Source organism: Haliotis cracherodii, unplaced genomic scaffold, assembly GCF_022045235.1.
Source record: "Haliotis cracherodii isolate W230 unplaced genomic scaffold, xgHalCrac1.p SCAF_6, whole genome shotgun sequence".
Classification (NCBI taxonomy): domain Eukaryota; kingdom Metazoa; phylum Mollusca; class Gastropoda; order Lepetellida; family Haliotidae; genus Haliotis; species Haliotis cracherodii.
In genome coordinates, this window is record NW_027266319.1 from 2,938,703 (window position 1) to 3,060,598 (window position 121,896).

Below are 121,896 nucleotides of genomic sequence, written 5' to 3' on the forward strand. Positions count from 1 at the left end.
CAGGCATTACCGAGGATAATTACCATTTCCCAATGTCTCATAAACGTAGTTTGAAATTTGACCGTAACCATCATTAAGTAGGTTGTTACTGTACAGATGGGGAAGCAATTACAATGAACCCATTTTATGCGAATTTACTGTACCATTGGATTCTTAGTTTAAACTTGCACTGATTAAGGTTAGTATGCGAGGCTTAAAAAGATCTTTTAATTTAGCGTGTTCAAGAAATACTACTGCTATTTTGAGTTTCTCGGGCAGGCACCCACACAGAGCATATACTGAACAATAAAGGAGAGTATGCTCTTTCAAACATTCATTTCGTTTCAGTATGGATTTGGAGTGGTATGGTTGTGTCAGGATTAAACAGATTATTTGATGGTCTTTGACAAGAATGGTAAAATGCTATTGAACTATCTTCCAAATGTTATTCATATGGACATTGCAAAATTAATGCTTAATGTTGAAATGTACCTTTCCTATGACATTCCAGTATTTTATTAACATGTCATAGGAAGGTTAAGAGGCAATAACTTCAGATTGGCTGTGGAATCACGAGGGCAATGTAATACTGACTTAGGTTATAGGTTATTACAGTATTGTCATTCACATAACATGTCATGTGTGGAGGGTGAGTTCCAGGTTCTAATGGTCTGAAAATATTATCAATCTGTACTGCGAGAATGTCTTCCATGTTATATTACATCAACCCTTTCACCGGCAGCTTGTATTACATTTATGTCTTGTGTAAACACTACCATGTTCCTGTGTCTTGGGTGAAGTTCAACAAGTAGGAAATTCATCCTTGCTTTTGTAACTGCCACTGTATTACTGTAAACGTTATAATATTGCTGAAAGTTTGAAAATATTGTGCCTGCTGCTTTTGTACCAAAATGTCCGGGCAATTATTTTAGGCCGCTGGCCCTATTACTGGTAAATCTGTCTGTCTGTCTCTCTGTGCGTCCGTCTGTCTGTCTGTTTGTCCAAAGAAGTAGGAGACACTAGGAAATAACAGATTGTTACTGACATACAAGGAGCTATCGAGTGACGGCAGTGGATAGATAAGTAAAATAAGAACTAGGTGTAACATGACAATCAACAGAACATGTTGGCCGTGTATTGTAAGGGTGCAATGGTAAGCGCGGCATGGTCCGAACGTACGGGTGGCGTCATGTCCCAGGCGTGCTCTATAGTTTTTTTTGTTTTGTTTTTTGTTTAAGGCCATACTCAGCAATATTCCAGCTATATGACGGCAGTCTGTAAATAATCGAGTTGGGACCAGACAATCCAGTGTCTGACATCATGAACATCAATCCACGCAATTGGAATACAATAACATGTATCAACCAAGTCAGCGAGCCTGACCACCCGGTCCCGTTAGTCGCCTTTCACAACAAGCATTGTCGCCTTTTACGGCAAGAATGGGTTTCTGAAGACCTATTCTACCCCGGATCTTCACAGGTCTGTCCACAGACCAATGGTTAGGAGACATGGTCATTGCACGCTGGTCTGCTGGTGGTGGTGGTCAGTTATGATGGGCATGACCTGTTATTTGGCCTCACGGACCACGTTATAAACCTGGGAGGCTGTGTTTCACATCGCAACGACTGGGCATAGAATGCGATAACACCTGCTAGGAAAACCTTCACGTGTTAAGAAAAATGCCGTTCTGAACTACTGAATGCAATGACTGTATATGCTACGTAGAATTGCCACAGAATTTCATTTCTATTTTGCCGTTAATGTTTTATATTTACATTAAACTCGACTATTAAGTGAGTGAGTGAAATTAATGTTAAGTCCTGTCCCGTCACGCCAACTATCAAGGAACCATCAATTATCTTTGTGAAGCTGAAATTGAGATGAATACAGGCTGCTAGAGCTAAAACAGAGAGGAGAATGAAACGGGATGGCTGTTGTATAAGATAACAGTTCCTGGGGTCTTTGAGACAGGCAGGTTGAGGCACAGGCAGAACACTACAGTAGCCAGGGCTCGCCGTCCTGTAGAATGGCCCGTCTTGACCCCACGGCATCACCGCCCGGTTTGCCTTCAGTGACCACGTCAGCATCTCAGATAAGTGAGGTGTGGTGAAATGGGGTTTAACGTCGCGTTCAAGTTTATTGCACTTATATAGCGACATGCGTGTTGCTGCTTGTAATGCCGTTTTTATAGTGCTAGCCCACTGAGATACCATGCTGCAATTCAGACACAGTATACTGACACCAAGCCGACCAGTCCTTGTTTTAGCCCCTAAATGCCGAGCGCCAGGCAGGGTAACAACAAGTACCATCTTTTAACGATGTTTGATATGACGCGGCCGGGAAAGAACACCCAACCTTCCGCTCTCTGGAACATATCTGACAGACCAGCTAGTAGTGAAGTAAAGTTTCACTGACAGCAGAGATGCGATCTGAATGTTGGTGATAGTCGGCTCAGCATGTGTATGAGGTCACGGTTCAGATCGAAATAAATATGGTTAAAATAGTGAAGTACCGTGAAGATCCGGGGTAGAATAGGTCTTCAGCAACCCATGCTTGCCGTAAAAGACGACTATGCTTGTCATAAGAGGCGACTAACGGGATCGGGTGGTCAGGCTCGCTGACTTGTTTGATGCATGTCACTGTATCCCAATTGCGTGGGTCGTTGCTCATGATGTCAATCACTGGATTGCCTGGTCCCGACTCGATTATTTACAGACCGCCGTCATATAGCTGGAATATTGCTGAGTGCGGCGTTAAACAACAAACAAACAAACAAAATAGTGAAGCAACCTGTATTCTAATCAGCATATATGCAACTTCAGACAGTGATGTTGTTGCTTGTGTGTTGTGTAACGACGCAATCGTCAATGTTCCAGTTCCAGCAACATACATGACGACGGCCTGTAACCAATCGCGACAGACAATCCAGACCCGTGAAGATTCAGGGGTAGAATAGGCCTTCAGCAACCCTTGCTTGCCGTAAAAGGTGACTAACGGGATCGGGTGGTCAGGCTCGCTGACTTGGTTGATGCATGTCATCGATCCCAATTGCGTGGATCGATGCTCATAATTTTAATCACTGGATTGTTTGGTCCAGACTCGATTATTTACAGACCGCCGTCATATAGCTGGAATATTGCTGAGTGGGGCGTTAAACAACAAACCAACCAACCAACCAGACAATCCAGTGATTGACAGACAACTATCCACACAGTCGGTATACGATGGCCATTTATTGGTCAAGTACCACCTGATCAATTTACTCGCTCTTTAGACAAGCATAGGTTGCTGGAGACCAATTCTAACCCGGAATCTTCACCTGCTGTTGTCATGTGCATGTACACATGCATGTATCCGATATTCTACATCCGTACTCTATTTCCCTGTACACTATCCAAGCTGATACGACAAGAAGATGATCCATCACGGGAAGAAGACGCGGAGCTTACGTTGGCGAGAACGACTGTGGCCACTCTCTATAATAGTGCACAATGTCAAGGTCACGGACACAAAGCATTATGATGTATATTGAGAAGTTGCATGATCTTGTCAATGAAATCCAAAAAATCCAAATGTATATGGAACGATATCAAAAATAGGTTTGATCCAAAAATATTTTGATTCTAAAATGAGAACAAAATAAATGATACAGTGTTTGTTTTTTATGTAATTGAACTGTTCTTAAATTTCACAATGGCTTTTTAACCGCCACTCATTCCTGCAGCAGTTTGTAATACGTCATCTGTGCCTGGGTATTTTCTTTTGCAAAAAATGGTTCAATGAACAGATATTTGATACTTATAGCAAGGGGAGAGTATGTCCCTCCTCTCGGAACAAAATAGATCTGAATAAATAGTACATAATTCATTTTGACATTAGCGCTTTCTAAATCCGGTCTTCGTGCAGTGGAATAACGGTACATGTCACTCCACAGCTGGTGTTAAGCATTAATTACAGTGTAAAGTCAGCGTAAAGTCAGTGTTAAGTCAGCGTAAAGTCAGTGTTAAGTCAGTGTTCAGTCAGTGTAAAGTCAGTGTTAAGTCAGTGTTCAGTCAGTGTAAAGTCAGTGTAAAGTCAGTGTTAAGTCAGCGTAAAGTCAGTGTTCAGTCAGCGTAAAGTCAGTGTAAAGTCAGTGTTCAGTCAGCGTAAAGTCAGTGTTAAGTCAGTGTAAAGTCAGTGTTAAGTTAGTGTAAAGTCAGTGTTAAGTTAGTGTAAAGTCAGTGTTAAGTCAGCGTAAAGTCAGTGTTAAGTCAGTGTTCAGTCAGTGTAAAGTCAGTGTAAAGTCAGTGTTAAGTCAGCGTAAAGTCAGTGTTAAGTCAGTGTAAAGTCAGTGTTAAGTTAGTGTAAAGTCAGTGTTAAGTTAGTGTAAAGTCAGTGTTAAGTCAGCGTAAAGTCAGTGTTCAGTCAGCGTAAAGTCAGTGTAAAGTCAGTGTTCAGTCAGCGTAAAGTCAGTGTTAAGTCAGTGTAAAGTCAGTGTTAAGTTAGTGTAAAGTCAGTGTTAAGTTAGTGTAAAGTCAGTGTTAAGTCAGCGTAAAGTCAGTGTTAAGTCAGTGTTCAGTCAGTGTAAAGTCAGTGTAAAGTCAGTGTTAAGTCAGCGTAAAGTCAGTGTAAAGTCAGTGTTCAGTCAGTGTAAAGTCAGTGTTCAGTCAGCGTAAAGTCAGTGTTAAGTCAGTGTAAAGTCAGTGTTAAGTTAGTGTAAAGTCAGTGTTAAGTTAGTGTAAAGTCAGTGTAAAGTCAGTGTAAAGTCAGTGTTAAGTTAGTGTAAAGTCAGTGTTAAGTCAGTGTAAAGTCAGTGTTAAGTCAGTGTAAAGCTAGGGCACTACATGTTATATCCTGCGGTGGTGGGGATGGGGTATTAAGTCATGCATACATGTACGCTCTTATTCGGTTTAATATTGAGACCTTTCAAGGATGTAACAATTCACGTAAGACATGTTGCAGAATTTGGACTGAATGGCTGAGTGAGTATTGTTTTACGCCGCTTTTAGCAATATCACCAGAAATGGGCTATAGTATTGTCCGGCATTAGGCAACAAACAAACAAACACGTACATTGTGCATGAAACTTGTGTGAGTAACGGGTACTACCGGTTGAGCAGAGCACGCTTACCCTTGTCAGTCATCCATTCACATAATTGCCATCACTTTTATGCCGTTTGTGCTTCGAACCATAACTAATATCTCTTGAATATGAGTAATCCCTGCCCTGTCCTCCATTTTGAGAAACTTCACCAGGATATAATAACGTTGTGCGACATCAGACATCGTTTGCTGGAAGAGCCTGTAAGACATAGCTGTTTAGTGATGTCGTTGCCTAGTGTCAGGAACATTGTGGATGTTGATGAATGATTTTAATTTGTTTGATTGAAGCTGAGTCGTTTAATCGCTTACATTTGTCTGAGTGAGTATTACACCGCTTTTAGCAATATTCCAACAATATCACGACGAGGGACACTAGAAATGGGCTTCACATATTGTACAAATGTAGGGAATTAAAATTGGGTCTTCGGCGTAACGAGCGAACGCTTTAACCACTAGGCTACCCCACCGCCCCGGGAGAATTTTGAGACGCGTGAAAATGTGAAACGCTACATGATTCAGTGCTCTGGGCATAATAACATAAAACAGAATCTCAGAAGTGATGTGCTTGAAGCTGATGATTCAGTTTTTTAGCTACAGTTTTTGGCCCGATATCATGTATGGCTCCGTGCCTCTTAATCTGGAAATAACCATGCAATCCCGATAGGCCCGGAATGACTTAAACAGATTTAGTTCTATGATTTGAAATCATATTAACGCTCTATCATGTCGATTTACACCTTTTTATTGAACGAGTATTTCATGTTTCAGAAATGAAAGTGTCTGCTTTAGCTGTTAACTCGTATATATATTCCAATCATTGCTTTATATATATGATGTGATGATGGGAAAGAGAAAAGAAAAGAATAACGTCTGCTTCATGATGTGGGCTAAAACCTAAAGCAGATGAAGCAGATGTAATGATATGTTCTCACACCACAAGGTGGGATGAATGTACAAACATAACAATATAATGACAAAGCCAATGGGATTGGATAATGTACAGAGATAACAATATAATGACAAAGCCAACGATGTTGGATGAATGTACAAAGATTACAATATAATGACAAAGCCAATGAGATTAGATGAATGTACAAACATAACAATATAATGACAAAGCCAATGGGATTGGATAAAGTACAAACATAACAATATAATGACAAAGCCAATGGGATTGGATGAATGTACAAACATAACAATATAATGACAAAGCCAATGGGATTGGATAAAGTACAAACATAACAATATAATGACAAAGCCAATGGGATTGGATGAATGTACAAAGATTACAATATAATGACAAAGCCAATGAGATTAGATGAATGTACAAACATAACAATATAATGACAAAGCCAATGGGATTGGATAAAGTACAAACATAACAATATAATGACAAAGCCAATGATGTTGGATGAATGTACAAAGATTACAATATAATGACAAAGCCAATGAGATTAGATGAATGTACAAAGATTACAATATAATGACAAAGCCAGTGAGATTTGATGAATGTACAAACATAACAATATAATGACAAAGCCAATCAGATTGGATGAATGTACAAACATAACAATATAATGACAAAGCCAATGGGATTAACAGGAGATGATTCAGTTACGTACAGGTCTAGTGACGACAAGGTGCCGACACAAGCCATCATGTTCGGATAGAGATTTGTTTCTTATCATGCATTTGGTTCAATCTGAAGTTAAAAGAACAAGCATTTGCAAACTAACACAATTGTTTCTGTCTTCTTCCTTTGATAGACTACAATTGCATATTTTTTTATTCAGATGGTAATAGATAAAAAGTTGAGGTATAGTGAGGAACAAAAGAAACTATACCCCTCAGTTGTTAATCATGTTTGAGCGATATTGTGTGCAAAGCATGATCCGACCTGGCTCTTCGTCAGCACTCAGAGAATACGTTCTACATCTTCTCTCTGAAAATCAATAAAGGCGCTTTTTTAGGGCACAAATTTACATTTTAAACATGGAAGGCGTCATGTGGTTGCAAATTCAGTTTTACTTCAGTCATCATTGAACCAATTTCGTTTTTCACAAAATTACCCAGCCACAGATTACTTTTTATAAACTGTTGCAGGAATCAGTGATGGTTAAATGGACATAATCAAATTTAACAACAGTTCTTCCAATTTTCAATGAAATAAAAACAAACTGGGTATACTTTCTTTTGCTCCTCCGTGTATTTACTCAAATAAAAGCTGATATCAGCAGTGACATTTCATGTCACAGTGGTGACATTTTGACAGTAGTGAAAGTTAAACGCATTTTCCGTAATGGGCAAATCACTCAAATCTGTTGGTTCCGGAAATAGGGAAGGAGGCTCGTTAATTCTACTTCGATTCAAGTGATTCTGCCGTCCTCAACCATGTTATCTTGATATGACATTTCTCTATAATTCTGCATTATGACCCACAGTTGGATCCGGCTTTCGTGTGTTTTTGCGCAAAAACTATTTCAATACTTTTATTTAAAACTTCATTAATCTTAATTGGTTTGATATGTTTCCAAGTGCAGTACACCGAAATACTTCGAGTTTGTCTGTTCAATATATTCAGGAAACATTCGGCGTATCCCCTCTCATCAATAGACCCTCCAGGAAGGACCCTTAATCTCCAGCGCTATCTATAAATGTCAATTAACACCTCCTTGCGTCGCCAGATCTTACGTATGTACATATATACACGTGGGTCAATGCCCTTGCCTCAAGTACAAAACTTGCCTCAATGTACAAAACCTGACTGACATGGTTAGTCAGGGAGACGGGGCAGATCACCGACTTGTGGAAGCGACAGAGCGCGTCTTCGCACCCGGAAACATTGGCCACTCGGTCCCAGTGTGCGTTCTGTCCCGTTATTTTCAACCTGTACCATATCGACCTGCAGCAATAAATATACATGGCTGCTGTCGTAAACTTCACCCCTGACTTTTGTCTTCTGTCCCCACCCTAAGCTACCATCCGAGGGCGAAATTTAGGCTCTTGGACACGTACACAAAATGCACGTTGAGAATGGCCAGGGTATTTCAGACTCAGGGTCAACCGCAACAATAGCGTGACGTCGTTATTATTGTTCAATGAAATGAAACTTTACACTTGTATACATATCTATTCAATACAAAATACATGAAGGGCAAAATGCATCGGCGAGTGCACCCAGTTATGATGGCCCAGCGACTGATTAAAGAATGCACGAACACGTGACAGTCATGTGGGGCACAAGAGCCAGTGGGGGAATGAGAATCTCGCCCGAGTGTCTTTGATATCAAATATAGTAAATTATGGTTATAACGAACTCAAAGGGACCTCTAATTGTGATGCAATTTCATTGCAACGATATCTCCAATGTAGACATCGCTCGATCTCACCCAAGCGATATCTCCTGTGGGAGCCAGTTTTGGATGATAAGGTACAGTCTTGTACCGGGTATGTCTACCACCCGATCACAGACTTGGAACGTCTACCCATAGACGCACTCAGATCCTGATAGTGTTCTGTGGAATGATGTCACTCCCTCTGGAGTGTCTGTGGCTCCCTGGAGGTGAGTGGGCTTGGTGATGTCACTCGGTGGGACCCGTCCATCAAGGATATTGTCCTACAGCTACTTTTACGTTTTAACGTTTAAAAATGTTCATACAGATTTACATGAATTATAAGCACAAGGAAAAATAAGGTTATGAATTAAAACATTAAAGTAAAACCTTATCGTCAAGCACTGTTAGCGCACTGACGTCACACTAAAAGTTCCTTTTAGGTAGTTAAGTGTCACAGCTTGGCCTGTTCGTGTTATGTGACGTTGTCCGTCATGTGTAATTCATATCAGCTTTCGGAACAGCAGCGTATTTAGACAGTTGTAATGATTTTCGGAGCTTTTGGAAAGCAATATGAAAGCTAGTCATAGCCAGTGATAGAGATAATGGTATGCCGTGGGAAGTCGAGGAAAATGGGATTTTCGGACAGAGGTGATGTTCTCAATAAGTGGAAAGACGATTATGGCTTCTTATGTGTATAGAATACCTACCCGGGCATGGGCGGATACAGCTTTTTTGAAAGGGTGGGGGTGGGGGGTTGGTGGTGGTGGTGGTGGGGGATGCACAATTAGGATCTATTTATTGTCTTTGGTGGTAATTTATACAGAAATAAGGATGTTTTTCCACATAAAAGGGGGGGGGGGGGGGGGGGGGGGGGGGGGGGGGCACTCCCCCCCTCTGTATCCGCCCATGCCGAGGTTTGGTGATAGCCATCTACGGAAAGTATGCCATGAGTCTGAAAACAATCTAGTGACACAAGATTTGACTTCAGGTTCAACTGACCTTGATCATCCAAATTCCAGGGCTGAGGTTGAATGTGCGATTGCACGTGCTAATCGGGGGAAGGCTGCAGGACATGACCTACTTCCAGTGGAGTCCCTAAAGAATGCGAGTTGCACTGACATTCTGTTCAGATTGTTTTCCCACTGTTTCGAAAACGATGTTTGCCCTGATATTTGGCGCACTAGTATTATTATTCGAATTTAGAAGGCAGATACTGATCCCTGTGGCCCCCTGGGTTATCAGGGTATTTCACTCTGTCAGTACCATGTCAGATTTGTTCAGATAGACTAATACTCGACCTAATAGATGACTGGACATTAGTTATGTATCAGGTGATGAACAAAATGGTTTCCGTTCTAGGCGCAACACACAAGAGCCCATATATAGTCTATATTTGGTTGTAAACAATAGGAACATGTCTACTTATGTTTGTTACATTGATGCCATAAAATCATTCGATTGGGTTAACCGTCGCTGTCTGTGGTATACACTATTGAAACTTGGTGTTAATGGTAAATGTCTCTATGCTGAGCAGTCCATGTACGACAATACTTGGTCATGCGTTCGTGTAAATAATTGTAACACCGGTTAGTTCCCTGTGACGCCAGGAGTGCGCCAGGGGTGTGTGCTGTCACCAACGCTCTTTTCAGTTTTCATAAATGGTTTTGCTGAAGAAATCAATTTCCTAGATTCTGGTATTCATCTGGGCGGCTCCATGTTGAGTATATTACTGTATGAGGACGACGTCGCGCTTATTGCGCCCGATGAGAATTCGTTGCAGTGCATGTTGGATTGCCTAGCTCGCTGGTCCTCGCAGTGTCGACTCTCAGTAAATGTTAAGAAAACTAAAATTGTACACCACCGTCCTCAGTCTGCTGTTACAAGATCCGGATTTAATTTCACATTTGGTTGTGATCACACTGACATTATTCATGCTTATAAATATTTAGGTATTTGGTTGCAAAGAGCATCTTGACTCGAACTTTACAGCATCAGAAATAGCTACATCTGAGAGGAGCACTCGGAGTCCTGATATGCAAGTCTAAATTAGCTGATGGTATGGCTTTTAATGTTTGAAATGATTAATGTAACACTCTGTGTGAAAACCTAGACCAGCCAGTCTTATCTTATGGCTCTGGTATTCGGAGAACGAGACAGTTTAGTTGCATTAACTCTGTTCAAAACACAGCTGCAAGAGTTTTTCTCTGTGTTGGTAAAAACCCCTCCCAATTTAACAGTTAGAGGTGAGATGGGTTGTCTTCTTTAATTAAAAAGGGATTCGAAATGTTACGGTTTCCCTTCTGTCGATGAAAACAGGACTCTATTTCTAGACGGTCTGTACACGTTTTCAAATCCTGGAACAACCTTAACTCTGTTGTTTCATTGTTGAATACGCTTCAGTGACCTGGCCCTGATTTGTACAGTATGTCTGGTTTAGATGTTCATTGTGCGAAAGCCTGGTTCGACTCTCTTGACTATACTGATTGGTTAACGGGTCTATGGAATGACAGGGGTGAACATCCATACTTACTGACTGTTTAAAGATATTGTGCCTGTAGAACCGTATGTTAGTACAATCATGAATAGGTCACAACGCTGTATTTTAAGCAAATTCCGCTGTGGTATTCCCCCCTTAGAAGACGAGGTTGGTTGGCTTGATTCAAAGAATTCGTTACCCTTTGTAACACAAATACTGTTGAGGATGAAACTTGTTTTTTAACTCTGTAACATCTGTGCCAACATATGATTTTAACTTTCAATTTTAATAATGTTTCTATTGGCCAGTAATTTTATATATGCTTCCAATAACGAAACTCATGTATTTACAGATACGTGACACCTTAAACTATTTTTCTTCTTCTTCTTCTACCTGCATGTTAAGTCTATGATATGTACGCAGATGAATAATAATGAAACTTCCCCCCGCCCTATGTTTTCTCATAATAGGCACGTTCCGAGGTAGAAGATGTCTTCAGCAACCCATGCTTGCCGTAAAAGGCGACTATGCTTGTCGTAAAAGGCGACTAACGGGATCGGGTGGTCAGGCTCGCTGACTTGGTTGAAGCATGTCATCGTATCCCAATTGCGTGGATCGATGCTCATGGTATTAATCACTGGATTGTCTGGTCCAGACTCGAATATTTACAGACCGCCGTCATACAGCTGGAATATTGCTGTGTGCGGCGTGAAACAAACAACAAAAACAAACATTAAACGACAAGGCTAATCCCATACTTCCCTGAGGGTTTATACAGAGCTCAAGTATGAAACCTTAAAGAAACGTAACAGACTGTGTCAGTAACGCTCTATGGAATCTTTTACGGCAAATGTCAAAGACTGATTATTCTCTGGCACTGACAGTTTGAATTTATGTTTCCACTAGATGCTATCGGGTTCTCATTTACACCTTGTGAAACACGTGCCACTTTCGTACAAAGTCACTTGCCTGAGGAAATATCAGGAAGCTTTACAACTGTACTGTACTTCACCCATTGACATTGCTTGTTTGGTGTGTGCACTCCGCACATGGCAACGTTACACATCGTCAATATGGAGTCAAAGTTCTCTTCTCCTGTTTACACCGAGAACAATCTATTTCTCCGTCCATGTTTCGGGAAAAACATATTTGGACGTTAGCATCATTCGCACTGGGGGCCGTAAATGCCACAATATTCGTCGACATGAGAACCCCCCCCCCCCCCCCCCCCCCCACACACACACACACGTGGGGTAGCCTATAGCTAGTAGCTAGTAGTCTTCACGCCGAAAACCCGGGTTCGATTCCCCGCATGGGTACATTCCGTGAAGCCCATTTCTGGTGTCCCCCGCCGTGATAGTGCTAGAATATTAATAAAATCGGCGTAAAACAAAACTACACTCATTCGCACTGTTTGCATCGTTGACATCTCGAGGCATGGAAGTGTACAAACGAGAGGCTTCCCAATCTGGTTAATACACGAACCTGAACAAATAGCGACACAATCCAAGCAGGCAACAAGCTTAACTGAACACATATTGAAAGCCGCATCTATCTAAATAATATAAATGATTTTGAATTTGCATGCCTCTAGCATTGTTGAGATCAATAACACATCCAAAAATAAAAAGGAAAAGATCTAAGAATGGAAATATTAGAAAGACGTCTGGCTCAGAGATCCCATGTGATTGTAATCGATGTTTCCTCTTCTCGGCCTATGTTATTTTTACTGAACAATTCTATTTTTTTTGGGTGTGAATTACATTCCTGATGTCCCTCGTCGTGATTTTGCGGGAACATTGCTAAAGGTCGTACTCTATTTTTTGCCATGACAACTAAACAAATTTAAACCCTAGATCATAAAAACGGATTATGGTCGGCGACAAGACATTTCGCTAGCCAGGTTTGCTGCCTGCTCCACCATGCAAGGACAATGTCCTGAAAAAATAATCTAGGAACCGATTTTGAACATTAGCATTATTAGCTATATAGAGAGCATCAGGGAATATTAACCATGTGAAGCGGCTACTTCAACTGTAGCTATCCATTGTCACTCTTCCTGAACGGAAATTTAGTTTTTTTACAACAACAACAACAAACAACAATAACAGTTGTATTTATACCGCGCTGAATTTAATACAATATGTGTATGCTCAAATATACAACGCTATACTTAAATATTCAGACAAAGCTAATGCAGATTAAAGGCAATAGTATCTTCTGGCTCATCTAATCTTTGTTTAATTACTGGTCAGAAAACTTTAGTATTATCGTTCAACAAAACGAGGTAATCACACACACACACACACACACACACACACACACACACACACACACACACACACACACACACACACACACACACACACACACGGACACGGACACGCACATAGGCACACACATAGGCACACACACACACACACACACACGCGCGCGCACGGATACACACACACACAAACACATTCTCTCTCTCTCTCTCTCTCTCTCTCTCTCTCAGGCTCACACACAAACTCACATATTTTTGAGTTATTCAAGTTTTTGAGCACGATCATTGTGTATATTCACAGTTATTGTCTTTGCCCTATTTCTTAAACTACAAAACTACAAAAACAGTACCTTTAGTGTGATGATTGATGACACATGCCTCCCACGTAGCCTGATGTGAGTAGAAAGCCCGAGGTGATACAGGTTTTAGATGTTCACCAATTAGTGAAACCCACGAGCAAGGGGATCGCTATAGTACTGAAATGTGTGGAATTAATAACTATTATCGTACATTAAAATGGTGTAATATTTTGGCAGAATCATTACATCGTTCATTTGGGTGCATAACAGCAAATATATTTTCTGTAAGAGTTAACATGTTGAGTTTCAACAAATAACATGTGTAGGAAATTTATCATTGTATCCAGAGTATGTGAGTGGCGACTTACGCCGCGTTAAACAATATTCTGTAGTGTCAGTGGACTCCAGAAAGGGCTTCACGCATGCGGGAAATCGAACCCGGGTTTTCGGCGTGTTGAGCGAAGGCTTTAACCACCAGGCTACCCCACTGCCCAGAACAAGACCATGGCGTAGATCGTCCTCAGTATATGTTGATCTGGAATACTTGTATTAATAAAATATATCAGAGGAAGAAAACGAATACCTCATAGCACGTTTGCAAATTTAACACTGCACTCAGACGATAGGAGAATACTTGTCACTGTAAACTGACATTATGCAAACAGACACATTTTTTGCTTTAATGGTTTTATTAAAAGGGCACGTCATAAGACGAAGCAATGCAAACAGGCGGTCGACAGCCAGTTAAGATTATTCAAAATAGGTCGCACGGTTCTCGAGGTCATCTGGATGTTTGAAACATACATGTAGATGAAATAATAGGAAAGTGCAGAGTTGCAAGTGCCAGAAACCCATGACCATGGGTTCGAATCCCAGTTAGCCGTGATTATGTTTCTAGGGTATACAGCAACATATATACCCGTGGACCATCTTCCTGAGGCAAGGGAGTTCACGGACTATAGAAGTCCAGTTTCCATCCTTGCCTATCTAGGCTGGTATTATGGACTTATATTTTGGATGGCACGACCATGCATAGTCCAATGAAAATCGCGTAACAAAATCAGCATCTGGTTCGTAAACTGCCGTGCAGATTTCGGTCGATTGCAGGATTTGCAAAGCATGTGTACCGTTAACAAATATTTTGCAAATATTTTCATATTTTTAATCAAGTTGCTCCCGTGATTTGATGCACTTCGGGAAGAAAGAACCATTTTATTTCAGTAATTATGTGAAGGATATGGTCCGAAAATTCACGATTATTTTTGTACGTGGGGCGAGTTCGAGGCCGTTAGGCCGAAAACTTGCCCCACCTGCAAATATAATCGTGACTTTGAGGACCATATCTAACTTAAAACAGAGTCCCATTCAAAATACATGTTAAACTAATGTCCACCCAATATGCACGTGCATATATAATGGAGGGTCGTTCGTGTTTATGCTGAATAGATAGGAACAGCGCGCATGAACGCGCTACAGTTCGAGCAAGGAGGCATCGTCTAATAAAAGCGCGGAAAAGCACGTGCGATTTCTCATTTAGCTTTCATTTGTCTTTGTACGTGATGAACATGGGAGATTCCGATTCCGACTCCGATGTTCATTTCACTACACAAAGTCATTTTACGAGCTCGTACCGGGAAGAATTTAACTCAGATTTTGATAGACTTATTTATACTGATATTGAAACATTTGACGTGGCTGTACAAGATTTTGATGTGGGTATCTTGGAACCAGATGAGTTCTCTCCAAATGATACAGATTTGGTGAAAAACTCTCTCAACAAGTAGAAGCAAGTATTCGCCAGGCCATACACATTCCCGTTATTGCTCATACTATTCATGACGCAGATAGTATTTTTCCGGGAATAACACAGGTCCTATTCCTAACCGTTTTAGCAATCCTGTGTCAGAGCATGATCTTCTAAGTCTTTGTAATTCGGCTTTTTCTCAAAACACAGATAACAAGAGAAGGACGGCCCTTAACATCTTCTAAGCCTGGGTTAAGGAAAGACAATCACATGGGTTACGTAATGACGTCGTGTTAAACCCCGACATTATTGCTCTTTCGCATCGTGAAACAGATCTCAATAAAACAATCCTGCGTTTCTTGGTGGAAGTACGAAACCAAAAGGGTGAAGAATATCGGGGAAATACGTTATATGAACTGATTGCGTCATTGCAATACCATCTCCGAAGACATGATATCGAGATTCAACGTCAATTCTCGCAGTAACTGAAACAACTACAGCCGAGAGTGCAGCACAAAAATCCATGAAACTAGTATTACCAGATGGGGCAACTTTGTCGTTGTCTTTCTGAAATAAATTTAATTTCTTATGTGTCTCCGTTTCATTTACCTCAGAGGACAGTAGAGGTGAGGTGAAATGGGGTTTAACGTCGCGTCCAAGAGTATTGCACTTATATGGCGACGTGCATGCACGTGTGTGTGTGTGTGGCTGCTTGTACTAGTCCGGAATGATGCCGATTTATAGTGCTAGCACACTGAGATACGATGCCGCAGTTTAACACGAATACCCCACTCAGACACAGTCTACTGACTCCGAGCCGACCAGTCCTTGTTTTAGCCCTTTAATGCCGAGCGCTAGAAAGGGTAACAACAAGTACCATCTTTTAGCGTCTTTTGGTATGACGCGGCCGGGCATCGAACCCCGGACCTTCCGCTCTCCGGGCGGACGCTCTACCAGTAGACCACGGAGGCGGTCTCAGAGAACAGAAATCACGTAGTTTTATAGTGTTAACACAAATACAGGACGGTTCGTGTATTTGGGTTTAACGCCCTTTTCACAAACAGAATTTCAGTTATATCACGGCGGCATGTTCATTGCAAAACCACTGTGGTTATGTGATGCAGGGTAACGTGCGAACGTCTAGTGGTATATGCAAATCAATGGTGAGCGAAGTTGCTTAACTGATTGGACCACCGCCGTGGTTTAGTGGTGGAGCGTCCGCCCGGAGAGCGGAAGATTGAACGATGTTATTTCCTCCCGAACGCATATTCACGATATTGTCGGAATCGTACACTAGACAATAGGGTTTTCGTAGGATTATGTCAATGTTTTTGTCGTTTTTGTTGATACACAACACTTTTGTTTTATCGTTGTGAGTGAGTAATTGTTGTTTAACGCCGAATCAGAAATCTTGCAGCTATTAGCAATGGGTCTGTGATGTCACATGTGATGCGTTCATGATCGTCGATGTACACAACATACCTGATGTCCGTTTGTGTCGGACCAATCTATAATTGCTTGAAGATAAGTGATTCTTCATATATTAATCAACATGTATGATATTCATGTTTCTTTTGGCGGTGAGTATATAGAAGAAATAGACGGTCCTGTGGCGCATGCGTGAGTTTGAACAGGGTGGACGTGATTTTCTTAGCTCCCACCTTGGGGATCCTTCTTCCCAACACAGAGCTACAACAGGACTGTCTGTACAACCAGACACAGCGACAAGAAGCATGAAATGTATTAACATTAGCAATAAGTGTTTCTCGATGTGCCTACGACTTCTGATCTGTCTGAGTTTGCTTCTTGTAGCAGCTAGTTGTGTCGAGACGAACCTAGGCCCACCTAAGTCCGGCACCGCACACAATACTCGAAATCAGTCAACTTTGTCTGATCGATACAGATGTCGGCAGCGGAAAATGAAAACAGCAACTGGATGGCGATTTTAAAAGACATTATATCTAACACCACGGACATAAACAATAACTTTGAGAGACTAGATGACAAGGTCACAAAAAGGCGTCTGATTTTCACGAGCAGCTAGCCTCGCCTCAACACGAAAATAATCAACTGAGACTTTCTCTTTCTAGTTTGGAAGAAAAAACACGAGGATATAGAGTGTCGCGAGTGGCGAAACAACTTAATATTCCATGGAATATTTGGGGAGAGGGGCGAAACATGGGATCAGTCCGAGTCAAACGTGAGAGATTTTCTGTGCCACGAGTTACACATGGACAAGGCAAATTGATATTGTTATTATTCGCGCTCACCGTTTTGTGAGTCATTTGTGAGACGGTCCGATGTATTCTCACACTTCTTGTCCGGTTTTCGTGCGCTATACTGCGTCCGTCCAAGACGTCTCACCAGAAAATTCACCAGTTAATGAGAATATAGATAGTGATGGACTTACTCGACAACTATTTGAACATCATTGTTGGGGAACACCCACGCGAGCATATATTTCTTGCTGGGGATCTTAATGCAAGGACATCATCTGGTAAATAGAGACAACCCCCAGTATTCTGTCAAAGGAAGGTGGAAGCAGTTGGATGAATTATGGGTGGTATAATGGTGCTAAAGAAACCTTCTTGCACAAGCTTGAGTGTATATTAGTAGAGCACATTATGAATATATCTTCCAGCGAGTTACTAATAATTGTAATACAGCAGTATCTCGTATAGCCCGTTATCATCCAGAAGCTGCATAACACACCAAAAAAGTATATGGTTTAAATTTCTGATTTCAGGAGAAATCAGCAGCCTCCCTGGTGGGATGATGAACTGGAATTAATTAAACAGGACAAATACAAAGCCCTAAGAGCTCACAGAGATCGTTGGGACGACGTTTCACTTTTTAGTCACTTAAGATCAATGTTTAAAAATGCTTTTAGTAGAAAGAAAACTTATTTCTTGAAGCACAGAGAGAAAAACTGATAGCTGCAAGAGACAACCCAAAGTTGTTCTGGAAACTGCTCAAGGATAGTAAACAATTTAATGCAGTGACTCAATCAATCTGGACGAACCATTTTACGTCTCTTCTTTCCAGGCAGGATCTTGCACAGTATAGCAGTATGTACCATATCCCTGACAAGAATGATCTAACAATTAACATTCCTATCCTAACACAAGTAATGTCAAGTCACATAAACCAGCTTCGGAATAATACATCCCCTGGGACTGACGGTATTGCTGCTGAGTTTCGTAAGCCTTCAGAAAAACAAATTACACCAATTTTAGTTATTATATCTTACAAAATCTTTGAGAGTGGTAACTTTCCAGATGTTTTGAGAAAAAGAATCATCTGTACTTTGTTCAAGTCTGGTGATATGAATGATGCCAACAATTATAGAGGTATATCACTCATTGATACCATATGCAGAGTATTTACATCTATTCTTAATGCTAGACTACAGTGGTGGTGTGATGATAATCATTGATGAATCTCAAGCTGAAGTTAGACTCAACTATTCCACGACATATAATTTCATTACAGGCCATTATCCAAAAAATATGCCTGTAAAAGGAAAGGAGGGGTTTACTGGCAGTGTTTATTTGTAGATTTCTCAAAAGCGATAATGAGTTTGATAATGTTGATCACAGAGGTTGGCTGATGTTGGTGTTCGTGGAATGTTTTTGTCTATTATTACATCAATATATAATAAACTGTGTGCCAATATACTTTAAGTGTAATATAGATACTCGTCAAGGATGCATCCTCAGCCGACAGAAACTGTGTCGTTTTATAGATATTTGAGTATTGTGTTCACGCCCAAACTTGTTTGGACTAAGGCATTAAATACTCTTGCTGCACAGAGTAACAAGGCCATTATGACATTATATAGATATCAAAAAAAAGTTGGATATATACACTGTCAAGATTTATTCAAGATATTTGATGCTGTGATTGTGCTTATTGTCTGTTGCAGTGCAGAAGTATGGGACATCTCATATTGTAAAATTATTGAAGATGTACAGAACAAAATGTGCAAATGGTTTCTAAATACAGGTAAAACAACAAACAATGCTATGGGTTTAGGAGAGTGCGATAGAACCCCTTTCCAACTTGTGTATACCACAAGGGCCATATTGGTGCAGGCTACTGCGTTTGCACGAGCACAGACTGCATCGCAAATGTTATTTAATGCTCAAATCACTGGACCATTCTGGGCTACTCACATTAAGAATATTTTGTTTAAATTAGGATTTGGATATGTATGGTTAACACAAGATGTTGGCAATGTGATGACATTTAATCATCTGTTTAAACAAATATTTTTATTTGGTAACCTTCAACAATCATGGTGTAGTTCTATCAATAGTATATCTGATACCTTTTATTATACACATTTTAAATCCATGTTAAATGTAGAAAAATATCTAACACTCCCTATGCCAGTAGACCTTAGACTCGTTTCAGATGTAGCAGGTTTAAACTTGCAGTTGATTTGGGGAGATAGACAAATGTCCCATACACTGAACGATTATGTAAATATTGTATAGAAAATGGTAGATCTTTTATTGAAGATGAATTTCATGTTTTGCTTGTATGTGAACGTTATTCAGCCTTAAGAAGTATGTATGGTAAACAGTATACCAAGTCTCGAACTGTAACAGCTTTAACTGAAATCATTTCATCAGAAAACTTTGATGTTGTATATAACACATGTTCATATTTATACTTGTTTATAAATTCCAACGGCTAAGAGAAACATTAATCGATTACTTCATTGGCATGCATAGTTCATGCAATCAAACATTGTCTGTATTATGGGCCTATGGCCTTTCTACTGAATAAACTGTCTGTCTGTCTGACGGTCCCGTATGAATCTTGCAATGAAAAATGGTACGCATAAATAAAATTTATAAAGACTATAATCTATTTTTTGGCTTTTTCAAAATAATTTATCGGCCAAGAAATGCTGCTGCCATTTGCGTACATGTTCCAAATTAAGATATGGGTCAAATGAGGGATTCTACTGGTATAAATAATTTGTTTATCGCCATGCTTCGGGTTCGTGTATCGGCCTCACTGTTGTTGGTACTGTAGTGTCTTTCATACGCTAGGAGTCAATGGACTAACGGACCGAGGCTTATTCTTCCGGACATACGGACCGAGACATATGCTTGCCGCGATACAGAACGAGACATATTCTTGCGGACATACATACCGAGACATATTCTTCCGGATATAAGGACCGAGAGCCTATCAAGTTTACCGCCCCAGACATATTGTACGAGGTATCCCGTAAATACGGAAACAGAAACACAGATCGATTTGCTTCTTCTCGTCTACTTGTCCTGTCCTCCAAATTGAGAAAAGAGTGTACCAGGATTTATAACGTTGTGCAACATCAGACATGACGTTGCTGGAAGTGATGTCGTTGCCTAGGGTCAGGAACATTGCGGATTTTGATAAATGATTTTAATTTGTAAGATTTATGCTGAGTCGCTTGACCACATTCGTATTGTTTTACGCCGCTTTTGGCAATATCCCAGCAATATCACGGCGCGGGACACCAGGAATGGGCTTCACACATTGTACCAATGACGGGAATCGACACTGGTCTTCGGCGTGACGAGGGTACGCTTTGACCTCTAGGCCACCCCACCGACCTACGTTTGATTGAACTGATGATATTGTTCTTTCGTGAGGACGCTTTCATTCGCCAATCATGAACGCAATCTCCTTGAAATCAGAACTTAGTTCCGGCTATCGCTGAACACAGATATTTTTTTTCTGAACACAGATTAGATGATAACCAATTACGGGGGCAGTCGGGTAGCCTAGTGGTTAAAGTGTTCGCTTGTCACGCCGAAGACCCGGATTCGATTCCCGACATGGGTACAATGTGTGAAGCCCATTTCTGGTGTGCCCCGCCGTAATATTGCTGGAATATTGTTAAAAGCGGCGTATAACCATACTCACTCACTCACTCACTCCAATTACGGGTAACTTCAGAACGAGCTTTGACTGACCAATGAAATAACCAACGTCGATATTAGCCAATCAGAAGCGCCTTTTCCAGCAATACGGCACTAGTTTATTAAAACTGTCGACTTCCAGACTACGCTTAAAAAATATTATGACAAAGTCTCGATTTAAAAATTTAAAAAATGAACATAAGATCATTCTGGAATGGCAGTACTTCCCACGGGCTATGCAAAGTCTCTTTCCTTCAAATGTTTTTCCCCCACTGAAGCGGGCGATAGATGACGATGTTGAAGTAATCTGTGCACAGTCCGTAACTGTCGTTCGCAATACGTCGTGTTAACCTATTCGAGGTTGCATGATTAGAAAACACATTCCAACTATCACTCTCTGATTTGGTTAGCGACGCTCTGATTGGTCGGGTTAAAGGTCGTCCTAACGTGACCCGTAATGGGAAGTCCTCAGAACTTGCTTAACAGCAGCGGGGACAAAGATCTGAATTTTATCAACGGCAATTGCTGTTTGTGCCGGTGTAGATCTCGGCGAGTTAGCGCGGGCATTGCCATTATATCCTATCCGTCCAGTTGGTTCAGGAGGACTTCATGTGACAGCCTCGCGCCTTGATGGGTTGTTGTTCCGCCGAGTTGAGTTAATTCATGACATCTGTCCGCTGGGGCCGTACACGATGGATTTTCTGACTTGGTTAAGCTGAGAAGACAAACACTTTAACATCTTCTAGTCGCTCCTGACGAGATTAACAGAGCTGTCCCAAAGACGTATTTTTATTTCTGTGTTGTGCCGTGTTGACATGGTAAAGCCAGAAAGGTTGTTTTTTTCTGCCCAAATCTAACTTCCTCGCCTGTGGTGATGAGAACAAAATATACATTTCCGAAACACAAACCAAAATCAAATTTGACTGTTCACTGTCAAAATATAATGTTTAGATGATTTAGGTTGGAGATGTTGTGTAACGATGTGATTTAAGTTTGGATTGGCCATTAAACAGGTTAGTAACCGGATTCGCTATTTGCATTTCTAATTGATCGCCATTTAAGGGGAGCATGGCACGTCTAATGGACAATGGCTAAGGGTCGCATGGTCTGGCTAATGTACGCATGGCACGGCTAATGGACAATGGCTAAGGGTCGCATGATCTGGCTAATGTACGCATGGCACGGCTAATTCGCGCAAGACACGGCTAAGTCACGCATGGTGTGGCTTATGTACGCATGGAACGGCTTGGCGACGCATGATGTGGCTAAGGGACGCATGGTGTGTCTAATGTAAGCATGAAACGGCTACGGGACGCATGATGTGGCTAAGGGACGCATAGTGTGGCTGTGGGGCGCATGGTGTGGCTGTGGGACGCATGATGTGGCTAACGGATGCATGGTGTGGCTAAGGGACGCATGCTGTGGCTAATGTATGCATTGAGCGGCTATGGGACGCATGGTGTGGCTTATGTAAGCATGGAACGGCTAAGGGACGCATGATGTGGCTAAGGGACGCATGGTGTGGCTTATGTAAGCATGGAACGGCTAAGGGACGCATGGTGTGGCTTATGTAAGCATGGAACGGCTAAGGGACGCATGGTGTGGCTAAGGGACGCATGGTGTGGCTTATGTAAGTATGGAACGGCTAAGGGACGCATGGAACGGCTAAGGGACGCATGGTGTGGCTAAGGGACGCATGGTGTGGCTTATGTAAGCATGGAACGGCTAAGGGACGCATGATGTGGCTAAGGGACGCATGGTGTGGCTTATGTAAGTATGGAACGGCTAAGGGACGCATGATCTGGCTAAGGGACGCATGGTGTGGCTTATGTAAGCATGGAACGGCTAAGGGACGCATGATGTGGCTAAGGGACGCATGGTGTGGCTTATGTAAGCATGGAACGGCTAAGGGACGCATGATGTGGCTAAGGGACGCATGGTGTGGCTTATGTAAGTATGGAACGGCTAAGGGACGCATGATGTGGCTAAGGGACGCATGGTGTGGCTTATGTACGCATGGCACGGCTTAGGGACGCATGGATAAGGGACGGTATTGTTCAGTGGGACTAAACACACTGACATAATATGTATGAATGACTGTGTGTGCACACGGATAATACACGTACTCTTACAAGTGAGTGAGTGAGTGAGTGAGTGAGTGAGTGAGTGAGTGAGTGAGTGAGTGAGTGAGTGAGAGTTCGGTTTTATGCACTTTTTAGCAATATTCCAGTATGCCCGGTTCCACACACTGTACCCATGGGGGTTGGGGTGGGAGGGGGAACTCTCGGACACGGGCTCCCGGCTTTAAGTAAACAAGGCTCCCTCGCCGCAACAATACTTGTAAAACGTCACTCGTACATTGTTTGGGCGATCATGACAGAACATTTCAAGGGACACTACTCCTCATGGCACAAATAATAAGCGAATATAAAACACGTCTATTGCTATTTTAAGTGGTTTGCAACATGCACACCTGTTATTATCACTTATGATTGAGATTCATAAAGACTTGCTTATGATAGAGATTCATAAAGGCTTGCTTATGCTTGAGATTCATAAAGGCTTGTTTATGATAGAACCGGAATCTTACAATGGGCTCTGGTCTTACCAGAGTTTTTGTTATGATTTTGTCCCTTTGCATTAATGATGGTAGCACATGACACCGGAACTAGCGGACGTTCCCCATCCCCAGCTACCCGCTGTTCGTACGAGACGACTAGATGGAGAGCTTTTCCTGCGTAGTTACTTGTAGGTTTAATTCTATATTAGTATTAGAATTCTAGAAGCAATGGTAATGCTTTGCTGGCGGACGAACCTGGTGGTGTTATAACAGTTGAGAGTCCTTGAAAAAGTATTTTTCTGGAACCCATTATCATACGGTTGGAAAAAATCGAAATATTGCACAAAGCGGATTTCTGAGACGTGAAATGACTGATTCAACCAGCAACGGTGAAAGGTGTGTGTGTCTTTATGTGTGTTTGCGTGCGTTTGTGTGTGTGTGTGCGTGCGTGCGTGCGTGCGTGCGTGCGTGCGTGCGTGTGTGTGTAGTGTGTATGTGGTGTGTGTGAGTATGTCAGCCGATAGTCAAATTTAATTTTTCTCTGGCGTTTTCGCTCTATATTTGCAGAATACGTGCCATGCTTCTTCGGTGTCGTAGATCATTGCTCATGTCTTGAGTTACTGGTGTGCCTCGTCGTCTCCGTTGTTACAGATTCGGGGTAGAATAGGTCTTCAGCAACCCGTGCTTGTTGTAAATGGCGACTATGCTTGTCGTAAAAGGCGACTAACGGGATTGGGTGGTCAGGCTCGCTGACTTAGTTGATGCATGTCATCGATCCCAATTACGTGGATCGATGCTCATGATGTCAATCACTGGATTGTCTGGACCAGACTCGATTATTGGCAAATTGCCCACATCAATGGATTGGGATAGTTTGATTGTCTTTGGGGAAAATGTTAACCTTATCAAATGTTGGTTTTTCGAGAAACGCTTTATCAAGTTTACCCTGCTGACATGTGCAATACAGGAAAACCGTAGTGATGTTTTTATGTCACGTGATATTTTAGTTCTTGCAGCCTGTCAGTGTGATTATCTTTGCAGGGGTATCTATCCATTCTGGACCTTCCGAACTCTTTTGAAGACCCATGTTCTGTGAAACCTCATTAATCTGGACGGTACAGTCCCCTGTAAAACTCGTCCGGATTTCTGGAATAACAGTCAGAAATAGAAATAAGTTTGTAAAATTATCTGACTTAGTGAATTTTACTGTCCGCTCAGACACTAACATGTTATTAGGCCTTACAAATCAATTTGTATATTTGTTATTTGGTGGCTTATCGTCACTCATTGAAAAGATAAAGAAGTAATCAGATCTACTTTCATTGTCAGCTTCCTGTATGAGACAACTATTATTAGGCATACACCAACAACCTATTAATGAATCCTGGGTGGGGTTCAAACATGCCACCTTCTGATCTGCTGTCCGTCACGCTACCACCTGTGCTACGGAGACTTTTGTCTGCACAAGTGTCACTTTCCCTAGTCGCCATTACTTGGTTTATTTGTACAGTTTTTATGTTAATATTGAACCAAGCCTTTGAAAGGCATTTAGAAGTGATACAAATAAGGGAGATAATTTATGGATGTCGGCTTCTTTATTTATGTGTTCCTCATAATATAGAAGATGACATCTAAAATTCTCTTCCTTAATATTGTACCAAGTTCGTTGTATGTCCGGGTGGCATTTGTTTTTAAGTGCCCGTGAATCTGATTTGAACATCTAAGTTTTGATAGATATATTACACATCTCATCCATTAATTGACTTATAGCCTGATGAAATGCACTTTACTAAACATGTTTAACAGCGGTTTAATTCTAAACATGTTTACAGGTGTGAATATTCTAAACATGCTTGGATCACGAGGAGGTTGTCTTTAGATGGCTTTTAGGCTATGAGGTCACCGTGATAGCTCATTTCATCGGCGTAGATCATTAACACGTTTAGATAGAATATTTACTGGATAGAACTCACCAATTGTGTTTACCGTTTAGGATTTGAAAACATTCCTGAACATGTGTTTACAGTGTGGTTTAAGTAGTGAATTATCCTAATTTAATAAGTTATATGTACTAATCTTCAGTATCTTCGTGCAATTTAGGGCAGCATAGTAAATTCGCTGTTTACTAACCTTCTGGCCGCTGTTACTAATTAAATTGGTAGAATTCACTAGGTTTTTTTCTCAGTGTGCCGTTATAAGTGAATTAGTACGGATTAAACAATTTCTGGAATAATGAATCATTGATACGCAGTAATGTGCGGACTTTCTTTACAGTAAATGTCCGGAAATCTGGGTTTCCGGATCAACAGGGTTCGCAATAACGAGGTAATCCCATATAGGGTTTCCTGTTTGTTTCCGTGAACAAATGACAACCACAATCCCAGAGACTCTTCCCGCCCCCGTCATTACCCAGAACTTACATCAGTGACAGTCACCGTGAGGTTAATGCACTGATACGTCATTAAATAAAATATTAAAAACTCAAGGACGAGAGAACTTATTAAATGAGATAATACATGGTGTTGCGCAGATAACTCGGAGAACTCCCCCATAAGACAGATGCGTGAAACATGTACGAAGAAACAACAACTTCATCGTAAATCCTCTTACCGTTTTGACCTCATCAATACATGTCAGGTGACTGATCCTAATGATGAGAAATCACCGGTTTTTGCCCTGACTGGGTACATATGAAATATGATACATACATATAAGTGGGTATGGAGGGCTAGTTTATCAGTATTTCAGTAACATGACCTGGCTTGATGTGGGAGGAAACCAAAAAGCATGCAGTTCTTAAATGTTTATTGCAGTGGATGAATAAAGGAAATCGATATGGTGCCTACATACCCAGTTACATCACTGCGGCGAATCTATCACAGGTTTGCTATAATTATCTGTTATTTATTATTTTTACTAGTTCTAGTTCTAGTGAGTTGGGTTTAACGCCGCTTTTAACAGTATTCCAGTAATATCGCGGCGTGTCAGCTTAATGTGGGAGGAAAGCCCGAAGCGATGCAGGGAAGTGATGCAGGTCTCAGACGTTTACCACTTCGGTGAAACCCACGAGCACGGGTATGGTGCTGACAAACCTAGAAACATAATTGGGGCGAACAGGGATTCGAACCCACAATCATAGGTTTCTGGCGTGCCCAAGGGACGCAACTCTGCACAGAGAATCGCGGCGCCTTAGACGACTGGGCCACCCGTGCCCCCTTATTATTTGTAAGATTATTGCCACACATATTGAATATTGTAGAAACCGGAACTCTGCACGTGGTAATCTACAATTAAGCATGTCATGATCAGTATTCCAAAGTTCCTTCCCCGGGGGTGCGGAAATCAAATAAGCTGTATCCCCATTAAATCCTAAAACAACAAACATATAAAAAACGCCCCCTTTTAAAATGACCTGTTTCATATATTTAGACCCTAGCTGTTCAACTCGTTTAGCTGTTGAACACATTCCTTAACATGTTTAGGCCCAAAATGCGTCACAATTATGGGACAAGGAATGCCTTTAGGTTTGTGCTAGGATCTTAACACATTTTGTTGTGTGTAGGTCGCAAGAAAGGTCGTAAGAGGCGTGTTTAATGTATCACGTCGTCAGGCTCGATGACTTGGTTGATGACGTGACCAGGTTGTGGATCGTTGCTCACAATATCAATCACTGGATCCTGATCCGAATATTTACAGCCGCCGCCATATAGCTCGATTCTTGCGACGTAAAACAACATACACACATATGTGTGTTTCAAATAAACTAAAATAAAAAACGTTGAGGGTCGATCGTAGCAATCAGATATACTTTCACCGTCAGCTTGCTCTATGACAGAAATACTAACAACGCATTGAGGAAAACATATATTTTTTAAACCTCGGCGGGATGCGAATCTGCAATCACTTGCTTTGTAGTCCTTTACGCTACCACCTGTGCTACAAAGACTGTTCTCACAATTTTCCCTAGTCGCCCAAAACCGAGTTTGGTTAAGTTGTACATTTTATGTTGATATTGTACCAAGTTCGGTGTAAGTCCTGGTGGTATATACAATGCTCGTGAATCTGATTTGCACATCTACTTTCAATATATATGATACGTCTTATCCATATTTGACTTATTGCCTAATGCTATACAGTTTATAGAAACGTTTACACATGTTCAAATTGTAAAAATGTTTAAAATCTAAAAATAATTTGTGGGGGATGTTGTGTCTAGGTGGTTTTCAGGCTGTGAGGCGATAGCTCATTTCAGGTGTTGAGTAAGTGAGTATGGTTTTACGCCGCTTTTAGCAATATTCTAGCAATATCACGGCGGGGGACACCAGAAATGGGCTTCACACATTGTACCCATGTCGGGAATCGAACCCGGGTCTTCGGCGTGACGAGCGAACGCTTTAACCACTAGGATACCCGACCGCCCCTTCAGGTGTTGAGACCTGTATACATTTAGAAAGAACACACCAGATGTGTTTTCCTTTTAGGATTTAAACACAATCCTCATCCTGTTTACACCTGAACACGCTTGTCTGTGTTTAAATTGTAAAAATATTGTTTACAGTGTACTTATGATCATTGTTGGTTGGAATTCATATTCCAAGAAAGGACAAGCAGCGCCTAGTACGGCCAAGGGAGTCTGTACTGTGTTAAGCGAACTGTGGCTCCTTATACACCTATACTGCTATCCACCTACACTGATTTAAATGTTAGTTTGATTATAAGCTGTTATATTTAATTGATATTGACCTTCGCTGTAAAATGATCCGCTGCTACAAACACCCATACACTCTGTAGTGTTAATGTGGAAATGTACTCCCTCAGATCAAAGATGATAACTAAATATAGATGTAAATGTTGAGTGCTGTATATCTGTCTACCACGTACCCCACACAGACTCATCTCAGGGGGTGGAATCTGTTACTCAGGTTAAAACAGTCAACAGCTTCCAGAACAAGTGGAAACATATTCTCACGATCACGTTCAATGTCAAGGCAGCGATGTTATTGTGCCACCACGGTGATGTCGCTGTCGGTGGAGGCGCAGGTATTGATCGCCAGTGAGGATGCACAGGATGTACGCGCGGCATACAGCGCGTCACACCTGGACCTATACCAGACGTATAGAAGTGGAGCATAAGACCTGTCTTGGAGTGGGCGCCCGTTATTTGACATAACTTATCAGATACAGCTGCAAGCAAAACGCCGAGCTGAGGTGAGGTGAGGCGAGGTGAAATGAATGTGGTTAAACGTAGCGTTTATTGCACTTATATCGCGACGTGCATGCACTTGTGTTTGTGTTTGTTTGTTTGTGCGCGTGTGCATGTGTGTGTGCGTATGTGTGTGTGTGTGTGTGTGTGTGTGTGTGTGGCTGCTTGTACTAGTCCGGACTATTGCCGATTTTACAGTGCTACCCCACTGAGATGCAACGCCGCAGTTTAACATGAATACCCCACTCAGACACAGTATACTGACTCCGAGCCGACCAGTCCTTGTTTCAGCCCTTTAATGCCGAGCGCCAGACAGGGTAACAACAAGAACCATCTTTTAACGTCTTTTGGTATGGATCGAACCCCGGACCTTCCGCTCTCCGGGCGGACGCTCTACCAGTAGACCACGGAAGCAGTCCCCAACATATGAGTGTACTAGTGTACACATATATTCCATATGTCATAACATCTGACTTAAAAGTGTAACAAAGTACTACAGTACATTATATGTGTGTGTGTGTGAGTTTGGTTTAACGCCGCTTTTAACAGTATTCCAGTTATATCGCGGCGTGTCAGCTTAATGTGGGAGGAAAGCCCGAAGTGATGCAGGTTTCAGACGTTTACCACTTCGGTGAAACCCACGAGCACGGGTATGGTACTGACAAACCTAGAAACATAATCGGGGCGAACCGGGATTCGAACCCACAATCATAGGTTTCTGGCGTGCCCAAGGGACGCAACTCTGCACAGCGAATCGCGGCGCCTTAGACGACTGGGCCACCCGTGCCCCCCAGTACATTATAAGTTACAGCAGCAGCACGAGGGGTACAAGGGGTTTTATGCTCCCCGCATTTGGTTTTATACCAGAACCCGGAGGCGAGTGGTATAAAACCTAACAATCTTTTCGATTGATAGATTAGCTTGACTTTCACTGACTTGGAAAAAGCGTGCGACTGTTAGAAGCGGGGTATAAGTTATTTATGCTGTCTCTGAGAAATTCACGTGCAGCCTGTATTGCTCGTGGAGGGGTATAAAGTATTTATTCCCCCGCTGAGAAATTTATTACCATTCAAGGCGGGTTACACAGTATTTTATCAAGATCACGTGGACCAATCAGATCTCGTCATTATGACATGGAGGTAAAATGATAAAATGTATATAAAACTCCTCTATGTGTGACCGTGTTGGGATATTCCACCATGATATTAATAATTATATGTTATAACGACCCATTATGTGACTCTTATTGGTATTTAAGGACTTTCAATCAAAATATTAAGTAAATTAATGTACTGACTCTCCATTATTAACATAGTGCAAGTGTATTAACGTCTGTTAAAAAACGAAGCGACAATATATTTATCAATAATACTATTAGTAACTCTGGCATACTTGTAGTTTACGTCGCTTCAAAGCCACATCACGGCTTGGTAAAGCAAGAGTGAGACCCTTGCATTGCATCCATGTTGGGAATCAAACCAGATCTACGGCATAACTAGCCAACGCTGTAACCACTTGGCCACCCCACCGCGACCTTATAACGTAGTGTAGCAATGCTATTTGTAGAGGTAACAATCATGGTGGATGGATCCACGTTTATTAAGTTAGTGAGTGTTTAAATGTTAACCCGCTTCAGGAATATTCTATTCGGGGACACCGAGAATGGGTTTGACTCATGTTGCTAATAAAGGAGCGACTTGGTGAGCCATCACTTCATCCACTGAGGTAACCCCTGTTCTACGTTGAGACTGAAGTGAAGTCGTTACGCACGTCACTACACGTAATTCCCCATAGCAATATAGTTAAATTACTGCCATTACTTTAGTTCTCGCAGTAGTTTAACCAAATTTTGCCAACATGAGTACACGTTTTTAACTTCCATTGTTCTCTGCGCACATTGTCACACCAACGACACATGAGGTACAACTCTTCTCCATTGTCTGTTTCACCATCAATGACAGGACAGGAGAACATTGACGAAGCGCAGTCCAACCTACTGTAGTTATTTTATGTGATCTATATGTAATTTTATTAAATAGAAGTGAGATTCACACATTCTCCACATGGGTACAAGTCCCCCGCCGCGATATATGTATATGTTATTGACAACGATGTTTGACACCGTTCACTAATTCCCTCGAAACAATTACACCATAAAATACAAATTAAATGCAGATCCTCTTTCTACATCACTGAAAAGGATGAGAAAAACGGACAGAAATAATTATCCGTTTGAAACATATTAATCTTCGACCCGAGGCGACACATTAGGTCTTAGATTTCCTGTGTATGTCTTCTGTTCCAGTGTTTCAGAGTCGCTGTTGTCTATCCAGTAGAGAGAACATTGCTTTTGTTTTCATGTTCCCTAAAAACACAATCAATAAACGATTCTGATTCATAAAATAGAGCGACAAAACCATTTCTATACTCAAAAGAAATCCCCAAAGGGCTTCCTGCCTCACCCGTTGCTCCCGCCACAAACACATGAAAAGGCAAGTCAATTGTTCACCGTTACTTCCCTTCTCTTCCACAGACCTAAAATAATTATAACGATAAGATCGCTTTGTTCATTGGTACAAGGTGGGTAAATAAGTTGGAAGGAACTGCTGGAATTTTGCTCGACATAAAGGGAAAGTTGACTACTGAAAAAATGAAATCATCCCTCTTGTCATACAGTCTTGTGGAGATTGTTTGTCGCTCTGAATCTTAGTGCATATATTTAAATATGAAACAGATGACACATTCTCAATGGTCTCCTTTATTTCTTGTTCAAATTGAAAGGCATTGTCTATTTGACAATAATTGAACGAAATGAGATCATGGACATACGAGGGCTGGTCAAAAAGTTCTAAGCTTGGCAAACTTTCAACTATGGGCCATAACAAAGTGAACTAGTCAATGTAGTACAATGTTTGAGTAGATCATTGCAAGTGTATTTGGTCTGTTGAGGCCGTTTGTATATATGTGACAGCCAGTTGAAAGTGATAGGAGTCCAAATGGACACAGAAATGGAAAAGAACGAGTACCACTGTTAAATTTTGGGCAGCTATGTTTAAGGCTGGGAGAACACGCCTTGATGATGACCACCCTAGGAATCAATGAAGATTCAACCAAGGAGAGAGAAAAAACGTATAGTCTCAGATAGGCATATTACCATTGCTGAAGTTGAAGAAGACACAGATCTAAGCCATGGATTCACTGAAACTATTATTCATGAACATTTACAGATGAATAACTGCTCGTTGGATGCCAAAGTTTCTAAATTCTGATCATAAGGAACAAGGAACCGACATGGCCAAAAATTTTTTAGAGTTAATTGAGGAGGATTTCGTCATATTCAAAACGAGATTAGTGACGGGTGATGAAACACGTGTCTACCACTCTGATCCCGAGTCAAAACGTCAATTAATTGAATGGTACTATTACATCCAGGTACCAAAGAAATTCAAGTCTTCAAGATCTATTTAGAAAGTAATGGCCACTGTATTATGGGATGCAAAGTGTGTGATCCTTGTTGATTACTTAGAAAGTCAAAAGACGATTTCGAGTGCCTACTATACTGATTAACTGCTGGAGTTATATTTTTTCATGACAATGCCTCTTCTCGCACCACTCGACTTGCGAAAACCTGCTGCTACAATGTGGATTGAAGAGCTTCCTCAACCTCCATACTCGCCAGACCTGGCACCAAGTTATTTCCACCTAAACTGAAAGAACACCTTCCTGAAAAGCGCTGTGACAGTCTTTCTGACTGGAATTGTATAGCATACTATCGATATGAGAAGTGTATATAAAAGATTATATTGAAATATATAATTAAAAACACTTTCACGACTGTTGGTTTTGTTTGTTAGGTTTAGAACATTTTGATCAGCCCTCGTACCGAAAGCTTGAATTATACTTCTTGGCCAAATTCCCTTGATTTGATTTTGGTAACCCGAGCAGAAAGTGGAGTGAGCACAGATGAAACCTTGTGGGTGCCTCATGCTTGCCTAAACGTTCTCTTCCCACATTTCACATTGAGGAAGTCCAGTTGCACATATTGTTTTCTCAGTGAACTTTGCTTTCATTTTTGACAAATTGTTCTTAGCCTTGAAGATAGATATTTATATTTAGATGTGCTCTATGCCCCATGGATCAATGAATGACGTGTCATGGGTGACTGGTTCACAAAGTTGAAAAATAAAATGTTTTTGACACTGAACTTGGTTCTATTCTACGATGGCAGAAATTCAAGCAGATCCTTTGCGTTTTCGAGAATCCTCACGATATTAATTCCGTTTGTCTGAAATACTTCCTGTGAATATTATTGAAGAGACAAAATCCTTTCCATAACCATAATAATTATCTGCTGAAAGTAGAGTCTATTGTACGATCCTAAGCATGTGTTTATGAAAGAAAGTACTTCCTTGATTGTAATAAGGAGTAAAGTTAACCGAACAGGGTAGTACATTTACTCAAACCAGCAATATCTATCTCTTCGTACGAATTTTTATGAAATTTGAAAATTGGGCAATACCCCACAATACTGACGGAGAATTTTCAGCATTGCAAAATTAGGATCTTGGTGCGTATTTGTGGAAGCTTATATCAATACACTCATAAACCCCCGCAAAGAGTCTACATCAGCTAAATATAATTCTATGAAATGTTTAGTCAGTGATATTATGATGTGCACTGTACATCAGCTGAGTTGGACCCCATCAGAAGATACCCTACATATATCACAGTGAAAGGTAATAGACAACGAGGCTCCCACGCGAAACGTGTCATTTGACATTGACCGTGATGATGGTGATTGTCATCGATACGACTTGAGAGCGAGAATCCACGTGGCTGTGAGGAGATCACGTTTTGAATCACACGTGGCTTCGGTTAACTGTCAACAGACACTACGTCACAAAGAGCTGTGACTTAATGATACCAATGTATGCAGCTGACGTGATGTGTGCAGTGTGTCCGAAATAAGTTTGTTAATGAGAATCATTCACATTTCAGATATATCTTGGTCGCTCGTATTACCAAATGTGGAATATGGAAAGAGATTCGTTTCATTACGTTGTTCAACAACGAATTGGACATCATGTGTCGAGTATGTTCACAAAATATAACCACAAAAGTATTTAGCTTGAATTCGGTGTCTACTCAGTGTGCCGTAAAAAGTATTCAACAACGTGGTATTTAAATGCACACGACATACTACAAAACAAGTAGTTTTCCTACGTTATTAGAAAGCTGACGTTTGTTTTGTTTTATATTCTCATATTAAGACGTGCATTTCTGCTAATTCTAGGCTGACATATTACAGGAACAATGTTGACTTTTATGACACAGGTTTCACTAGTTGTAAACTCTCAAAAGACAATTATGATTTGATTTCCGAAAATGCATAATAATTATTAATATATTGATCATTGGGTAAAATGAACATCGACGTGGCTTAGATTTGGCTGAAGTCACGCGAATCCCACGCGATCATTACCCACCAAGGATACACTGTCCATTCCATGTTATGTTGAAGTTATAGGTCATTTTAAGGAGAAGTGTAACTAGACACTCGTTACAGCAAAATACTGCCTACTTAGACATACAGCCTGAAATTGAATGAATAAAAATGAATTTTCAGATATCAAATTATTTACATTTAGCATTTACTGATTTTGTAGAAAATAAACACGATATGTTATTTTTGAAATACATCTGCTGCGTTCAAATGCTGCTTACAGGAAACAGGAGCGTTCAATTATTGACCCTTAATGCCACCCCAGACATTTCATAGTATACAATCAAAAGAATTTAATGAATATGACGCGTCGTGTGTTAACATGAGTGAGTGAGTATGATTTTACGGCGCTTTTAGCAATATTCCAGCAACATCACTGCTCACTGCTCAGCTGACACAGGATTGTCAGGTCCAGCCTCCATTGTTTACCGGTCACCGTCGTATGGCTAAAGTGAGTGAGTGAGTGAGTATGGTTTTACTCTGCTTTTAGCAATATTCCAGCAATATCACGGCGTGCGGGAGATTGCTGAGTCAGGCATTATAAATTGAACAAGGAAACAGACACGTACATTTTTCATGAGAATTGTGTGAGTGACGGGTACTACCGGAAGGGCAGGGAATGCTTATCCTGTCGCGAATATCTGTCATCATTCCCTTTCAGTCATCCATTCACATAATTGTCATCACTCTTAGGCCGTTCGTCCCATTGAATCTAATTCAGCAGATAATCCAGATTGATTATTTTCTGGCGTTGACGTATGACTTTACATATTCGTCATAATAATCCTTTATGAGTATCTAAATAACAGCGACCAAATTCAAGAATCTCTATTTGCAAGTGATTCGTTAATACATGCTCATGGTATTGTCGGAATCGGCTCTGTTTTTAGCAGAAATTTCTTATGATTTGAAATGGTATGTCGCTTTTAATTACAATAAGAAAATAGCTGTAGAAATCAAAGATTCTATAAACAGACGAAATTTTGGAACAATTACTAGAACCATCAAGACCAGTTGTTCAACGCCGCATTCAGCCATATTCCAGATATATGACGGCGGTCTGTACCAGACAATCAAGAGATTGATATCATTAGCATTTATCTAATTGGTATACAATGGCATGCACCTACCAAGTGAGCGAGCCTTACCACCTGATCGCGTTAGTCGCCTCTTACGATGAGCAAAGTCGCCTCTTACGATAAGCATAGTCGCCTCTTACGATAAGCATAGTAGCCTCTTACGACAGGTCCATAATATAAGCACATATACTGCAATAGGTATTGCTACTTCAGAGACTTCCTTGATAGATAAGCCCGTTAGAAACCCAGTATGTTATGTGTCTTTGTAAGTCTATATTGACTCTCACGTGAGTGAACATTTCACTGACTTCCCATGTACTTGCCGGAATCGTACACCAAACTCTTGCAAACATTTCTTATGATTATGGAAAGGGTTTTGACGCTTGTATTTAAATGTCCGTCTTTCCCTTCTCTCCATGTTGAATATTGGCATTGTACTCTTTGTGCACTGATCTCTCAGAAGGGTCAGTCTGTTGACCGATGCTGTCATCGATTGGGGACAATCGTTACCATGGTCCCGAGAGCTGCCAAACCCAATTGAATACCCTATCAAACCTGAAGTTATGGTCTGGTACTATGTATCGATGCATACAATTGATTCCAGAACACCTGGTCACCCTCTGCAGTGTCTGCTAAAGATTATACCACTCAAAGACAGAATTGTTTTTGAAAACTAATTACAAGTAACTAATGACACTAGTCCGTCCCTGATCTGATTTCAGATGTAAAACTTTCCCGTGACAATACCTTACGGGTTTTTAACATTTGTCTGTTACTTAGACTTTATTGACGAGAAACTTCAAAAGAAGAGTCCAGGGAAAGGGAGACGGCATCATTAGGGACGAGTAAACACCGTGATTTATTGTTCTCCCTTTTTGCCATTATAGCAATTTGGATCAAAGCCAACATGACTGAATTCGATGGACCGACGTGAGTCACACACAGCCGTACCTCGCCTACATATTAGTACCTCCGTCACCGGAGGCGGGAGATGGTCTTTGGTAGCTGGATACAAGCTGGTATTGAACTTGAACCTCACCGCCCACTGTCCGCCTCGTATACACACTGTGTGTGTATTAATATCTCGCAGTCAGTTGTTTGACATTCACATTCACGACTTCACGAGGAAATCTTACATTTCAGACATCGCCTAGGTAAGATGTATCCTTACAGAACCATAGGTGAGTTTGCCACTTGTGATATATGTTGTGATGTTACGAAGCTAGTGATATGTGACTGTGTTTATGTATGATAAAGGTGTACATGTATATAATTTCATTTCGAGGACAATGCTAATTTGTTTAGATTGTATCGTGAACATTTTTACCAGGTAAGTTGTTTTGTGTTTGTTGAAATACAATGTTGTCGGTCTTTTGTTCCGGTTTTGGGATAGTTCCAGTCGGTCTGGAAATGGAGCGAACGAATGGTCCTGAAGCCAGTCCAAACAGCATAGTGGCTTTAAGCCTGGGCAAGTGCCTACGGCACAACATGATTCCTTTCTTTCTACTCCGTAAAACTGTTAAACTGAACCTGTAGCTATAACACACCATTATGTCTTTTTGTTACTCCGTAGAACTGATAAACTGAACCTGTAGCTATAACACACCATAATGTATTTTTGTTACTCTGTAAAACTGTTAAACTGAACCTGTAACTATAACACACCATAATGTCTTTTTGTTACTCCGTAGAACTGATAAACTGAACCTGCAGCTATAACACACCATAAAGTCTTTCTGTTACTCTGTAAAACTGATAAACTGAACCTGTAGCTATAACACACCATAATGTCTTTTTGTTACTCCGTAGAACTGTTAAACTGAACCTTGTTACTCTGTAAAACTGTTAAACTGAACCTGTAGCTATAACACACAATAATGTCTTTTTGTTACTCCGTAGAACTGATAAACTGAACCTGTAGCTATAACACACCATAATGTCTTTTTGGTACTCCGTAGAACTGATAAATTGAACCTGCAGCTATAACACACCATAAAGTCTTTTTGTTACTCCGTAGAACTGATGAACTGAACCTGTAGCTATAACACACCATAATGTCTTTTTGTTACTCTGTAAAACTGTTAAACTGAACCTGTAGCTATAACACACCATAATGTCTTTTTGTTACTCTGTAAAACTGATAAGCTGAACCTGTAGCTATAACACACCATGATGTCTTTTTGTTACTCCGTAGAACTGTTAAACTGAACCTGTAGCTATAACACACCATAAAGTCTTTTTGTTACTCCGTAGAACTGATAAACTGAACCTGTAGCTATAACACACCATAATGTCTTTTTGTTACTCTGTTAAACTGTTAAACTGAACCTGTAGCTATAACACACCATAATGTCTTTTTGTTACTCTGTAAAACTGATAAACTGAACCTGTAGCTATAACACACCATAATGTCTTTTTGTTACTCTGTAAAACTGATAAGCTGAACCTGTAGCTATAACACACCATTATGTCTTTTTGTTACTCTGTAGAACTGATAAAATGAACCTGTAGCTATAACACACCATTATGTCTTTTTGTTACTCTGTAAAACTGATAAGCTGAACCTGTAGCTATAACACACCATAACGTCTTTTTGTTACTCCGTAGAACTGATAAACTGAACCTGTAGCTATAACACACCATGATGTCTTTTTGTTACTCCGTAGAACTGATAAACTGAACCTGCAGCTATAACACACCATGATGTCTTTTTGTTACTCCGTAGAACTCATAAACTGAACCTGTAGCTATAACACACCATAATGTCTTTTTGTTACTCTGTTAAACTGTTAAACTGAACCTGTAGCTATAACACAACATAATGTCTTTTTGTTACTCCGTAGAACTCATAAACTGAACCTGTAGCTATAACACACCATGATGTCTTTTTGTTACTCCGTAGAACTCATAAACTGAACCTGCAGCTATAACACACCATAAAGTCTTTTTGTTACTCTGTAAAACTGATAAACTGAACCTGTAGCTATAACACACCATGATGTCTTTTTGTTACTCTGTAAAACTGATAAGCTGAACCTGTAGCTATAACACACCATAAAGTCTTTTTGTTACTCTGTTAAACTGTTAAACTGAACCTGTAGCTATAACACACCATAATGTCTTTTTGTTACTCCGTAGAACTGATAAACTGAACCTGTAGCTATAACACACCATAATGTCTTTTTGTTACTCTGTAAAACTGATAAACTGAACCTGCAGCTATAACACACCATAATGTCTTTTTGTTACTCTGTAGAACTGATAAACTGAACCTGTAGCTATAACACGCCATAAAGTCTTTTTGTTACTCTGTAAAACTGATAAGTTGAACCTGTAGCTATAACACACCATAATGTCTTTTTGTTACTCCGTAGAACTGTTAAACTGAACCTGTAGCTATAACACACCATAATGTCTTTTTGTTACTCCGTAGAACTGATGAACTGAACCTGTAGCTATAACACACCATAATGTCTTTTTGTTACTCTGTAAAACTGTTAAACTGAACCTGTAGCTATAACACACCATAATGTATTTTTGTTACTCCGTAGAACTGATAAACTGAACCTGCAGCTATAACACACCATTATGTCTTTTTGTTACTCTGTAAAACTGATAAGCTGAACCTGTAGCTATAACACACCATAATGTCTTTTTGTTACTCTGTAAAACTGATAAACTGAACCTGTAGCTATAACACACCATAATGTCTTTTTGTTACTCCGTAGAACTCATAAACTGAACCTGTAGCTATAACACACCATAATGTCTTTTTGTTACTCCGTAGAACTCATAAACAGAACCTGTAGCTATAACACACCATGATGTTTTTTTGTTACTCTGTAAAACTGATAAACTGAACCTGCAGCTATTACACACTATTATGTCTTTTTGGTACTCTGTAAAACTGATAAACTGAACCTGTAGCTATAACACACCATAATGTCTTTTTGTTACTCTGTAAAACTGATAAACTGAACCTGTAGCTATAACACACCATGATGTCTTTTTTGAAATATTTAAAACACATTTTGTATAGTTTTCATCAGTAATGTTGACAAACACATATTGTGTTAGAACTACGTACTACATATACCCGACAAATTTCTACATCAATCGAATTATGTATATACGCGGATATTCTCTCTTTGTATTGTCTGGTCTCACCTGTAATTTGATATATTTGTCCCTATAACTGGATCGTTACCATTTTGCCACCGGCACCTGTAATTTGAAATATTTGTCCTGTCATTGAATCGTTACCATTTTGCCACCGACACCTGTAATTTGTAATATTTGTCCCTATAATTGAATCGTTACCATTTTGCCAACGACACCTGTAATTTGAAATATTTGTCCCTATAATTGAATCGTTACCATTTTGCCAACGACACCTGTAATTTGAAATATTTGTCCCTATAATTGAATCGTTACCATTGTGCCAACGACACCTGTAATTTGAAATATTTGTCCCTATAATTGAATCGTTACCATTGTGCCAACGACACCTGTAATTTGAAATATTTGTCCCTATAATTGAATCGTTACCATTTTGCCACCGACACCTGTAATTTGATATATTTGTCCCTATAATTGAATCGTTACCATTTTGCCACCGACACCTGTAATTTGATATATTTGTCCCTATAATTGTATCGTTAACATTTTGCCACCGACACCTGTAATTTGAAATATTTGTCCTGTCATTGAATCGTCAACGTTTTGCCACCTACACGTAATACTGAGAAGTGTCTGCGAATGTGATACTGCTTGACGGAAAGGGTGGGCAGTGAGACACAGGGTCCATATTGCCGTCATTCACCCTTGCCACAAACACTGCGATATGGTGCGATTGGGATCTGAACTTGTTTAGCCATTACTGAATTTCAGTGATCCATTCATATTCCTTTCACAACTATTTTGTCTTTTACGAACGTGGAATCTATTTCGTAGGATAATCGAGACTTATATTTAAGAAATAAACGACGAGGAGGAGTTGTTTATCGTACAATAAGACAATGCAGGGAGGACCCCGAGTCGCTGAGTTCTTATAAGACACATCAACATCATGTACAGCCACTTTAAGGATGTTGATAAAATGTAAACGCTTTAATAATATTAACCCAAATATTAATAAGGTTAACTCCCTATATAAGATCGGACCTCGGACAAGACCATTTTACGAACAGGTGGGTTAAGTATAGTATTTCCAGCACATTCTCACAATACCCTGAGACGTAATTTGTGAAATCTTTTTGCATTGTACACCGGCGAAACAACGCCACGTGACGTCAGCCTACCAACGGGGTTGTTGGGGTCATCGAGCGTGCATAAGCTCCTCTCATCGATCTATCATCTCTACACACAATGTCTTTGAATAAGCCCCGTTGCATGTACTGGTTACGACGATCAAATCGCTCAAAATGCACATGCAGTACGAATGTAGGGCATTGTTAGAATGTGGCAGAGATATCGAAGCATGAAGTTTAAGATTCTCATTTTATTACGACTGCATGAAATTTCCTTGCAGCATATTTGTGTTATTTATTTTGTTTTTGATTTCTTGGAACGTTCAGGCTGTATTTTATATCTCTACACACAATGTCTTTGAATAAGCCCCGGGACGTATAGGAGTTTTCAATATTTGTTAGTGAAACTACTTCCCGCAGTACATAATTACGCTCTTTGAAATACAACACTGTGTAATTCAAGCTTATCGTTATTAAACAGTAAGATTTTCAACAGGCGAGTAAAAAACGATTTTATGAACTCGGTTATTTCGAATCCTACGAGGAAAGGTAACGATAATAATGATACACAGACTTGCATCGCCAGCCTTAACACACCCTCACTCTTTGCGACCCGTGTAATCGGAGCAGTGTATGATCATATTGTATTCTCAGCGCCCTGGGTCGTTTGCGTTTTTGTAAAAAAACATCTATGCATGGCAAGTGGTAAATCCAATGACGATTGGGTGCCTGTCTACTCAATTCTTCTAATCATTCTGAATCGATGATGTATTTTACTTGATTAAAGTCGGCCATTAATGAGTTTTGGGATAAGTACCAGCGCCAAGTGTCAGAGAGTGATTGTATTGCGTGTGTTGCGTATATAAAACCCTTGCAATCAAGGTATCGGGGATCAGTAGCACATTATCTTTTTAGCTAATTTGACGCAAAGTATTTCTAAAAATGATTGATCCAAGATACACAGATGCAATTGATACTATAAGGAAAGTTTCCGAAGTGTACTATGTAATAATGTCTTCTTTATTCAAAAGCCAAAAGAGGAAACAAAGAAGTGACGTATGTCAGTGTATCATATTATGTGATTACCAGCGCCTCGATAATGCCACGTGCAATTTTTTAAAAAAATAAAAGAAAGATGGATTTGACCAAACATTACAGAGGTTACAACAGTCACCGAAACACAGCAGACTTAAGATCCCAAACACAACTAGCATATCACTTTCAAATACATCCCCAACGAATAGCCATTTCTTTTTTGTTTCTTTTTTAGCCACCATCAAACATAGGTGCATAGTTTCCTCTGCCCCACAGCTTAGTTCTATTCTCGAAAGGGGCGGTGGGGTAGCCTTGTGGTTAAAGTGTTCCATCGACGCGCCAAAGACCCAGGTTCGATTCCCCACCTGGGTACAATATGTGAAGCCCATTTCTGGTGTCCCCGACGTGATACTGCTGGAATATTGCTAAACGCGGCGTGAAACCATACTCACTCACACATTCACTCTATTCTCGAAGCAATTTGTATATATGTACATGCATGTACATATATTTATGCAAATCTACAGATTTAACTTGCTCTAAATGTTTTGTACAGAGCAATGACTTTTGCGAAATGGCTCTGTTTTGTTTCGGATAAAATGTATGGAATAACCCTCTATAGAAACAAAAACGCAGCTCAGCACAGCGAATTGCGGTGCCTTAGACAAGAGTGTCCCATCATCTATTGGATATGTGACGAGCAGCAGAGGAGATCTTTCATGATTATATTTGCAGTCTGTTCACAACCACGAGTATGGTAATATACCACTTAAATAGTGAACTACCCCCTCAATTCTTTATATTACCATCTGTCATGCCAGGTTAACTAACATGGTAATAAGAAAGAACAAAGTGGTCCCTAAAAGCGTTGTTTGGGCAGTATATACTATAAGAATCATCATAAGATTATGAATTTACCATTCTAAACATGCTTATCGACCGACTGAAATATCTGCGTTGTATGTCCACCAGGCGTGTTGAGTAGCGATGGAATCCCAGGTAAAGTACAGCTATGACGTCACTGTATTGTTTCAACTGAAGGTTATAAGTGAACGAAATTGAGTTAACAAGCTGACCTACTTTCTGCAATTCAAATATTAATCATGCATTAATTCTAAGTACGTGCATTATGCATGTACTGGTTACGACGATCAAATCGCTCAAAATGTACATGCAGTACGAATGTAGGGCATTGTTAGAATGTGGCAGAGATATCGAAGCATGAAGTTTAAGATTCTCATTTTATTACGACTGCATGAAATTTCCTTGCAGCATATTTGTGTTATTTATTTTGTATTTGATTTCTTGTAACTTTCAGGCTGTATTTTATATCTGAGTTGGTAGTATTTTGTTACTTTGATAATGTATGTAATGTCAGATAACGCACGTCCAACTGTAACGAGGACCGTTAGTTGTTGTTTGTGGGTTACCATTGGCTGGTCGTGCTACATAATCGTGTATATCCCCATCGTTATGTGTGCATTATAAACCCGAGGCACATACTTTATGTAATTTCAGAACCATCTCTGATATGAGCTGAAATACTGTTCAGAGCGCGCCAAACCTAACTCACTCATTCCGTTTTTGTTACAGTGCTGTTTCCTTCGTTTCAAGTATAATTGATGATGCTATTTCGAACCGAAAACGTACTACGTGTGTAACAGTATTTGGCGTGGCATACATTGTGTTTGACCTTGTACCTATTCCAATTTGACATTTATAAAAGAAAATGTATCAAGTATGATTTATTGATCATTGGGTAGAATAAACGTCGACGTGGCCGAGATTTGGCTAAAACACGCGAATCCCACGCGATCATTTCCCACCAAGGACACATTGTCCATGCCATGTTATGTTGAAGTGATAGGTCATGTTAAGGAGAAGACACGAGTAACTGGACACTCGTTACAGATAATGTATGGGTCAGCGATGCAGGCGAGTACCATTATTTTTAACGAATGTCCAGTTATACCTATGTCATCTGGCTTAAAATACAGCACCAAAGTAACAAGTTACTGGCTACTCAGATATAACTTATAACTTATACCACACCATACTGGTATACATGTTTCGAAATAGCGCCATCTATTATATAGCTTGAAAGTTTTAAAAAAATCAATAAATAAATTAAGAAAATACCACACAAATATGATGCACGGAAATCTCATTCAGAACATTCGCTATACATGAGAATCTTTAACTTCTTGCGCTGATGTCCGTGCTGTATTTGAACCTCCGAATATTCGCATTACACGTGCATTTACTGCGATTTGATCGTTATAATCAGTACATTTGTAATGCACGTGCTTAAAATTTGCATTGGCGAAAATAGGTCAGTAAACTGTCAATTCCCCACTGACAATCTACAGTTGAAACACAAGTGTGATGTCATAGCTGCACATTTCAATGTGAGAGCACCATGACATTTCGTTTGTATAACGTAAAGAAATCGTCACTGTAAAAACGAAACGTGATTTAAGTTTATTTAACACTAAAATTCTTTATTACCACTATGAGTTGGCAGCTGTTGCCCTTTTCGCAAATACCTGGTGATATAATATTTGTTGTTGTATTCTAGCAAGGAATTTAAAACGGAGATTAAATAGCAAAATGAAACAGTGGCGATAAACTAATACTGATCCTTTCATTTTCAAACTAGAGCACTTTTAAAAAATAGTCCGAAGTTGAGTGATCAGATGCACATTTTCTCAAATTAGCGGCCTTTGACGATTGTTTTGTTTACCATGCCCTGTTAAGTGGTATTCTAGATGCCAAGCCCTGTTAAGTGGTATTCTGGATGCCGAGTCCTGTTAAGTGGTATTCCGGATGCCAAGCCCTGTTAAGTGGTATTCCGGATGCCAAGCCCTGTTAAGTGGTATTCCGGACGCCGAGTCCTGTTAAGTGGTATTCCGGATGCCAAGCCCTGTTAAGTGGTATTCCGGACGCCGAGCCCTGTTAAGTGGTATTCTGGATGCCGAGCCCTTTTAAGTGGTATTCTGGATGCCAAGCCCTGTTAAGTGGTATTCGGGATGCCGATCCCTGTTAAGTGGTATTCCGGACGCCGAGCTCTGTTTAGTGGTATTCCGGACGTCGAGCCCTGTTAAGTGGTATTCCGGACGTCGAGCCCTGTTAGGTGGTATTCCGGATGCCGAGCCCTGTTAAGTGGTATTCCGGACGTCGAGCCCCGTTAGGTGGTATTCTGGATGCCGAGCTCTGTTAAGTGGTATTCCGGATGCCGAGCCCTGTTAAGTGGTATTCTGGATGCCAAGCCCTGTTAAGTGGTATTCTGGATGCCGACCCCTGTTAAGTGGTTTGTCGGACGCCGAGCTCTGTTTAGTGGTATTCCGGACGTCGAGCCCCGTTGGGTGGTATCCCGGATGCCGAGCCCTGTTAAGTGGTATTTCGGACGTCGAGCCCCGTTAGGTGGTATTCCGGATGCCAAGCCCTGTTAAGTGGTATTCCGGACGCCGAGCCCTGTTAAGTGGTTTGTCGGACGCCGAGCTCTGTTTAGTGGTATTCCGGACGTCGAGCCCCGTTGGGTGGTATTCCGGATGCCGAGCCCTGTTAAGTGGTATTTCGGACGTCGAGCCCCGTTAGGTGGTATTCCGGATGCCAAGCCCCGTTAGGTGGTATTCCGGATGCCAAGCCCTGTTAAGTGGTATTCCGGATGCCGAGCTCTGTTTAGTGGTATTCCGGACGTCGAGCCCCGTTGGGTGGTATTCCGGATGCCGAGCCCTGTTAAGTGGTATTTCGGACGTCGAGCCCCGTTAGGTGGTATTCCGGATGCCAAGCCCCGTTAAGTGGTATTCCGGATGCCGAGCTCTGTTTAGTGGTATTTCGGACGTCGAGCCCCGTTAGGTGGTATTTCGGACGTCGAGCCCCGTTAAGTGGTATTCCGGATGCCAAGCCCTGTTAAGTGGTATTCCGGACGTCGAGCCCCTTTAGGTAGTATTCCGGATGCCGAGCCCTGTTAAGTGGTATTCCGGACGCCGAGCCCTGTTAGGTGGTATTCCGGAAGCCGAGCCCTGTTATGTGGTATTCTGGATGCCGAGTCCTGTTAAGTGGTATTCCGGATGCCGAGCCCTGTTAAGTGGTATTCCGGACGCCGAGCCCTGTTAAAGGGCAAGTTCACACGGAAATTAACCTATTTTTCTTGTACTTTTTCCACATTAAAAGTGTTAACCTAGAAGTGTCATAGACAAAAATATAAAAATATCACAATTAATCAACATATTTTTCGCATTAAAACGATTTATATTTTTCACATTTACCAAGTGTTCTATTTCCACAACAAAAACACCATGGCTTATGCCCCTTGCAATATGACGTCATTGGTGCCAATTGATAAACAGTATGACGTCATCATGCTTTGTTAGAGCCGCTTCACGTGGTGTAGGTCTAGGTGTGTGATTCTTGCGTCTCAGATGCCAGCCAGCATAGTGTTATGCTGAGTCACCACTGCGCCGGAGTGTGTCGTAGGCCATGTTGTTTTACCGCAAACTGGTACTTGATATCTTTTGCGTTGAGAATTGACCGGGACCCAGTTGAATTGGCACCAATTACGTCATAATCTAAGGGGGATAACTCAGGCCTGTTTAGCTCGAAAAACGAAGGCCTCATAACGGCATATCATTTTCACACTATTGTGAGCTTCCTACTTTCACTGTGAAAAAAATGAGTGTATATTTTCAAACACAGATACTAATTAATTCTAAAACTGCGTTTGGTTTAGAAAAAGAAAGAAAGTGATTTTTGCGTGTACACTTCCCCTTTAAGTGGTATTCCGGACGCCGAGCCCTGTTAGGTGGTATTCCGGACGCCGAGCCCTGTTAAGTGGTATTCCGGACGCCGAGCCCTGTTAAGTGGTATTCCGGATGCCGAGACCTGTTAAATGGTATACTTGATGCTGAACCCTGTTAAGTGGTATTCCGGATGCCAAACCCTGCTTTGTGGGTGCAATGAAAATGTTTATCTTGTACGCGGATGCCTATCTGGGCTAGCACTATCAAATCAGCATTAGTAGCACGTCGCTATAAAAGTGCATTAATCTTGATCGCGACGTTAACCCCCATTTCACCTTACCTGTTTACAAATAAACAGATATGTCATGCTAAATGCTATCTTGTAAGTAGTTCATATAACAACCAGTGGCTCACGGTAGCGTCGAATACAAACTGCCTTGAGCGAAGCTTGGTCACAGCTTTCCGTTTGTCAAGACGCCTGATTCGTGCGATTGTCTTCAAAAACCCATCAATCGGCTGCACAAAAATAATATAATAAGTACAGTTAAACAATTTTCTCCATGAACCTTAGTAAAGTCTTGTAAACATGGTTAACAGAATGCATCTAATGAAACTGATTTTGTTTTCATATAATAAAACATGATTAAGCTGTAAAATATTCCAATCATTGTTGGTCTGCTTGGGGACAATATACTACTGAATAAGTAAAGGGCCACCCGATCCTTTCACATTATTATAGTTAATATGAACGTTTAAAATTGCATATTCTATGCTGATTAAAGCGACACATGAAAAGGCCATTATGTAAAAAGTAAATTGGAAACTTGATGATTCAGACATTATTATTGTTGATTGTTAAATAATACATTGATTATATAGTCAGGACATATTCATAAAGAAAAGGGAGAACTTGCGAATGAAATTATTTAAGTTTCTCTTTATTATATATATTGTTCTATATTAGTCATCTTTGATGTAGTAACGCTCGTTACCTTTCTAAGTGTATCTTCATATTGCCAGGCATATCAGATTTTCACATATGAAGAACGTTATATACTGCTGTAACCTCACCACTGAGGAAGCTGCCGTTAAGCACGATAGTGAACATGTGATGGATAGTGAATTTTATATTGTGATGACTTAATTTGTTTGTTTGTTTGTTGTTTAACGCCGCACTCAGCAATATTCCAGCTATATGACGGCGGTCTGTAATTAATCGAGTCTGGACCAGACAATCCAGTGATTGACACCATGAGCATCGATCCACGCAATTGGGATCGATGACATGCTTCAACCAAGTCAGCGAGCCTGACCACCCGATTTCGTTAGTCGCCTCTTACCACAAGCATAGTCGCCTTTTACAGCAAGCATGGGTTGTTGAAGACCTATTTTACCCCGGATCTTCACGGGTCCTCTGCAATAACAGCAAACAGTTTATTGCACATATAGCTCGTGACTGCTATCCTTAATCAGGAAGACGGGCATTGTTGCTGATACAGTTCCATTGATTTGAAGGATGATACTCATGCCATGGCAGATTAACTTTAGTCATATGAAATAATCGGGTGATCGGAGTAGTATAGGTCCCCAGTACACCAAGCTTGTAAGACGTCTTTAGTTCATATATGGGCTTTGGACGTTTTCGTCATGTTTTTTCGACGCGTAAGAAAATGGCTATCAAACCGGTAAACGGCATCAATTCATTCTACTGCATCAATACGTTGTTGGTTATTTTCATGTGTTACATAAAATAAGAATCAATCTATCTATGTAAACTTTGATTAAATTGCTTTTGTAGTTTTATGGATAAAAGAATATGTAAAATGAAAGGTCACCATAATACATTTCGTGTGTTTCATGAGGAAATTACGTCCCATTCGCGGCAGTAATCGGGAAGGTTCCTGCCGCATGTTTCCCCAGAAATACTTACTGTAAATCTTGAAATTAACGCGAGCGCGAATTACATACGAAAAAAGTGGTATTTGCTCGCATTAACTAAACTTAATTTCAAGGTTTACAGTATATATCCGGATGATTTACTGTCACGGTCGCCCATAACAGTTAACTCGTAATGTTTAAATTATCACGTTTCCAATTCACTTTTAACATAATGGCTATTTTCACGTGGTACTTTAATCAGTTTAGACTAGGCAATTTTAACCGTACCATTCCCAAGTAATCGATACTCAGAGAATAAATAACACCCAGATCCATTACATTGAAAGTATTCTTACATCAAAGTTATCTTAAAAACTGTTCATTTGCTGATTACAGAATGAAGAGTTCTTACTGTTGTGTGTTATAATATACATACACAAAATCAATAAGTCGGTCCCTCACTATGAGCTGCTGAGTTGCGTACTCTGTGCGAAGTGTATGCTATTTAACCATATGCTACAAAGCGAACTATATTTACGCGGAGAGCTGCTTTTGTCATGACGTCATCCGTCCCACACATTCCATGGGAGTTACGTCCCTTGGTTCTACAAAAGTCATAAAATGGCGGATTTGGCAATGTCATTCATTTGAAATAGAAGCTGCACCCTGTGAAGCCACGAAGTCATTCCGTCCATCCGTCCGTCTGTTACTCCCCCAAAACAATTTAAGTTCGGTAAATGAAATGTTACACACTCATGTTACTGGTTACGATCTCAAATGAGGTTGAAAATTGGTGTCTAAAAATTATAAATACGTCCCTTGATCCGCGTTAGTTTACTTAGTGCATAGAGACTGCAACGGTGACACGTTATCTCAGATTCTTCTGAAGTTACATGAATGAAACTTTGCAAGCCTATCTTAGAGGTACTACTTGTCAAGAGTTCAAAAATTGGTGCCATATTTTTTTTTAATAATTTTCATGTGTTACGTCCCTTGCTAAATGTTTTAAGATTTATTGAATCCTGTCTTCAGTGGGGACAAGTTTCATGAGGATCTACATGAAAGTGTGCATGCTTATAAGATATTCGACGTAATAAGCGCCCCGCTCTAATAAGCGCCCACGGCGACATTTTCTAATATATTGGCTAGTGAACAATCCCAATTAGCACCCTTTCCGATTGATCAGTGTACACAAGACCTATTTATTCGTGGATAATACGCACTTGTTTGTTATATGCACCCTTAATTATGGGCAATTAAATTCTGGAAAAATATACCTTTCGTGTATAATACGCACAGACTTCTTTTGTATCATTTCAGGCTGTCAGCATAAACCACAAAATTTACGATCTTTCAACTCTGTTTTCTTTTCACCAAAACTTTATTCTAATAAGAACCCCTTATTTCCAATTTTGAGAGCGCCCTGCGCGCTTATTACGTCGAATACGGTACTTGTCAAAACTGAGCTAAAACCATGGTGCCTTGAATGATGTTTTTACAGTTACGGCTCTTGGAACATGTTATTTTAGTTAGTGAAAAGTGGCGCTCAGAAACTACTGAAATTCCATGAATAGACGATATCCAAGAGATACTTGTCAAGAACTGAATTGAACAATATGATGCTGTAATATTTTACCCCGGAGTTACCTTCCCTTTCTCCATGCGTTGAGAGTGACAAACACTCTCCACAAGACTGTATGACAAGAGGGATGACTTCCACATTCCCATAGTCAACTTTCCATTTGTGCCGAGCAATATTCCATTAGCTCTAGCTCAGTTGTTTGATCAAGGTAACTACATTCAAGGCTTCAGTAAAACTTCAAAAAGCTTAGTGAAATATTCAAAATTCAATAGAAATCTCTACTAAAAGCAGAGTTGATTGTACGATTCCGACTATATCATGAGCATGTGTTTATGAATCACTATAAAAAAGCGATGATACGAGGTGTTTGCGAAAAAGTGAGCGTGTCCTGCCCCCACAGTGGCATCCGTCACAAACACATGCAAAGGCAAGTCAATTGTTCACCTGAAAAAAACCCGGGAGCATATGGTTCAAGTCAAACCTGAGAAATGCATCGGACTTGTCTACCATGATACTTTTTGAAAGCTTTACTGAGGCCTTGAATGTTGTAACCTTGATGAAACAACTTCTGAGCAAGACGCGTATGACGCTCTTTGAAATCTTGGTACACAGAGCATACACGAGCTGCTTGATCACAAGTAGGGGTCATTCCCAAATGTGGCGCATCAGTGACAAAAATGATGTCCGATGCAATTGCCCATTCAGGTGAACATTTGACATGCATGCGCATTTGTTTGTGACGGGTGCCAGTGACAAAAGTCGTGTCCGATGCAATTCCCTATTTTGACTTGAACGATATGTTCCCATGTTTTTTGTCAGGTGAACTGTTCATTAGCCTTTGCATGTGTTTGTGACAGGTGCCACCGGTAAGGCAGGATACTCTCACCTTTTCGCGAACACCTGGTGTTATCATTGTTTTATTGTGATTCATAAAAAAACACGCCTGTTGATGACACGGTCGGAATCGAGCACTAGCCCAATATCAATGTGGAAAGGGTTTTGTCGCCTTTATTTACTTCCTGCGCATCCTGTTTGCACTGTATGTTTTTTGAAAATCAGGACGTAAACACCTAAACTCCAATCTGCATCTTAGCATAGACATGCATCAGTTGTTCAGGATAAACTTACATCCACACTTACGCACGCATCCACCTCGCTATAAAAGAGCAATTCTCTTGATTTCGACGTCCAACGCCATTTCACCTCAACTTACCATCTACATTAATGTGAATGTTAAGCTGGCAATAACCTTGATATATCTAATGCTAGGCGTTCACTTACTCCAGATTCATGCCACCAAGAACATACAAGTCACAGTTTCGTGGGCGTTGCCTTATAACATTACCTGCTGGTAAGACTTGCCGAGGGGCAAGAGGACATTTATGAAGCATGCGTGTACCAGTTATTTGTCAGAGGTGACGATGCAAGTCAGGGAACCTGTAGCAGTAGGATCACGATGTCGTATGTCAGCCCTCGATATTGCCAGTATTGTGTGTGCATTTCTCAGGGCCACAAGTCTGGAATTACCGCTAGCTCAAAATAGAAATAAATTGTTATTTCCACCATTCGCCTTCTTGACTATGTATCTTCCGGCGTAAGATACAAAAAACCTGGCTTTACCTAATCGATGGGATTTTTAAATGGGATGAAATACCTACACATAACCATTAAACTGTCATTATTGCACATTAACGATATTGTGAGTGTATGCGTAGATGCTGTTTTGGAAAATGCTTTAAAGCAAGAGTTCATCTTGCGCATATTTGCACATAAAACAACATTCAATTCAAAGTAGTTTCTTTTTATTTGTTTGTAATTTAGTCAGTGGAAATCAGTGACGACACTAGGTGCCTGCCTCTCACACAATGTTCTTAGGGTGGCATCGCGCAAAATGTTGACAAGCAACGTGTCATATTTAGTGAACTACACTGAATGGAATGACAATGTTCTGGACTGAGAACAAGGCTTTCATGACGAAACCTCGATTGAAAAGTATAGCTGTCAGCAAAACGTGACTTCCTGTGAAATTAAAATAAAATGTACATGCTCTAAAGTACCTAACCAACTGTTAAAGGTAGAAGCCATGAACTGGTTGGTATATAGCCTTGCTCCGAGGCTCTACGAAGTCCTGGGTGTATAGTAATTCTATTTATAGTAGGCAAGTCTAGATAAGCGGACAGTTTTAAGAACGTCAGTTTTTATAGGGACAACTTGTTCTTATTATTTATATAATCTAGAAATTATTAACTAATACTTACTGCCTCAGGGACTTGTGCAAGTCCAGTTGGTATGTTACCCGACATGATTGGGAAATTGACGACTTTTGGAAAATCGACAGCATCCCTCTTAAAATTGCCATACAGTTTGGCACAGAGTCTGCAATCTTTTTGAATCTCTGTGCACGATCCGGATGAGCCACAGGATATGAGGTGAATGTCCTCATTTATATAGGCACGGGTGGCCCAGTCGTCTAGGGCGTAGCAATTCTCTGTGCATCCCATGGGCATGCCAGAAACCTATGATTGGGGGTTCGAATCCCGGTTCGCCCCGAATATGTTTCTAGGTTTGTCAGCACCATACCCGTGCTCTTGGGTTTCACCGAAGTGGTAAACGTCTGAAACCTTTCCTCCCACATTAAGCTGACACGCCGTGATATAACTTAAATACTGTTAAAAGCGGCGTTAAACCCAACTCACTCACTCACTGTCCACCAGGATAGATATTCCTCAATAAGATTTGTTTGTTTTGTTTGTTGTTTAATGCCACACTCAGCAATATTCCAGCTATATGACGGCGCTCAGTAAATAATCGAGTCTAGACCAGACAATCCAGTAATTGCTATCATGATCATCGATCCACACAATTGGGATTCGATGACATTCATCAACCAAGTCTCCACCCTATCCCGTTAATCGCAAGCAAAGTCGTTTTTACAGTTTCATGGTTTGCTGAAGACCTATCCTAGCCCGGCGTGTCAGTTGCAGCCAATTGCAGCCTCCCCCCACTCCCCCTAACACACGCACGCACGCACGCACTCCCCTCACCTTCCCACCCCACCCCATTTTCTGTCTTATGGTCCCGTTAAATATATTGACACTCTGCTTTTGTCTAACTATAGTTAACTCGATAAATATATATTGAGCCCAGTACTTCCAGTCAGCCAGGTTTCGATGTAGATAACGCCTCTCATGTAGACAATTCTTATTATTTCCTTTCTCATTTCATGCTCAAGTTCAGAAATAGTTGGTGGGCGGGAGAATTAATAATTAAATGTGTAACTTACATTACTAAATGGCATATATATGTAGTGCGTAATTTCAGGAACTGTCTCAGCGGATCCGCAAAGGTTTAGCGCAATCCCTGTGTACTGTGTACTATACCCATGCCCCGTCATCAGCAATGAATTAGTGTTGCTCAGTCCGCTGGTGTGCGCAATCAACTAATCTGCGTCATGCCTCGGAGTGGGTATTCAAAGTTAATAGGTTCAGATATTTTCTAGGACGGTTCACATTCACTCTGAATGATGCATTCTGTCGATTGAAGGAGAACACACTGATTGTCATATCAGAAAGATGAGCCACCAAACTTAACAGTACTGGTAACGGCCAGGGCGACGGTATTGAGCAATGTAAGCCTTGAAAACTATGTTCCGGTCACTGCCACCCTGCCACTGCCAAATGTTCAAACAAATGAATGTTTTGATCGTTTATATTGTCATTATAAGTTACTTCATCAAGTTTTTCATAGTAATCTGAACTTTTTTTTAGTAATCAGACCTACTTCTTATGGTTCACCTGATAAATAAGTTATTATCCATAAAAAGTGCCATGTATTCCTACCCAGGACTATTTATTTAGGCAGGTGAACGGAAGATAATGGTCCGCGTTGGTAAAGTTATAGTTTCATGATAACTCAATCTCATTAAAATCAGATCTTAGTTCTCGCTACCGCTAAACAAAGATCTGAGGACATCCCATTAGGGGTCACGTCAGAACGACCTTTCATCAGAGCATCGCTTACCAGATTATGACAGTGACAGTCGGAATGTGATTTTTAATCATGCAACCTCGAAAACTCCGAACGATAGTTACAGGTTTAACGACTGAATCCATACAATCTAGATCATCTATTAGCCATTCCAGAATGTTCTTTTGTTCAGGTTTCAAATTTGTAATCGAGAATTTGTCAAAATATGTTTCGAAGCGTAGTTGCCTATTTGAAATTAGTGCCGTAAAGCACGAGAAAGCTGCCTTCTGATTGGTCATTCCATTGGTCGGTCAAAGTTCGCGCAAGGTCGGTCTGACGTGACCCGTGTCCTCAGATCTTTGTTTAGAACTAAAATCTGATTTTAATGAGATTGATGATAACTATGATATAGGAAATACTTCATGATTGTCACACACAATCTTTGATCGAAAGACTTAGCTTTGCAGGTTTGATTAGTTGCTTTTTCATGAATACTAGTTCCCTGAATAGGCAGTTTAGATCGTGTTGCTTACAACTGAGAGAGATGTTTGATGCTTAAGTAGTTGGACCACTGGTCTATTTCTCATGCAAATTCAGCAAGACTTGTAAACAAAAGCGACGATTCCGTCTCTATATAAGCATGTGTTCATGAATCACTTTGACGATACCGGGTGTTTGCAAAACAGATTAGCGTATCTTGCTACCCCTTTAGAACCCGTCACAAACACATGCACAAGCAAGTCAAATGTCGACCTGAAGAAACACAGAATATATTGCATCAACATGCAGTACAAATTGTGCACACTGTTTATTTAGATTTATTTAAAACTAATGCAAGTGGTTGTAGACTTCCAAAATTATTTGTATTTAGCATATAATCTGGTATTTGGCATTTTAAGCAATTTTATCCAATATTTTATTACTTTTATGTAACTGAATATATACATTGGGTATCTCCCACATTCCCCGTAAACATTTGGAGTGTTGGAATTTACTCCGAAAAATCTTTTATACGCAAATAGATGTATCTTCTCTATTGTACCATAGTCCTCTAGGCCCCAGACTTCAGCACCATAGAGTAGAATAGGACTGATCTTAGTGTCGAAAATCTTAGAGAATGTTTCAAAGCTAATATTTCCAAGGGGTTTTAGGTTTTGTAAAATGCCAATTAAAATCTTTTTGGCTTGTAGTGCGGCTTTGTTGCAATGCAGTGACCAAGTAAGTCGATTTGTAAAATGTACCCCAAAATATTTGTAACTTCTTACAACCTCAAATTTTTCACCTTTATATAGCCATTTTTCTCGTTTTGATAATTTCCCTCCATTTTTGAAAACTATAACCTTTGTCTTATCGATATTGACCTTCAATTTCCAATTGTTACAATAATACTCAAGTTCATTTATTAACTTTTAAAGTCCAGGTACTGTGCTCGAGAACATAACTATATCATCAGCAAAAAGGAGTAGGAAAAGTTTAATAGTTTCTGGATGGAGTTGGATACCCTCGTTACAATTTTCAGATATTTGTATCGAAAGTTCATTTATGAAAAATGAAAACAGGAATGGACTTAGAATACATCCTTGTCTAACCCCAATATTACAGTAGAAGGAATCAGATAAGGTGTTATTGTTTCGAACACAGACCTTCACATTGTGATATATACAACATAGTAATTTACCAATTTTAGTACTGATACCTTGAGATTTGCAAAGGGACCACAACATGTTTCTGTTAATTGAGTCAAACGCCTTTGCAAAATCAACAAATATAGCATACATTTTTTCTCCTTTTCGTGCTAAATATCTCTGTACAAGTGTCTGCAATACAAATACATTATCAATTGTAGAGTATCCATGCGTGAAACCGGCTTGTGCTTCATCTATCTTATTAAAGGAATCTGTCCAAAATACTAAACGTTTGTGTATAATACTGGTAAAAATCTTACTGAAAACACTCAAAAGAGTTATACCCCTATAGTTATTGGTGACATTAGTTGATCCCTGTTTGTGCAAAGGAATTACTATCCCCAGAGTCCACTGTTCTGGAAAATAAGTCTTTTCAAGCATAACGTTAAAAAGAATTCCAAGGTAGGGGAGGAGAATATCGGACGAATATTTAAAAAATTCAGGAATCAAATTATCTTCACCAGCTGCTTTATTGCTTTTTAAGTTTGCGATGCTTTCTGAAATTTCATTTCTTGTTATAGGTGAATCAAGAATATCTGAAGTTAACTGACAAAAAGAGTTATCAAATACATTCCATTCGTCGATATCAAAACATCTTTCCTCGTTCTCTGTAGAAGTTGAAAACAGATCCCTGAAATAGTTAAACCAATCATCAATTGGAATATTGTTTTGTGTATAACGATTAGTATTTAGCCCTTTAAGAGTTGCCCAAAATTGTTTAGAATCGCGTATACAATGTTCAAGTTTTTCCTGTTTCTCTTTGAAAAAACCTATTGTCAGAATTGTACAATAGAATCTGCTTTATGGTAGAGATGTGATTTTGTAATGTTTTTGTTCCTATTATTTACATATTATTTTCCAGCAGTGAATGGGTTAATTTCATTCCATAACAAAGGGAGGTAAAGATTAAAGTTTTGAACATCCATAACTCTTAATTTTTGTCTTAAACATGTACGAACCAACTGATGTAACCATTACCTTGCCACGGATGTCAATAGCCAGTATAAAGTGATACTGCTGTGACATGATGCAGCCGATTGTTTCTAATCAAGTTTGTTTAATGTTATATAAGAGCATATTATTGGGAAAGCCATCTGCATGATACCCTTCGTAAAAGTTCAATGTTCATCAACTATGTAGACACATTAAATAGTCTTAGTATCGTTTGACTTGAGAGTATGTACGTTTTCTCAATACACCATTCCATCTGTATCTCCATCATGTCATTAAACATGAGTTATGTTAGAGCGAACTGTTTTACAGGCAGCTAAGGAAGAAAATATGTCTTGGAGAATGATACTATGTCTTAGAGAATGAAAATATGTCTCGGAGAATGAAAATATGTCTCGGAGAATGACATTTTGTCTTGGAGAATGACATTATGTCTTGGAGAATGAAAATATGTCTCGGAGAATGAAAATATGTCTCGGAGAATGAAAATATGTCTTGGAGAATGAAAATAAGTTCGGAGAATGAAATTATGTCTTGGAGACAGAATAAATGTCTAAGAAAAAGATAATATGTCCTGAAGAAGGATAATGTCTTGCAGAAGGATAATGTATCTTGAAGAAAGATAATATTTCTTGAATACATGAAAGCACGAAGACATTTTGGGATCACTAACTTAAAACACGACAATAAAAAATATCTTAAATAAGTTACAACTATAAAAATGAACATTTTGCAAATTTCAGTTTTCTGCACGAGTGACAACATGAATCAAGAACGTATATTTTCTTCTTGATATTGACAATATTATACAGAAATTTGTAGCGTAACATACTTAATGGAGAAAACACAATAGGATTACATAAGATGGACCGACTTACGAGATCTCTCTCCTATTGGAAGATCAAGGATAGACATCAGTGAAATGTATATATTACATTGTTTGTGGACAGCGTATTAATAGCAGCACTTTAAGACACTATTCTTTAACGGTGCTCAGTCAGTGTGGTAACAGATAGTAAGTTGAGTATCATTTGACAGACATAAACGACGTTGTGTACAGTAGAATACTTTCTAAAGTATAAGTGTCACAACAACATAATCTGTTTGAGGTTTGTGACTGAAGAAAATATATTTGGGTGCACCGATCGGTTGCATTTGATTATCCATTTGTGTATCCAATTCTGAAGTGCATCCCCCAAGACTAGTTGCAGTAAGAGTAGACGTTCCCGGCAACGTGAGTGGATCGATGGTAGGACCCGGGGAGTTGGACTGCACGTCATCTTATCGCAATGGCGATATATCATTGTGTCAATCACTGGATTGTGTAGGCCGGACTTGATTATATAAACATCACCGTCATACAGCCGTAATGGCACGCCATAACCTTTCTCATGACATATATCTATTAACAAGAAATTTTACTTCAGTTTCCAAACCATGATATAATTTTGCAACCAACGCCATATTGGTTCTACTTGCGTATTACACCTCGGTGACTATATGTACACCAGTGCTTAGCTGTAGAGTGTGTGAGTGCCGTGATATTGTTGGAATATTGCTAAAAGCGGCGTAAAACCATACTCACTCACTCACTCACTTGTGTGCACGTACACTGTATGAACAATGTGATTACGCTCGAAATATTGGATGATGTACGGCTTGACATTGATGGCGCACATGAGTGGCTGTGTGTGTTTGACAGGTGAACAACTGACTTGCCTTTGCATGCGTTTGTGGTTGTGCCACCGGTGGAGCAAGATACGCTCACATATTCGCGAATACCTGGTGTCATCACTATTTGATAGTGATTCATAAACACATGCTCATGATATAGTCGGAATTATACTATCGACTCTGCCTTATGCAGAGATTTCTATTGGATATGGAAAGGGTTTTGTCGCTTTATTTATGTAAAGATTGTTACTACTTACAGGTACATTGCGAAGGCAATTAGACTGTGGTTTATTGAAGGAGATGTAACGACTTGTATGACTTGGTTCATAAATATTCATGATGTACAAGCAACATGGGAAATAAAGAAAACAACAAAACAAAAACATCGGCGCAACATTTTATGAAAAGATATTTGACACGTTATAAAAGGTAATGCAAAAGAATTCCTGACTGGCAAGCGATTTACATACTTGGTGATAAATTTCAACCCAGCTGGAAAGTTATAGACTGCCCGAGTTAAAGCCTGAATGGTACTTATTATCGATTATATTCCATGAAATATGTGTGCGTTCACAAGCCATAATATAAGTGAAATAGGCTAGATTTTCACCTTGCCTGTTTCCAGCCCGAATGGGGAGTCTGCCCGTGTTATATGTCATAGTGAATGATAATTGTGTTTTCGTAGCCTGTGGTGAAAATTGACCATATTTTCTTCTAAGTAAGGACCTTATGAATTCTGTAATTTCATTCAATGCTCGATTTCATTGATACAGCATTTATGAAATTGTAAAACAGGTAAAAAAATTGACGTAAAAATCAAATGTCTTGGGGAATATAACTTGATGAAATGAGACTTTTGTAAACTAAAGAAGATTTATCCAGCACGTTTTCCTATCACATTTTGTTTTGAGATTCCCAGTGAAGTTATCATTAAAAGATTCTTTGGTCGTTACTGACACTACCATGTACTAGACAATATGGATCGATTGAAAGACTTCTATGAGATCTCCCCGATCAGTAAAAAGTTGAAATATAAGATTTTATTAAGAAAGATTTTATGTTTGCTGTAGTTTTGTCAATATAGTTTGTTGGTGTATCAGAGTGGACGTAAACTGCACATATACAAATAAAAGCGACGAAACCCTTCATACAGTCATAAGAAATCTCTGCTATACGCATTGTACATTTCATGCGTTTATGAACCACTGTGAAACAGCGGTAATACCAGGTGTTCGTGGATATGTGCGCATCCTGCCATATCAGTGGCACCCGTCACAAACACATGCAAAGGCAAGTCAGTTATCCACCTAAAAAACGGGAACATATACAGATATATCAAAATAGGGAAGTTCATTGGACATATATCTTTGTCACCGGTGGGTCAAAATAGAAAATGTCGTCCACATGTCTACTAGAAAACTGTCTGAAAGCATTACCGAGTCCTTGAACTTTGTATCCCTGATGAAACAACTTTGAAAAGGAAATTGCTATTTGACAATTATTGAAGAAATCGTAAGAACGTGAGCATATTTAGATATGTTACAATTGGAATGTCGTTCGGGATGGAAATTGAACATATGGAATTATAAACACAAGAACAATCCAAAACGAAGGACCGCATATGTTAGCTTCAATATGAACAAGATTAATTGACCCATGGTAGTTAATGGTAGTTAATGTGGTAGAAGTTTGGAGATTATTTATTCTCTTCTAAGAGATGCAGTCTATCTTAACCTAATTATATTGAAGTCTTTGACAGGCATTTCGAAGTTGGGAAACATGAATACATGGCACTGTTTATGGATAACCACTTCTTTTATTATTTGTCACGACGTTTCAGAGCTACTTCTTGCTCCTCCATGAAGCATTCGCCTGATGAAGGAGCATAAAGTAGAATAAAAGAAGCTGTTCTCCATAAAAAAGTGTCATGTATTCAAATTGCTATTGATGACGATTTGGAGGAGAAACCATCAAATACTCATCTTACAAAAGAAGGAAAGAAAAATACATTCATTCCGGAAAACATAGATGTGAAGGAACTCCAACTGGATAAAGATGTTTCAACTGGACGAAAAACCCAAACTCAAATTTACCAATGTGATGACATTTTTTAAAGATAAATTTGAGAATATAAACAAATTAAGAACCAGAGTGTTACTCGTCAGATCTAAAGCACAATGAATTAGAAAAGGTGAGAAACCAAATTTGTTCATTTTTGGACTAGAATCTAGAAATGTTTTACTTATTGAAGACAAAAAAAGACATATACTCAATGAAGTGATATTCATGATCAGAAAATGGTTGTTGTGTCAACTAAGATTCACTGCTGAAAGATTATATGCCGAAATTAAGTCGTTAAAAGGCCCCAGAACTTGAAGACGAAGCAAATTATGATGAAGTTCTAACTTTTCTGTAATGCTTTGAAAAAGTGAAACAAGTCTGATGTGACTCACTGGCGAGTTTCTCGGGTGTTACTGATATAGCTCAGGAAACAATTGTACACGTTCGTTAAATGAAGCTAATTGAAAGGGGAACGGACGGAATACGTGTGTTGCAAAAGGCAATAAGTCAAAGCAATATTTGAAAAATTGGCCTCGTATTTCGTCGCTGTCAGCCGACTGGTTCAATGAAGACACATCTTAATGCCTTTCCCGTAGAAATGAAATCAGTTTTGGACATGCTCATAAATGAAGATCAGTAGCATCAGAGAAATAATGTGACTAAGTTACGACTTATTCGAATATATATTTCCAGGTCTCCTCCGTTTGGTTGACTTTGAAAAATATCTTTTTGAAAGTGCAGATAGGACGAAAATCAACCCCACTTATCTTTATCAACTTCGGGGAATCTATAAGTCGGGAATCGAACCCGGGTCTTCGGCGTGACCACTAGGCTTCCAGACCGTTTATAGTGATTGAGTTGGGTTTAACGCCACTTTTAACATTATCCCAGTTATATAACGGCGTGTCAGCTTAATCTGGGAGGAAAGCCCGAAGTGATGCAGGACTAAGACGTTTACCACTACGGAGAAACCAACGAGCACGGGTATGGTGCTGACAAACCTAGAAACATAATAGGGGCGAACCGGGATTCGAGCCCACAATCATAGGTTTCTGGTGTAGCCAAGGGACGCAGCTCTGCACGGCGAATCGCGGCGCCTTAGACGACTGGGCAAACCTGAATCTATAAGTAGGTGGATACAGGTATATTAGTAACAGCGGTACAACCATTTACCATAATCATTACGGTAAATGTCACTGCCATAGAATAACCAGTCTTTGATTATGTGCCAGTTGGCTTAAAGAGTAAACTTATTTTATGAATTGACCACTGAAGATCATTGATGACACCAGGTGTTCGCAAAAATCAGTTTGCAGGTGACACATTTAGATGGCTCAGAATGTTGCCGTCAAGCAGCTCAGTGGGTGTTAACATTCTTCAACAGATTTTCAGGACTAAGATTAAATTCTGACAAAACTAAACTAAACTAAAATTGACAGAACGTGAATAAAAATCAAACTATGTCATAAATAGAAACTTACCCAGGACCTGAGCACATTTGAATAACTGGGAATACAAGTTAGTGTGGTTACGATAAGCATAGAAAATGTAATACACCTATCCATCTGTGTGATCAATGTGTCCATCTGCTCGTAACCTATCTATACCAAAAATCTCTTCTCATTCCAAAACTCATCATTGCTTGATTAGATCTTCATAGGCAGACGTGATGTAATACGCTTGATCTCCGTTGATCAAAGGTTTGTGACGGAGGATTGATTTCTGAAGCTTCTGAGAGTTTTCTTTTAATGAAGTCCTGTTGTTTGCTTGAGAGGATTTTTGGTCTTTGTCAAAATGAATTTGATAGAGAGGGCATTGTCCCTGGTGGGATGAGAGAAATGATTTTTTATCTGTTTTGGCTGTTGAAGGTTTATGTTGCTCAAATCTGGCTCCATACGTGTTTGAATGTAGCTGTCCAAATATGATTAAAAGCGATTTACGAGTCCAACTTTATCATGAGCACGCGTTTATGAATCAGAAGCAGCTGTTTTTGAATCGCTGTCAAATAGTGATCATGTCAGGTGTTCGCGAAAATGTGAGCGTATCCCGCCCCACCGGTGTCACCCGTCTCAAACACAAGCAATATCAAGTCAATGGCTCCCCTGGAAAAACAAGGTGACATATGGCCCAAGTCAAACTAGGGAATTGCAGTGGATATAATTCTTGTCACAGATGCGTCAAATTTGGAAGTGTCCTCCACATGCCTACCGTAAAACTTTTTGAAAGTTTTGTTGATGCCTTTGAATGTTGTAACCTTGATCAAACAATTTCTGAGAAATAAGAAATCTCTTCTAAAAAGCACAGTCCACAGTGATAAGAGCAGGTGTTCGCGAAAAGGTTAGCGTATCCTGCCCCACCGGTGGCACGCATTTCATTACATTTTAAAAACATAAATGGACATAAATACGTCTTCCAATATGTCTCCTGTCTTGAAAGTAGGAATTGAACTTCGTGAACGAATATAAGTGTGATCATTGGTTGCATCTTGATTGGGCGAGCGGAGATGATGTCTACATACCCCAAAATGTATTTGAGAAAATTTTGAACATACGGTCAAAACGCAAAAGTCATTTTAAGATCAAAATAAAAAATATCGGGAGGAACTGAACATATGTATTGGGAACTTCTAAAACTAAACACATACCTAATTTCATTACGTTTCAATTAAACAGTAATGAACATTGTTATGAGGCTGTTGTAAAGTGACAATAAGTCATTGAAGGGCTAGTAAAATGCCAAGTGATGTCGGCAGCAGGGAATGGAATTTAGAGTTATCTGCACCTGGTTGTTAACAAATATGATAGGATTGTTCGTACACGAAGTTTCGGGAAGGGACATCTATGGAAGGCTGGTTGTACCTATATAGCCAATAGCCAAGATGGCAGTTCGAGGCTTTTTTTTCGATCTGACTTGTGGCTTATCTTCTTGGCAAATGCGGATTGGATGCCTAGTTGTAAACACCGAATTCCTGCTAGCTTCCAACATTATTGGTTTCAAGAACAGAGCATGTCTAGATCTTCTGTCAAGACATTCGACCCTTACATAATTGTGGACACTCGTGAGTGCACGTATTTGTATTCCAGGGCCTGTTACTTATTGCTGCCACGACATATTGTGACCCATCGTATAACAATTTTTATTGTAAATCTAAAACTGTGTCTTTCAAGATAATTTCATGATTTCAGAATTGAGTTCTGAACGTACCGATTTCTGGGTTAACCATGGCGTTACACATCAACAATAACATTTTAATTAGATATGGTCGTTGGTGGGGACAAGCATGTGGCGTTTCAGTTCTATTGGTCCAGTGGTTTCTGAGGTGATGATATTTACAGAATCCAGAATGCATTTTGAGAAAATATAGAGGATGCAGGAAGTTACTCTTCCACTTCTAACGCAAGCTCAAAACCCTGCATTATTAAAGCTTTTAAGGGGTCAGTCTGCACTCCAATTGCATTCTCAGCTCCCTGGGGAATATCCAACCCAAGCTGCCTTATGAGACGCTGGAACAGTCACAATATTATCTGCTCGTGCCGGGTACCCATTCACTACAGGGTGAACAGAGGCATACTTCAAGCAAAGTCTCTTGCCTAAGGAGACACCACATGGAACATGTTTTTAACTATTTACAAAGGTATGAATCCATTCGTGTTATTTATAACACCTATGATCTTTCTAACTGAGATTTATGACTCTGTTGTCTTGTGAATAATGAGAATTCAGTTGTGATGTACCAATGTTCGTGTTACTTTAGCGCTTCTAGCCTATGGGTATCAATCGATGGCCTCCTTACAGTGAGTGAGTGAGTATGGTTTTACGCAACTTTAATCAATATTCCAGCAATATCACGGCGGGGGCCACCAGAAATGGCTTCACGCATTGTACGCATCTGGAATCGAACCCGGGTCTTCAGCATGACCAGCGAACGCTGTAACCACTAGGTTATCCGACCGCCCTTCTTTACAGTTAATGCACAATGGAATCTGTTTCGGCAGACAATCTGAATATCGTCTCACGTTGACCTTAAAATTTTATTTTGATATTTACTCTTTGCAATCATGTCTATAAAACTTCAAACCTTTAGCATACTCCAATCTACCACTGGGACGAAACTTATGGTTTATTGCCAACAGCACAGTACTTCCTGTCCAGCAATCAGCAGCCAACCTATTAGTCAGTACATTTCATTGTCTATGTCCTCGTAACCGGATATTGAATAGTCACAATATTTAACAATATATTTCATTACATCCGAAAACGTATCCGTGCTGATCAATCATTATCTCGTTCCGTGCCATGGAGGCCAGCATCTGAGGTGAAATGGCGTTTAACGCCGCGTTCAAGACTAGTTCCCACACATGAATCTTGTAACGTCTTTTGGTATGACGCATCGAATTTTCGCTCTTCTGGCAGATGTGTTTTCAGTCACATCAAGTAGACGGCCTGGTACGATGCAGTAATTAAAATAGTCATTGAACAAGAAATTAAACAAACAAACAGACGAGCACATAATTATTCTGATGTTCGCTTCGCCACTCTCTCCTCTGATTAAAATGACATGCAGTAAGTTGCGTGATGGCAAGTGGACGTCGTGCACGCCAATGCCATCTGTGCAGACGATGTCGTACCGTCTGGGTATGTACTCTTATACTAATTGCTTGTTGCAACTGCTCCCTGGTTTGAGTGGCAGTTTGCAACCGCCATCGTTCTGACTAATCTCTCTTCGGCTGGAGTGTTTGCCCATGGGCGTCCAGGGCGTCCCTGGCGTCATCGGTCATCGACGTTATGTGTTAGTTGGTATCCGGCCCATAATCTGACTGAGAAACATGCAGCGATTAGGCAACAATAGTCTGACGTGTGCCCACCTGCAACATGCCTATTGCATGTAAACGTTCAGCACGGTGCAAACGTCGCGTGATCAATATTGTTGCTTCCTTCGTGATTAAAAGTGTTCAATAAAGTGTCTTTGAACGCTTTGTTCCAAGAAAACAATTTGCGTCTGGACACAACCGGGTCTGAGTGACAATGTTAAATCTGGCACACCAGCTCTTGCTCGTGCTTTCCGAGTTCACGTGCTTCATAACTGTCACAATGTTTTGTTTTGGAGCTTGATTTCTTCTGAAATATTCTTGAACATAAATCTCTTACTTTCATTTCCAGATATTGGTGTATTTTCCTGTAGTTTCATCTCAAATAAATTATTCCCTACTTTTTTGCATAATGTATTATGTAGTTTCGTAATACACTTTAATGTCTTTCATTGAAGCAGATTTTAGGTATTTCCGGTTTGAAGTGTTATTTCACTCGAGAGAGATATAGTTTTTATATTTTCAGATAAACACATTATTCCATCTTTAAGAACCTGATATACAGTATAGATTACCTTATGCGCCTTACTGATGACATAGCTACATAGTGTTTGCAATTAGGAACAATGCATGCACGATGATTTGTGTATCTTAGCTAAATAGTGACTATCAGTGCGTTGGAATTGTTTTATGCCATCTTCGGCAATACCCCAGCAATATTCCAGCAATATCACACAGGGCGATAGCAACAATGAGCTTCACATATTCTGAGGAGTGGAGCACGGGGTTTTAGGCCAACGTTCAAACCGAAAGGCTATCTCGCTACACTAGTGATGTGCAGCTATATACGAGAAGGTGTCATATAATTGGCTTTGACCTTCTTTAAAAGCTCGGCTTAATTAAGCCTCGTTCGATATGCCCCAAGTGTGTCCTTTGTACTCCAAGGCCTCGGTGGGAATCTACTAGATGTGTACTGGTCAACGTCAAAGAGCGCGGGTATATTCCCATGGATCAAGTGTGCTGTGGCTGAGCTGGAACATCCAATTGACGGAACCTGACAGGCCTTCATGGATAACGATGATTACCGTTCGTCCCAGGGCCCGCTGGGAGTATTGTGGTGCTTTACGAGAGCGACAATTACCTCCTTTGTCAACCGAATTTCGTGTCATGCAATTGAAATAGCGTCGGCATTAGTTCTGGTCCCATGTTGGTTTAATCATGCGGTAATTGTGGCCCCTCTCTGTGTATTGGTGCGACAACAGCATTTCTATTACTTTGTGCTGATTTCAAAGTGCTGTGGCGTGAAGTGCAAGATGTACGCTTGTTATTTGCAAATAAAAGCGAAACAAATACTAACAATAACCAGATGGAATCTCTGAAAAAAACATAACACATTGTACTATCCACTCACTGTTAAATAGGGAAGGTACTAGGTGTTCGCGAAAAGGTGAGTGTATCGCGTTCAAGATCCTTGCTGTTATATAGCGACGTGCACGTGTGTGTGTGTGTGCGTGTGCGTGTGCGTGTGCGTGTGCGTGTGCGTGTGTGTCCTCTTGTACTAGTCCGGAAAAAATCCTTATTTTATCCTCTAAATGCCGCGCTCCGGACAGACGCTCTACCACTAGACCACGGAGGCGGTCTCACACGAACATGTTGAATATATCGCACAAGTCAACACAGGTCATTGCAACGGACATAATTTTTGTCACTGATGCTTCAAATTTGGAAATTACCAAGATAATTTAATTGAAAGATGTATGGTGTACGTTGCCCGAGTGAATTGAAAGATGGATGCGTGTAAATTGCCATATGTTTGCATGTGAATTACAAAATATTTGCTTGTGTATTGCAGGATATAAGAGTATGAATTGAGAGAAGTATGCGCTTGGTTACTTGTTTTGTTATGTCTCGCGGTGATCACGCGGGCAAACCTCACAGGTTGAGCTCAAATGTGTTGTTAGTCAAAAGTGACAATGAATTCTGAAGGCATTTCAAATTGAGCAGGAAGATGTGAAACAATAATTTATTGCAGATAGTATTGACACTTTTTTTACCAACTGTAACATTTTAATGTTTTAATCAGTTGCAAGGAGAATTTTGTTTCATAAACACAGATTATGAGTCTTATTCAAGCTAGCCATCAACCATTCCATGATTTTCCTTCCAATTGGCATTACTATAAGAAAGCATATTTCGGTAATTTGCTAAACGTTTTTGAAGACAAAAGAGGCATTCGTGTGTTATGCCAACATGGCAACTCGATGTTCCATAACACACTGCTGAAGTGTTTTCACGGAAAGGTTAAAGAGAGTCGACAAAGGGAGGTTTTGAGACTTAAAATGGGGAAATAGTTTAAAAAGGGTAACTGATCGCGTCCGTTCATGTTAAAAGATGCACAATCATACCATTTGAAACATTAACGATACCTTCATCCTTAAGCGGAACTAGTTATAAGGGATGAAATATTTCGATTCTATGGGGAAAAGCTCGTCCAGTAATGACGTTGTGACATGCGCGGGTGTATGTGTAGGGGATTTGTTCAGACAATGATTAAGTGTTTCAGCCGAAAACAATAAAGTATCATTAACGCTTGAGAAAGGATTGTCTCTTGACATACAACAAGAGAAACAGCGTTGCCACACAGCCACCTATATCATCAGCATGATATGACTACGGTAGTTATGCGTCAGGACAATAATGTTGAGAGACCATGAACTATGTTTTGAGTTGAGTTAAGTTGAGGTGAGGTGAGGTGAGATGAAATGAAAACTTAGTGTTGTATCGTGCCAGCCCACTGAGATACCAAGCTGAATACTCCCCTTGAGACACAGTATACTGACTCCAAGCCGATCAGTCCTGGTTATGTCTGCTTAATGCCGAGCGCCAGGCAGGGTAACAACAAGTGCCACATTTTAACGTATTTTGGTATGACCACCAACCTTCCGCTCTACCGGAGGTAGTCCATTTTCAAAACCTTTTAAAATAATACATTAATGCAATATATAGCGAGTGTGTGAGGGTTTTCCCTGCTTTAAGGAATATTTCAGAGAAGAGGTGAACGCCAAAAAAGAATCAATCTCGTTTATCTACCGAAACAGATTCTACCGAAAAATGATGAAAATTATATGAATGGATCATCGTTTGTTTGTTTGTTTGATTGTTGTTTAACGCAACACTTAGCAATATTCCAGCTATATGACGGCGGTCTGTAAATAATCGTGTCTGAACCAGACAATCCAGTGATTGATATCATGAGCATCGATCCACGTAATTGAGATACGATGACATGATTCAACCATGTCAGCGAGCTTGACAAACCGATCCCGTTAGTCGCCTCTTACGACAAGCATCATAAGGGTTGCTGAAGACATATTCTGACCAGGATATTCACGACTAAGAAGTGGTTTTCAAAGAGGATTAAGTCTTTGACAGACATTTAGAAGTTGGAAGAACATGAATAAATGTACTTACGAAACATTCTCTTAGTATCTCTGAAACGTCGTGACAAAAAATAAAAGAAGTTTCTATCCATAAAAAGCCTCATGTTTTCAGGGAGTAATACGTATTTAATTATAAACTGAGGAGAAAAAGAAAGTATAGTGAGTCTGTTTTTTATGTCATTGAAAATTTAAAGAACTTTTGTTAAATGTCACTATGCCTATTTTACCATCACTCATTCCTGCAACAGTTTGTTAAAAGTAATCTATGGATGGGTATTTTTTGTAAAAAGAAATTGGTTCAGTGAAAACTTGGGTAAGAAATGAATTGTCTATCACATGACACCTGCCATGACGCCTAAAGGTTGTACATTTGTGCCGATAAAAGTTTATTTATCTTTATAGTTTAAATCAAAATATACTTTAAAAAGAAAACCGAGTAGAAGTATTGTTTGAGTGCTGACTAAGCCAGTACGGTTCATTTGTTTCAAAATAATATCGCTCATCTAAGATATTTTCATTTGCAAAACAAACACGTGATAAAATCACCTAAGAGGTATAGTTTCTTTTGCCACTCAGTTGACAAAGTCCTGTTACAGGCACAGTCACGAAACTTATTCGAAGCGTTCTTACAAATAAAAACGACAAAAATGAAAAATGCAGAGATCATTGGACTGTTCCGACTGTATCATTAGCATGAGACCAAGAATCTCTGATTTAAACATATTTATTGCAGAAAATCAAATGGATGAGGCACAAGGGACACACTGACGGGGCCTTCTCCTATATACATTTCATTACATTGTGATGTGTGAATAATGATATTGCAGAAAAAATGTACAGTGCATAGGAATTATATACAAATAATGAGAAAATATAATAACACACATATTCATATAAAAAACAGTATTACACACAAACACATATACCTACATACACTCAAACATACATATACATATATACATATGATGAAATTATATTTTTGGTATACAATGGTGCATTTGGGAACGTAGATTTGATATATTTATAAAACAACACAGTATTTAAACTAATAGACATTTTAAATTTATGTGAAGGGCGGGAAACATAGAATATAACTAAGCTGTGATAATTACATGGAATACTAATGTTTTACATCAAAATCAAAGTTGTAACGAATACCCAAACTAATAGAAAAAAAACAAAAACAAAATATAATATAAAAATATAACTAAGACTTTTTGGATTGAAACACTCATGTATTACATGTGCAAGTCACATGTAAAATCAAGATAATTTGAAAGTAGCTCGTGAAATATAATTCTTGTTATATTAAGATAAAATTTAGAATATGTTTTAAAATCTTTTTTTTTCTACATTAAATTGATGGACATATTTAAAAATCAACTTATTTTGTTCTTCGGATAAATTATTGTTACCACTAAGAATTGTTTCTAAATTTCCCTCTATTCCTAATGTTGATAAACAAAGATTGTCTTATTAAAGAATATTTGTTACATTCAAGAAAATAGTGAAAAGCATTTTCGCATGGGGAACGGCAAGGGCAAGAAATAGTGTCTGACAAATTAACCCAAAATACATCATCATTTAGATTGCTACATCTATGTCTAAGTCTTGTGTGTCTTCGATAGAAACTGATATTGACATATAATACATTTGTATCTTTTTGTATCTATTTCAATTTGTGAAAACTTCAAGTTTGAAGAAAAGCAAAGAATTACGTTTCTTATTGATTTTACTACTATGTGTACCAATATATGTTTTATTTTGTCATAAGTGCAGGTTTTATGAAAAAGAATATACGTCTTTTAAATTGTGTGTTGAAAAACGACCAATAAATGAATGAACAAGAATAACAACAACACTAAACATGATAATCATAATAATAACAAAATCTTTGTTATCTGTCACGATTTTTTGACAAAAAGTTATTCACAATTTTGCTTTTTGTCAAGTGTGCCAACAGCAATGCAATTGTTTTAAGTACAGCACTCTTCGAGCGAAACCTACTAACATTTGAGAAAAGGCTAAGTTGTCACAATCTGTTAGCACAAACATATAACCGCATCTTTCAGTGAAACCAGTAAGAAAACATTTGAAAAACCTGGAATGATGATGTAATAAAGATGCTCAAAATACCCTCATAAATTTATAAAGTTTGTGGAGAAACAACGAGGAGTTAATGGGTTTTGCAGAGGAAAAAACTACCTATATTTTAAACTTGTTGCCAGGGAAACGCAAAAGAAATATGTTTGGAAAACTGAACAGCAAATTAAAGGTAAAATTTAATCACTTGCCTGTAATCTTAAGGGTTCCTGACTGGCTAGTTTTCACGGAAACGGAAAACAAAATTAGAAAGGAACAAGCACACAAGCACACACGCACACAAACAAAACTTCTTGGAGAGCAAAAGGAGCTTATTCGGCATTTGTCTGATGTAAGTGTGCCACGGACATTTTGTAAAAAAGAAACAAATCTGGGTGGCGTTATTTGTTATTTCAACACAAATATGTGTGGCAGGGTATATTAAATATAATAAAGCTTGAATATATATATATATATATATATATATATATATATATACACACAGATTTGGTTACACTTTCCTTATATCATTTTGCAACTCTGAGTTTCACGCACCCATGGTATTGCGTACGATTATCAGGCATAATGAAACATGGTTTTTAGTTTGACCCTTTCTTTTTTTGCTCGGCTTGGGTGTTTACCATGGCGACATGTTTCATTATGCCTGATGATCGTACGCAATACCAGGGGTGCGTGAAACTCAGAGTTGCAAAATGATATAAGGAAAGTGTATCCAAATCTGTATTTATACTCTACTTTGTATTGAGCACTCTCTTCTGCAATTGGATCATACCTGTGTGTGTGTATATATATATATATATATAAGTATACTATATATAGTATTCATAAAAGAAATTTACAACACAGTCTTTTGCATGCTGTTGCATGTGTTTGTGATGGGCACCACCGGTGGGGCAGGATATGCTCATTTCTTCGCGAATACTTGATGTCATCACTATTGATCGTGCTATGTGTTTGATATAATTATGGAAAGGGTTTTGTCGCTTTTTTTAACTTTTAGCCTCCGCGGATATAAGCGAACTCATAACCCTCATTACAGGACGAATCAGTGTTGTGGTTTCATGTGTCCGGAACATGCGTGTAGGATGATGGGTTATATCATGTTTAAACATGGTCTGTGAATACCTGTTGCAATTGATATTTTGATTTCTTCCATAATATCACACTATTCCTTAAAAAGGACTTTAAATTATAAGTATAGCCGACAGAACGAGATGCGATATTCAATTACATGTTGAACATTTACATCAACCACGATGTTAACATTGCTTGGTGACGGCAAATGCTAAGACAGTAATATCAGCCACGATGTTTGTATTCAATGGAATATTGCTAGAGCCGCGTAAAACCGTACTTACTCACTCAATGCATAACTCTATCATTTTGACAGTACTTATATACATTCAGACACAGATGTAATTGCTGCAGTCAAAAACAAATAAATTGAATAATTTGTATCTTTGATGGAGCTACTCCGTTTATAACAATTTCCTTAATGGAATGGTTCTTTTTTCTTTCATGTTTTCATTTCCTATATAATAGATACAGAGATGTACATCGGCAGGTTGTGTATGCATATATATTCATACTTAGATACAGATTATAATATGGTAACACTTCGGCCCACCAGCAATTTAAAGAAATCAGTTTATACATTGTACCTTCATGACGATAGCACAAGTGCAGATCGAATTAACTCTCACTACCAACTTTCAAGTTCACAACTTGTTCTTTTCAGGAATGTTCATGCCTGTTACATCAGGTTACAAATAATACAGTATGGGTGGAAGTCACTGTCTTCTTTGAGGTTAACAGTATGTGTAAAAAGTTTCAGATTTAATAAACATCGATATGATTATGATATATATTAGGCTTAATGCTGATAAAGATGTCACATATCTAGCCCTTCATCCACACTCACTCACTCACTCTATTTCATATTACATATTTCTCCATTTTAATTTAGAATGTCATTGTTTGACTTCTTTCTTAAACCACGCTGTATAAAATATTGGTTTATCTGCTATCATACCATTACTGTTATACCACACAGACTGGCACATCAGCTCTGACACATCATTTACCTTTGTGTGTCATTTATCTAGGTATAATGACCAAGATGTTAAGAAGACATTCTTCCAGAAGAGATTTGAGACATATGGAACCATATACTTTGTAATGTAGACTAAATCTGAGAAATTTAATCTCTGTGTCTCTGGAATTTGTCCGCCCGGAGAGCGGAAGGTCCGGGGTTCGATCCCCGACCGCGTCATACCAAAAGACGTTAAAAGATGGTACTTGTTGTTACCCTGTCTGGCGCTCGGCATTAAGGGGCTAAAACAAAGACTGGTCGGCTCGGAGTCAGTATACTGTGTCTGAGTGGGGTATTCATGTTAAACTGCGGCATGGTATCTCAGTGGGCTAGCACTATAAATCGGCATCAGTCCGGACTAGTACAAGCAGCCACACACACACGTACATGCACGTCGCTATATAAGTGCAATAATCTTGGACGCGACGTTAAACCCCATTTCACCTCACCTCACCTCTGGAATTTGTAATGATGAATGTTTAAGCCCTTTGAAATATTATTGAATAACCTCCCGATCCATTGGCGTGTCTGTGCTGCAATAACATATTCACTACGGGTACTCTTATACCTCCATATGTAAGGGGAGAAGACATTGTATTTGTATTTCAACCTTATCAGGTTTTCCCCTCCAAACAAATCCAAAACATCTCCCTCAAGTTTCTGAATTTGATGAACTTAGTATGCAAGAGAAAAGATGAATTAGCGTTGGCAATAGTCAGGGATTTAAGTATTACATTTCGTCCCATTGGTGTTATAGTTGTCATGGATCATATAGTCTTTTGTGTTCAATTTCCTCCATAATTAGGTTCCACCATTTCTTCCAAATCTACATCAAAGTCTATTCCTAATGAAGTAAATCTTGTCTGTGACAAATCGAAATTCCGTTGAGTACGGAGTTTATATCGTGACCTTTATTAACCTATCCATATCAATTTTGTTTTCTCTGTGTTAACCTCTAAAGCGTATTCATTACTGCAGATAGACATTGTCCTGAGCTATCTAGTATTGCTGTAGTGTCAAACTAGGTCGTCACCTGCCCAACAAAACCGATGTTAATTCTTTTCTTTATCTTTTCATTTCTTATCAGTAGATGAATAATTTCAGCACATGTGATGAATATATATGGTGACACTTGGCCCCCTGAGAACGGCCTCTGGTAACACGAAAAGAAAAACCAGCAAATCCGTTTTCCAGAACACTAGATTCTATCTCATTTAAAAACAAGGAAATCCATATCTGTATACTTAGCATCAGAGTTAAAAAAAAACAACTTCCGCAAGTTTAGCGCGAATTGCATACAGAGTCAAAGGCCTTATCAAAGTCAACAGGAAGCAGTAGTCCCGGGATCTGATAACAATCTGTATAGTCCATTTGGTCATATGAGCCGAGTAAATTCCCCGTTATATCTGCTCGGGACAAACCCCTTTAGATCTGCATGGATTATTATAGGTAATATCTTCTTAAATCTGTTTGTAATTACAGGTGAAACAGATTTGTAAGAAGTATTAAGGAGTGAAATAGGTCGCCAAATTTGCAAAAGGTTTTTACGTTTGTTACTTAGTGGAAGGCATTCAAATGCCGGGTTCTTAATTCCTGATCAGACGGGTGACACGTGGGACAGGATACACCTTTTCGCGAACACCTGGTATCATTCCTATTTGATACTGATTCATAAACACATGCTCATGGTATTGTCGGAATCGTAATTCGATGATTAGTCTTAATTAGAGAAAAAAGAGTCCCCTAAGAAGACGTACAAGAATAAATGAGTGAATCTGCATAACACGAAAACATTTACGTTTACTATTTGAAAAGAAATATTCAAGAGACTCTATTCATCAACAGAAGAACCAAATTAAACCTATAACTCAAGACCGAATTTACCCCTTAAAACAGTTTCAATTGCATTTTCCCGAAACGAGTGATGGATGACTATTAAATGGCATTTATAGAACATGAAAGCAATATGATTATAGTTTTCTATATCTTAGGTTTTTAAGTATTCCCTCACCTCAATCGTGACACAGGTGGGGCATGATACGCTCACCTTTTCGCGAACAACTGGTATCTTCACTATTTGATAGTGATTCATAAACACATGCTCATGATAAAGTCGGAATCGTACCACAGCTTTTAATTATATTTTGGCAGATATATTCAAACATAAACCTTCAACAGCTAAAACAGATAGGCAATAATACCTCTCAGCCCACCAGCAACAATTCTCTTGTACAAACGACTCTTTTTTTGGCAGAGATTTCTTATGAATCTGGAAAGGGTTTTGTCGTTTTTATGTAAATGTTATTGGAAATAAACTAACTTCTAAATTCCCAAAGTCATTATCGTCCAGCTTTGTGGTTTCCAATCTCAGTTCGCCCTCATTAAGTTTCTGGGTACCGGTGTGAAGCACCATACCCGTGCTTGTTGTAAATGTCCAAGACCTGCATCACTTCGGGCCTTGCCCGCATTTCCAGCTGACACGCCGTGATATAACGGTCTTCTTGCCCTCTCACTCCCTCAACCACCCACCTGGCAACACACCCATCCATCCACCCAGATCCACCCACCCAACCAACCATGTATGCTTCGTGAATAATGATGTTATACATTGTTATATTTTGAAGCATTTTTACAACGACGTTTTCAGGAGGAATGTGATATTGATGTTAAACGTTGCTGGGGGAACCCAGAAATGGGTTACCCGACCTCTCCTTGTGCAATAGCATACGTGTGGACGGGACATTTTTGGCATCAGCTAGTCATTTGAATGGGGATGTCGTTAGCACGATGCAACAGTACTCTGCAACGTCAACGTCAACGTCAAAGACAGACACTGCTATTTTTCACAAGGCATGCATCTCAAAACTGTAGTGATGATTTCAGTTTGCAGTGATCTATCGCAGGATCCCGTGACCATATGCGTCTGAAATAGAGTATAGGGACACTAATTCTGGTATTGTAGTAGTGCAAGCATCATGACAATATAAACGATCAGAGAATCACTCATAAACAATGTGCTATGCCGAAACCATTCATCGCCGCATCTGCTTACAACCTTAAACTTCGTGTTGTGAAATGAGTGTCGTTAGAGATGTCGCAATCTCGGGCAATCTCGTGCCGTGTATCGTGTCCATTAGCAATACTCCACGTCCACCGTTTATTACAACCCGTGTATATTAAAACGTTCCTAACGAGCGAAAGCGAGTTAGATTCGTTTTGCAATACACGAGTTGTAATAAAACGGTATCAAACGGGGACTGGTTACTAATCTATATGTATCTCATTTTTGTCCTACAAAAAGAACATTAAGAGGGACTGATTTGTATTTAGAAAGACGGCACAGTTAAATCTTCATTAAAACTGAAGACGCGTCAAAGCTATCGTTTTCAAACCATATATTTTGCCTTTTTTGAGTAACCATAGTGATAAATCCGCTTCTAGGTGTGATTTCTTTCAAAGAATCAACGATTATTCAAAACTTTACTTCAGAAAAAAACTTCTTATATTCATCAAACTTTTGCAGGGATGAGACTAGTTGGTCTGTTGAACAGGAATACAAGGAACATATATGGACAACCTGCTTGATTAAGAATCACATTTATTATAATGAATGTATTAGTAACTCAATTAATGCTTTGCTTTTTGTTCTAGGCACAGCTGTATCATTTTGGTGGAACTCAATATCTCTTTGATTCATCACATTATCAATATTTTGCATTGCATTATGCACTTGTTGCAATGCATTATCAATGTTCTGCGTCGCATTGCCATTTTGTTGCATTTTACTATCAATTTGTTTCATCGCATTGTCACTTTGTTGCAAGCCATGATCAATCTGTTGCATTGTACTGCTAGGGCAGGGCAGGGCAGGCCAGGGCAGGGCAGGGCAGGGCAGGGCAGGACCCGCCTCACAGTTCCATTCATAAACATATACTAGTAATTGACGATGTTACAATAAATTCTACATCGCCCCCTTAACCAAACAATCAAAAACCGCGTGACACCCAGTATCTTTCTATAATCTTTGATCGTTCATTCCTCGTTCATGGTCATTCATGTAAATTGTGTGTGGCGGGTTCTACCTGTAGAGCAGGTCCTTTCGCGGGCCCCTAGTGGCATCACAGAGTTTCAGTGATCCATTCGTATTATTTTCACCAGTATTTTGCCTTTCGAGTTAAAGATGAAAAAAGGGGCGGTCGGGTAGCCTAGTGGTAAAAGCGTTCGCTCGTCACGACGAAGATCCGGGTTCGATTCCCGACATGGGCACAATGTGTGAAGCCCATTTGTGGTGTCCCCCGCCGTGATATTGCTGGAATATTGCTAAAAGTTGGAATATTGCTAAAAGCGGCGTAAAACCTCACTCACTCACTCACTCACTAAAGATGAAAAAAAGTATTCGTGTCAACAGACAGGCAGCGGGAAAAAAATTTTATACGAAGGAGTATCAGTCGTGGATGTTCATTTTGTAAAACGTTATCTGATTGGACTATCGATATGTGCAGAGGAAAGTGGGCTTGGTGTGGCAAGGGTGAACAAGACTTTGATAAAAAGGCTAGTGGACGCTCTTGCCTCGGGAAGATGGATGATTGCAAACGCATGACTTATGTCAATTACAGCAACTCATCTCACACCCGATGGACTTGGCGACACCACCAGTAATGATCTTTACGGTGCATACACTTGACAGCAGGTTCAAGATAGGTTCAACAAACAATTACACACTACAATCCTGAAGAAGAGCAAACAGTCTTAAGCATGCAAGGAAACGATTACCACAGAAACACTATGTGTCAGCTGAGAATGAAATCCCCCTGGCTGTTCGTAATCTTTGAAGGACATATATTCAGACCGAACGCGAAACAATTGCAATTAGACTTAAAGTTTCATATTGTGGCAAGGCATTTAGTTGTGTTTATAAACCAAAAATGTTTATTTGCATGGCCCACAACAGCGAAAAGGTTTGGAATATGACGACATGATTGTATACTCATGAAGAAAACAAATCTCGGGTAACCACAATTTGGTGGGAAGCAACATATTTTATGCGCATCTGAGTGAGTGAGTATGGTTTTACGCCGCTCTTAGCAACTTTCCAGTAATATGACGACGGGGGACACCAGAAATGGGCTTCACACATGGTACCCATCTGGGGAATCGAACCCGGGTCTTCTGTGTGATGGGCGAACGATCTAACCACACACACACACACACACACAAACACACACACACACACACACACACACACACACACACACACACACACACACACACACACACCGTGCCGTGCTGTTGGTACCGATACAAAAGTCTGTTGATGGTGGTCTGGGACACATCGAATACCCTTGCTGAAAGCGACTCCGTTGTGATGACTTCGCATTTAAACAAGTGATAACAGACGAGGTTTCAGCAATAAGTGGCGTTTTTTATGACAACAATGACAATAATTCTGTAACAAATGACATAATATTTATGCTTAAAATATCGGATGTCTTGCATACATGTTTATCACTCTCACCTATGCGTTTCTCAGTTTGAGGTTTATGCATGAAACTCAACTCATACTAGAATTTACTAATATGAATTTTTCTTCTGCCCTCGTAGGTATGGGGACTAACTAGAAAGAAAAAGTACTTGAAATTTGCAAAGAAAATGTGTTCTTTTGGAGTTTTGAGTATGTCTCAAACCCACAAACCATCCACATACCCCCTTTGAAATAAATATTGTTTTGTTCTTAGCTAGGTAGAAATGTCTGAAGCGACATAGAGTTACAGTTTTTATGCATAAGGTATAAAATTTTCCAAATCTGTTACTGAATGTATGATCTTAAATGTGAGTGAGTTGGGTGTAACTCCGCATTGAACAGTATTCCAGTAATATCACGGCGTGTCAGCTTAATGTTGGAGTGAGTAAGTGAGTTGGGTTTAACGCCGCTTTTAAAAATATTCCAGTTATATCACGGCGTGTCACTTTAATGTGTGAGGAATGCCGAAGTGATGCAGGTCTCAGACTTTTTCCACTTCGGTGAAACCCACGATCACGGGTATGGCGCGGACAAACCTAGAAACAGTTGGGATTCGAACCCAAAATGATAGGTTTTGCACAGCGAATTGCGGCGCCTTGGACGAGGGGGCCACACGCGCCAACTCAAACGTCTGTGAACAGGGAAAAGAAAACTACTTCTCACTGTGACAATGCAATCCTTGACATCCACAGACCTCAGACTGATAGAACCCAGGCTAATCATTCATGTCATACAATATAACGGAGATGCCTCCCTCGAAGTTATTGCTGTGAAAAGATAGTGTTTCGGGCATTTGTTCGGAGAAGTACGCGGGACTGTGCGCTGATTAGTACTGAACTTTATATATAGCATAGTGTTTGACGAGGTGTCATCTTGGTATCCTAGGGTATTACATTACTTCCCATTTATAACGCTTGTCTTCTTGAAGATGTGTGACGTGAGGTGACAGTGTCATATGACATACATTACAAACATAAAGGGTAAAGAGTGGGAGAGTGAATATTGTTTGACGCCGCAGTCAGCAATTTCCTAGCTATATGTAACCGATTCCAGCTCAGTTCACAAAGCGAGCTCAGCTTTACGACGATACTCCCATACCTTAACATAAACTTACGGTAGTCGTAGCGCTAAGATCGCTTTGTGCAGGTGAGCCCTGTCCTTCCGAACCCCTTTAATCCGCAAGTACAACAAGAAGAACTACTGGGGACCTATTCTTCCCGAAATTCCCACGGGGGAATGGGTTAAGGCGGTAATATGTCAAACGATATGTTCGTCCTTAATATGCATGATTCTATTTTTTGAGGCTGTCTCAGGTTTACACAAAAAACATCTTATAGCTACGACTGTCGTTAGCTACATGTTAAAGAATGGAGTTTTTGTGATCTTAGCGCTACGATTGTCGTAAGGTCTATGTTAAAGAATGAAGTTTTGTGATCTTAACGTTACGATAACCGGAAGTCAATGTTAAAGTGCGGAAGTCTTAGCGTTGTCCAAGTGGGCATTGGACTAATTTTGATTATATTCTCAATCACGGTTTTTGTAACCAGCTGTAGTACTCTTTTGCCAAAGATTGAATCTCTGATCCACAAACATAAGCCCTGTTACAGCTGTCTTAATAGTACGAGGGTAACGATAGCAGTAATGCTAATTTATAAGAGGCCTTGTATTTCGTTCCACAAAGTGATCTTAGCGCTAAGACGATGGTAGCGCACATATTTTCGACGGTCTCTTTGTGAAACTGTGCCCTGAGCTCCGTTTCACAAAGCTATAGTAGCGCTACGAATGTCGAAACTACCATAGTTAAACGCAGACAGTCGTAGCGCCGCGACTCTTGACCCTTGACAATTTTGTATATGAATAACGAAATAAGTCGTCAAAAGTCATACAGAATGATATGCACTGATTTAAAAAAAGGTGTTGTTGTTGTTTGTTGTTTAACGCCACACTCAGCAATATTCCAGCTATATGACTGCGGTCTGTAAATAATCGAGTCTCCACCAGACAATCCAGTGATTGACATCATGAGCATCGATCCACGCAATTGGGATACTACGACATGCATCAAACTAAGTCAGCGAGCCTGACCACCCGATCCCGTTAGTCGCCTCTTACGACAAGCATAATCGCCTTTTACGGCAAGACTGGGTTGCTGATGACCTATTTTTTTAGATCCACATATATTGAATCATGACCATATGACACATATGTTCTTGTCATCTAAGTAGCGAGTCAAAAACCTAGGATCATATGTTTCACTCCAAGATTCATACTAATCGTGGATCTTGGTTTGCCAATACCATACCACTTCCCGTGAACCATCGAATGACAAGGAAAGACGATGAGAATGAACAGGGATCCATACGTGTTCTTGCAAAGTGGCGGAAACATAACTCATTGCCCAATTTCCCTTGATTCCAACATTATCCCACATAGCGATTGCGTGATATGTCTCACTTACACCCACCTTGACGTCATGTCTCGTCTGGTGCAGTCAGGGAGTGGACGCGTTGACTGAATCAAGAAAGGAGCATAGCTGATGTGATTTATACCACACCCCGAACCCGCGCGTCTGACACGCGCCCCCGCCGTCTTCGTGATATACCAATTACCCTTAACGTTAATATGATTTGTCAGCAACGATGTAATTTATATTATCTCTGAGATGAGATTATAGATGGCGTTATCTCTTTAGCAAATATATGTATCCGGCGAGGTGAAATGTGGTTTAACGTCGCATTCAATACCAGTGCATTCAAATAGCGACGTGGACCAGGATCGGGTGGTCAGGCTCGCTGACTTGGTTGATGCATGTCATCGTATCCCAACTGCGTAGCTCGATGCTCATGATGTCATTCACAGGATTGTCTGGTCCAGACTCGATTAATTAGAGACCTCCGTCATATAGCTGGGATATTGCTGAGTGTTGCGTTAAACAACAAACAAACATCAAGTCTTTTAAAGTGTGTAACTGAGGGACTTATTTATATATCTTACCATGTTTCTATCCCTATTTCCTCTCACGGATAAAAACAACTACCACACTTGAAGTAATTGGGACCATGGAATTGATCTGCCTATGATGAAGAATCCATGATATTTATCTTAATTAACCCGGTTGGCAATACATCACGTTTACTGCCTCCCAACATTAAGGGGACACGGGTTGTACTGGGGGGTGAGTTGTCTCCCTTAGCCATGTCCGGTCTAGTTTGTCCAATGGTCGAGTTTGCAAATCCACGGTGCTATCTGATTAAGATCACCAGATTGTCACTTAATGCATGTTCTACTGATTTGAAGTGGCCATGTCAATCTAGGCGTCATTGATTCAATCATACATTCAATCATAAGGAACTTACATAAGCATAGTCGGTTGAGCAGCTGAACAGATGCAGCCAGCCACCAAAGGGACTGTACTAAGCATGACTAAGCATTTTACAATGATATTTGTATGTCTGGGATTTCGTGTTTCTAACGTCGGTGCTCGCGAAGTGTCTGGTCTCCACCACCTGAGACAACATCATCATCAACATCACCAGTCTCTAATCTCATTGACCTCGCATGTTGGGTGGTTAATGAATGATATTACAGAGAATATTATTACATAAACAAATAAGATAAATCCCATTTATAACCAATTTTTTTTATCAACAGCTAAAAATATACTTCTTATTTATACTTACATTGACTCTGCTTTCCTCTCCCAGTGGGGAGGAATACGTTAATAATTTCGCGAACACAGGCTCGTGATGTAGTCAGACCCCTCTAAAGGACTAGGCTTTTAGCAGAGATTTCTCTGAACAAAATTAGTTTCCCAAAATGTCCCCCAATATTTCAAATGTCTGGAATCACCAACAGTTTCATTTTGCTATTTCACCATCTCATCAATGTTGTTCAATTATAGGAACGTGTTGTCTAATGTGGACTTGGCATCTCATGACGTGAATTTCACTTCTTGTGACTGCCAAGACTCATCATACTGCAACCATCTTGTAGGTCATATCATCACAGGCGACTTCTCTATTGTTGACAATAACAATCTTCGTCAGTTATTCAAATATGGACCAAAATACCGTGAGCAGCCTCCTACCAACTGAGATGACAACTTTAAAATCAATATGGATCTGTTGAAGAATATGTAAATAAATAAAGCGACAAAACCCTTCCTGCATAAAGCAGAGTCGATTGTACTCCGACTATATCATGAACATGTGTTTATGAATTGTACAACTCCGACTATATCAAAGGATGTGTTTATGAATTGTACAACTCCGACTATATCATGAGCATGTGTTTATGAATTGTACAACTCCGACTATATCATGAGCATGTGTTTGTGAATTGTACAACTCCGACTATATCAAGAGCATGTGTTTATGAATTGTACATTTCCGACTATATCAAGAGCATGTGTTTGTGAATTGTACAACTCCGACTATATCATGAACATGTGTTTGTGAATTGTACAACTCCGACTATATCATGAACATGTGTTTATGAATTGTACAACTCCGACTATATCAAGAGCATGTGTTTATGAATATGGGCAAATGAGAAGAGGATCCCGTTGAATGTCTTCCAGAGTGGCTTAAATCAATGCGTGATGTTGTCTTCGATAGAATGCACAAACTGACAAAGAGGAAACAGAATTAGAATAAACCCATTCTGCCCCAGACAGCTTTCATCCAAAGTCTGGCTTCCCTACATGAAAAGTTTGTAGGTGTTCCCACTGACAAGTCCTCAAATAACATAACCATGATTATATGTAAGCATCGCTACATTTATTGTTTCATCAAAGAACTTAGTAGAAGTGGTATATCACATAATGCCACACATGAAGCCAGTACATTCACTTGTTCTGCCAAAGCAGTGGATCAATACTATCAACTAAAACCTGAAGACTGCACAAAGATAAATATAATTATTGCTTGGTCAAGCATATGTACAACTATACTCATAGTTTGTCTTAATCCTGACTACAATCAAGGAAGGGCTTCTCTCTATTCCTAGACATTATTGGAGACAAGTGGAATTAATACCATGGGGATTCTAAAAAAATTTAAGAATCCCAGAAAAAAACAAGTTCAGTTCTGTCAAAAAGTTTGACTTTTCAACACGACCATCCAACTTTACAAACTGACAGACTTCATTCCTTGATCCACGAGTCTTTTGTTACAAAACATGGTGACCATAGATATAGTTACAGATCTATCTTCCCAGGCTCACGTCAATTTGTAAGAAATGCTATCTGACGTTTACTGATAAAACAATATATAAAATGCTGGACTTCAATGATAACATCTATGTAGAATTTTGGGGAAAGTTATTGAGTCAAGAAGTGGGGTTCCCCAATGGGCACCAATCGTGCTCCCCTTCTTGCTGATCTGTTTTGTTCTTCATATAAATCGGAATTTCTGTTCCGATTGGCAAAATCAAAAGAAGGTAATCTTGCCAAGAAGTGTAACTGGAGCGTCAGGTATATCGATGATCTGGTATCATTCAATGACCATCAAATAGTCAATTCTCTTCCACCTGAACTAGAAGTATAGGAGACCAGCGAGACCGCATCATCTGTTTCATATTTAGATCTATAAATAAAGATCTATAAATAAAGATTCAGAATAACAAGACACTCTCGACAAGACTGTACGATAAGAGGGAAGTCGAGCAATATTCCAGCAGCTCCAGCCTTTGGTGTCGACATTTCACTAACGTTGAGCGTTATACGGCTCTTGCTCGGAGAGTTGTTTCAGCAAGGTTTCATCATTCAAAGCCTCAGTAAAACTTTCAAAAAGTTTTATGGTAGACATGTGAAGGACATTCCTTATTTGACGCATCAGTGACAAAAATGATGTTCGATGCAAATCCCTATGTTGACTTGTACCGTGTGTTTCCGTGGGTTTTTTTCCAGGTGAACAATTGACTTGCCTTTGCATGTGTTTGTGACGGGCACCACAAGTGGAGCAGGATACGCTCACATTTTCGCGATCAATTAGTAATGATACCCAGTGTTAACGAAAAGGTGAGCGTATCCGCCCCACCGGGGCAGACAATCCAATTTCGGAATCAAATATGTTGGCAAAAGTGTGATAGTGTACCTTAAAATAATATCAATGATTATTTAAAGATGAAAAACAGAGGGGGAAAAAGTAACTTTGGTCCACGATTTTGGACACCTCTTTGAAGAGTATTCTAGTTATATAACGGCGTGTCAGCTTAATGTGGGAGGGCAGACTAAAGTGATGTAGGTCTCAGACGTTTACCACTTCGGTGAAACCCACGAGCTCGGGTATGGAGCTGTCAAACCTGGAAACATAATAGGGGCGCAGTGGGATTCGAACCCACAATCATAGGTTTATAGTGCGCATTAGACGTCTGGGCCACTCGTGTCCTCTCAAAACCATGGAATAAAATAGAGGGCAAAACTTAGATTCGAACCCGCGACAAGCAGATCCTTGCAGCTAAGGGCCATAACTCTGCACGGCGAGCTATATCACCTAAGTGCATCGGGTGAAGGTTTACACAGACAGACGCGTGTATGTTTGATTACGTCCTTAAATGAACTTATGTTTGTATTGCAGTGGGTGTGGCCCTTATTACACACGTTATAGGAGGATGGGCGTGTCCTACAAATGCTGTAAACGACGTATTGATCTGTCTGTCAAACTTAACAAGCGGCATTCACGAAGAAGGAAAGAAGCTTGGCGAGGACTCCCATATAATTAAACATCACTGCAGGTACGTGTGCGCAGTTGTTTTTTTTAGGTCCAGTTTAATTATGAATGCTTTACGAAAAGGATACTGCAAAACCAATCGTTTCGTGTGCAATGCAATGTTGACGTACAAGATACGACACGCTAGATAAAGCTAATAATTGTACAAAGAGGATCAGTTACAATTCTTAGAATTTTTTTAATTTAAAAAAGACCATAGATACAATTTTAAAGTGAAAGATAAATATTTGATTGACTTCAGATTGTGTGAATGACGGAGAGTACTCCGTGAATGGCTGGTGCGATTTAGAAAGTGGTCAAATGTAACAAATCTTTCATTTGGGATAACAGTTTCTTAGTAAAGTTCAAATTCTTACAAGTCGTCCATAAAACTGAACTGCAGCAACGTCATACGTTCGCGTGAGGATGCTGCAGTCTTAACGATGAGGACGCCGATAGAGTTTTGATGCTACACATATGTTTCACGTCAGACGACGTGGCTCATAATCGTTTTATGGGGAGGTAAATCGTGATTAGGCAGAAGGATAGACGCGCGGTCTTTATAGGACAGTTTGTGATGGAGTGTGGTTGTTTCCGTAATCCTGTAGCTTAGACATATAGAGTCAAGGATGGTTAAACATTTGTCACTTACGTCAACGACTTGGCGTATCATGAGGTGAGGTGACGTGACACCGAATCGGAGTATCTCAGTGGGCTTGCAGTATAACATCAGCATTTCGATATGCAGCCTCCTCCTCCTCCCCCCCCCCATCCCCCCACCCCCCACCCCCCCATTCCCCCCACTAACAACGGGAGGTAACTCCGGTACTACAAACGACACATTCATTTTGACAGGTTAATCGGTTTGGTCTTCAGCAACCCACTATGCGTGCCGGTTTAGAGGCGACTCTGCTTGCCGTAATAGGCGACTATGCTTGACAATGCCTTCCGTAAGAGGTGACTGTGCTTTCCGTAAGAGGCGACTATGCTTGCCGTAAGAGGCGACCATGCTTGACTATGCTTGCCGTAAGAGGCGACTATGCTTGTCGTAAGAGGCGACTATGCTTGACTATGCTTGCCGTAAGAGGCGACTATGCTTGACAATGCCTCCCGTAAGAGGCGATTATGTTTGTCGTAACGGGCGACTATGCTTGACTATGCTTGCCGTAAGAGGCGACTATGCTTGTCGTAAGGGGCGACTATGCTTGCCGTAATGAGCGACTATGCTTGCCGTAATGGGCGACTATGCTTGACTATGCTTGTCGTAAGAGACGACTATGCTTGACTATGATTTCCATAAGAGGCGACTATGCTTGTCGTAAGAGGCGACTCTGCTTGCCGTAAGAGGCGACTATGCTTGTCGTAACAGGCGACTCTGCTTTCCGTAACAGGCGACTAACGGGATTAGGTGGTCAGACTTGCTCACCATGTTGATGTATGTCATCGTATCCCAACAGACCGATCCAGTTGTGGCCGATAGCTTCCTGCTTCCGTTCTATTTTAGGGGGTATAGTTAAGGGAAACAACCACCTTAATCGCCATGACGTCTCAGCCGGCGAAACTCGATTGCGCGATGAATTTGGCTCAGGATATTTTGGTACCAGTCGTTTGTCAAAAATATCTAAAGAGGGTTATATATATTCTGATTTGGGTTATATTCTAGTTGTCAAGTTATTTATGGTGAGTGAAAATGTTATGGTACATGTATATCTGTCATTGACGAAATCACCAATGCCGAGACGTAGAAGCGTGCGATACTTTGAACCACTCATGCCAATCAGAGAATACTATTTGTCAATGTATTAATCTAACATGTCAATCATATATATTCATGCAGGGTAATTAAAGTGTTTTTACTTTTCATCGTTATTGTATGGAAACCGTAAACAAAAGCACAAGCAAGTGGGACCCGTGAAGATCCTAGGTAGAGTAGGCCTTCAGCAACCCATGTTTGCCGTAAAAGGCGACTATGCTTGTCGTAAGAAGCGACTAACGGGATCGCTTGGTCATGCTCGCTGACTTGGTTGATTCATGTCATCGTATCCCAATTGCGTGTATCGATGCTCATGGTGTCAATCACTGGATTGTCTGGTCCAGACTCGATTATTTACAGACCGACGTCATACAGCTGGAACAAACAAACTTTGCTTTTACAAACTCTTTGTATCTTGAAATAAGTCTTACTTGTTATGATACAGGTAATCACTTTCAACACTATCTTTTAATAAATATGTTATATGAAAAGCACAATGTCCTAAAGCAAGAGCCAACAAGCTCTATACCATATGGATGTTGCACCATGAATCATTGAATCTTTGTTTATTAGTCCTGAATTTAAATAATATTATTCTGAGTTTGACATGGCATCAATCAAATAAGTGATTGGAATAATTATTTATTACTTTATAATTTATATCATTACTTTACCATATAAACTTAAGGAATCTGAGTTCTTAAAAAATATCTTGCTATCAATTCCGGTAAATTAATTAAAATAATTTATGAAATTAATTTACAGGTGTGTTATTTCACTGAACTGACTAAAATGAGGATCGGGTGGTCAGTTTGTGTTTATTTATTTGTTTGTGGTTTAACGCCGCGCTCAGCAGTATTCCAGCTATATGTAAATAATTGAGTCTGGACCAGACAATCCAGTAATTGACATCATGAGCATCGATCTACGAAACTAGGATACGATGACGCCTCTTAAGACAAACATAGTCGCTTCCTACAACAGGCATGGGTTGGACATTTCATGAAAAATGAAAGCAAATGCCACTTGAAGTTTACTGAGAAAACAATATGTGAAATGCTGGACTTCCTCATTGATAACATCTACGTAAAATTTGGAGGTAAGACATTTAGGTAAGAAGTAGGCATCCCCATGGGCACCAATTGTACTCCCCTTCTTGCGGATCTGTTTCTTTATGCATATGAATCGGAATTTTTGTTTGGATTGGCAAAGTCAAATCATTCTAAAAAAAACCTGTATGACAAGAGGGATGACCTCAACTTTCAAATAGTCAACTTTCCTTTCATGCCGAGCAATAATTATTCCAGGAGCTTCAGCCTTTGGAGTGTACAGTTAAAAACTTTTGAGATACAATCCAGCATGCTCTTTCTACCAAGATTTCAAAGAGCGTCATACGACTCTTGTTCAGAAGTTACGTGATCAAGGTTACATCATTCAAGACCTCAGTAAAACTTTCAAAAGGTTTTATGGTAGACATGTCTAGGACATTTCCAAATTTGACGCATCACTGACAAAAATGATGTCCGACGCAATTCCCTATGTTGACTTGTACCAATTGTTCCCGTGTTTTTTTCGATGAACAGTTGACTTGCCTTTGCATGTGTTTGTGACAAGTGCCACCGATGGGTCAGGCTACGCTCGCCTTTTCGCGAACACATGGTATCATCAGGTCTTTGAAAAGCCTTTCCTTACATGGTATCATACTATTTGATAGTGATTCATAAACACATGCTCATGATATAGTCGGAATCGCACAATGGACTCTGCTTTATGCAGAGATTTCTATTGGATATGGAAAGGCTTTTGTCGCTTTATTTCCTGAAGACCTATGCTAACTCGGATCATCACCAGTGCAATTTGACTTTAAGGCTATGCGTCATCATCATACCACGGATGTGTGGATTGTTGCTCTTGTTTTCCTCCCAGGTTTGCCTGGTCTGGACTTGAGGGTTTATAGCCTGTCCTGACAGGACAAGAGACCGCCTTAAAATCACAACCATTCTCTTGGGAAGTCCCTTATATCTAACTCTCTTACCGTCTGTTTCAGGACCGGGGAATTCAAGTCAGCTATTGTGTGTGTTGAGCGAATCTTCCATGACTGTCGCCATCGAAAGGATCTCCTCTTCCTGCTCAAGAAACTGGCTGACCCCGACAGCATCAGGAAGGCGTTCGGCGAACTATGTGCCAACCTTGACTGTACGTATGACAGCGACGCATAGCTGAGTGAGTGAGTGAGTGAGTCTGGTTTAACGCCGCAGTATTCCGATAATATCACGGCGTGTCAGCTTTATAATGTGGGAGGAAAGCCCGAAATGATTCAGGTCTCGGATTTTTACCACCTTGGTGAAACCCACGAGCACGGGTATGGTGTTGACAAACCAAGAAACATAATTGAGGCAAACCGGGATTCGAACCCTAAATCAAAGATTTCTCGAGTGTCCAAGGTACGTAAGTCTCCACAGCGAATTGAGGCGCCTTAGACGACTGGACCCCGTACCCCTAATTACCTTTGAAATATTAATGTCTGTGTATGAGATAAACACACGTTGTGAAGTAGGTTGTCGACCAGCCTGTGAATATGGTGTGATGTGCCTAATGTGAGTGCCTTTGTACCATGAGTCGCTAGGCGGTAGGCGATGGGTACATTGTCTCATTCACCTGGTTCATCACACGATATACCCCGAGGGACCGGTTGACAACGAATGTACCTTACCGGCATAATTTTCGACCGTTTATCTAAAATGTATTCATAAGAATGGTAAGCCAACCGTTCCACCGACATCTTTGCAGCTTGAAGACGCAGTAAATATGTCCAGAGTTATCGCCCTTCCATTACAATCAGATATTCTCGGTTAAGTTCGGTGAAATGTATTTGACAGCCGTTTAGTGTCGAGATGATAAAATCATGTTACTGCTTGGCGTGCTTGCATTTGATTTCCACACCCTAGACGTCCAAGATTAACCTGTTGACCAGCGTTTTATCAGAGATAACTGTGCGTGTCCAATGTTAGCGCATGTTAACTGATTAACGTCATACTGAACACTCGGGATGAACTCTGATGACAATTGATGTCTCGTTAAAACTTATTCCTTTCATTTATTAGCATTTTTTAATGAATTTAATTAACTAATTTACATATAAGTACTGATCATGTACATCTATTTTGACGTGGGCCAGGAAAATTTAACTTTTGATTGTTGATATATGTATACTTAAGAATCAATAATGCAAATTTGATGATGATTTTTGATGCATCCCTTTTTGATGTTCTACACGTTATTTTGAAATTGCTGGTCATTTTACATGCATTAAAAAAAGGTATAATGGCAACAAAATTGGTCAAAAGCGCTAAGCTAGCTGAGAACATCAACAATCTAAAGTTAAATATGCTACCAGTACCATGTAAATTATGATAATTAAAAGCTTTTATTCGTGATTGAATAAATAATTGAAACTAGCGAACTTTAAGGATGACGTCACTTGGAGGGTGCTAATCAGAATATGACCCAGGTATGACGTTAATCCGTTAACTTGTGCTAACATTTGTCTACCAAGGTTAACTTGAGTCATATGTCTGTCAACACGGGTTCACTTGGGTCTTCTAGGTTTTTAAATCGAACACAAGCAGTGTTGGTGTACAAGTACCTCATGTGCGTTATAGAAATACAGTAAACTACCGTTATAACGAACTCAGAGGGACCACAATTTATAGTTCGTTATAACCGTAGTTCGTTATAAGCATATACAAAGCAAATGTACGGGACCCAAAAACAGTTCGTTATATCCGCCGGTTCGTTATAAGCGTGTTCGTTATAAACGTAGTTTACTGTACTCTCTTTTATAGATGCCACCAAGTTGCGTCACTCAGCAAAGATCAACTGATTGGTGTTCGAATGTAAACTTATCGATATAATGATCCTTGCTCGTTGGTTTAAAGGAAGCGTGTCACTTCCGGACTTGCCCCACGAGCTACCACGCCTCGACATGCCTGTGATTTTGCAGCCTGGTTCCCTGGGCATGCTGCGCTGGTGTAGCGTCAGCGCAGCATACCCAGGGAACCAGGCTGGTGATATTGTTTAATGCTTAGACTCACCCGTGAAGATCCGGGACAGACTAGGTCCTCAGCAATCCACGCTTGTCACTCAGTCATTCACTGTGATCCCTATGTTTCATTGTGTAGTATACATCAAGTCAAGCAGCTGTATGATGAAGCAGGATGAGAGAATCACGCCGTGTTACAAGCAGATTGAGGAGACCTTCAACGTCAGCATCCACCAGTCTAAAACAGTCAACGAGGAAATTCACAGCTTCTGTGGGTGTGTACAAGAGCGCCTGTCTTAGCAAGTATCGGATATTTATGTGACATACACATCACTGCACTAAGTCATTACTTACCCCTGAAGACCCGGGTGAGAGTTGGTCTTCAGGAACCCTGCTTGTTGTAAGAAGCGACTGACGTGATCGGCTGGTCAGGCTCCTGACTTGGTTGATGCATGTCATAGTATCCCAATTGTGTAGATCGATGCTTATGATGTCAATCACTGGATTGTCTGGTCCAGACTCGATTATTTACAGACCGCCTTCATTTAATTGGAATGTTGCTGAGTGTGGCATTAAACAAAAACAAACAAACAAACAAACAATTACTTATTACTTGAAAGCCAACCGTCCATGTCCATGAAGGATCTGAACGTGATCTATGCTACACGTTACCTGCACTTGTGCCAGGTTGTAGCTAATTCTACTTCGTGTGTGCTTTCACCTAACTGTGAGGCCGTCCATTATTTCATATTCTGGGTTTTGGTTTTGGTTTCACAAAATAATTTGTTCCAGAAATAACCAGAAACTGAGTCTTTTACTTCCACTATTACCCTAATAGTATTAATGGTGCACACCCACACTGACACGTAGACACACACTCACGCACACACATAAACAAACACACACACACACACACACACACGCACGCACGCACGCACGCACGCACGCACACACACACACGGGCACACAAAGGGACACACACACAGTCACTCACACATACTCACATACACCCACACTGACACACAGACACACACTCACGCACACACATTAACACACACTCACACACCGAGACACCCACACACAGACAAACACACAAAAACACACAGACACACACCACACACACACCAAGAACACACACACGCGCGGATGGTCAAAAGCAAACTGCTCACTAAACATAACTCAACGTCTCCTATTTCTCTTCCAGCTTTCAGAACGGGATACGGGGATGCATCATACAACCGGTGCACGTGTACTGCGGACACGCCATAGTGGACCTCCTGAACACTTTCATGAAAGGAGTTACCTCCCCTGTTTGCAACGAACATGCAAGCGACGGTTTCCGCTTCAAACCTCTCGCCTCTTTGATTGTCCTGTCAAGTTATCTATTACTTCTGTTTCAAACGTAGCGTCTCTGTCAGAAACTTCAGTGCCTTATCATTTAGCTTGGTGTACTTTGGAAGGTCTTGTTCAAGTGACCTGAACTGACAGCGGGAGAAATATGCCACTTTTTCATTTCTCTTGACCTGACAGTAGGCGAGGTGAAATGGGGTTGAACGTCCCGTCAAACGTTATTGAACGTATATAGCGACATGCATGTATGCACGTGTGCGTGTATGTCAAAGGCTGATTGTACTAGTTCGGACTGATGCCGATTATAGTGCTTGCCCACTAAGATACCATGCCACAGTTTAACATGAATACCCCACTCAAACACATTATACTGACTACGAGCTGACCAGTCCTTGTTTTAACCCCTTAATGCCGAGCGCCAGATAGGGTAACAACAAGTACCACCGTTTTTTTAACGTCTTTTGGTGTGACGCGGCCGGGCATCGAACCCCGGACCTTCCGTTCTCCGGGCGGACGCTCTACCACTTGACCACGAAGGCTCTGACCTGACAGTAAGGAACATGAGACACGAGAGATATAGAAGAGGTTGAACCCCAAGAGGTTGAATTTGAGTTTGAGGTTGATGCGGTTGAAGGTCGAATCGTTTTCGGCTGGTAATGTTAACTGCCGTATGAACGATCGTGGTTGTGCAAGAGCGATATCTGTTCAAATTTTGTAATTAATATACGGAGACTTCATATTGTGAGACAATAGCCGGGGTATCCGGGTCAGGTCTTAACGAGATGCTGAACAGATGGTGTTTCTTTCAAGTAATTACAAATATTGGTCTCGTGAAATGGGAAATATTAATAACGCTAATCATTTATTCCCATCACGAAATAATATATACATGTCGTGACGAAGAGTGTTTTGATGAAGCTCGTTAATTGTCCATCGCAGAGAGAGAGAGAGAGAGAGAGAGAGAGAGAGAGAGAGAGAGAGAGAGAGAGAGAGATTTATATTTGTTGTATTGACAGGCAGATGACATTATTCCAATGGTCGGCTATGTAATCGTATAATAAAAGCGGCAAAACATTTCCATAATCATAAAACATTCTTCCAAAAGCCACTGTCCACTGCACGATTCCAACTATTTCCTATACATGTGTTTATGATTCAGCGTCGAATGGCGATGACACCAGGTGGTCAGGAAAAGGTGTTTGTTTTCTGCCTTGAAGCCTTTAATGCTGTAAACCTGATCAAGTAGCGGTTCAGCAAAATTCGTATGAGTAACTTTGAAATCTTGGTCGAAAGTACATGTTCAATTGTACCTCAAAAGTTACTATGGGGAAAGCTAAAGATGACTATTGGAAAACCGAAGTCGCCCTTTTTAACGCCGCGTCAACACCTTTCAGTAACTGCACTCATAAACCTAGGCGTATACTCTGTTTGTATGTATAGTTGATGATGTGAATGTAGGTGTTGAACTGTTAAAGTATGCAGTGAATGATGTGAATGTAGGTGTTGAACTGTTAAAGTATGCAGTGAATGATGTGAATGTAGGTTTTGAAGTGTTAAATGATGCAGTGAATGATGCGAATGTAGGTGTTGAATTGTTAAAGTGGTGCAGTGAATGATGCGAATGTAGGTGTTGAATTGTTAAAGTGGTACAGTGAATGATGTGAATGTAGGTGTTGAATTGTTAAGGATGCAGTGAATGTGGGTGTCGAATTGTTAAAGGATGCAGTGAATGATGCGAATGTAGGTGTTGAGTTGTTAAAGTGGTGCAGTGAATGATGTGAATGTAGGTGTTGAATTGTTATATGATGCAGTGAATGTGGGTGTTGAATTGTTAAAGGATGCAGTGAATGATGTGAATGTAGGTGTTGAATTGTTAAAGTGGTGCAGTGAATGATGTGAATGTAGGTGTTGAATTGTTAAATGATGCAGTGAATGGTGTGAATGTGGGTGTTGAATTGTTAAAGGGTGCATTGAATGATGTGCATGTAGGTGTTGAACTGTTAAAGGATGCAGTGAATGATGTGAATGTAGGTGTTGAATTGTTGAATGATGCAGTGAATGTTGATGTTGAATTGTTAAAGGGTGCAGTGAATGACGTGAATGTAGGTGTTGAATTGTTAAAGGATGCTGTTAATGATGTGAATGTAGGTGTTGAATTGTTGAATGATGCAATGAATGATGTAAATGTAGATGATGAACTGTTAAAGGATGTAATGTATGTGAATGTCAGCGTTATGTTGTTAAAGGATGATGTGAATGTAGGTGTTGAATTGTTAAAGGATGCAGTGAATGATGTGAATGTAGGTGTTGAATTGTTAAAGGATGCTGTTAATGATGTGAATGTTGGTGTTGAATTGTTAAATGATGCCGTGAATGATGTGAATGTAGGTGTTGAATTGTTAAATGAAGCAGTGAATGCTGAGAATGTAGGTGTTGAATTGTTAAAGGATGTAATGTATGTGGATGTCAGCGTTGTGTTGTTAAAGGATGTAGTGAATGTAGTTGTTTTGCTTTTAAAGGACGCAGTGTGTGATGTCATCGCACGTGTTGAATTGTTAAATGATGCGACTGTATATTTTGTATTTGCAAAACATTCAATGTTGGCCTTTTAATGGAGATGTATATATAAAGGATGCAGTGCACACCATGAAGATGTTGTGTTTATAAAGGAAGTTGTGTAGACCTTTTACTGTTGTGTGACAATATATATAGTGTATGATGTGAAAGAAATAATCATTTCGATCAATGGTGCAGTATAAGCTGTGTAATTGTACAAGCTGTCCTTTGTCATGTCCGCCCTTTGTCCTGTGTCCTATTTAAAATCTGTGTGCCCTACTTGTAATGAACTCGTTGGTGCTTTGTACTTAAGTACATCGTAAATTGCAAGAGAAGAGAGTAACAGAATGAGCACAGAGTACCACCTGACCCGTGCCAACTGCTAGCCCCTGCTGGCGGAGCGGGTGGGGTTGAATAAAGGCTAGTAGTTGATGTGCCTGTACGGTCTGTATTTGAATGTCTGGTGAATCACTCCCACGATTTTTAAAAAAAGGTGCAAGTAGAAATGTTGCTATTAATCGGTATTTTTCATACCGAATGACATCGTTGATAACCCCAGTCAGACACAACAAGACAACATCGTCATGTGAATTTAAGTTTGGTAAATCATGTTTGTTCCAGTATCGGGAAAATCCGACCAGAATGAATGTAATTAGTTTCGTGAATCTCTTATTTTGCCTTAGATTTCAACGTGAGACCGGCTGCTGCCTTCTTGCGGTGACACCGTGCTCGTGTGTAATTTACTGTATAATATGTTGCTGCCAACATGTTCTCGTGCAGTAACTAATATATTGCTGACTACACATGCTCACAGGAACTAGCTAATATAGTGCCTACATGATGTCTTATAGTAGCTAAAATAATCCTGACTATTTGATCGTGTGTAGTAGTTAAGATATTGCCTACATGATCTCGTTTAGTAGCTAACATATTGCTGATTTTTGATCTCGTGTAGTTGCTAATATATTGCTTACTATTTGATCTCGTGTAGTAGCTAACATATTGCCTACATGGCCTCGTGTAGTAGCTAATATATTTCTGACTATTTGATCTCGTGTATTAACTAATATATTGCTGACTATTTGATTTCGTGCAGGAGCTAATATATTCCTGACTATTTGATCTCGTGTAGTGGCTAATATATTGCTGACTATTTGATCTTGTGTAGTAGCTAACATATTGCCTACATGGCCTCGTGTAGTAGCTAATATATTGCTGACTATTTGATCTCGTGTATTAACTAATATATTGCTGACTATTTGATTTCGTGTAGGAGCTAATATATTCCTGACTATTTGATCTCGTGTAGTGGCTAATATATTGCTGACTATTTGATCTTGTGTAGTAGCTAACATATTGCCTACATGATCTCGTGTAGTAGCTAATATATTGCTGACTATTTTGATTTCGTGGAGCTAATTTATTGCTGCTATTTGATCTGGTGTAGTAGCTAATATATTGCTGACTATTTGATCTCGTGTAGTAGCTAACATATTGCCTACATGATCTCGTGTAGTAGCTAATATATTGCTGACTATTTTGATTTCGTGGAGCTAATTTATTGCTGCTATTTGATCTGGTGTAGTAGCTGATATATTGCTGACTATTTGATCTGGTGTAGTAGCTAACATATTGCCTACATGATCTCGTGTAGTAGCTAATATATTGCTGACTATTTTGATTTCGTGTAGGAGCTAATAAATATATTGCTGACTATTTGATCTCGTGTAGTTGCTAATATATTGCTGACTATTTGATCTCGTGAAGTAGCTAATATATTGTCTACATGATCTCGTGTAGTGGCTAATTTATTGCTGACTATTTGATCTCGTGTAGTAGCTAATATATTGTCTACATGATCTCGTGTAGTGGCTAATTTATTGCTGACTATTTGATCTCGTGTAGTAGCTAATATATTGCTGACTATTTGATCTCGTGTAGTGGCTAATTTATTGCTGACTATTTGATCTCGTGTAGTAGCTAATATATTGTCTACATGATCTCGTGTAGTAGCTAATATATTGCTGACTACATGGTCTCTTGTAGTGACATGTGAGATAGACCACGATGATGTTACTGTTGTGCTAAAGATGTCGCTGCTTCAGACTCTTGCTCAGAAGTTGTTTGATCAAGGTTACAACATCCAAGGCCTCAGTAAAGCTGACAAAAAAAATTATGGTAGACATGTGGAGGACATTTCCAAATTTGACACATCAATGACAAAAATGATGTCCGATGCAATTCCCTATTTTGACTTGTACAATATGTTCCCGTGCTTTTTCAGGTGAACAGTTGAATTGCCTTTGCATGTGTTTGTGACGGGTGCCGACGGTGGGGCAGGATACGCTCACCTTTTCGCGAACACCTTGTATCATCAGTATCATGTAGTCGGAATTGTACAATCGACTGTTATGCAGTTGAATTCTGTTTTACGTTAGTTCCACATTGACAAGGCAAAATAATAACAAAAAGTCATTTATGGAGTAAATATCACTCAAGCCGCTAGTTATTCTCTTGAAAATGTTTCGTTATAAACTGTGAATTTCTCATTTAACACGCCAATCGAGACTGCTCGATTTTCCCAAAACGTCATTTTTGTTACTTGCCTGACAAGCGTGTATACTTTCGCTTCCAACAGCGGTCTCGTAGTTTTCAAGAATATGTTTGGTGAAAGTTGATTTTGTATATTATATAATACTTACAGAAATTTCGTGATCCTAAATATGTTTTGTTACTTTAGTTTTTAAGACTTTGCAAACGGAACTACTTTTTAGTCGCAAATACAAGGTGTGGTTAGGCAGGGAGAATTTACGTTTCAAGGTTTAACATTTGTAATGAACAAAAATAATTTTCCGGTAGACAACTACACAACAAGTATATAATAAATAGGATATGTCTCGTGAAATATCATGTTTCTCTCATCTCGTGACGGGGGAAATGGATATACTTTACTCGACACATGAAATACCCTCTACATGAGTGTTGTGATGGACATTGTTTTAAACGTCACTTTCAAAGTTTCAAACACTTTCTACAAGATCATTTTATTATATGAAAAAACACACACAACGGAAAGATATATGCTGAATTGACAATGCCGACTCTATGTTTTTTACCAATCACGAACTATAATATCATGTCTTTCTCGCTTGAGTGCATGTGCTTATTCGTTACTATAGACATAGAGCGAGGGTATAGTCAGTGGCAGAAGGCGCAGTATAACGTTACTTTTATCCCGGACAAGTTGATGTTACTACATCTTCCCGGCCATAAAAGACCCAAATCATACAATTTCAGGAGGTTTGTTACCGAGCATTTGCTGATGGACGTGTTAGAAAATCGCTATCAGCGTCTGTTGATTTTTTGCGCTGTTTTTGTTGTTGCATTTTTGTGATATTTGGAGTGAAATATGCTTTTGTCGGTCTTACTAATTATAATGTAAGCGAATGTGAAATGTATGTTTTGGATATTTTTAATAAATGTTATGTAAATATAAACAATCTTTGTCTTAGTGCCTTATTTCTATATACTAAGCGAACTTCAAATGGATGTACATCGGAAATGTCTATATACAAACGACGATAAACAAAGACTTGTGTCGAACAAATTCGGTCGTCGACAAAATACAAATGACTCGTTGGATCCTAGATTCGTCTCGTATATGACCCTTGGCCTGTCCTACCACAACCGTGCTCGTGGGTTGTGATCACGTTGACAACGTCTGTAATATGTGTCACTGAAGCCACCTCATATGAGTTGTGCGCTGTTAACAGGAAGATCAACAAACAGCGCTTTTATCAGTTTGTTAACGCCGCAATCCAATATTACATCTGACGGAGGTCTGTAAATAATCGAGTCGGGACCAGACAATCCAGTGCTTGGGATACGAGGACATGCATCAACCAAGTCAGCGAGCCTGACCACCCGATCTTACAAGCACAGTCGCCTTTACGGTAAGCATGGGTTGCTGAAGACCTGGTCTATCCCGGATCTTGACGGGTGGCTTTTATCAGTACCAATAATGCCTAACAAAACCCACTACAAGTGAGTGAGTGAGTGAGTGAGTATGGTTTTACGCCGCTTTCAGCGGTATTCCAGGATACCAGAAATGGGCTTCACACATTGTACCCATGTTGGCAATCGAACCCGGGTCTTCGGCGTGACGAGCGAACGCTTTAACCACTAGGCCACCTCGCCGACCCTGAACTCACTAACAACGAAAGATTTTCTTCAAGATATTTATTTACCGAATATAACAATGATGATGATATGTAGCGAAACATTTGATGTAACAAAACAAAATTGTAAGATTAAACAACAACAGTAAATTCAAATTGAAAATGAAACCCATGAGACTTAAACAGCCAATCATTGAATCTGTAAGACATACATACATGTGGAAGTACATTATTCACGTGTCCCATCTGGTAACGTTATCTGACTAAATAGAAAACAAACACACATATCACGTTATCTCTCTACAATTTAAGTGTAGTGTTTTCAGCGCTGAGATATACATACTGACGTTAAGCTAAATTAAAAAAATATATAAAAAATCTTGTGTCCGGTAAAAAATCAAGTACTTTACCTGCCACCCTGAATATTGTTTATCCTCCATGATCTATCGCAAGGAAATTTTTTTTATCATAAAACACAGATATTTAACCTACATTGCGAAGTATAACTATCGGGAATACGATTTGTATCACTATAACGGTGCTCGTGGCTATCAAAGTGACGTCAAACATCTCTCACTCACTCACACACTGTTCAAGTCACGCTATCTAAATAAAGGGTAAAAATACTTTTCCACTTTCATAAGACACCTCTGCCAAAACAGAGTCTATTGTAGGATTCCGACTATGTCATGAGCATGTATTTTTGAATCACATCCAAAAAGTGATGACTTCGGGTGTTCGTTGAAAGGTGAGCACATCCTGCTTCTCCGGTGACATCCGTCACAAACACATGCAACGGCAAATCAATCGTTCATACGGGAACCTGTGGTTGAAGTCAAACACCATTTTGATCACTGTTGCGTCAAATACCGTCAAAATGTCTACCATTTCTATTTTTTAAAGCTTTGCTAAAGCCTTGAATGACGTCACTGCGATCCCCTGCAACGTGAGATTCGGTTACTCAGTCATCGAAATCGTGAAACTTATTGACATTATTTTAGTAACAAACCTGATTTAGCGGAAATAAGGCGCTGTTACAGATGTATTTCTCCTGTTGACTGAACACACGTGTGCTAATATGCACTAACTATAGGCTCTTGAAAATAGTGATATGTGAACATAAAATACTTTGATACTTTCTAAAGAATCAGTGTGTGTGTGTGTGTGTGTGTGTGTGTGTGTGTGTGGCTGCTTGTACAAGTCCAGACTGAATGCCGATTTTATAGTGCTGGCCCATTGAGATACCATGCCCCACTCAGACACAGTATACCGACCTGTCTGTTTTATCACCTTAATGCCGAGCACCAGACAGGGTACCATCTTTGAACGTCTTTTGGTATGACGCGACCGGGGATCGAATACTCGACTTTCCTATTCGTTATTACATACAACCTACCCTTCATCTCCAGTTATCTATAGCAACTTTAAGACTCTTCTGGACTGAGTGGGGCGGTCGGGTAGCCTAGTGGTTAAAGCGTTGGCTCGTCATGCCGAAGACCCGGGTTCGATTCCTGACATAGGTACATAGCGTGAAGCCCATTGGTGTCCCTCGCCGTGATATTGCTGGAATATTGCTAAAAGCGGCGTAAAACCATACTCACTCACTGGACTAAGTGTGAATGCACTAATGACTAAGATTTATTGTTTGGCTTCACTCAGGAGCTCATTGCTGCGACATTATCTTATTATGACAACATATTTTTTTCTAAATTTATTTTTCAGATATTAACATTATTCCTTGTGTATACATTATGAATGACAAAAGCATGGCAGTTATTGCACTTTGAACTCAGATGTCAGAGTATTAACTTCATGCCACTTCCAGATCAACACAAACACATCTGTGTATTGAAGATGTAAGAGATTGGTGTAGGAGAGTGGTGCTATTGTAAGTGTATAGAACATAATGACGAACAATAGATGGGCAAAAGTCAATATAAAAATATTGGCTTTACACTACACCACTCAACTGTTTGATATGATATTATGTGTGTCCAGCTGTAGCCAGGGAATGTTATAAACACAAATAACGGATTACCTTGTCATGGGAAGGGCAGGGGTTTAAGAACATGTCAAGAACATGTCAAGAACATGTCAAGAACATATCTCCATATGTTGCATTAGAAATTTGCACTGGTCCAAACTGTCCAATAGTTAAGGTATCACAAGGTCTAGTAGAAACTTGCCCTTTTTAGGGGTTTTGCTATATGCATTTATTGTAAGGACTAGTGGGCTGAAACTGGTAGTGTCTATTGCTGTATTGTTGTATGTCTCCTGAAGATTATAAGAGTATTTCATCGTCTCAGAATCCAAGGATCCACCTCATTGCAACAGAATAAACTGCAACAACGTCCTTACGACTTGGAACGTCCATCATTTGGCTAGGACTAAACTTGCATCTTTGCCAACAGCTGTTGTCCGTGGTGATCATTGGTATTGCTGCATCCGTGTAAAATATGGTATCTGGAACTGACTAACAGTGTAATTCTCAATATATTTTGGCCCCACCAACACCCTTCCACCATTATTGTGATCCGACCATATTCCTTTGGGAAAGAAGATTCCCCTCGTGGTGGTACCCTCGCACACAACAGGAGCTACAAGAAGTGTGTTGCCTACCAGGAATTCATCCGCCACCTTATGGGCAGTGGCGTTCTTGGAATCCATCCACCACACTGGTCTCATGATCGGCAAACCTTTCTTGATGTCATCGGCCAGATTGTTTATGATAGGCACGACGTGAGTCTGGTGGATATGGCTCATGTTCTTCGCCACCTGCACACACGCACTACCGTACGACCAAGGTGGGATGGAGTATTTCACAGCTGGGAAGAAGGCCGACAACTGCATCCATCTGATATACAAGTCCATGCTAGGCATTCCGCTTGTCGAATGTGTTACAGCGTCATATAGGTCAAAGCCGTCTGAAAGAATATAAGGATATCCTAAGAGTCCCAGTGTTAGTGCTCTGGCTAGCGTGTTGGTGAGACAGGTTTTCTCGCCAGAAGTCTTGATGGATGTCCTTACACTAATCAGTTCTCCGACATGTTGTGACTGTGATGTCTGTTCGAAGACGACGTTCTGACTAATAGAAGTAACCATTTCAGTGTACAACCGGCGGATTTTATTTGGAGTCAAATCGTTGTGTTCGAAATGTGGTTTATAAGGCATCCATGCTTTGGTGCCATAGCTGAATCGAAATGCACTGGTTTGGTACTTTGAGACCAAATTATTGACTTTTCCTGTAAACCAGGCTTTGGCCGCTGGGTTAGAAACATCCAAGACCCCAGCAAAGTCTTCTCCGAGGGTCGTGAGACCGGGAACCACGCCCCCAGCGTCCATTACAAATAACTCTTTCTCAACACCTTGTTTGAAATTAACAGAACTGAAATGAAAGAAAGGAGTGATTTCAAGTGACATTCTGCACTTTGAAGCAGAAATAGAATCCAACATAGCTGTGATATTGGCGAATTTATCTTGATCCAAATCTAGATCCCCAAGTGTCTTTTGCCAATTGCCATCAATCTCGAGAGTGCTGCAATTCAAATCCTTGTCAGCTATTGCTGACGTCATCGCCATGACTTCAGTTTCAGTGACGTCACGATCATCGTCACGTGCTTGGACAGAGTAATGAGGATGCGTGAGCACATTGCCACTCGGCAAAGGGGGCCCTGATGGGGACAGAAAGTATTTTCTCATGAAAGCGTGCGTTTCCACCATGTCCACGCCATTGCACACAGTATAGTTCAGATGTGGGAGTAAGGACTGGGTATAGCTGTAAAACGGTTCTGTGTAGTTGGATATAAGACACACTTTTCCTGGAACCGTATCGTTCCATGATATATGAAGAGGGTCATTTGAGTCGACAACGATAGCCTCAGCTTGAGACGACAACCAATAATATTCCAAAACGTTGCTCAACACGCCATTACCCTTCAAGCGGTACACATTCGGATCAAAGGAAAACTTGCCTGTTATTGGTAGCATATCATTCGTCATATTTGAGGATCCGTACCAGAATGCGCTTCCCAGGTCAAAACAATCAAAAGGAACATGATTCTTGTTTCTGTACTCCCATGAAATATTATAACATTGAATCAATCCTTCTTTGAAGTAACCAATCCTCAAGATGGCGTTCTTCTTCCATTTGCATTCCTTTGCATTTGGGTCGCCCTTCTCTGAGATAGGGCAATGGAGGGGAAGCTGCCATTTTGGTAGATCTTTAGCCAGATGACCTGTCAGATCGTCTCCCGTCACTTGGTCTCTCAGGGTCAGAACACGGCTTCGTGGATCAAAGAAGATCTTCTGGGTTGTCGCTAAGTCTTCTACCTGCTTGTCGTGGAAATACCAAGCTGCACTTACGAACGACACTGTGATGACAAAGATGACAGCCACGAAAATATGAACACGGTAGTGTAGCAGTAGTTCCTTCTTGGTCTGATGCTCCTGTAACAGACAAAGAAAACGAGGGATGAATGAAAGAGATGAAACCAATTACAAAACCTGAGACCAAACCTAAGGTACAATCTCATAAAAGTCAGATCTTAGTTCTCGCTACCGCTGAACAACAATCTGAGGACATCAACGACCTTTCAACCGACCAATCAGAGCGTCGCTTACCAGAACAGGAAAGTGACCATCTGAATGTGTTTTCTCATCTTGCAACTTGAAAAGGTAAACACGGAATATTACGAACGACAGTTACGGGCTGAATCCGTGAACATCATCGTTTACATGTGGCTTCAATGGGATTAGCGTTTGAATAGGGGAGACATGGCTCGTGGGAAGTACTGCCATACAATATCGGCCATCTATTAGACTTTCCAGAATATTCTTTTGTCCAGTTTTCAAATTTTGAATCGAGAACTTGTCAAAATGGTTTTTAAAGAGAAGTTTTAAATGAAAGTTGCCAGTTATAAACTAGTGCCACATAGCTTGAGAAAGGTGCTTTCTGAATGGGTAATGTCGGCTTCTCGTTTCATTTGTCGGTCAAAGTTAGCGAAAAGCACATTGATGTGACCTGTAATGGAATGTCCTCAGATCTTTGTTTAGCGGTAGCCAAAACTTATTTATTTTAAAGGCCTAAATCCAGATTAGTTTGCTCTAAACCTAATCCAGGCGACGTCAGTAAAACCTGGACACATATATGCTAATGCGCCAATTCCATGCCCTGAAGCATGCTCAAAGGTCACGTCAATGGATCAGTGTGCACTCGAATTTCTTTCTCAACTCGCAGGGGAGTATACAACTTTCCCCAGCTGCCTTGTCAGAAGCTGGGAGGTTAACAGTCACATGACCATTTCATCCTCCTGGGTACCCATCACTGATGAAAAATATATGGGTATCATAATTATTATAATGTCTAACATGTAGGAGTATTGATACTTTTTGGTACATGTTCACTCACGAACCGCTGTCAAACTACATTGATGATACCAGGTGTTTACAAGCTATTGATGATACCAGGTGTTCACAAACCATTGATGATACAAGGTGTTCACAAACAATTGATGATACAAGGTGTTCAGAAACCATTGATGATACCAGGTGTTCACAAGCCATTGATGATACCAGGTGTTTACAAACCATTGATGATACCAGGTGTTCACAAACGATTGATGATACCAGGTGTTCACAAGCCATTGATGATATCCGGTGTTTACAAGCCATTGGTGATACCGGGTTTTCACAAACAATTGGTGATACCAGGTGTTCACAAGCCATTGATGATACCAGGTGTTTACAAGCCATTGATGATACCAGGTGTTCACAAACCATTGATGATACCAGGTGTTCACAAGCCATTGATGATACCATGTGTTCACAAACAATTGATGATACCAGGTGTTCACAAACAATTGATGATACCATGTGTTCACAAACAATTGATGATACCAGGTGTTTACAAACCATTGGTGATACCGGGTGTTCACAAACCATTGATGATACCAGGTGTTTACAAGCCATTGATGATACAAAGGGTTCACAAGCCATTGATGATACCAGGTGTTCACAAGCCATTGATGATACCAGGTGTTTACAAGCCATTGATGATACCGGGTGTTCACAAACCATTGATGATACCAGGTGTTCACAAGCCATCGATGATACCATGTGTTCACAAACAATTGATGATACCAGGTGTTTACAAACCATTGATGATACCAGGTGTTCACAAACCATTGATGATACCAGGTGTTCACAAACATTTGATGATACCAGGTGTTCACAAGCCATTGATGATACCAGGTGTTCACAAACAATTGATGATACCGGGTGTTTACAAACCATTGATGATACCAGGTGTTTACAAGCCATTGATGATACCCGGTGTTCACAAACCATTGATGATACCAGGTGTTCACAAACGATTGATGACACCCAGAAAAAACATTCACGATTCACGTGGCCATGGGGAACTAACAATATTGGAATGATGATTGGAGTGAGTGAGTATGGTTTTACGCCGCTTTTAGCAATATTCCAGCTAGTTCACGGCGAGGGACACCAGAAATAGATTTCACATGTTGTACCCATGTGGGCAATCGAACCTGGGTCCTCGGCGTGACGAACGAACGCTTTAACCACCAGGCTACCCAGTTCAATCATGTGGTTGTATTTGTTTGTTGTTTAATGCCGCACTCAGCAATATTCCAGCTATATGACGGCGGAGTGTAAATTATCAAGTCTGGACCAGACAATCCAGTGATTGAGAACATAAGCATCGATCTTCGCAATAGGAATACGATGACATGCATCAACCAAGTAACAAATAGACAAACAAACGCACAAAAATATCCTTAATCACCAACGTATAATATACATACAGCAATAGTTGACGGCTGACTATGCTTGTCGTAAGAGGCGACTGACGGGATCGGGTGGTCAGGCTCGCTGACTTGGTTTATACATGTCATCATATCCCAATTGCGTAGATCGATGTTCATGATATCAATCACTGGAGTGTCTGGTCCGAACTCAATTATTTACAGACCGCTGTCATATATCTGGAATATTGCTGAGTGCGGCGTTTAACAACAAACAAGCAAACAACAAATTTTATTTCACGTTCAGGGGGGTAAGTCAATGGAAGGGATAGACGTAAGTAAGTTTGATGTTCCTCACAGATGCCTGGGCCCCGAGCGCTTGTCGGGTGATTTGAAATCAATTCTTACAATTAACAACAGATTATGACACCTGCATGTCTCACAACACGCTCTCAAGACACAAACGTAGTGTACAATAGGGGCTTTGCTTGAATGGTAGTCCCGTCCTATCGCACTTGAACAAAGGTCTTAACGTGTTCAGTGCCTTAAAGTTGTTTGTAGGAAGTGCCTGCAGGCATCACGTGAGGCAGGCTACCGGTGTTTACAACATGTTCTGCAGGCATAACGAGGAAGGGATTTTGTTTTCCATTGTTCCAACCAGAAAATAAATCCATACTTACGTGTACTAAAGATCTATTAGCTCACATGATTAGAGGTGCGTTATGACCTTGTCACATCGACAAGGTCACTGCTACAAGGAGACTTTTCATTGGGATAAAAGTAGGTTTTCAAACAGCTTATTTTTCTAGTAACTTGCAGCCCGCTCCAACGGATATCATTTTTTGTTGTCTCTGTGTTTTTAACGCGGCACTCAGCAATATTCCATCTATATGACGACGGTTTGTAAATAATCGAGCGAGCCCGACCACCTGATTCTGTTAGTAGCCTCTTTTGACACGCATAGTCGCCTTTTACGGCAAGCACGGGTTGCTGAACCTTTACTAACCCGGATCTTCGCGGGTTTGAAATATGAGAGACCCGTGAAACCGCCTCGCCTGTTTCATATGTAGATCTGTGGATACAGATTCAGACTAACAAACGTTCCACAAGACGGTATGACACGAGGGATGACTTCAACTTGCCAATAGTCAACTTTCCCTTCATGTAGAACGATATTCCAGCAGCTCCAGCCTTTGCTGTCTATATGTCAGAACTGTTGAGGTATTTCAAAGAGCGTCATACGATTCTTCTCTTGCTCAAACATTATTTGATCAGGGTTACAACCGTCACGGTTTTATGATAGACATGTGGGGACATTTGATAAATGTCACGGCAATGCCCAATTTTGATTTGTACACCGTGGTTTTTTTAGCAGAACAAATTACTTGCCTTTGCATGTGTTTGTGACGGATGCCGCCAACAGAGCAGGATACGCTCATCTTTCGGTGGTGTTATCGCTATTTGTTAGTGATTCAGAAACATCTCCTCATGATATGGAAACTGCTTCTAGTACATATTCCTTATAATTTTGGAAATGTTTTAATCGATTTTATTTATTTGAATAAATCGCTATTCGAAAACAAATAGAATATGTATAACAAAGGACGAGCCTGCGAAGCATTATTCAACGTCACTTCAGATAAAACTACTACATGATCATAAGAACTCGTCATGTAAAGGATATAAATCTGTGATAACCTGTGACCAGGTAATGCGAAATATGACACCGAGGGAGTATCTCCGGGGATGATTTGCCATAATGTTGTGTCCGCGTCAAAAGATAAGCTTACGAAGAGTCTAACATACAAAATGAATGGAAACACAGCAGGGCAATTAACTTACCCCCTCAGAATCCGAAAACGTTGAGGCCATTGAGAAAACACAAACTGGTAATCAGAGTCCTGAAAATGTTGGTGACATCAACGCCAACACAACTACACCACCACAACGACCTCGACAACTATGCAGCAACTCCGCACCTGCGTGACTCTGTACTCATGAGGTGATACACCTGGGGCTGTGTTCTAACGTGTTTTCTTCATATGTTAATACAGCGATCATTTTAGCCTCGGGCAGGATTCCCTTCAAAGATATCGCCTCATGTAGCGCTGCTGATTTTGATAGATACAAAGATACCGTATTTGTGACATCATAGCCATCGGCAATTGACATTTAGGTCATTGTAACACGTCTCCCTACAGAAAGGTGATGCTAACACAGTTCTACGTGTAATATTTTAAAGACGACGTAATGACATGACAAAGCCGTACACGGTCTCAAGGTGATAATGAGTTTGTAGTTTGTTTGTTTGTTTGTTTGTTGTTTAACGCCTCACTCAGAAATATTCCAGCTACATGACGGTAGTCTGTAAATAATAGAGTCTGGACCAGACAGTGACTGCTGTTTTATGCCGCAGTGAACTATATTTAAGCTTAATCGCGGCGGCCTGGAGTAATCACGTTTGGACCAGACAAACAATTCGCCAGTTTATCGTATCGGACCACCCAATCCCCATTAGATGGTTGCAGGCCAAGGATGGGAGCTGGAGACAATTTTCCCTGGAAACGCCAAGGCGCATTAATACTTTAAGACGAAATGCTATTTGACATTTATGCGAGTCATCGCTTGAGAAATGACTACCAAAGCGAGACCAATAATTTACGATTCATTTCTTTTTGACTATATTCTGAGACGATTGTGTATAATTGTGCACTGATCTGTTGATGGAACACGTAAAGAGTCAAGCGCGCTGAAGACTGGACAATAAGTTGCATAAATTAGTTTATCATATAATGGGTAGGTTTCTCGGCAGGATAAAGCCAACGGATAAAAACGATATCCATTGGGGTCATATGCGAATAGAGATGCAAATATCAAAGGTCAAGTAGGGACTACTTTCAGTGTTTATAAACAAACATGGCGTCGCACTTGTCATTCGGCGATCGAGTCAGAATTAACCATCGTGAATCTGGATAAACTACAGGGATAATTGATACAATTATTAAAAAAAACCAGTCTTATATACTGAAAGTCAGTGTCGAAATGCGACGTAACTAAGGCATTTTATAAGTTTGGGCAACTTCGGAGATAAAAATTTCGAAACAATTTTGCGAGGGCACTAGGCCTAGCCAAGCGGGATCAGAAGCCATATCTGTGCTTGTAGACCTCTGTGGCTTGAAACCTTTTCCAGAAATAAAAATAGTTGGGTTTAGGCGAAATATGTATGAATTGTTACCTTGTTTCGTTTTGGCGCTGTGTATACATCTGACTACACTTCTTAACGTTATGACAGAACAGGCCGACTGTGAACAATCACTGGCCGTGATGTCTCATAGACTAGGGTTAGAGTAGCTTCCCTTTGACAAAGGGCAGTTACTCTAGCGGACAGACCGATGGATTGTCGCGAAAGGCAAGTAAAAACAATTGTTGTTTTGCGTATATGTTGCTTCGCCATTGTATAAGAAACAGATTTCAGTTTGAACTATATTGGCTACTGTCACTGTCCGACTGACACATCACCTACCCTGTGACGTAAAAAATATTAATGTGCGCATTCCAGGAAAACTCGCAATGTTTAGGTAATGTTTGTGAGTGAGGGAAAGCGATTTTCAAGCACAGAATTGAAGAATGACATTATATGATAAAGAGGTTATCACGCTTGTGTGTTTAGGGATGGTAAATATCCTGTATTAGGAATAAACACTATGTATTTAGCTCGCCAAGGCTCGCTTAATACAATGTTTATTCCTAATGCAGGATATTTACCATCCACAAACACACTCGCGTGATAACCTCTATTGTCGTCCTACTAACCTCAAACAAGATCACGAAAGTTGAACATCTGGGACAATATTTCGACTTCCGTAGGATTGCACAAAATATATGTTTTGCAACCTTTTCAAGCACATTAACGGATCTCCTTTCTGATGCATGGTATTTGTTTGTTTCTTTGTTTGTTCACTCCGGACACACTTAGGGTTATGAGAAAACCAGGATATTTCAAGGTCATATACTTTTCTCAAATGTTTTACCAATGAATGACTTAAGAATGGCTGGACCAGATTTATCTTACTCCCTCCTTTATATAATGGTATAGTTTGTTTGTTGTATAACGCCACACTCGGCAATATTCCAGCTATATGACAACTGTCTGTAAATAATCGAGTCTGGGCAAGACAATCCAGTGATTGACATTATGATGAAGGATCCACGTCGTTGGGGTACGATGACATGCGAGTCTGACCACCAGATCCATTTAATTGTTTGATTGGCAGAATCTCATTAAAATCAGATCTTAGTTCTCGCTACCGCTAAACAAAGATTGAGGACATCATATTACGGGTCACGACTTTGACCGACCAATGGAATGACCAATCAGAGGGCAGCTTTCTCGTGCTTTACGGCACAAATTTCAAATTGGCGACTACGCTTCGAGACATATTTTGACAAATTGTCGATTACAAATTTGAAACCTGAACAAAAAAACATTCTGGAATCGCTAATAGATGGTCTAGATTGTAAAGATTCAGTCGTTAAACCCTGTCTATCGTTCGGAATACCCCATGTTAAAGTTTTCGAGATTGCATGATTAGAAATGATCACATTCCGACTGTCACTTTCATAACCTGGTAAGTGAGTGAGTGAGTATGGTCTTACGCCGCCTTTTAGCAATATTCCAGCAATATCACGGCGGGGGACACCCGAAATGGGCTTCACACATTGTACCCATGTCGAAAATGAACCCGAGTCTTCGGCGTGACGAGCGAACGCTTTAACCACTAGGCTACCCTCTTTATTTCCTCCTTTATATGATGGTATAATTTGTTTGTTGTTTAACGCCGAACTCAATACTGCAGCAATATTCCAGCTATATGACGGCGGTCTGCTGTAAATAATCTAGTCTGGACCAGACAATCCAGGGATGGACATCACGAGCATCCATCCATTCTAAAAGCGGCGTAATCCACATTCACACACTCACTCACTCACTCACTCACTCACTGGTGTTGGGGTTGGGTTTGGGCTGGGGTTGGGATAATAAATAGTGTGAGTCGCTCGGATAATTAGAACGTTCTTTGTAACTTATGCGAAAGCAGAAGCAGTCACGTCACGCCCTTTAAAATGCCCCTCTAACGGCTTATTCAAATACTGTATTGACACTTCAGCTCAAAGTTTGGCGAGAATAGTTCAAAGGCATTCTATTTTATGCATTAAATCTATGTTCATTATTCACCTTACCTTGCCAATCCTTCTGTGGTTGTAAGTTCACAAACATTGGCTATGATTCGTGTATAATCAGTCAATAGTCACAAGATAGCCCTGGTGTGTTTCCCAGTATGAAGTATCAGACAAATTGACTATTTGGTATGTGAAATACTAGCATTTTCCCTGAGTCATCCCAGCCAGATGGGTAGGTTGTCTCACGGAGCGGCATCTGTGGGAGTCAAGCCAAGGGGTGATACAAGGACACCGTCTACTACCCCAGTACAACCCAAGGGTATGATGCTGGCACACCTAGAAACATAATCAGGAGAATGTGGGATTCGAACCCACAAACATATGCTTCTGGTTTACTTTTAGGACGTACATATACAGAGAATTGCAGCGCCCTGACGACATTACGCCTCGTGCCCACGTCTGGCGAAATAAGTGGTTGATATGTCGACGGGCATCAATTTCTGATTGACTCAGAAGGAGTGATATTGGGCAGTGTCTATCTAATGCTCATTATTCTGTCCGGTGAATGTGACAAACACGTATCCAAATATTCTAATGAATATATCAGCATAGGGAGTGTGTACGCATGGCTATGTAACACTCTTGTTCACATGACTACAACACAGCCTCAAGTTGAAATGCTTACAGTCTTATTCTTGCCTACTTCGTAAAGAATGACCTTGATCTTCGTCGCAGACAAATGTCAAAGTCAAACAAGGGAGGCATTACAAAAGCAACTTCTCTTCAAGTTACCAGTAATGTCAGTAATATATTGTCTGAATATATATGGAATATATTTATATACTCTGAAACCTAATGTTAACACCTCCAATGTGTTAATGTTCATGACAGTGACTTCTGTTTCATGTACTGGTTTGTATTCTCACAATATAACCTCCTAACCTCAATCTTAACCTCCTATCATGGGTTAGGGAGAGCTAGGGAATTTTTAAGGTGTAATTGTAGTGCAAGCACCCTTGATGATCAATATTTGTTTTCCGTACCTGGTTGATATAGAGGCACTTTCCTCACTACATATTTCATATGGATCCCTTAATCTGGTGTAAACCCTGTATGACCATGGTACCTTCGTCTTTGTAGAATCAGTCAAATACTCAAATGTACATAATCCATTTTGGAACGAAATATTTCACGTCTCATTTTGGTCATAAGTTTTGTGTTATCCCTGTACATGAAAACGACAAACCCATTTTCATAATCGTGATAAAAGCAAGAAAATAACATTTTCATTTTTATACGACAATGTGGGTGGGTGAGTAGAAGGGCGGTTAACGTTCGGTCGTAACGCCTAAAGCGTACCTTGCGTGAAGGTCATTCCCGGCGTCACCAGGAGTGATATTGCTGAAATATTGTTAAATGCTGCGTAAAACAATACTCACTCACTTCATCAATGCCGAGTACTCACCAGGGTCTGGTACACACCATGTAAGGTTTGTTTCCATGCATTCGGGTTAGGGAACTCAAATGTGGCGTAATTAGCTGGACAGCTGTGTGACCTTGTGTAGCGTGTGTGTTTGTATTTAGCACTTTGGTGACGGGCGGACATTATGGAAGCTGCATACAAGGTATTTCTCAATTCAGGACGACCAAAACTTGAACAAACGAAGGAGGTCAAGGTCACTTCATCTGAGCTTCCATTATGCAATCTGCACACAACGTATTTCTCAACTCCGGACGAACAAAATTTGAAAAAACGAAGACGTTAAATGTCTCTTGATCCTAGCCTCTTGGTCCCACGAAATATCCGCTGTAGTCGACAGTCGTTTGAATCACGTGACCTCACTACACGCGTACATCGACACCGTGGATCATCAGTGATGATACTCAAGAGTGAATACTCAAGAGTAACTCCTCAGACACAAATGTAATAAATGTGTCATTTCTTTATCGGCTGATTTGACATCCAGTGACATAATTTCCATCACAAAGCCGCGCGGTCTATATGTCATCAAGTGTTTGACAAACATCCCGTGACGAATGTACATCAACACTCCACACTCTGCAACTAACAGCCGTGCATGCTCGTCACGACTTACACCCTGACTATGAATTAATCACAATAGAACAATCTACAAAAAAACTTAATTAAACCTACGTCCGCCTGTGAGCAAAGGTTCACCTGTCGAATTTTGCGTACGGTTTGCATTGGAAACGTACGGTAAGCAAGCAGGCCGTTGAAACATACTTTACAATTAAATGTAACGACTATTCCTAATGAATATCTTTATGTACGCAACTGGCATAAGTTCGCCTGGCGAATTAATTACATTGGCTATTTTTGTATGCTTGTTTGTTAAACATTGTAAAGAGTTTTCGCAGTTGCTTCGTACACCAGGATAATGCTTGGGCCGTGAAAGGTATACATCGGATAAACGATTACAAATTAAGGTTTAATTCCCAGCTAATGATTCGAGTTCGTCTAACTGAAATTCCTAATAAATGTAACCTTGGGATGGGACTAAAGGTGAGATGTCAAAGGGCATCAGTAAAATATTCATGCACTCAGCAATATTCCATCTATATGACGGTGGTCTGTACATAATCGAGTCTGGACCAGACAATCTAGTGATTGACATCATGAGTATCGATCCACGCAATTCGTATACGATGACATGCACCAACCAAGTCAGCAAGCCTGACCACCCGATCCCGTCAGTCGCCCCCAACGACAAAAACAGTCATCTTTTTAGCAAGCATGGGTTGCTGAAGACCAATTCTACCCCGGATATTCACGGGTCTCGAGTTTCGTCAAAGCCTGTGTGTTTCGAAACTACAAGGGCTTCATTGAACATGAGGTCACTTCAAACAATGTTTCCGATTTGCTTTAACAACATAGAACCTTCCAGCTATACGATTTCTGTCGATACCTGACGAGCGGAAATTATACAGTGAGCACTGCCCAGCGATCACGTCATTCCACTGCGCAAATCTAATTACAATCTACGGGGCGTTTGCAGATTTTGAAAAGTAGTAGGTGTACTAGACTCTACTGTACTTTCTTAGGCCACACAACGCTCCTCCGCGGTAATTAAAGCTGCGCTTCGTTACATGTAAAATGTGCCTTGCCACACCATACTGTAAATCAACACTTGCACAATCTACACCACGCCACGCCGCGCCACGCCACGCCACACACCGCACAGCGCCACGCCAAACCAAGCCACACCTCCTCACACCACGCCACGCCACGCACCGCACAGCGCCATGACACGCCAAGCCACACCTCCTCACACCACGCCACGCCACGCACCGCACAGCGCCACGCCACGCCACACCTCCTCACACCACGCCACGCCACGCCACGTCACGCCACGCACCACACAGCGCCACGCCACGCCAAGCCACACCTCCTCACACCACGCCACGCCAGGCAACATTCTACTGCACTTAGCAATGTTCCATACCCGTGAAGATCCGGGATAGAATAGATTTTCAGCAAACCATGTTTGCCGTAAAATGCGACCAGCTTGTCGTAAGAGGCGACTAACGGGATCGCCAATTGTATGGATCGATGTTCATGATGTCAATCACTGGATTGTCTGGTCTAGACTCGATTATTTAGAGACCGCCGTGATACAGCTGGAATATTCCGAGTGCGGCGTAAAACAACAAACGTCAACGTCAGCTATGCACAGGCACAGCACCGCACCGCACCGCACCGCAACGCAACGCACCGCAACGCACCGCACCGCAACGCACCGCACCGCACAGGCACCGCACCGCACCGCACTGCACCGCACCGCACCGCACAGGCACCGTACCGCACCGCACCGCACCGCACCGCACCGCCCTAGTTGTACTACAGTGCTGCGGAAGTTTTTAAGCCTCCACGAGCTGGCCGTTACTGGAAGTGTGAGGTAGGTTTACGACTGTGTACTGAAGGTTTACAGTCGGCAGGTGTCCCAGTCAGAGTTGACCTTGGACACCAGCTGGACAATGGCTGTGTTTGGTCAGTCCGGACAGAACGTGTCGTGTGAAGTCATAGCGGGATGTCACGGCGTATTTACAGATGGGTATTTGACGTGCGGCGGGCGAAGAAGAATAGAAGGAAGGTGGGAGGGAATGTTGTGTTTGTTTTGTTTTTTTGTTTAACGCCGCATTCAGCAATATTCCAGCTACATGACAGCGGTCTGTCAATAATCGAGTCTGGACCAGACATTCAAGTGATTGACATCATAAGCATTGATCTACGCAATTGGGATACGATGACATGCCTCAACCAAGTCAGCGAACCTGACCACCCGATCATGTTAGTCGCCTCTTACGGCAAGCATGGATTGCTGAAGACCTATTCTACCCCGGATCTTCACGTGTCGGGAGTCAATGAGAGATGGGGTATCTAAGAGAGAACGAAGAGAAATTAGATGCTGCAGATGACATGCAGTGGTAGTCGAGGAATGAACGAACAATATAGCATTGAAGGGATAGGGTAAGATAAATGATTGAGAGAAAGGGTAGATGTATGCACATTGGTCTGATGTAAAGGCAAGTATAATGTCTTTGGTAATAAGGCGCCCTTTTGTACACAATCGAGTCCGGACCACACAAACCAGTGATTGACGTATGAGCAACGTTCCGTGACATTGGGGTACGACACAACCTCAACCACGTCACCGCTCCTGACCATCCAAGTCATTGAAACACCTCTTACAACGATGTGTGTGTTTGTGTGTGTGTGTGTGTGTGTTTGTGCGTATGTACGAATTTGAATGTGTGCGTGAGTGAGTGCGTGAGTGAGTGAGTGAATAGTGAGTGAGTGCGTGCGTGCGTCAGTGAGTGAGTGTTTGTGTGTGAGTGAGTGAGTGTTTGAGTGTGTTGGTTGGTTGGTTTGATGTTTAACGCCGCACTCAGCAATATTCCAGCTATATGACGGCGGTGTTTGTGTGTGTGCGTGTGTGTGTGTGTGTGTGTGTGTGTGGGGGGGGGGGGGGGGGGGGGGGTTATAATGTCAGAAGGAATAGAGTAAAAAAATGTAAGTTTGTGCGAGATCACGTGTACCTATTTAAGAAAATACCTGTGAAATAATAGTGTAACGTAGACAAACTAAGGATGAACAAAAGGTGTGAATCAGCTGGTGACGGGAGTTTGAAAACTACTAAGATCACTGTGTGTCAATTTCATGTTAGAGGTCAGACGCGATTACCTTCCTAATTGAGCGGATCCTGGTTAGACAAAGGGGCACAACATGTAAGAGCAAGTTGCAGCCTTACTCGCTTGGGCCCACAATGTCAGAAAATGTCTACACTCACTGTCAGCAAAGCATATTAAATATTCTACTCAAAAGCATATTAAATATTCTCCTCAAAAGCATATTATAGATTCTCCTTGAAAGTATATTAAAAATTCAGTCGTAAAGTATAAAACACGCATCGACAGAGCTACAAGTTATATGTGTGTTTTATAGTTTTGTTTACAAAAATACATGTTCAGTGAGAGATCTATAAATAGACTGTCCTACTTAAAGTCTTTAAGATGACCTGGAATGAACACTGTATTGATCGTAGGTCTAGACAGTGCATAGGTACATGAGGAAACCGTTTGAAACGTTCCTTAAAAAACAATTACTAGCCTTCGATTGTTCATGACCTAAAAATTGGTAAAGTACTTTTTCCGACTATCGTTAGAATTCCGGCTTCTTCAAGACGGCTTGTTATATATTCGCATTTAGGACGTTTGTTTGTTTGTTTGTTTGTTTGTTGTTAAACGCCGCACTCAGCAATAATCCAGCTGTATGACGGCGGTCTGTAAATAATCGAGGCTGGTCCAGGCAATCCAGTGATTGACATCATGAACATCTATCCACGCAATTGGGATACAATGACATGCATCAACAAAGTCAGCGAGCCTGACCACCCGATCCGGTTAGTCGCCTCTTACGACAAGCATGGGTTGCTGAAGCTGGGGCGTGTAAACGAAGGGTTGATAGTATGAGTAATAATGTAACACTATTTGATGAATGAGCGCACTTAATCCTTCCTACAAAGCCCTATAGGAAATGTTAATTTTGAAGAAAAAAAAATGACACATTTAAACTAAGTTATAATTAATCAAGATACTGCGTAGTGAACTATAAATGCACGAAACAAAGATGTCATTTCATCCTAATCTGTCATCCAAACGGAAACAGGTTTGCGTTACTCATTCACTATAGTATCTGTTTCCTTTTCCCGGTACGAGATCAGCCGTACTCAATATCAACAATACGTGCAGACGCTGGATGAAACTATGTCTCTTTTCTCGGGCTCCCTCGGTAATCTTTTACAACGAAATGACGACGGGTGTTATAGTAGCTCCCCAAACCATTCTCTGTACATATTTATTACAGACGCTATTTATGAATATATAATATGATAGCCCCGTGTATATTTATCATCCAAACCTGGCGTCCACGGGAGACTTGACCCCAACCCCAAACCTCTTGGCATCCGACATACCGAGTAATTTGTCTTTGCGTCCAATCTAAGAACGCTTGAGTCGTTCTCGCGTACACAGCTGGTACAAGTAATTTAGACTGGACTTTTTACAAAGAATGCATGACCATGCGTGTTCATAAGGTGAGGAATAAATATGTTATAGGTTATTGATTTGTCACATTTTAAAGAAAAATGGACGAAAATGTAATTTCAACATTGAAATATATATTGGCATCCGCGTTCCAGATAACCAGTTCATGGCATCCAACATACCTAACAGGTGTTGACGTACTGCGATGAAGTTCATTCTCTTATCCAGAGCCCCATTGATATCGCTGCGAGGCCAGCGAGATGTGATGATTCGTCACATCTTACACAGTCCATTCAAGATATTGCTTATTATGTTTTTTTTATCTGTATCTTCTTTTCTTTATATTTTTGACGAGTGTACACATTCATGTCATTTGAAATGTTTAACTTTTATCGAGACAATTTCCTAAAACGTGAAAACTTATTTCCATTTGCGCGTTTATCCTTTGTTGACATCGGTTGTACGGCTCCGTGTACTGTCTATTAAAAGCTAGCTATTCGGCCACTTTGATGTGTGAAAATATATTGACCTGCACCTCACTGTCGCAGTTGTTTCCCCACGGAAACAGAAGCTATAATACACAAATAGGCTTTAATAGTCACACAAATAATTCAAATAGTTTAATATGACTCAACCACGTTTCGCCAGTCTGCACACAACATCTAAAGATCAACTATTGACATTAACTTCAAAGGGCCTTATTTACTTGATCATTATATAGACCATGAAGTCTACTGGGACTGGTCCATTACCACAACAGGTAAATCTCATGTGATTTCACAAGCCATCTCTACGCCACTGTCTAACAACTTGGGTGTCTGACAAATGGGGCGGTCGCCCTATAGTACAGAGTGCCGGAATTCCAAGTGCAGATGGAGAGGCGTCAGGTTCCGCTCGGGTTGGGCGTCACAATGTATTGACATGTACGCTCCCTCAGAGTGATCTGCCAACGCTTCAACACGCGGCCACCACGTCGCTGACCGTGCACAGATTTGACTTGCCCCCCCATCCTTTGTCAAGCACCACGGTCGTGGGTTTCACCAGTGTACTAAACGTTTACGATATGTCAGTCAGGATTGGACTTTATAAATTGTACATTGCGTTTATATTATAGAATAGTACGCTGATAGTACAGTGCGTTAATTGTATAGTATGTTGATAGTACAGCACAGTACGTCGTTGGTAAAGCACAGTACGTTGACAGTACAGTATAGTACGTTGACAGTACGGTATAGTGCGTTGACAGTACGGTATAGTACGTTGACAGTACAGTATAGTCCGTTGACAGTACGGTATAGTACGTTGACAGTACAGTATAGAGCGTTGACACTACAGTATAGTGCGTTGACAGTACAGTATAGTACGTTGGCAGTACAGTATAGTCCGTTGACAAGTACAGTATAGTGCGTTGACAGTACAGTATAGTCCGTTGACAGTACAGTCCGTTGACAGTACAGTATAGTCCGTTGACAGTACAGTATAGTCCGTTGACAGTACAGTCCGTTGACAGTACAGTATAGTCCGTTGACAGTACAGTATAGTACGTTGACAGTACAGTATAGTCCGTTGACGGTACAGTACAGTATAGTACGTTGACAGTACAGCATAGTCCGTTGACAGTACAGGGTAGTACGTTAACAGTACAATATAGTCCGTTGACAGTACGGTATAGTACGTTGACAGTACAGTATAGAGCGTTGACACTACAGTATAGTACGTTGACAGTACAGTATAGAGCGTTGACACTACAGTATAGTACGTTGACAGTACAGTATAGTCCATTGACAGTACGGTATAGTACGTTGACAGTACAGTATAGTCCGTTGACAGTACAGGATAGTACGTTGACAGTACAATTTAGTCCATTGACAGTACAGGATAGTACGTTGACAGTACAGTATAGTCCGTTGACAGTACAGTATAGTACGTTGACAGTACAGCATAGTCCGTTGACAGTACAGGATAGTACGTTGACAGTACATTATAGTACGTTGACTGTTAGTATACTACGTGGACAGTACAGTATACTACCGTGACTGTACAGTATAGTACGTTGACTGTTCAGTATAGTACGTTGACATTACCATTGACAGTACAGGATAGTACGTTGACAGTACAGTATAGTCCGTTGACAGTATAGTATAGTGTTCTGACAGTACAGTATACTACGTTGACTGTACAGTATAGTACGTTGACAGTACATTATAGTACGTTGACTGTTAGTATACTACGTGGACAGTACAGTATACTACCGTGACTGTACAGTATAGTACGTTGACTGTTCAGTATAGTACGTTGACATTACCGCACAGTACGTTGACATTATCGCACAGTATGTTGACATTACAGTATAGTGTGTTGACAGTACAGGATAGTACGTTGACAGTACAGGGTCGTACGATGACTATACATTATAGTACGTTGACTGTACAGTATACTACGTTGACAGTACAGTATACTACGTTGACTTACAGTAGAGTACGTTGACTGTACAGTAGAGTACTTTGACCGTACAGTATAGTACGTTGACTGTACAGTATAGAGCGTTGACACTACAGTATAGTACGTTGACAGTACAGTATAGTACGTTGACAGTACAGGGTAGTACGTTGACTGTACAGTATAGTACGTTGACTGTACAGTATAGTAAGTTGACTGTACAGTATAGTACGTTGACAGTACGGTATAGTACGTTGACTGTACAGTATAGTACGTTGACTGTACAGTATAGTAAGTTGACTGTACAGTATAGTAGGTTGGAGTACAGTATAGTACGTTGACTTTACAGTATAGTACGTTGACTGTGCAGTAGAGTACGTTGACTGTACAGTATAGTAGGTTGGAGTACAGTATAGTACGTTGACAGTACAGTAGAGTACGTTGACTGTACAGTAGAGTACGTTGACTGTAGAGTATAGTACGTTGACTGTACAGTAGAGTACGTTGACTGTAGAGTATAGTACGTTGACTGTACAGTAGAGTACGTTGACTGTACAGTATAGTACGTTGACAGTACAGTATAGTACGTTGACTGTACAGTAGAGTACGTTGACTGTAGAGTATAGTACGTTGACTGTAGAGTATAGTACGTTGACAGTACAGTATAGTACGTTGACAGTACGGTATAGTGCGTTGACTGTACAGTACAGTACGTTGACTGTACAGTATAGTACGTTGACTGTAGAGTGTTATTCAACTTTACAGCGGATATATAACAATGTCTGACACAGCGGATATATAACAATGTCTGACACAGCGGATATATAACAATGTCTGACACAGCGGATATATAACAATGTCTGACACAGCGGATATATAACAATGTCTGACACAGCGGATATATAACAATGTCTGAACACGCTCTGATTCACCAATCCCCTGCACCAGCAGATACAACCCATTATGTGGTCTCTGGTGCCAGGTACAGGTCTGTGCAAAATATGTTCATCATATATACCTAATTCCCATCCGGAGAAACAATCGATATATCCAACGCTATCCAGTATTTCTCATCATTCACAGAACACGACACGCTCTTTCTATCCCTACTCATCAGATAAACATACACCTATCAATTGTCCCTGGAAAGCTTCACCGACATAGTATTACGTCTGGAGGTATCTTTAGTGAGACATTGTCAAGACCGTTACTAGGGCATGCATATACCAAACAAACAAACAAACGCTGTCGGTCATGGAGTCGGTCACGGGTCTTTGGTCACCAACAGCATCCAGGGACGTTAACCCGGTAACAAAGAGGCAGTTATATTTACCCTCGGGCCTGGCACATGGACCTCTTGGTAGTCCACCTTCATCTTCGTACTGGACACCGATCACCCCATTTGATAATCTTAACCCAAACTTCACGCCATCACCGACCGAGGATTGTCCGCATTAGATCAGCATTTGTGTGACGAAGCATGGTCTTTTGTCAAAGCCTCATGTTTCGTTTCCTGCTTCGAATCGACCTGAATCACCAACACAGTTTCACGGCATCCACGGGAGATAACTGCATTCGACATGAATCGTTGAGGTGGCAACATTTTAGTACAGACTGTGGTTTCAAAATTGTTCGGTGTTGATTCAAATTACTACCCACGCCGTGACGTAACAACGAGAGTTGCATCAGGTGGTGTTATAGTGAAGGAGGGTGTGTGTGTGTGTTTAATGAGTGGGTAGGTGTTGCGTCAGTGATTTGTAGTGTTTATCGTCAGCACACAGCTCGTCGGTGTCGCGTTACAGAGGGTGACACCGCGACACAGTTGGCCAACAAAGACTTGGGTGAATCAAAGATGTTTATACGTCTTTGGGTGAATAGAGACGCACAGGCTCCGGATTTCGTTGTATTTTGCTTTGGGATGGGCTGACTTGAAACATTGAGTCATATATGTTGAGAATATGTATTGATGTCATTTTAGGGGATAGCGACTGCGAAATGAGTAAGCGACTTTTCGGGTTAATCGCCGTTTTGAGTGACTGAACATTCTTTTAGCAAAATCCCAGCAATATCACGGCGGGGACACGCGAAATGGCTTCATGGTCGTTTTAAGCAGTATTCCAGTTAT

General features: G+C 40.4%; 2 protein-coding genes across 4 annotated transcripts; one reads left to right on the forward strand and one right to left on the reverse strand.

Annotated features, from left to right (window-relative positions):
* Positions 1 to 36,431: 36,431 nt before the first annotated feature.
* Positions 36,432 to 95,101, forward strand: LOC139445896 (uncharacterized). The gene is made up of 5 exons (XM_071227138.1): positions 36,432 to 36,628; positions 84,813 to 84,969; positions 88,745 to 88,893; positions 90,879 to 91,014; positions 91,944 to 95,101. Exons 1-5 carry the CDS (start codon positions 36,607 to 36,609, stop codon positions 92,143 to 92,145), a joined length of 666 nt encoding a protein of 221 aa, XP_071083239.1. The 5' UTR covers positions 36,432 to 36,606; the 3' UTR covers positions 92,146 to 95,101.
* Positions 95,102 to 101,244: 6,143 nt separating this feature from the next.
* On the reverse strand, positions 101,245 to 121,385 carry LOC139444816 (myogenesis-regulating glycosidase-like). Of its 3 annotated transcripts, none has more exons than XM_071225781.1 (2): positions 121,105 to 121,385; positions 101,245 to 103,269 (listed from the first exon to the last, which is right to left on the reverse strand). In XM_071225781.1, the coding sequence occupies exons 1-2, from the start codon at positions 121,144 to 121,146 to the stop codon at positions 101,251 to 101,253; spliced, it is 2,061 nt and encodes a 686-aa protein (XP_071081882.1). In that variant the 5' UTR covers positions 121,147 to 121,385; the 3' UTR covers positions 101,245 to 101,250. The 3 variants fall into 3 exon arrangements, with proteins under 3 accessions (XP_071081882.1, XP_071081881.1, XP_071081883.1); XM_071225780.1 differs by lacking the exon at positions 121,105 to 121,385 and adding an exon at positions 112,234 to 112,577; XM_071225782.1 differs by lacking the exon at positions 121,105 to 121,385 and adding an exon at positions 107,433 to 107,550.
* Positions 121,386 to 121,896: the final 511 nt, after the last annotated feature.

What these genes read in the sequence shown, in the direction of transcription:
- LOC139444816 (XM_071225780.1), bottom strand. Translation starts at nt 112,374, where the DNA reads ATGTCCGCCCGTCACCAAAGTGCTAAATACAAACACACACGCTACACA. An exon ending in ATGGTGTGTACCAGACCCTG is followed by an intron (nt 103,270 to 112,233) that starts GTGAGTACTCGG and finishes TGTCTGTTACAG; the next exon opens with GAGCATCAGACCAAGAAGGA.
- LOC139445896 (XM_071227138.1), top strand. Translation starts at nt 36,607, where the DNA reads ATGTATCCTTACAGAACCATAG. An exon ending in GTATCCTTACAGAACCATAG is followed by an intron (nt 36,629 to 84,812) that starts GTGAGTTTGCCA and finishes TTTGTATTGCAG; the next exon opens with TGGGTGTGGCCCTTATTACA. An exon ending in GAAATTCACAGCTTCTGTGG is followed by an intron (nt 91,015 to 91,943) that starts GTGTGTACAAGA and finishes TTTCTCTTCCAG; the next exon opens with CTTTCAGAACGGGATACGGG.